Below are 124,547 nucleotides of genomic sequence, written 5' to 3' on the forward strand. Positions count from 1 at the left end.
ATTTTTGTAATCATATCAGCAGTGTCATCAGTAGAAGACATCAGGCATGTTTGGGGTGGGATGGTGGTTTAGTACAGCCCAGCTAACATGTCTATGTGGGGCCTACGTCTATGTATGGTCAGCCAAACTGGGAACCAGAACGTTTTGTTCTAAGGAATCCACAGAAAGATATGAATGCCCACCAGTGATGTCAGTGATGGGACCAGGAGGGGTTAAAGATGGGCTATACACTGCATACTGGGGCCTAGATGAGATCCATGTGAGATTAGGGTGGGTTGTAACAATGGGGCCCATTCGGGAAGCCTAACAGCATCCCAGTGACAAAGAATGTACAAACCCACTCCGAGCCCATGCCCACCTGAAACCCACCCTGCTCACATTCCACCCATGTGAGTCCCACAGGAGCATGCTGGCTGGGATAGTTCAGAGTGCTTGGGGATGTGGGTTCAATCCTCACCTGGTCTCTGTGTGTGAGGACTAGTGTGTTCTCCCTGGGGGGTTGGGGGGTGGGGTTTTAGGGTTTCCTCCCACCTCCCCAAAACACTAGGTAGAAAGGCTGGCTGTGCTGTACCCTGTGATGGCACTGTGACTGGCACCCCGTTCAGGGGGTTATTCTGCCTTGCGCCCAGTGTTTCTGGGTAGGCTCCGGTCCAGCCACGACCCTGATTAGAAAAAAAGCAGATGGATGGATTGAGACTGATGTTAATAATAATAATAATATGACCAGCATGTCAAATATTATATTATATTCATATTTAGCAGAATGTTTAGATAATGGATTACTACACTACTGTATCTATAGGTATGGGTTATCAGCCTCAGGCAGAATCCCCAGTATTAGTTCATGTTTTTATCCTTCGTGCAGAGCTAAACACACACACACACACACACACACACACACACACACAAACACATACACACACAGTGCTTCCACTCCCAGTCCAGTCCAGTACGCCCTCGCGCGCATTACGCACAGGCGATTCCGTAGCTGCCCACCTCTGCGCGCGCGCACGCCGCTCCTTCCCTCCATCCTCCTCCTTCCTCCTCCTCCTCCTTTCTGCTCTCGCTCGCCCTATAAACGCGCGGCCGCTCGCGCTGTTTCCTCAGTCGTCCTCGACTCGAGCTTGCGCGCCAGAGCTGAACGCAGCGGAGATAGCAGGCACGTCCTCGCGCTCGGGCTAACTCGCTCTCGGCTTTCGGCTCTTCAGAGATGGAACCTCGCGCAGCTCATCGACGATCTCGCGCCTCCAGCGCGCTCAGCTTCAAAAGTGAGTGTCTTTTTCTTCCTAAATGTCTTTTGTGCATGACTTTTAATTCCCATCAGCTGCAGTCCGTGCTCGTGCACGCTGCAATAAGCCATAGGGTGGTGATGGGGTGCAGGATGTAGAGATACAGTAGAGTAGCTGTAGATCTAGAGCTCGTGCAAAAAGCGGCACACAGGAGTGAGATGATGTGGAAAGTTGATGTTCTGCACTGACGTGGATGAAGGAGATTAATAATGATATTTAATGCAAATATTTAATAAGCAAACATCCACCACATCAATGAGTACTGCATACTGTTAAAAGTATAAGATCCTTGAGGAACTTTTGGAAGTTCTTAAGTTCCTCTTAAGTTCCTCTGGTGCTTTGAGGAACCTTCCAGCAAGATACCACTTCTCAAAGCACCTAAAGAGGTTCCTCTGCAGTTTCAACCTGAAGAACTTCCACTTTTAACAGTGTAGAACTGAGCTCATTAACTGGATAATAAAGGTGCTACAATGGGAGAAGAACCATTTTTTGGATCAATAGAGAACCATTTATATACAAGACACACATGTGTGAAGACCCTGTAAAGAAGTGTTGAAGTTTCTCTACCAATTTAAGGGTTCCTCACTATCCACTATCCAGATCTTCTTCAGTCTAGAACATCAATTTTATATTTACCATTTTTGGTTCCATAAAGAACCATTTAAATGCAGGAGAGGTGCATGTGAAGAAGACCTTAAACATTCATGAAGGTCTTCACACACACACATCTCCTTTAGAAATGGCTCTTAATGGAACCACAAGTGCTTCTTCTATGGTACTGCTCAAAGAACCTTCATTTTAAGAGTGCACAGAATCGTTTGAGGCTCATTTGGGTCCAGAACAACTTTCCGAAGCTCCAAAGTCAAAATTGAGAGCAACAGAAAAGCAGCCAGGGTGCTGGAGTAAAGCGAGCAGTGATAGTTAGCTCCTCAGCAGCAGTAAAGGGCTAGATAATAGACTGGAACTGAACAAATTTTCAAGCACACCCTAAATAATCAGGGGCTTATAGGGTACTGAACTGAGAGTCATGACAGCAGTGGAACCCTTTAAAGACGTATCTACAAGTTTTTCAGGCGAGGAAGCATTCAAACATCTAAACAGGCCTCATTTATCAAGCATCTCATCAGATGCCTAATTAAATTCAGTGACCCTTAACTGCTCCCAGATCAGCAATTCTACTCTAAGAAGTTTGATGAACGTAGGTCATTGCTTTTACATTTTCTAAGTTCTACATAGTAAGAAACTGGGGTTCCTTGACACCTATACACCTTTAAAAACAGGGTTCAGGGGGTTCTCTATAGGACCAGAACCATTTGAATGGCTAAATGATGGTGAAGCCACTCGTTCATGGTTCTATATAGCACCAGAAATGCCTTCCACAAGAGATAAGAGTCAAAGAACCCCTTTTTCCAGTGCTATCTAGAACCCGTTTTGCTGAGACCGTGAGCAATGATGGCCACTAAATCTCCTATGAGGAGAGACATACGCACGCGCGTGTGCGCTCACCGCTGAGCGGGTCATGGCACGGGCGCGTTGGAAAATCTTGCGTGCAGAAGCTGAATGCGCGTGCCATGATTAATTCACGCTGGCGCGCGGCTCTAATAGGCACTGTATTGTGCGCAGTCACTGGACCCCCTCCCACGCGCTTAAAGTTTCATGCGCTGCGCTCCTCCAGCGCGCTCCTGTTTCACCTGCCTGACGCTAATCCCACCTCTTTTTGTTTCACGCGCCTTTACACACCCTTCCATCCGTTCAGTCCGCGTGGAAGGCTCACGGGCTGTGTCACGCAGGTGCGCGTTCACATCAATCGGAATTTAGGGTGTTGAGACATATGACAGCCCCCCCAATCACCCCCCACCCCCTCCAGCATCTCCCCCTCCTAAAAAATAATCAGGTCACATGCATCTCGGTAGAATCTATGATGACCATGATGACGACAGAGGTTCATGACCCGCCACCTTAAAGGGCAATTCCACCAATTTACTACTTAGTGATTCTGTGGTTTACTGAGGTCTTCTGAGGTCATTCAGGGTGGGCTTTGGTGGGAAATGGTTCGTAGTAGAGAAAGCTAGTAATTTCTTTACAGTGTTTGTTAATGGAACCAGGGGTCCTAATATTTACCACACACACACATATATACATATATAATATCTATAATATCACTATGTGTGTATATTATCTCTCTGTATATATATAATAATAATAATAATAATATAAGTATATAAATATATGAAAAATATAAATAATCTGAGCCCACCAGTGAACCTACACGCGAACCTACATATTATATGTAAGGCTGATCAAAAAAAATCACAGATTACAGATAAAAAAAAATGTATCCATTTATTTCTGAAAAACAACCTAAATTCTGAGGTCTTCTGAAGAGATGACGTTCGCCTGGCTTTGACAAACAATGTGACATAATTGCAGAGAAAACGAACAAAGCATTTGATTGGTTAGTAAAAAAAGAGGCGTGCCAGAAAGCACAGAAAATCTTTATTTTTTTTTATTTATTTAAAAAATGTATTATTTTTGTGATGTAGCTTTATAGAGGCATCTCTCAAGTATCTGATACTGTTTCTCTATAAGGGGGCATAAGGGGTGAATTCCCCTGTAACTTTAAACTGTAGAAGTGTTTTCAGTTCAGCCATTAAAAACGACCTTCAGTCTGATGTTATTTGAGTCAAATACAGTTTGAATATATTTTTTAATTTACACACCATATGCTCTTTCTTCCTCTCCGCAGGTGGTCTCACTCTGTGGCTGGTGATCTGGCTGTTGGCATGTCGTGTAGCTCCGGGCCGCGCGTGTCCAAAGCTTTGCGTGTGTTACCACACTCCCATGACGGTTAGCTGCCAGTCGCAGAACTTCACCATCGTTCCAGCTGGAGTGCCCTATGAATCTCAGCGCGTCTTCTTGCAGAACAACCGCATCACAGAGCTCAGGGCCGATTCCTTCGGTTTCGAGACCCAGGTGAGCATTAAGTATTAGCTTGGCAAGTATACAGTTGGACTACAGGCAATTTGAGACAATGCAAGACAGGGCCCTCGTCTGCAGGACAACACAGTACAATAAATGATAGCTGTAGTAACCAAACCTTATATTCCTCCCAGGTCCTGTGGCTGTATTCCAACAACATCACATGGATTGAGGCAGGGGCATTCAGTAACCTGCGTGTGCTGGAGGAGCTGGACCTGGGTGACAACCCGTCACTGCGTCGGCTGGATGGCGGCGCCTTCCGCGGTCTGGAGCGTCTGCAGAGTCTCCACATGCACCGCTGCGGCCTGACCGAGCTACCCGCCGACCTCTTCCTCAAGCTCTACAGCCTGCAGTTCCTCTACCTGCAGGAAAACCAGCTGGGCCACTTGCCCGACGGGCTCTTCTCTGACCTGGTCAACCTCACGCACCTCTTCCTGCACGGGAATCGCATCCGCACACTGTCTGAGAACGCCTTCCGTGGCCTGGTCAACCTGGACCGTCTGCTGCTGCACGACAACCGCATCCGGCAGGTATGGCTAAGGGCTATATAGCCTTAAGACATTCCAGCACTTTGGCTCAAAGGTGGTCTTTTTTTAAAGGTGGTCCTACCTTACTTACTTACTTACTTGACTCGTCTCTGCAGGTGCACCGACGGGCATTCCGCGACCTGGGCCGCCTCACCATCCTCTACCTGTTCGACAACCAGCTGCGGGAGCTGCCTGGCCAGACTCTGAGGGACACTGTGGGAGTGCAGTTCCTGCGCCTCAACGGTAACCCTTGGGGGTGTGGCTGCGAGGCCCGCTCGCTTTGGGAGTTCTTCCGGGGCGCACGGGTGTCTAGCTCAGAGGTGGCCTGCACTTCTCCGGCACAACGCAAAGGTCAGGACCTGCGCTTCCTGCGTGAGCTGGACTTCGCCCTGTGCCCACTGCCCGACCCTGGTTCGCTGGCCGGCACCACCACCACTACCTTCAGCACCAAGACCCGCTGGTGGTTCTCCAAGGGCAAACCAGCCGCTTCGTCCAAGGGCGCCTTCCACAAGAGCGGTGAGGCAGTCAAGGCATTCCCATTCGCGTCAGTCAAGAACGTCCATCCCGTGGCGGCTGCAGCTGCAGCAGCGGCATCGAACCTTGCTTCCAAGTATGAGCCCGCAGCGGAGGAGGCTGCCCTGCCCAAGTTGGAGCCAGAAGAATACTGGGCCAACTACGGCAGTGAGGATGCAGCCTCAGTCCGCTGCTTCGAGCTTGAATGCCCTGCGGCTGACGATTCGCCGGCCCTCTCTTCTTCCTCCTCCTCGTCCTCCTCTTCCTTTTCATTTCTCTCTCTCCTCTCTCTCTACATGCTGGCTCTCTCTCTTCACTTGCTGTTTGGCTGAGTGCAGCTGTCTGAGCTACTCTCTTCTCTTCTTTTACCCTTTTTTCAAGTGCTTGGCCCCCTAGCAATTTAACGGGGCCCGATACCGACAGGCACATGACAGCTGTAGCAGCCTCGGGAGAGATAAAGCTGGTACAGACATACACATACATAAACAAGCCTACACATACACAAAGCACTGTATCCAGTGTAATTGCAAGGTAGTGCAAGGTGTTAGGTTGGCCTGTTGCTTGCATGAGGTGGACTACAACTCCCAGGAGGCTTTGCAGCGCCACCTAGAGCCATTCTGCACTTTCTGCACACAGCGAAAAAAAAAAAACAGGCAAATATGATTAGATGGTGCTGGACAGAACAAAAGATGAAGACAGGAAAGGCAGTAGAAGAAGACAGTTTCATCTGACGAAAGCCATCACATGAGACCATGTAAATAAGTCACAATCCATTCACCTGCACTGCCTGTATATAGGCTCACTCACACAAATGCTTTGGCATTAAAACAGCACCCAAACACTTGGGGCATGGTGTGTGTGTGTGTGGACTGTGTTTAGCTAGACTGCAGCATAATTAGTGTGGTTCAGTATGAAGCTGTAATAGTAAGAGCACTCTGTGAGTGGAGGGAAGGCTTCTGTGTTCATCTGCTTGTTTCAGGGGATTTGCAATGTGTGTCCACTGTGGAGCTTATGTAAACTGCATCGCTAGCGTGGGTGAGTGTGCGTGTGTTATGTGTTGTTCGTTCTGGGCTTTCACTGTGCGCTCGGCCATTCGGACTATAGAACTCAGGAATGAGAGATGTGCTCCTGAGTTCACCATAAAAGGAGAGGTTCCACTGTACACAGAGCAAACCGAGCTCTGCTTTTGTCCTCACTGTAAATAAACCAATAAACATTCTTTCTATCCCAAAGTAAGCATGTCTTCTGTCTCATTGACTTATTGACTATTGTTTATTTTTTATAAATGCACATAAACCATATCTATACACTGTTCATCTGCTTTGTGTATCAATAAAGCACACACAGTACATTAGTCTGTTGTTAACCACCCTGCACTATTCATCGCTGGCCAGTTACTAAGCACTGAAAACATAACGTCAGGTCAGTCTCAACAGTATATGGACATTTTATTATATTATATTTTATTATATTTATATATTATACAGTGTAAACTACACATGGACATTTTACATGGTTCTTTATTAAAGTCAAATCAATATTTAAGATTTTTTTTATCCCCTGACCCCAAACCTGTTCCTATCCCTGACCTCAACCACACAACTCTCAAAACCCCAAACTAACCTTACCCTGGTCAAAAATCCAGCCCTGGTCCTTACCTTAACACTGTTAGAATCAGAGCAGATAGTCTGAAATGTATTAGCACACGACCCAATACATTTGACATCACAAATACATTACAAATACCAATACATTTTACATGACATTACATTACAAATAAATGAATTACATTTAAATACATTATTATTATTATAAAATATAATATATAAATGTTTTTACTCAAGATATTCCAGTAAAATATGATCATTTATTTGCCAAATCTAGGAAAAGTAATATATAGATAGATAGATAGATAGATATACATGTAAATGAATGCAAAAGCAATTTCTATGTATATATACTGTATATGGTGAAAGTGGAGCAGATGGTAAAGCAAAGAGGGATCAGTCGAACCCGTAATTACAATTCACTTCTTAAACTGCTTAAGATGCTCTCTTTAAAACCTTAATGCTCTTTAAAGCCACCCGCCAGTGTGTGTGTGTGTGTGTGTGTGTGTGTGTGTGTGTGTGTCTGTTGGCACAGCAGTGTCTTGGAGCGAGTGTGGCGGCTGGCTGGAGAGAGAAAAACGTGAGTCAGTGAATGAGAGCGAGGAGCTTCTCACATTTCTTAATGAAACACACCTCCGCAGCCTAACACGTACAGACACACACACACATATACACACACAAACACTCACACACACGCAAGTGATTATAAATACCAGCCGGAAGAGTTTCCTTCAGACATAAAAGTACTTGCGTTTCTCCTCCTACACGACTTTAGCACTCTTTTTCTCATTCTCAGCCTTTCATAAGCCGGCCTGGTTTTGTTGGGCTGTCAATATGGCTGTCAGAAACTCAGAGGAGCTCTCTCTCTCTCCCTTACTCTCTCACTCACTCTCTCTCTCTCATCATCTTTTCACACCCCGTCACCCACCACCCTCCTTTTTCTCTCTCACCCTCCCTCTCTCCCTCTCCCTCTCTCTCTCTCTCTTTGGCTTTCTCTTCCCTTGGAGCCACAGATGGTTCTGTTTGCCCGCTTGGCTATGTTGGCGTTATAGTGACGTGCATCTTCATTCATAAGGGCTTATTAGAAAGAAGCTAAATGTGGGTCTGTGTGTGTATGTGTGTGAATGAGAGATAGGCATGGAAAGAGAGAGAGAAAGAGAGAGATCCAGAGAGTCTAAACTTTCACAGAGCGAGATCATTACCGGACACGATTGGGTTCAGGGAGGAGGTGACCAGGCCAATTTGGTCAGGAAAAAAAGAAGTAGCACGAAACCACAACGGAGGAATTTAGAAGAGTTAGAAGGACTTTACTAGAAGACCTCGTTATCTGAGAAGAAAAGTAGCGGAAAGACGGAAGCTCGGTTGCTGCACTGAGATTCAGATTAAAGCTGAATTCACATTACAGGATTAAAGCGGAATAATCTGATTTCTCTCTAAATGTGATACAGATCTCTCAGAGCTGTGAGAACACAAAAGTCTGATCCTCTCAAATGAGATAAGGCTCATTGCACCACTGGTGAGCCAAAACATTATGACTATCTGCCTACTATGCTGTTCATTCTCAAAGCAGGACCCATCACATCAGGCAGCTTTCTTTTATTGCCCAACATCCTGTTCCAGTGCCCTCAATGCTCTCATGTAGGTGCTTTTGCACTATGAGCACCTGAGCACTATGACCAGTCTGTGGATACACAGCCATAACTATAATTGACAAGTTTGTCCCACAGTAGCCCTTGCCCTTTTGTGGGTTTGGCCTCGGTGGGATACACTGTAAAAAATGTAAATACTGATTACAGAGCATTTTTTGAGTTAACTCAAACTAGTTTAGTCAAAAATTATCTTAACACATCACATTTTTTACTTTTTGCATCTCAGTCCATATTGGGCTGAAAAACATTAGTAAATGAACTTAAGCTGTTTAGTCTGTGGCTCCTCCCCCCTTCTGCAGGTTAGTACTTCACCCATCACGTGACATACCCAGACTTGAAGACTTTGGACAATGGAGGGCCTTGCTGGGATTGGTACATATGATCTCCTCAAGCTTGATAAGCTTGCAGTTAGACCATAAGGCCACCCTAGAGCTGTGCAGTTATTCTACATATAAACGGAGGACCTGAGGAACGGAGAAGTATCTCAGGTCTTGTTCACAACTGATGGGAAGAGGGATTGTGCGATCGGTCGCAGGTTAAGTGCAGCAGTAATGTATGAGTTTTCTCTGTCAGGTGGCTGGGCTCATTCTTCTTGATTGAGGGAGGTGCATGGTTATTCATGAGAGGCTCAAAGTACAACTGCTCCTCCTTCGCATTGAGAGGAGCCAGCAGAGGTGGTCTCGAGCATCTGATAAGGAGGTGTACTAAGGCACGACCAACTAGGAGAAAACCCAGGGGAAGACCCAGGATCTGCGTGAGGGATTATATCTCCCTGGCTGGTAGAAATTGCTGGGGACAGGGACGCCTGATCTTCTGCGCTCGCCCTATTGTCACCACTGCTCTGGAGTGGTGCAACTGTCTAACTGCCTGCATGTCAAGCAACAGAAAATCATTAGATCCCACTAGCAATTAGCTAGACTGAGCGGAAGGACTACAGACCAAACATCATACAAATTTTTTTATCAGTTTCATATTCTGTTCGTTTACCATTTAGAGGTAGAAGAACCTTTGAAGAACTTTTGACTGGAAATTGGTCTGCCTTTAAATATTTTCCGGTGCAGGTTTTCATGACGGATATGTCGATTATGAGAAGTGTCTGTTACCATCTGTTATGTATCCTGGTTCTTAACATTATTTGCTTCCTCAATAGGTGGTCATAATTATTTGACTCATCAATGTATGTGGCCCTGCATATCCGATATATGCTTATAAATGCATAATGAGAATCGTCACATTAGAAAACATCATGTGCATGTCACTGCGGTCATCCTCCAGTGTGGGCAGTGTGTCAGCACTGACTTACAAACACATTTTTAGAAATAACAGCCGCTCAAGCAGTGTAAGAAATGACACAAGCAAGTCTATTTGAGACGAGTGAACACCTCTGCACTGTTTGAGGCGAGCGTGTGATCATTTAGACATGCAGTTTGCCTGGCGTTGGTTGCTAGGGCATGAGCTGCCAGGGCCTTTTAGCTACACTATCTGTCCATAAGTGTTTAGACACCTGCTCATCCAGTTTCTTCTGAAGGGAAGGGTATTAATAGGGAGCTTGTAATTCATTGGCTGCTGAAACAGCCTCTACTCTTCTGTGAAGGCTTTACACTACATGTTGCAACATTTCTGCAAGGATGTAATTGCATTCAGCCCAAAAAAGCATTAGTGAGTTCAGGTCCTGATGCTGGATGATCAGTTCTGGATCACAAACTATACTCCAGCTCATCCCAGAGGTGCTGGATGGAGCTCCATCACACCAGAGAACACAGTTTCACTGTTCCACAGCCCAACATTAGAGGCCTTAAACTAATGTTTGGTATTAGGCACCTTTGGTGACCTTAGGTACATGTTTGGCTGCTCAAAAGGCCAGCAGTCGGCATGCTAATACTGTGGTAGCGATGACACAGACATCTCAGGAGGAAAATTGCAGTTCTTACAGTTGCAATCGTTCATGTAAGAATAAACACACTAAAAAAAGCACTCTATAAAATACATTTAAAACAAAGAGAGAAAAAAATGAAATATGTACATATATATATATATATATATATATATATATATATATATATATATATATATATATATAAATTATATGAATATAGTAAAGTGGTATAGTGGTAATAACTGTGATAATAAATATAGAAAATTATTGCATCCAACATATTAAATTAAATTAAACATGAATATATGACTTTATTAATGCCACAGTATGTCTTTGCACCACATCCCACCACTAAAAAATACAAAAAAAAATTAAAGCAAGGACACTCAACCTCAGCTTACCTAAGATATACCTGTTAGCTTTGCAGCAAAATGTAGTCCTCAAACCTGGCGAGTGCCAGAAAAGTCTTCTAGGCAAAGCCTTGTGCAAGTGTGTTTCAACAAAGTCCGTCAGCCAGTCACTGAATAAGAGGAAAACTCATACCTCTGTTATATGGGCCCTAACAGGTGGAGTAAATGTGGAGTTTTATGAGGGATAGAGATTTATAATCGCCACCACAGCCATACTACACTCTTGCCGTGGTGCAGATGTTCATCCTACAGCATTTCACTGTGCTTTTGGGTGTTTGCTACATTGGGAGCTAGTTCTGACTCAGCTGGGAGAAAATAGAGCAAATAAATGAAGAAGATGAATGAAGGAAAAGGAGATTTTGAGAATGAATTTAGACTGAGTGGTAAATGGTGCCTTTAACAGATGAATGCATGCCTGGTATAGGAGGGGGGCAGCGGAAAGGGGGATGATTAAGAGGTGGCAACAGGGGGAGAAGGGGGCTTTTGCACCCTTCTGTTTATACACTCAACTTCTGTTCAGACCTAAGAATAGCCATGCCAGCCGGGCCCTGCGGCGAGTGTGTATGAGTGTGTGTGAGTGTGATTTGGGTTCATGCAGTGGGTTTGAAGTTTGCGTGTCTTTGGTAAGGTTTACTCAAATCCTGTTCTGGCCTCCTAATCTTCATGTGGGAACACTGCTGGTTTTGGATGGCTAACTACGGACGTTCATTCACAGCCCCTTAATATTTTCATCCTCCTCTCATCCTGCTCTCTCCCTCTCACTATCTCCCTCTCTCTCTCTCCGCTGCCAGTCAAGGCTGTGTTTAATCATGTAGATCACGGTGATTAAGTTAAATCACTTCTTTTCCTGTCCATCATTCTATTTCTGTCTGCAATATTTGCCCAGGATGTGCCCGAGATTGATTTTCTGGCTCAAGACTCCAAGCTCAAAACACACACACACACACACACACACACACACACACACACACACACACACACACACACACACATACATTCATACATCATACATTCTTATAAACTGCTGCATATGTATTTTATATACTTATATATATCCTTATGCAGTAATGATATATCCCAAATGTACACCATAAGGATAAAAGTATTTGGACACCTGCCAGTCATTGTTTCTACTGAATTCAGGACTATTAAAAAGAGTTGGCTTTTGTTGGAGTAACTGTCTGTACTGTCCAGGGATGAATGCTTTCTACTAGATTTTGGAGGAGCACTGCTGTGAAGATTGGATTGCATTCAACAACAAGAGCGTTAATGAGGTCAGGATGTTGGATGTTCACCATCCCAACTTATCCCAAAAGTATTGGATAGAGCACCACCCATCATTCCAGATAACACAGTTCCACTGCTTCACAGCTCAATGGTAACCAATAGAAATGCTCCAAAATGACTTGGTTTTATTTTATCTGGTGATGTATATATACTTTCACACACACACACACACACACACACACACACACATATATATATATATATATATATATATATATATATATATATATATATATATACATGTCCCATATTTATTTCAGACATCATACGTCTTGTTTTTCTGTGGTTTTTCAACAAAATCAGGGATATGTGATGATGAGTAAGAGCACATTCAGACGTCTCACACCCACTGCTATCTCTCCATCTCCTTCATCCCCTCTCTCACTCTCTTGATCTCTCTCTCTCTTACTGGTGACTCCATCTTGCACAGATCTATCCACCCTTGCTTCGTTTTTCATTCATCAGATGCATTTTCACTGATGCGTCATTCTGTCTTTTACTCTCTCTCTTCCATTTCTGTTCATGATGCATTCTCTCTAAGCTCACAAAAGCTGCCATTACTTGTTTATGTTCCTGCTTTTCATCATTTCTGCATCATTCCATATTGTATCTCTGCATATGACCACATTTAGAGACCACAGGTGATCATTTTCAAACACTAGGAGGGCCATTGTATTCTCTTATTTTAGCAAAAAAAGCTCATCACAGATAATTCAGGGCTTGGTATGATAATGTTTCCAGCTATAAACTTTATGTATATATAAACACATGTACATCATCTTAATTTGATCTTCATTTGATTAAAAATGTAATGAATAAAAAAGCAATTATCCTTGTTTTCCTTTTTCTCCCAATTTGGTACTGGCCATTAATCTCCCCGTTCGTAGCTCCCCCTGGCACTAGCAATGCTCCTGACACTAGAAGGGTAAGAACTTGAAACATTTATTAATATTAAAAATGCATATGATTTGAATCAGGTGCAGCACATAAGCTGCAGATAACTGGATCCGGTTAGAGAGGATTTGGGGGGGGGGGTTAGGCCCCTTCCACACATATTCAGATTTTTTTTAATACTGAGGTTTCTGTCTGAGTGGACCTCCTGTCCACACAAAATATCATTTTTAGTCACTGAAAATTGAGCTTTTCGAAAACACTCTCCAAGATGGAGATTTCTGAAAAGACAAAGAGAGTGTTATGGTGTGGAAGGTGGAAAACGGAGCTTACTAATAATGCTGCCATCAAAAGGCATGGTTGTTTCTGGCTGAATCTCAAATACCTCCTTACTCCCTATAGAGTGAACTACTGAAGTTATAAAACTACAGTGTCTACACACAGAGAGCACTAGATTTCAGATTTTCACATATGAATTAATGTAAATACTGTTCTATAACAGACATTTTCCTACATCTTCCATCTTAGTGGTGATTTGATGTCTCTCTTTATGAGGTACTATTACCTTATACAGGGCAATGCAGGTGTTTTAGTTTCTGTTTTGAGAAAAAAATGTTTACAATGGATGTAGGGGAATCTCCATTTTTTTTAAATATCCTCATACATCTGGACGAATCGTTATTTTTTATTTTGGTTGCTCTTGATTGTCAAAATAAGTGCTATTATCATGGGGCAATCCAAAGAGCTCTCGAAGGCCGTCAGAAAGAAGGTTGCAGATGCAGAGGAGTCTGGGAAAGGGGTTTAAAAAGATCTCAAAACAGTTAGAAATCAGCTGTTCCACTGTCCACTAAATCATTTACAAGTGAAACAACTGCCAGCAAGGTCAGGTCAGGCCGTTCTGACCTGTTCAGCTCACAAGCAGACCACAAGATGCGTAAAGAAGCCTCCACCAATCCTAAAATATCATTACAGCTCTTGCTACAGTACATGCATTGAGAGACCACAAAAGTTTGATTTTCATAGGAGGTATGCAAAGAGCATTATGTATTTTTTGTTAAATAAGTCAAATCATCTATAGATATTGTTTGAAAGAAGATCAAATATTGATATGTCCATATTTCAAAATAAAAGAAATAATTTCACATGACTGTACTTTCCTCAGTTTGCACAACACTAATTGGTCCACAAGCTTAGACAACAAGTATGCCTTGTCTGATCAACTACATCTGATGTAGAGGGGAACTGTGTCAGCAAATAAATTCACACACTACTACTATTTACTCACTCCTCCAGTATAAAACATATCTAGAACACTGGTTCTGGCTGAGTTACAGAATCTGCTCGGCTTAAAACAACAAACTACAGTCGGACAATTCCTATCTGTCCTCTAGTCGATGGCGTGACACACTATGTCCCAGTTCTAATCCTGAAATCCGTAATTCGAGACGGACAGTTCTCATTAGGTGAGAACTGCTCTCCTAATTACACCTGACTGTGTGATGGTAATGTTTCATTTTCCAGCCTATTCTTAACGCACGAGTAGCCACAAATGACTTGGTAGCCATAAAAAATATATGATACACGTTTGTATTCTGTCACAGTATCGTATTATCATTTTTACAGTAATTCACATTGTGCTTGAAAACTTGCGAACCCTTTAGAGTTTTCTATATTTCTGCAGAAATTTGACCTAAAACATCATCCGATTTCCACACAAGTCCTAAAAGTAGATAAGGAGACCAAATCAAACAAATGAGACAAATATATTACATGGCCATTTATTTATTGAGGAAAATAATGCAGTATTAAATATCTGTGAGTGGGAAAAATGTGTGTAACCTTTGCTGGTGCGACCCCCTTGTGCAGCAATAACTGCAGCTAAATGTTTCCGGTAACTGTTGATTAGTCCTGCACATCACCTTGGAGGAATTTTAGCCCATCCCAGCTTCAACTCTTTTATGTTGAGGGGGTTCCTTCCATTAACTGCTTGCTTCAGGTCCTTCCACAATATAAGACATAGGCTATGGCCTTTCCAAAATATCAACTTTATTCTTCTTTTACCATTCTTTTGTAGAAATAATTGTGTGCTTAGGGTCACTGTCTTGCTGCATAGCCCATGTTTTCTTTAGATTTAGCTCACAGACAGATGTCCTCACATTTTACTTTAGATTTTGCTGGCATAATTTAGAATTCACTGTCAAGAACTTTTCTTTTTCAGTTTGAAAATTCTAATGATTTAAAATACAATGTGAATGTTTTGTTATCTTTTAAAAAGAAAGTCAACCAAATACATACCTTTATTTAAATAACTCATATATAACATTTGATATTCAGCTTGTGTTGTATCAACGAGCTGACGCGCCTCAGATATGAAACGTGAAAGCGTATCTGTGGCACAACGACGCTTCGCTTACAGAGATCATGTGATCGCTGTTATTTTGAGCAAGACTCATAACCACTGTTTCGACAGTGTGTCTGGGATCAGAGATGAGATGTTTCTGACTCTCATTTAGGAGACAGATGTTGGTCGATTAGTTCTGGATCACAAGTGCCTGGATTGCCAAAGGACTGGATGAAGCTTCATCAGATCAGGGAATGCAGCTCCACTGCTCCACAGCCCAGTTCTCTAGCTGATGGTTGGCACTGGACATGATGACTCAAGGCTCATGTGCAGCTGCTCCAGAACACCGTTCTATTGCAAGTGCTTTTCTATGGAGATTATACAAAGTGTCTGAGCTTAGCATCTTTAAAGGAGCCGAGTTTACTAATTAGAAGGGGTGTCCACAAACTTTAATACCTGTGTAAAAGATACCACACTGCAACAGCTCCCTGAAGCCACATAGCAAAGACAGGGGGAGGTGACCAATAGTCTAGTTTTTCTACTTCTAATCTGAGAAGACTGGACTTAAAAAAAGCGTGGTATAAGGCGCTATTCTTTGGTAACAGAAATGTGCAACAACACTTTCGGCATGCCAGCTGATCACAGGCTGTAGGACTCTTGTGGAGCCATTATTGTAAAAACAATATGAAAGAAGTGTGTGATCTTCAGGAAGGTGACTGTAAATGACATGACAGCAGACATGAAGAAAATACAACTTTATTTATTGAAACTAAAAGCAATTATTAGACAAGTGTAGAGGTGTGTTTAAACACTCATTATAACAAATGTTCAGGTTAAAATTATATCACTTTACTCTATTTAATCAGTTAAGAGAGACTGAGTGAAGCAGCTTTTACCTGGACCTGGTGATGTTGACAATTGTTATTGGAAATGCATAAAAATATTAAAAAGATCATAAAATAACTGAGGAATGTTCGTCTGACCAGAGTTCAGAAGTGGCAAGAGTAGTCTGTAACTTCCATTCAGATACTGCACCTGGGATGTGTGTATGTGTGTGTGCGTTTCTGAGAGAGTGTGTGTTTGAGAGAGAGAAAGAGAGAATGTTTGTGTGCATTGTCAAAAGTCAGGCAACTTAAAATGATGAAGTAACTGATTAACTAATGAGTTGCCCTAACTCAAATTTCATACTTCTGCCTCTCAGTTTGGTCAACAATCCATACTGAGTTGAGCCTCAAAAACATTAGTAAATGAGCTGCAGCTGAAACTGATTAAATATTCTCTAAGATGTTTCATCTGTGGCTCCGCCCCTCAATCTGTTTACTGTTAGAATTTCCCCCATCACATAAGAGGAGGCCTTACCTATTCTCAGTGGTGTTAGTGGTGTTAAAGGATTCTATCTTATGAGCTGCTGTCTCTTGACAAGCAGACAGTTAGACAGTAGCGCCACTCCAGAGTTGTGAACCCAGATTAACTGAAAACTGTTAATATGTAGTGTAATTGCACAGCTCTAGAGTGGCCCTACAGTCTAACTGCCTGCCTTTTAGGTGTGAGGAGGTCATCAGGGCTCAATTCAGGGTCTGCATGTCTGCATTTTCAGAGGCTGCATTTTAAGACAGATAGTGTCACAGTGGCGCAACTAGGCTGCCCCATTTTAAAAGGCTCCTTCGTATAAATCGCAGAGAAATGTGTCGTCCTTTTTCCATGGCTATGGAGGATCCAATGGTGCATCCTTTGCCAGCCAACATATCCCGAGATTCCTTGCGTGCTGGTGAGCCTTTAAGGTTGCTAGATGACAGGAGTGTCATTTCGTGATGCAACGGTAAGAGCAGGAACAGTGGTGGTGTGAGGCAAACTGGAAATAGTAGAGCAGTAGAGCAGACCGTCTCACTTCGCAGCTGTCGAAGGCTATGTCCTTTGAAGGATGCAGTCCCTGAATTGGGATACAGCTAATATGGATTGTTGACCAAACTGAGATGCAGAAGTAAGAAATGTGAGTTAGAAGAACTTTTGACTAAACTAAGTTGAGTTAACTCAAAATAATGCAATCAGTTACTGCATCCTTTTCCGAAGGCCTGACTTTATATTTTTACAGTGTTTTTGTAGGTGTGTATATGTGTGTATATGTGTGTTTGTGTGTGTGTTTAAGGCCAGAGAATAAAAGCTAGGGAGAAAAACAAGAAAAGAAATAAAAACTATAAATCATAATAAACATAATAAATGGATTTCAAACAGGAGAGAGAGAGAGAGAAGAGAAATCAGATTTTAGAACAACACATTTACATCTCACATTGTTCAGTTACTCTTGTACACACACACACACACACACACACACACACACACACACTAATCTCAAGTTCTTTGTCATTGTCACAGTATCAATTTATTTTCCCAAGATAACAGAATAATGCTTTTGAGATCTTAAGAAAACAAAAGAAAAAGGAACACACAGGTGTTTTTTTGTTTTTTTTTGAAAATGGATATAAAGTATAAAGCAACACTCAATGTTTGCTTCCAACCCTTAACGCAGCATTATGTAGCGCTTTAACCTTAAAATAACAAAAATTTAAACTTAAAAATCATGTTGATGCTCCACTGACCTGTAACAGGAAGAGTAACAGCGCTGTTACGGCGACTCTGGGCTCAACTCTTGCCAGAAACTGCACTAGGTAACTCTGGTGAAGTGGGCAGGATAATGCTTGCGAGAACTGCTGTGTAACGCTCCGTAACTTGAGTCTTGTTATGGTAAGATCCTGTAATACTGCTCTCCCCCCTCAGTCCATAAACTTCTCTCACTTTCAGTGGCGGTTCTGTAAAATGCATGTGTAATGCATGTCCTTTTGTGGTGGCTCAAAGCATGCATTCCACTACCTAAAGAGCACCAGAGCAAGAAATGCCAATAATTGCGTAATGCTGCTTTAATCTAGTCAATGCATGTCTCTGTGAGGCGTTTAGCTTCAAATGTATCTGGATATTTTTGAAAACATAGGGTTTTCTCAGTCTCCAGTAGCATTTCTGAAAATCTAAGCTACAATATAAGCAGATCACGTTTGATGTCAAATTCCTCAATAAGCAGGTGAAACGGGCAAAATAGACTTAAATACAGTGCTAAGCTGGAGCACATTTTCTGACAAAATGTTTTTGCAGACATGAAAATACTGAAAACACTGAGACCCTGATGATTTGAAAACCCAACATTTACAGTACTCTAAAACGGTGTGTCGGTGTGGACGGGATGTCAGAATGTACAGAAATAAAATATCTGGATATGTGTGAGCAGGGCCTTAGAGTATGTTTCAGAGGCCTGTTTATACTGCTTGTCTGTTGGGCTGTAATCTGAGGGGCAGTGTTGGTCAGTAGTGCTGATGGAGCCCTGTGTTTACTGTGAGGACACTTCACAGCCTGCCATCTCTCTGTTAAACAAACTGTGAGTGTGTTTGTCCTGACAGTGAAAAGCTGTGAGATGTAAACTGCATTCAGAGTTGCAGACCTCAGCAAAGGGAAGAGTGCAGGTCTCACTGCGGGTAAACCGCAGGGAATCTGTACTGTCACCGTCGCACAAAAACCAAAGTGGCAATATTACAGGAGAAATATAATAATAATAATAATAATAATAATAATAATAACAATAATAATAATTCTTAATTATTAATGGGGATTGATATCAGTGGAGCATTTCTATTGGTTTATTCATCTGGAATTTCAATGTACACAATGTAGCAGAACATTGGATACAATGCAGTAAGGGGATAAAATGAAAAATGTCAATAATGTATAACAATGTGTTTAAGTATGATCAGGAACATTTCTTGAATGTTCAAACCAATGTTTTAGTTTGTTGAGATCTCAGAAAACTAATTCAATTATCTCAGGAAAACATTTATGTCATGATAATAACATAAGTAACATGAGAAAACCAATACATAAGACATAAAACATGCAAATGAATGCAGCAGGAGGACAGTGGGCGATTTTTCTGGGCTTGGCCAGCCACTGAGAGACACGGACGGGGCAATTGAAGTAGTTGATAGTGATATACTATTTGATTGTTTAGATTGTGCAACCACTTTTTACATCAGCACACACACAGTCCATGATCCTTGTTCATCCAAATTCATTTAAAATGCACAAATGCGATGCTACCAGGGCGGACCGTGACGCATAGTTACGTTTCTGCCAAGGTGCGCATCTGCGTGGCTTTGCGTAGGCTATGGTGTAGACTTAACGCAGACCATAAACCATTAAATGTGCATGTTATTGTTGGAACTGTAGTGGATTAGCAGTATTTCCATGGTAGTCTTGTTTGTCCCCTCTGCTGCTTTTTTTTTTTTTTTATCTTTCCTCATCTTTTCTCTATCACTGTTCTCAGCTTTGGATTTAAAATGACTGAAAATAAACAAGTATTACACAGAGATTCTTACTTTAACATATTATTTCAACTCATGAAATCATGTTGCACTTTACTGCTTAATTAACACACTACAGGCTGTATTATGTACCCCGGGGACACAGGAACTTCCTGTGTCCTGTTGCCCCCCTAACACACACACACACACACACACACACACACACACACACACATATATATATATATATAAACACTCACTGCTGAGATAAATAGCTTTAAACAACCTAAACTTTTTTGATTACCTACGGCACAGTGCACACGCTGTATGTTATTAATATAATTAGGAAGGTATACCAGGAAAAAAACACAGCCTGTAGCGTTAAACAGCTGCACATGAATAAAATTACAGGATTACATTAACACCATTCGTGCCAAAAGACATATACTGAATTGGCAGCAGTAGTGCTGATGTATTTATTTAAAAATGTGCAACTGTGTGCTTATGATCCCGAATCATATACATTCAAAGCAGAGTTATTGTCAGTATGACTTAACTCCGCCCAGCAAAGAGAATGAAGTAGCATTGTTTTATTTTCTTTCTCTACACTGGGAGCATCTGTTCACATTGCTCAGTTTAAGCAATGACACACATACACTCTCTCTCACACACACACACACACAGCTATACACACCTTCTCTTCGATCTCTTTGATTTGTCGTCTTTGCATATCAATCTTGTCCTCCAGTTCTCTGATCCTCTGCAACAGAACCACATATTTAGAGTCGGTGACACCTGGGATACTTGCTCATTCAAGGGAATGCTTTTGTATCTGTCTCTACTGTCCAGAAGAGACTTTCTACTAGAGTTTTAGAGCATTGCTGTGAGGATCTGATTGAATTTAGCAATCACAAGAGCATTAGTGAGGTCAGGATGTTGGATGATCACCACCCCACCTCATCCACAACTTCCAAATCATCCCAAACAAAAGTATTGGATGGAGCGCCACCCATCATTCCAGAGAACACAGTTCTTCCACTGCTCCACAGCCCAATGCGGGGGGGCTTTATACCCCTCCACCCCACACCTGTCATTACGCATGGTGCCAATTGGTTGGTATTTATCTGCTTCAGAGAGTGCCATTCTACTGTCAGCACTTCTTTACAGTTACTAGATAAGATGTGTATGTGCAGTAGATGAAGTGTCCACAAACATTTGGACAAACAGTGTTTATTGAGTTTCCATACACACACACAGACAATCTGACCTGTTGTGCAGACTGGAGGAGCTCCATGCGCTGCTGTAGAATCAGCGTGTCTGCATGGCGGCTCTGTCTGAGGATCTGCCTTCGCACGGCCTCCATCGAGTCAGCGAGCTCTGCCCGCTGCCTGTCACTCAAACTCTCAGCCAGTCGGTTGTCTGGTTCCTGCTGCAGCACTGCGTAAAGCGTGGCCTCCAGCTCCTGAACCCTCTGGAGGTCACAACACCAGACACAGCATGCAGAACACATAGTGCTACGTCACAATAGCTCAGGAGGGGGGTAAATATGTACAGATGCATACAAATATAAATTAAGTAAATACAAATTAATAATAATAAACCATAATAAACCAATCCACTAAGAAGGACGTTTGTTTAAGTGTTCTTCCATTCATCAGAGTTCGATCTCTGGAGATGCCACGGCCATTTATGTCAAGCAATTTCTCAATATGCTGTGAATCTAATTTCAACATAAATGCATTACAACGATCTTACCAGGTGGGCTTGGTCTAAGGCCTGTTTCCTGTAGTCCAGTTCCTCCTCCAGAAAGCCCTTCTGCTTACTGAACAGCTCCTGTTGGTGTCGTGAGCAAAGGTTCACTGAAATGCCTCACTTCCTTACTGCAGCTCTGCTCTCCAAAGTAAAAGGAAGGTCACACCTAGCAAAGCTTATTCATCACAGAGAGACTGTCTCACCTTCTCATTCTCAAGGTCAATCATCTTCTGCATGAGGGCTGTCTCTGTGCTGTCTATCTGTTTCAGCCACTGAGAGGGAGACAGAGAGAGAGCGAGAGACATAGTGAGAGAGAGAGAGAGAAAGAGGGATATTGGGGAAAAATGCCAGGGAAATGAGATGTAGTGGAGCCCTGAGGACAGAGTTTAGTACCACATGTGTGAGGCAGAGGGCGCCAGCGAGTCAGTGCTCACCTTTTCGCAGCGGGACAGCACTGTGCTGGCCTGGATGACCGTCACCTGCTCCTCGTTCCGCAAGTTCTGATAGAAGGACAGAGAGAGAGAGAGAAACACTTAAACTTTTGACTTTGGCACCTTTTATTGACATTAAAACCACTGACATTAAGTGAAGGGCATAACACTGACAATCTCTTTACAGTGGCACATATCAAGGCAGCAAGCGAACAGTCAGTCCTTAAAGGTGATGTGTTAAAAGCAAGACAACATCTGGAGGGTCAGAACAACTTCAAAACTACAGGCAGGTCTTGTGGGGTGTCCCTGGTATGCAGTGGTCAGTATCTACCAAAAAGTGCTCCATGGAAAGACAAGCGGTGGACCAGCGTCAGTATTACGGGTGCCCAAGGCTCATTGATGGGTATGAGAAGGAAAGGCTAGCCAGTCTGGTCTGATCCCATAGAAGAACTACTGCAGCACAAACTTTAGCAGTTGCTGGCCATGTCTTGCTGAGGGGTCAGAGCAATACAATATTAAGGTGGATTGGTGTCTGGACCTTCTTCAGAAACCAACCTGAAGGATTTTGACTGGAGGCCACCATCACTTAGAATATTACTTCAATACCAGGCCACACGCTTGGTTGGTAGATTCCTTTACTGCTGAGCTTTATGAATTAGGCTGATGTATCTCCCCCCTCAGCCAGAACTTAACAAGATACCACTGAGGGGGATCTCCGAGAGCTTGGTCCAGTGTAACAGTTCCAAAATTGCATGGAAGGGAGCATTACTTGCATGCTTGGACATACCAACTGGTTTGAGAGGACACTTGAGATGAAATAATTAGTAGCCTATACACACACATCCAAAAGAGAGAGAGAGCGCTAGATAGACATCTAAGAGGTATAGGCCTTTTCAATTTACAGCAACAGCAAGTCTTACCCCGTTGTCTCCCAGTATGTCCAGCTTCTTCATGAGGTCAGGAATAATGACGTCCTATAAAACACAACACAGCATGAAAACCTGTGGGTGATTGTGTATGTGTTTGTGTGTGAGAGCTTTGGTACATTAGGGTGTGTATAAAGGGTTCAAATTTTTAAGGTCACTCTTTACAGCCACTGTGCAGAAGTACCATTTAAACTAGTTCGGACCATGCCTTCAGCTTTCAGTGGTTTGGGAGAATACTGTAAGAGAAGGGGGAGAACTCAGAGGATTTTGGGTTGGAGTTCAGGTGGCTTCTGCTTTCTGGTAGGAAGCCAGTCCCCCTTCTGGTAAGTGGAGCAAGGAATGACAGATAACCAGGTTAAAAAGGAGAAGCCGGGTGATGGAGAGTTGAAAAGCCTCTCCTCCCAAAATGTAGTTATTTAATAACACCACTATGTATCATTTTAGCTGAAAAGATAAAAGAAGCTTCAGAATTGATGCAAAGTTGATGTGCCACTGACTCTAAATAGCGAGAGTAGTGCCACTATTGTTGCTTCTCCAGGTTCTGCACACCAGATACTGCAGAATATGGGCAGGAGAGTTGTGTAACGCTGCGTAACCAGAGTTTTATTTGTGTAAAATCCTGTAATGCTACTCTACCAACTCAGTCCACGTGCTTCTCTCACTTTCAGTGTCGGTTCAAAATTTGCTATAATATTACCACTTACCTCCTAGTGGGAATAACCACCCTTGGCTCGGATGACACTAGCAAGGCGCCGTGACATGACCGGTATTAGGTGACGGAAGGTGTTCGTTTAAGGTTAACTGCTCCACTGTTGTACATGGATTGCTCTGTAACACTCACCGTAGTTGTCATTCCCCTCAGGCACTCAATGTGTGAGAAGTCCTTTCTCTGTACACCTTAACAGGGGCAGCTCTAGAACATCCTACAAAGTTAGCCGTTTCCAAGATCCTATTATCATGTCCATTAGGATATCAGTCCAATCATGTCCATTGCCCATGACTACCATTACGCACTCTTCTACAACTGACTAGTGTGCTCGCTTATTTATACCCCAGGGGCCAAGTTCATTCCAAATCAGTGGTGGTCATAATATTCTGATGCCTGTGACAGTGGGCAAAGGGTGCTTGTATTTTGAAAATGGCTGAAGGTCTACCAAGAATGGATTTCTCGTACATTGAGCCGGTGGCATAACAGTGGTGCCCTACAGCTCACTGATGCCAGAGGGAAACCAAGATTCCAGCGAGTGCTTCAGAGAACGATTCTCCACTGTGGGCCAGTTAACCTCCATAATGAACCTTCTGTCATCTAATACAGTCCATGCCAAAGGCCAAGCCCCTTAGGTGGCCTGTTTTTTTATATGTATGTGTGTGTATGTACGTGTATATACCTTAATGCCCTCCTGTTGGCAGTGTAGCTGCAGGCTGCTGTTGTTTTCCGAGGCAGAGATATGCAAGTTAAAAGCTGGAGAACGCCGCTCCCTCTCCTACACACCAAACACAAAATTGGACTAGAGACGAAAGCCCCAATGACCCTTTAAGGAGAACCTACTATATTGGTTACTCATATCATAGTCTTGCTGTCTACACTGGCAAAAGCTATGATTTGGAGTTTGAACATGCTAGAGTACAGCTTTCTGAGGGAGCATATGCAGGGTAATACAGAGAGGCACACAAATAATATTCCACCATCATTTGTTTGCTATTGATATGGTTTATATGAAATTGTCTGGTTATAATACATTTACAAATAGATGCTCCAGCAGATGAGATGCGTGACCCATATAACTGATAAGAGTTTCCATGTTATACATGTTCAACTGTGTTTTTATTGTACTTAGTGTATGTGTATAGTTTAACCAAAAATGTGCAAACCCCAAATGCAAATCAGCCACATGTGATGTCCAGGATTTGCTTTTGTAAATGTCAGTGTTGCAAAAAGTCAAGATTACAATTTCTTTATTGGTAATCTAGTGCCTAAACTAAAGACTGGAAACTTCACACATCAATCCTACCATCGCCAATCAACTGCATTGAGGGCAAATCTGTGTAAATCAGATTCTGTTACCTGGCTAGATGTGATTTCAAAAAAAGTCTACTAATGAAATGAAATGGGCAGTGTCACAGCTCTCACATACATGGTGTGATTCTTCAATTAGGAGAATTTTTATTATTTCCAACCCAGTTGGAAAACTGGAAAACTGTGAGTCTGAAACTTCTCTGCAGCAATATTTAAAAAAAAAAAAAAAAAAAAAAAAAAAAAAAAAAAAAAAAATTATATATATATATATATATATATATATATATATATATATATATATATTTTTTTTTTTTTTTTTTTTTTTTTTTTTAACTTAACAAGACAGAATGCATTAAATATGTTCACCTCTATCCAACTTTGCATATTTCTTAACATTATTTTCCCCTTACGGATATCACCGCAACTGCCAGTGATTTGTCTTGAATGTTGTAAAGGTAACACTTGTTTATGTTGCAACCAGGGAAGAAAAGAGAGAAGAGTGAGATTGAGACGTCTTCAAAAGTGAGAAATTTAATCCTGTATTGCCTCGATTAAGGAGTAGCTTTATTCTCAGTCATTAATGTAAATACAGATACGCCAATATTCTCTGCAAAATGAATAAATAAATATATAAATAAATAAAAGTTCACATGATATATATCCATATCTATAGTAGCTGCTAAGCAGGGTTAGGGAAGCTATCAAGTTGCCTAGTGATGGTAACGACAGGTTTTCAGTTTTACCATTAGTTTTTTTTTTTTAACTGTTCACAGTCCTAATCCTAAAACCAATTGCCACGGCTTTCCTTCTCAACGTGGCCATACAACCTCCGTAGAGAACTCCAAAAAATACAGAAGCAAGTAAGGGACGAAAAGGTAAGTCCTTGGAATTTGGGATCCATACAAGCTCAGTCCTGGCCATCATTAACTATTATATGTAATAATTTGTATTTTCTGATGTTAGGATGAAAGAGCCCCCAACTGAAGAATCACCCATGTATTCATCATGCATGCAAGAGTACAACCAACACAAATTTACAGAAACTAATGTAAAACATGGTTTTTACTATGGTAATGAGATTTCCCATAGTAAACCAGTGAGGAACATGACCCGTCTCGAAACACAGGCATGCCTTCACGCAAAAACACACATCATCACCCACACCTGTGCAAACACACACACACACACACACACACACACACACACACACACACACACACACAAAACAATAAACCAAACACGCCGAAACAGCATGCGGGAAGTGGAGTCAAAAAAATGGTGAGGAGCTCAAGTCACATCAATTTTATTCTGATTAAAACAACATTCATTTAAATACACGACAATTATGGCTTAAACAATCATTCAAAATGACGAGGATGAACGTCAGAACATAAAACAAAACCATAAAAAGATGCAGTGCGAGTTTTTGTGCGCATGCATGTGTGCGAGAGAGAAACAGTGGATGTGTGGATGTCTACTACGTGTGGAGCTTATGCAGGCAGCAGTTGGGGTTGGCCGCCCCGGGTTGTTGCCGTGGGAACAAGATGGAGTCTCTTACTTCCAGTTCGAGGATGCGGAACTCCAGCAGCTCATTCTGGTCTTGCGTGTCCCGTACCTCGGAACGCAAGCGTAGCTCGCACTGCTCCAGTAACTCTATCTATCACAAACACAGGAGAGGAACACAACGGAGGTTCATTACTGCAGTTCTGCTAAAAGAAAAACAGCCTAATCCTCACCTGCTGTGTCTGAAGCACACATCAATGAGCCAAAAACGTTAGAACCACCTGTCTAATACTGAGTAGGTTAGGGGCCCCATCACCTTATCTCTGGTTTACCAGGTGTCTTTTCTTTAAGCATTTTTGGTAGGTGCTGACCACTGCGTACCAGAAAAACCCAGCAAGACCTGACGTTTTGGAAATGTTCTGACCCGGGTGTCCAGCCATCACAGTCTTGCTCTTATCAAAGTGTCTCAGATTCTTGCCCGTGTTTCCTGCTTCTAAAACATCACCTTCAAGAACTGGCGGTGCACCTTCTGCCTAATATGTAAATCGCACCCCACTGGCAGGTGCCAGTTGGTCAAGCTGGTAAACAATTTAGGCTGGTCGACAATCATATGCCATGTTTTCATTTGAGTTTGATGCTTTAAGCTGGTCAAGCAGTTTAAGCTTTTTTTATGTGCTCTAATTTGAGTAGAGATCTAACAAAATAATGAGAATGTGTATTATTACATAAATATACACCAATCAGCCATAACATTAACACCACTGAAAGGTAAAGTGAAACAAAACAAACAAACAAACAAAAAACCTTGATTATCTTCATCTACAGTGGCATCTGTCAATGCTTGGATACATTAGGCATCAAGGCATTTCCTGAAGGCATTGATGTGCTACAAGTAGGGGAAAAAAATGGTCAAGTATAAGAATCTGAGCCACTTTGACAAGAACCAAACTGTAATTGCTAGATGACGGAGTCAGAAACATCTCCAAACATCAGGCAGGTGTTGCAGGTTTTTTCTAGTATGCAGTGGTCAGTACCCATCAAAAGTAGTCCAACAAAGGACAACCCATGAACCTGCGACAGAAGCATGGCCACCCAAGGCTCACTGATGCGATCCATGGAGGTCTCACCTCACAACTTACAGGTCTTAAAGGATCTGCTGCTAACGTCTTGGTGCCAGTAACCACAGGACACCTTCAGAGGTCTTGTGGAGTGCATGTCTCGAATGGTCAGATCTGTTGTAGCAGCACAAGGGGGACCCACTATATATAAGGCAGGTGGTGCTGATGTCATAGCTAATCCGTGTATAATGGCAATATTTGAAGTCAGGGTTCACGTTGTAAGCAATGACTACACGGATGTCGGAAACAGAACACAGATGCTGTGTTAAAGAGTATTTCTTTAAGACGGGTATACGTGTGTGTTAATGTCATGTTGGGTCCGGCGGTACCTTTTCTCTCAGTTCCTGATTGACCCTGATGAGAGTCTGCTTCTCCTCCACCCACTTGGAGTCCTGCATCACACACACAATCACATAAGCATACACCAGCTTGCGATTACAGGTTAACCAAAAGCACAACACGCATTGCCACTCATGCACAAATGCCCACCCTTCCCACATACACGCAATCTCACGCACAATCCCACCATATGTTAACCCAGCATTACATACATACCTATACAGAGCTTATGTACCACCTACACAGACACAAACAAGCACATACACACACACACACATAACAAAAAATGATGTGCAGAGAGCTAAGTGTAAGGCAATGGTCAAGCTTTATTAGGAAGCATGAAGAAACACCCATCACCATGTTTAACAGAAGAAGCACAACATCAGCATCCACCAAGAAACATGCAGAAGGTATTAGAGACATGCTTAGAGGAAAGACAACCAAGACTGCAAAAAAACGATATGCTGGCAAGTTAAATCAGATGAAATGAGGTCAGTGTACTACATCTAACTAAGTTTAATCTACATAGTTTTCTATTACTTCATGGTTTCTTAAATAATATATATTTTTTATGTATTATTATTACATTTTATATTATTATTATTATATAAGATTATTTGCCAAAAGAGAGACACTTTTACTGGATTACAGGTCAGATTTTCTTGGACATTAATTAGGCCTGGCCTTGGACTAAATTACAGTGCCAATGGTGAATCATCATTGAAAATTCATTTTCTTTAAGCTTAAACTGGTCACAAAATGACAAGTCAAAATGACAAATAACAAGTAAAATAAAACAAATAATAAATATAATTCATATAAGCTAAAACACATGTACTATTCACATACTATTTACTGTTCAATTAAAACAAGAAACCTTCCAAAACTACACCTTAAAGGGTAACTCCGCCAATTTTTCAGATTTTCTGCATAATTTGATCTTATGAATGGCAATCAATATTACAGTTATATTTTACATATTAAAACTCCAACGTCCTGTAGGTTCACTGTTGGGTTTTGGATAAATGAATAAAAAGCCTATATTTGTGTAGACATCAGCCACCACTGTAAACTACTCTAAATTAGTTTGACCCTTGAATTGTCTTGGAAATGTGAATAAGCTGGTGGAATTCCACTTCAAGACGATTACACTTGCCGAGATATCATTTTTCTAACACAAATCTGAAAAGTGCATACATGGAGTGGACCAATAAGAAGCATGCAGAAGGGTATAATGGACCAATGGGAAACATGCATGATAGAACAAGTGGAAACATGCAGAATACAGCTGACCAATTCAACCCAAAGCAGCACAGTAACAGAACAGATCTAAATAAAATGAGGTAAAATGTGTATGTGCAGTATTATAAATTACCACTATGCAGTAAAACTGCTTTGGAGCTCAGGTCTTTTTTATGCATGTTCTCAAATGATTTTGCTTCATTGATTACCCATAATCACAGTGCAGCACATCCAGTAGCTGAATTTCTGTTACTGCTGTTCTTCACACACATCTTAGCATTAACAATAGCCAATGCTCTTTTCTCTGGGCTCGGGTTTTGGCGCAATAAGATTCACAAATGTTCAGACTGGACGGCTGAGACCATGACATCACATGACTCTGTGGCAGATCCGCTCTGCGTAGCGCCAGCACACAAGCACGGCCGCCAGACAGGCAAGCAGCAAAGCCAATGAGAGCGGAGCCAGGGGCCTCTTCTCCCTGCCCCCTTTCTCCATTACCTGCCCCTTCTCGGCCAGGCTCCTCTCCAAGTCAGCGATCCGGGCATGGCAGGCACTCAGGTCCGCCTGCAGCTGCTCCCGCGTCTGACGGACAGAGCACACAGCCAATCAGACAGCCAGCCTGCGTCAGACTGGAGATAGACAGCTTCATTTGGGTTCGGCTTTTGAACGTAATGGGAAACTAGCATGGACGTGCAGTTGACTGCTCAGCAAGGACTGCTCGACCGGTTCAGGGTCAGTCGCTGCAGAACGAAGACTTGTTCAGGTTTCACAGGGTTAATAACTGCACTACTGGAGTGAGAGAAAGTCTAAAGTTTAAAGTCACTGGAGGAATTAGGATGTGTGAGTATTAACCCTCAGAAGTCAACGTCATGTCATTTGACACTGATTATTTATCACTTGTAAATCACTGAATGTCATATGAATAATAAACTCTGAATTACTATATAAAATATGGTAATAGATATAGAAAATGTCATGTTTATTCAGCCTTTCCATGCTAAATTGAAAATTAATTTTTTATATTCACTGCCATGTTTTTGTAAAAAATGTCTGAGATATATATATATATATATATATATATATATATATATATATATATATATACGGAATATCAGAATATCTGTCAATAGAGAATGTCAATACATGTTATTCTTCACATAATGTAATTAATGGCTTAACATTTACCCTTCTACTGCATGAATGATTAAATACCTGAAAAAAATGTTTTCTTGATTTTTCACATGGACAATGATATAATTCATAGAAATAAATTTGTTAATAGATTGATATTAATTATGCCTTTTTGTCACCAACATCATGCACAAATGAAACTGCAATCTACAGAGTAAACAAACACACCCCCTTAGACATAAAAAGCGTATTTTAGGACACAGAAATGTATGAATATATACGGTCCAATGAAAAACATCTCCATTCTTGTCCGTTTTCAGTTTTCTCCATGAACACTGCAGCTGCTTCTGTACACTGTGTAAATAATTCTGGATGACTGGAAGAATAGAAATGCTTAAGATATATTTGCCTTCTCCTGTACCAAGTCACCATGGACAGCAACAACATAAAGATAATTAATAATCAATAAATAATAATCCATTTTAAACATACAAAAAGCTGTGACGCAAAACGCCAGTATGTCCAAAAAAGTTTATTAATTTAACTTTATTGTATTTAATGCAGATTTCAGTTCCGTTGTCTCAGGTTGTTGCCATATCTCAATAACTGTATTTTATAAGATGTAAACACAGTCATTCAGAGTGGCCTGATGTGATAAAGAAATCTTAAAACTGAACTCCCAAAAATTTTCTCCAGATTTGATTTTTTTAACCATCAACAATATGATACATGAAAGTCACATGGAGGTTAACTGGAGGTTAATCAGAGGTTAACTGGAGAGTAAATAAAATGGCCACATTTGCACTGTAAACACAGCTCGTTTTTATCTCCACTATTGTAGATTGCAGTCGTTCCCCACCAAACCACTCAGAATGACTTTGTGTACATCTTAAAGACTGAAATCAGTGAAATTCCCCCTCAATTTTACTGCAAACTCTAGCTCTAGGTGGTGTATCAAGGTGCTATCTGCACATTTAGCCCTCCATCTGAAGGGGGGATCATAAATGAGAGCACATTCTCATACATAAAGTACATAAAAATTCCACTCCCAACCCACCGTCCTCATTCCCTTCTCTGGCAGTGATTAACAGAGAACACATAATAAATGGCACCACAACTCTTAAACTAATGATCTGAATTTGAGTGACTCGAATTAATATTGGTAACAAATTAATAATAATAATAATAAAAAGAAAAACACAGCAAAACCAAAAGTCAGCATGCTCAGGCGTGCAGCATGGGGTATGTTCGGCAGGAACGTCTCTGGTGTGAGTGGTCACGTGGGAGTGGGATGTGAGGTATGTCTTTATGTCAGTTATGGTCCATACCCTGTAGTGTCGCTCAGGATCCATGGGCCCTGTGGTTTCCTGGAGAAGAGCGTAGGCCCGCTGCAGTGCCTGATATTCTCGTGTCAGCTGCCGAAAACGAAGCTCCGCCTCCTCCCGAGAGAAGGCCTGGCGAGGCAGGGGAGAGCACACACACACACACACACACACACATACACATACACATACACATACACACACATACACATACACATACACATACACATACATACACACACACACACACACCATTACAATTACACAAAACTAGTTTTAGGAATGCCTAGCAACACACGTAGGCTACCAATCAAAGGTGTAAACAAATTACATGTAAGTTTAGACATGTCCAGAACAATAAACAGAGCCACACATGATTCTAAAATACTGAGAAAGTCATATAATCAAGATTGTAAGAATAATAACAATGTGTCATAACCTTTCCACAGTCCACATTTTATGCTCTTTATCTACATTAAAATAGGTAAACGAACCGTAACTGTGCTTGAAACTGTGCAGAAATGTCTTCTCTACAATCAGTATGTACTTAATTTCACGTGTTTATGAATATATAATACCTTATATGTTCAATAGTTTAGTCAACTGTATACAGCTTTATTACAGATGTAGAACAGATTGCAGTTATGTGATGCTTTTTTTTATGTGATGTCTTTAAACCCTGTTTGTGTGTGTGTGTGTGTGTGTGTGTGTGTGTGTGTGTGTGTGTGTGTGTGTGTGTGTGCGTGCACATGTGTGTACAGGGTGACTTACATCCTCAAGCTCCTCCTCTGGGGTGGCGGGGGTGTGGTCTGTACGGTCGGTGTTGTATGACGTCAGAGAGGATGTTTCCGAATCAATGGACTCTTCATCAAATCCAAAATATGTCTCCACAACATGCCTCTGAGAAAGAGAGATGGAGAGAGGGATAGAGAGGAAGGGGGAGAGAGGTCAGATTCACAGACGTGTCATAAGGTCTTTTAAGGTGCTTTTTTTCTTAACTTCATACTTTTGGTGGAAAAAAGTTATTCTTTAAAAAGTTTAAGGATTTTCTCATTTCTGGTCATTTTTCTTGTCTCTAACGAAAAAAAAACTAAAAGTTTCATATTCTTTAAAAAAAAAAAACCTTAACCTTACGGCAGCCTCACTGGTTTTAGATGGTAAAATCAGAAGGTCAGCTTCTAAAACGATCAGTGTAAATAGCTGCATTACTACAATTAATGTCATTTATTTATTTAACAAGATTAAAAGAGGAGATTATTCATAAAACCACTGTTAGTTTCATAGGAAAATACATAGTCCATAAGGAAAATAATGGTTTTCTGACCTCACGCCACAGTTCTCAAATTTTACAGAACAAAACCTTATTTGTTTCTACTGATTCATCAAATCAATCATTTATCAAACAAATCTGACAACATGTAAAGAACAGCTGCCAGATTCACATGATGTCAAAAAGTGAAAAAAAGGAGATTTTTTGGCTCCTAAGACGGTCCTCTCTGCGTCCTTAAAGTACTGTTAGCGTCTACATGAGGGAGATCGAGATTAATATTTGCATATGTGCATTTGTATATTTTCGTATTTATTGTCTTTGTACTTAGTGTCTGTGCACCCTGCACTATTCACATAGAGCGCTAATGCTGCCGCTCGGTCAGTTGTTTGGCCACTCATTGGGTGTGGCCACAGTGACTCCCGCCACCTGTGACGTCACATGCATGCTCTCTATTCTGCACAGGAGACTTAGAACCCTGTAATAGCATAGTGACAAAGTAGAATTTTGCGATTTGAAATTTGCTAAAGTTGTAAACTGCAGCAACGAGGGTCTGAAGAAAATCTCACAAAAGAATGAAGACTTTCTTAAGAGAATATCTGAGAAGTTCTTTTTTAGTCGAACTGCATTTAAAACATTCTTATAAATGTCTTAGTTTTTATCTTATATCTTAAGATTATTCTTGAGTTTTTAGGAAAGCGTCTGTGAATCTGGCACTGTTTAATAGGTTGAGGTGGTCTCTTGGAGGATTATAAAAGTGTCATTCCTAGATGTAAATCATACGCCTGAACACAATACAACAACAAACAGCACATAAACATGTTCGCACATCAAAAAATTGGTATAGAGTCTACATCTGTTATGCAACTGGATCAGATTACCCCCCGATATCCGATTTAGCATTTTCAGCAGATATCAGGTAGACATCCATACCATCTACCATGACACTCTTCCTACACATCATCACTGACCTGGAAAGTGCTTCATAACACACACGAAACAAGAGAAACGGCTCACTTTACACTCAGACATCCCTCATCAGACCGAGGATGCATGCTCTTACCATCGTGCTTGTAGGTCATCTCCTGACAGCCAGAGAAGTACAGGCACACCAGCGCACACAGGCAGATAAAGGACGAGAAGTAGAGGACCAACAAGAAATACTCAGTCATACTGAGTGTGTGTGTGTGTGTGTTTATGTGGTCAGTCCAGGGTCATATTCTGAGGTCAATACTGTTGATAATCCCACAAGACCAGCCCGACACCAGTCAAGAAGAAGTGTGTGATGTCTTTGTTGCTGTCACCATCACTGTGCATTAGTTTGTTTTACTGATGACTGATGTTTCTCTGGTTCTCTGACTCCTCCTCCTTAGCAACAGCCAAGGATGAACAATCAAGCCCCACCCAACACTGCACAAAACACAAGCACACACACACAAACGCTCCCTGAGCGATGAGTACCATTCATCTACAGCATCCAACTGTATTTTCTACAGTTTAATTGAATTTTAAATGATATATAAATATGTTTTTTTTAATTTTTTATTGTAACATCTTCTCTATTCTGCTTTTACTAGTTGTGAGTGTGTGAGTGTGTGTGCGCATGTGTGTATTTAATTGTGAGAGAAGCGGAAAGGGTAAAAAAGAGAGAGAAAGAGACAGGTGGAGACAATGAGTGAAAGAGAAAGAGAGAGAGAGAAAGAGAGCAAGATAAAGAGAGAGGGAAAGAGAATGAGAGAGAATGAGAGAAACAAGACAGAGCAAGTGATACTGAGTGAAGGGGGAGATAATTAGAGAGAAAGAGAGAGAGAGAAACAAGAGACAGAGCGAGTCACTGAGCAAATGGAGGGAGGGAGGAAGAAAGAGAGAGAGAGAGAGAGAGAGAAACATGACAGACAGAGCGAGAGATACCAAGTAAAGGGGGGAGACAGGGAGAGAGACAGAGGCTAAGGAAAAAAAAAGAGAGAGAGAGAGACACACACAGATAGATATACAGAGAGAGACAGAGACAGACACAGAGAGATATAGAGAGAGAGAGTGAAGAGGAAAGGGGGAAAGTTTCCCTTAGAGTTCTCAGGAGGCTAATTAGATGGCATCTAAACTGCTCTCTTTCTCTCTCCCCATATTACACACACACACACACACACACACACACACACACACACACACACACACACACACACACACACACACACACACACACCCTCTAAGGAGACGGTTGCTAAGTGAGAGAACATGGAGTGACTGAGCATACAGAGTACAAACACACAGCAGAGTGTTCATCTGCTCACCGTAATGCAGTACATGAGTGGGTGTAACTGTGTGTTTATGGGGTGTTTCTACACACTCAGCTCGTCCTCACCTTTGGCAGTTTGATGTTCTTCCTCTTGTTCTTTCTGTTGATTATCAGTCTGTCCCGCTCCTGAAACCACACACACACAGAAACATCACACTAAACAGCAAAGCCCTTCACTCACCCATCAGGCAGAGACCACACAACTGCTAATGTGCAGAAGGACTGACTATATTTAAGAGTCAATTAACTTACAGATAATTGACAAGACAGACTTAATGGAACCATGGCAAACTACGCAGAGCTTTAGAGATTTCTAAATATGATACTGAAATAATGCCATTAAAGTCATTACAGACATAAAATTACTATATGTGTTAAATATGGAACCATTTCTTTAACACTTAAAAGCAAGCTTCATTATTTAATTCCTTCTTTTATAGTTTTAAAACAACCAAAAATGAAACATAACCCCAAAGCAAAAGTTCGAGCACACTGCACACATGGTCAGTAACATAGTACTATGGGTTTTCTAATAGCAGTGATTAAACTACTACTACTGTTGTATTGTGACTGTATGTCAACATTGCTATACATATCCTAGACAGTTAGACTCACAGATAGATAGATAGATAGATAGATAGATAGATAGGTAGACAGACAGATAGAACGATCAATATCACTAGTCATAGATAGTTTTTGAAGATAGATAGATAGATAGATATACTAACCATAGCTAGTCTATGTTGATAGACAGATATACCAGTCATAGCTAGTCTTTGTAGATCGACAGATAGGTAAACACAGGTAGACAGACAGACAGACAGACAGACAGACACAGATCTACTTTTACGTCAGCACAATGTGTATTTTTCCACGCACTGCTGCCCAGTTAAATAGTATCACAAATTATTGCAACTTTTTTATTGTTTCCATAACCTTTTGATAGTTTTTAAGCTAATAAATTAAGATATTGAGCGTGCATTTACTAAGATTATATGGTGACAGACTAAGTCTAGTGTTTGTTAGCAATGTTAGTCTAGGATATCGTTATTCTAGGATAGGATATCTTGTTGGAACTAAATTTCACATGAAACTAAATATCAACTGTCAAAAATCAAACATATCTTTGCTGATCAACTGCATCTGTGGCTAAATCAATTCATTTTTTTTTTCAGCAAACACTTCCTGTAATTTGAGCAAATAAGAAAATCAACAAATCATACAACATAATTAGACTTGGGGATGCCTACATTTTTGCATATGAATTAATACAAAAGTCACATCAACAAAGCAGTTCAGTCATGAATTATAAACCTCATAATTCACAGGTCAAGATAAGAGCTGAGGTTACTGTGGTAGCACCGGTTTAGCATTTGCTGCCACAGTAAACATACAGTGCTTACAGTGAAGTCACAAGATCAGCTTAGTATTTTGGCTCAGAGTGGATTTGAAGATTATGATGATGAAAAGAGGGACTGAGTGGGGAGCAGAGGCGTGACAAATCGCTAATTAGGCCTCGGATTAATGAGGTAACAAGTGGAACAAGTGGAACCCTGATTACTCAACATAAATAATCACCGTTTGAGAGAAATATACACAAATACAGGCACACAGGACAGCGCTGACCTCTGCATGTACCGAAGGCTACATCTTTCAGTTGGTCATATCTTTTTCAGTCCCTGAAATTATATACTGATTATCTACCGGACATGGTTTCCCAAAAGCTTCTTAGCTCCAAGATGATCCCTAACTCTTTCGCAAATACAGTCCCACTCATGGGATTAGAGTGTTCAGCGTAGAACCTTTAGTTTCAAACAGGACGCAACTCGTTCATCTAGTTTATCAAACCGATCTGCTTCCCTCTACAAACAGCACCTCCCACCTCCAGCACTGCCAAAACAGTCATCTGTGAATCTGCAAAAATGTCACACTTTCGTGTTTGCCCTTACTGACTCTTTGAACTCCACTTCCCACAATCCCCTATTGCCGGTTGTGTACCTCCCAGGTAGAGTGGGTGGCGGACACAATGGGTACAACATCGCGTGTGGACCAGTCGTGGTTCAAGCATTAGCTCCCCAAGTTTAGCTTTAGATCGCCAGGCTTCTCAGACTCAAAGATAGGGCCTTGTGATTGGTCAGGGGTATGCTCATATAAACCTGACCCACTTTTAGGACCACCCATTCCACATTTACATTTACGGCATTTAGCAGACGCTCTTATCCAGAGCGACTTACAAAAGTGCTTTGCTATTTACCCAGGAATAACCTAAGCTAGTTTGAAAATTTATAGATACCTCTAAGTTTAGACACTACTAAACACCAGTCAGTAAGGAAACCATAATACTCTACTCTTCACCCAAGTATTGGAAAAAAGGAGGGTCTTCAGTCTGCGTTTGAAGACAGCGAGCGATTCGGACACCCAGGGAAAGTTTTTCCCCCCCATTTGGTGCCAGGAAAAAAGCCTGAACTCTTGTCTTCCATGGGGAGGATAGCTATACTGGTAAAATACAGCAAACCTTTATTAAAATTTGAGAAGATATTTTTAAGACATAATTTGTACATTTACACTAAAGGCCCAGAGAAGCCAGATTAATTTAATTAGAAAAAAATTAGTTCCCAGGGCCTTACTGTAAACGATACTGTAAACAAACACGGCTGCACCAGCGTGGTTACTGGGTTATTCTTCCACAGCTATTTTTGTGCAGAATACACAGGTGTCAGAATGTCAGTGCGACAGTATTTTAAGGTGGAACTTCAGCTTTATGGTATGAAGTAAGTCCACAGCATATAGCACAGTACAATAATAAGTTATATAAATTCATATTATTTATTTTTGTATTTTACATAATTATTCATATCTATAGTTTAAAACACATTGGCCACTTTATTAAAACATACAAAAAAGGTTTTATACTACTACACTAAAATGCTTTTAGGACATTGTTTCTACCAATCAAATACTTCAAGCCTGTCAAGCTGCATAAGACAAACATACTGTGTGTAGTCTTGATTACACACCTGCTTAAGCTCCTCGATGACGCTGCACTGTTCGCTGACCTGCAGCCGCAGAAATTCCACCTCTTGTTGCTCGTGGGCGTGGCTCAGATCAGTCAGAGAACTGGGCCTCTTCAGCAGTGCATGCTGGGAGTCGGAGTTCACCTTCTCCTTCTGAGAGCGATAGAGATGTTTGAGCGATTGAGGCTTTCCATGTATGTGAGGTTGTGAATGTGTGCAATTGTGTGAGTGTGTGAGTGTGCGTGTGTGTGTGTGTGTGTGTGCGTGTGTGTGTCACCCACCAGTTCGGCGTTCTCACGGCTGAGGGACTTCAGTTTGTCCTCCATGCGCTGTAAGGTCTGCAGCAGCTCTTCGTTCTTTTTACTGATCCGTCTGTTTTTTTCCAACAGAGGCTTCATCTGTCCGTCCGTTTCTCGAACACGCTTCAGCTGAGAGAGAGAGAGATTTTGAACAGATACCAGACAGTAATACATACAGTACATTACAAAGTCCTGTTTGCTTTACAGTATTCGTGATCTGCTGTCAGCAGGTGGCGCTATTAGCATGCAACTGCTTCTGTCTGCATCATTTAAAATCAGCCGAAGCCCATGTCACACGCGCCATACACCAGAACCCTTCCGTGACGTGTGGAGTTTTTCCCATAATCTAATGGGAAATATAAGCAACAAGTGTCTTTAATTTGAATATGATATAATATATCATATAATTTATATATTATATTTTATATTTATATAATTATTATAAAATTATTTAAATAAACTTTCAGTTTACTAAATCTGAGCACATCTTTTTAATTAGCTGTTAATTTTGTTTATGGATGGTAAATAGGTAATTGTTGTGGAATATTAATATACATACTTTTGGTTTACTGACCTAGATTGTACATGTAACTAGAATACTACATATTCAATAATGTAAAAACTGCATATTGTACTTTTTATGCCTAGAAACCACGAGAATGGTGCAAAAACAGACCCAAAGCATGACACATTGAGTCAGTCTGAACAGCTACATCGATTAATCTAGGATCATACTGCTCACAGCACGGCGCTGCATGGTGTGTTTACAGTGGCTGGTGTGAAATGGGCTTAACAGCCATAAATCAGCAGGAGCTTACTTAACCCAAAAGAAGCACCACCAAGCGTAGATCTGTGGCAGTGTGTGCAGAATTAAATGAGAATATGCTGTTGAACCCTTTAGTCTCAGTTACTACTAGGAACTATACATGGATCACAAAAACGCTTTCCTAAACAGGTCCCTGTTTTTCCATAATTAACATTCCCTATTTTAATTCTTCATAGCTTAACAACAGAGATGCGGCAGAACAGGTGGCCAGCAGGGGCAAATAGAAGGTCATGTGGGTGAAACAGATGAAAGGCCTGCGCCCCAGTAAAATGTTGCAGTGCCCCACTAAACCAAATCATGTCAATGTCAAAAATTCCATTTTATCCTGAATTGCTGAGCAGAACTCAGAACACAGCAGCTAACACTTTCAATTAAAGGTTCACATATAGCTTTATGCTGGGAAATATTTCATGCATGTGACAGTACTACAACTAATATTATTATTTTATATATAATTGTATATATAATTAATATAATAATAATCATATAAATTACTCATATAATAATAATATTATTATTATAATATTATATTATTATTATTATTATATGAGTAATTTATATAATTAGTAATATTATAAGGAAAGAGAGGGGTACAGCTGTGCCCCTCTAAATTCGGTGTGGCCAACAAGTATAAGTACAACGAGTGCCCCTGGTTCTTTGCCCAATTAAATGTCTTTTTTTTAAGGCCGGAAAAATCATGTGGTTTTTATAGAACATTTTATAAATGGTTCTATCTAGCACCTAAACGGGTTCCATGGGGATTACAAACCAAATAACGTTGTTTCAGTACCATAGAACATTTTGAAGCATGACTTTATGTGTGTGTGTCTGTGTACCAGTTCAGTCCTCTCATCTGACAGTAGTGTGTTTCTGTCTTCCAGTTTCCTGATGACAGCCTGCAGCTCAGCGATCTTCAGTTGGAACCTGCGAGTGTCCCTCTCATCTACCTCCTACACAGACACACAGACAGAAAGAGACAGGCACACAGGGCACAGAATGGTCAATCAGATATCATACACCAAAGCAAGCTCAATGTGTGTCTCCTATAATTTCTGTCATACTAAGGGACTAAAAATCATATATGATTTTGTGTGTGTGTGTGTGTGAGAGAGAGAAACAAGGAAAACTATTTAAGACAACATGGATGAACAATAATGCAGTGAAAATATGCAGCTTGGTGGATTCTGACACGGTCAAACAGACAGTAATCTATATAAATGGACAAAAGTATGTTTTTCTTCTGTAAATGAGACTAGCGCTCCATCAAAGGGGCTCCTAAGTGGTGCAGTCATCTCTGTTTGATCACTGGAAATGCCACAGCCATCACTGGCCGGTGTTCTTGAGGGCACGGTTTGCCTTGCTCTCTCTAGGTGAGTAGGATCACTCAGTGTGATGCTAGTCAGTGTGGGCATCTGTTATCTGATGTAACTGAACTGGCAATTAGTGTTCTCATCCAAGCATGTTCAGCTGCCCAGTGAAATTACTCGGAGGAAGCCCAAGCTGGTCTTCACCGTCCCAGCACTGGTGGCATTGTGTGATCAGTCTCTCTCTGAATGCAACAGTCAATAGCTTCTTAGTAGTATACGACCATAGTAGTGGGTTGGGTCGAGTTCAGGTTTCAAACTGGCCAATATCGTTCAGGGCAGATCAGGGTCGGTCTGAAACTGCAGACCTTTAATTTGATCTGCTCATCTGCTCAGGCTTTGGTACAAACTTGTGGAGTCCTTGCAGCTCAAGTGCATGCGGTCATTAACCCCTGAGACTATGTGTGTTGGGCCACACTTCGTCACCTTCATAACTACATAACATCAAGCCCCAAAATTGAACCAATCAGTATACAACCAAAATAATTCACAATGGTTTCTGCATTAGGATTAATAACTGAATTATAAACCCGGGTCCAAAAGATAAAAGAATAAGGAGTCTCTCTCTACCAAAGAGAGACTCTACCAAATACTAATAAAAAATAAGAAAAAATTTAGAAATTAATGCTCAAATCAAAGTTAAAGCATCTACTTTTCACTTAAATTGTTATGCTGATAATATAATTTCAGTTATTGTTTTATTAATAAAATTACATTTAAAAATTAAGTAGTCCTTACAAACCTTCGGACCCCACTGTACCATTGTCCATTATATAAAGATTGACTATGTTTGGAATTAGCAGAAGATGTCTGTATCTTTCTGATGACATATCTGACCTGGCTGATTAAGGAGTCGTTGTTCTCTCCAAGTATGGGGACCACTTCTCTCTTTGGGCTGCCGTGGTGCCGCTCTGCCTCCTCCTTCTGCAGCAGCAACCGCTGGGTCTGACCTGCCTGCACACCCAGCTCCTTCTCCAGAGCCTGCACCACACGGTCCCTGCCCCGCAGCTCCTCCATCTAACAAACACACATACAGGCATGTGTTAACACCAAAAGCATAAATAAAACATGGAGCATGATCCTTTATATAAGGAGCTTTTATGGCAAATTCTATTAAAGAATCATAAATTCTTTAATCCTTATAGTTCTAGACATGAGCGTCAGTAGAGGTTAAGGGACGAGGGGGCTAAACCTTGACTTGGGATGGTGCTTCTGGGGTGGGCATCCCTCAGAACAAATAAAAAGTCTTTAAAATGTCTTTTTAAGAGTAGATAGAAATGTAAAATTAATAAAACTGAATGATTTAACACCCAACAGAACTGTCTTTATAGTCAGTATTAGACACAGATCGAATATGGCTTAAATGCTAAAGGCCCCCTCAACCTGGCTTAGTGGTGCCCCTGGTTCTTAAAAATAAAAGGTATGCTGCAAAGGGTTCTTTGAGTGATGACACAGAAGAAACTATTTTGGTTCCAGAACCAAATGTTTGAAGAACCATTCAAACATTTAAAGAAACATGTAAAGGTTCTTTAACAATTTACAGGTTCACACTCCCTTAGGGAGCCAAAAGTGGTTCTATGGCATTGCTCAAAGAGCCCTTTGTAGCACCTTTATTTCTAAGGATTTTATTTATAAAGCTTTTATTACACTCACTGAACTGAGTTTTCACCAATGTTCATCTCAAATAGCTTACACAGCCTTATAAACAGCCTTCAGATTTGTTAATCTGGTAGACTGCAGAAGAAAGCTCTTACTGCCCTCTAGTGGCGTACTTGGTTAATGTAAGGAACGGTGAACGGAAAAGGTGGCAGTGCTGGTAAGTATAAGCCATCATGATGGGTCTAATATGAAACGGATCTCATAAAGTTAGCCCTGCCTCAAAACACAAATTTGTCTATGGGATCATTTTCTAAAAACTAAGGGCTATCGCACCAAGCAGGACAGCTCGTAACACATCTGGTAACCTTGTACTGGCATGCTGGAAGCTGGGACACAGGGCAAAAATGTGGACTGTCTAAGGGCGCACAGGATAGGGAGGACTGGGGGACTGCTGGCTTTAGCCGGAAATCAAGATTGTCTAATAGGTGAAGAGACATGTAAAATCTCCTCACTTTGGGCTGAAATAGTTATTATCCAGCATATTGAACAAACTAACCATATGAAATATATGTCATATATGTCATATATCTCAATCTCGTTTACCATTTTTGCTTTGTCTTGGATGCATAAATACTTGTAGTTTGGTTCCTTTGGTCCAGACCAAGCAAGAAAATGATACACCATTACATTTTCGTCCTGGTTTGCTTTGCATTCGTATGGACATGCCTGCAATCGAACCAAAATTAGGGGACAAAAATTGACGTATGCCGCATGTGTGACAGAAGGCTGCAGGTAGAGATCGTAACAGGTGTGTGATGCACGCAATTACGAAAAGGTAGGGGTTAATTTGCAGCACCGTGGTCATAGCGGGCCAACACCCAGCAGGTTGTGGAGGGTAAATATCTCTCACTGGGAGAAGCAGAGCTCGGGCGGATAGATCACTGGCTGCATGTGGAAGCAGGCAGGAATAAATATACTGCAAGTGAAAAGCAGAGAAAAACATGTAACCCCTGCTCTGGAACGCTGTAGGTTAAAGCTGTATAAGTATGTGACTGCATCCCAACTCGCACACGACTTTACTTTACTGAGGCAACTACACTAATGAATGCAGTTCAAATGGTGACTAGTTTTGACGGTGGTGGAGCTGGTGGGAAGGGTTGATACTAGAATTTGCGGGCAGGACTCTAACTGCAAGGCAACCTATAACTCAACTATCTTGTGACATCACATCCAGCATTTGGTTCGTTTAGATGCGCTTGGTTCATATTGTGTTCAGACTTTAATTGAACCGCACCAGACTTCGTTTAGTAAGAGACCAAGACCCACCTGCTTCAGAGGTCTCGGCTCGCTTGTTTGGTGCACAGCAGACTTCATTTTAATTGAACCAAAGCCAAAACACAACCTAAGTGATTATTAGGTTCAACAGACCTGACAGTAATTAAGACTGGGAGCCAAGTTTAATTGATCCCTAATTATCAACTCAGTTTGGTTGGTAATTGAGTAACTAAGGGGTCATGTTCACATTGGGCTTCAGTGCTGGATAGTGTTGTCCCTCAGTAATTGAAATGTAGGGGTTTAATATATATAGTACATATATTCCTCCCGAACCGTCACAATACGGATGCTGCGGTTCATGCATGCAGTCGTACTGATGACAAACAGTAGCCTTGATGCGAAGATTTCTGAACGTAAAGAAACCAACTGAAAACTTTAAGCTGTGAGCTGTTGGCAAGCTAGCAACAAATAAGCTAAAAATAAATTTGCATTTGGGGGTTGTGTTGTTTTTTCCCTGTTGTACTGAACTCCAAACTGTGAGGTGAACTCAGACTTCTGTGTATGTTTACACTCATAAAGAAATGATCTTTTAATAAGTGTACTTATATATTAAATTTAGTTTTATGATCTAAGACACTTCAGTGTGATAAATGCAAAAAATACAAAAAAAACAAAAACAAAAACAAAAGTCAGAAGGTGGCAAAGACCTTTTCTAGGCACCGTCCATAAAATAACAAGAAAATGTCCAAAAAAAAAAAAAATTCTGAATCATCGTGAGGTCAGGTATTCACAGTCCCACTCACAAGCCTCCGGATGTCCCTTTCGCTCTCGCGTTTGATCCGCTGGATCTCCTCCTGATGGGCCTGGTGGGCCACCCTGAGGTCAGCTGCTTTGGCCTTGTCTGCCTGTACGGCGTTAGCCAGCGCCTCCTCGGCCTGCCGCCGGGCCGCCTTGGACTCCTGCAGTTCCTGCGTCAGCTTCAGCTTCTCTGCTTCATGGCTCCTGCGTGCCTCTTCACGCGCCTCCTCCCTCAAAGCGCTCCTCAGCTCTGCGCTGGCCCCATCCCGCAGCACACTGACCAGGGTCTGCAGGCGGCCCATCTCGGCCTCACGCAGGCGGTTGGCCCGGGACAGCTCTGCCTCATGCTGCCGGGACAGTGTCTCTCGCGCTGCTGCCACCTCTCGCTGCTTCTCCTCATGCAGCTTCACCCGCAATTCTGTCAGCGCCACTGAGTGCTTGTGCTGCTCTGTGTCTCGCTGGCCCCGCAGCTCCTGTACCCGTTCCCGCAGCTTACACACCTGCAGCGCACACACAGGGAGTGAACTACGGTCAGCAGAATTACATGTGATTGTACATGTGATGTAATGCGATTTACAGCCATATCTCATGAGAGTTCATGCAATTCACAGGCAATTTTTGAAAGTTTATGTAATTTACAGCCATTTTATGAGATTTCATGTTATTTACTGCAGTTTATTGTGAGAGTTCATACAATTTGCAGCCATTCTTTGAGAATACAAGCAATTTACTGCAATGTATGGTGAGATAATGTAATGTATAGTAACATACTGTGAGAGTTCATGTACTTCACAGCCATTGGTTGTGTACGTATGCCGTGAGTACACAAGAAGACTGGGGTTCGATTCCCGGTCTGGGTGACTATTGGGCAATACTCCCATCACTATATTGGCCCACCTCTGTAATACGAGTCACCTTTTAAGTAGCTCTGGATAAGAGCGTCAGCTAAATGCCATAAATGTAATTTACAGCTATTTATTGTAAGAGTTCATGTAAGTGAGTTCATTTATTAGAGTTCATATAATTTACTACCACGTACTGTGAGTTTGTGTAATTTACCACTATTCTTTATTGTGAGAGTTAATGTCATTTACTGCTTTTTACTGTGAGACTCATAAAGAACCTATATATACCTACTGGTAAAGATTTTCATGGTTATCATATAAAGGCTGAAGGCAGTTGCTGACCTTAAAGGAGCAGTCGATTTTTCTCCACCCCCACCCCCTCAACTTCCCACAGCTCCACCCTCATCTCCTCAACTCCCAATTACTCCACCCTCAACTCCTCAATGCCACGTTACTCCACCCTTAACTCCTCTCCAACCTCATCTTCTCAACACCCCACACCTCCACCACATCTCCTCAACCCCCTTACAGCTCCACCCCACTATTCCAATCTCATCTCCGCAAAACCCCTGTTACTCCACCCTCAACTACTCAGCACCCAGTTACTCCACCCTCAACCCCTTTCCAACCTCCTCTCCTTAACACCCCACAGCTACACCACATCTCCTCAACCCCCTACAGCCCCACCCCGATCTCCTCAACACCCCACTATTCCATTCTCATCTCCTCAACACCCCATCTTCTCAACACCCCACTACCCCACCCTCATCTCCTCAAGGCCCCACAGCTCCACCCTCATCTCCTCAACACCCCATTACTACACCTTTGGGTGAACATCCTTCAGAGAAATATACGTAACACTGTCTGAAGCTAGCGATGCTAACTAGCTGACCCACGCAGTGACTGACAAAAACTCTTGGAAGCTCATTTCAAAGACCTCAGGCTATGATGCTAACAGTGTCACATCCTCCAGAAACAAGAATTTGATCCAGCTCTGGCCAAACGCTACGACTAGCCTACACCAGTTTGTAGAGTATGTGTTTAGCATGATTATACTCTCCAAAAAAAGAGATTTCAGAGGCCTGGAATGCAAGGCAGATCTATATGGAAATATTGGTTCCAGGCTTGTTGTGTTCATCGCCTCATTGAATCTTGACTAAAGCTCCTTTGGGTTTGTGTGTGTGAATAAGGGTGAGTATGGCAAAGACGGATCTACTACAGCCTCTGAGTGCTGTTCAGTAGTTTTAAGCTCTATGTAATGCTGTTGTTTTGCAGCATTCCATAATGACGCACTCGCTCCAAGTTGGCTTACATCTCGCAATAATTCCTACAGCACAGTCACATTTCCCAACTGTTTCCATTGTTTGCCAGGGTGCACTTGTGGCCAGTTCCACCCCGTGTCAAAGTTACATGAGCGGCAAAGATTACGATAGTATTTAGCAGGAACACGATGATGTCATTTACGACAGCACATGTTATCCATGATTATTCAAAGACAAAGAAACTGTATATGTGAAGCAAATAAACCAACTACCTTCATTCTTTCTTGCTGCAGCTCATTTTGTATGTCGTTCAGTTTGGTCTTCAGCTCCTCATTGGCTGCCTCTAGAGCCTCCTGCTTCCCCCTGCTCTTCTTAGGGGGTGGGGCTGAGGTAGGTGTGTTAGCAGACATCTTCTCTGCTGCCCTCTCCTTCGGCGATCCTCCAGTATGGTTCCACGGCCCTCGCGACCCCTCACACAAAACTGCTGGCCGAAAGAGGGGCAGGCCACGCTACGATCATCAACATCATCCTTCTCTTCGTCATCGTTAGTGGCAACAGCTGGGCATTTAATCTGACAACAGATGGAGAACATGTTTAAATACATCATTTTGAACACACACACACACACACACACACACACACTGAACTGATGCAGATTCTTCAGCGACATCATTGTTCCACCTGAGACTCTTAAATCTACGGTGTGTCGAAGACTCCATCTAGTGGAGACGAACCAGTACCATGTCCAGGATGCTGTCACTATGGAAGAGCTCTCCTTCCAGCATTTCAGTGCAAAGCAGCCCAAAGCATATTTGTATTAGAGTGTATACACTGCACACTGAAGCCAAGGCTGGCAATAGCAGTTCTAGCACTTACTGCCTAAATGCAGGCAATCATAAATGCAGAAAAATGTTTCATGTCAAGGTTTCCTTCGCACTGAAGCTATATGGCTAATGCTAACAAGGAAGAGAAGCTTGTATTAAGTCTGTGAAAACTACACTTTTAAAAGTCCAGGATCCTTGAGGAACTTTTGGAGGTTCTTCAGGTTTGAAACTGTTGAGGAACCTCTTTTGGTCCTTTGATGAATCTTCAGACCTACGGGCTATTGATGACAGGGTTGTGGGTTTGATATCCAGGCTCGGAATGCAGTCACTGCTGGGTCCTTGAGCCCAGGGTGTGCGTTTCACTGGTGTGTGTGTGTGTATGTGTGTGTGTTCACTGCACGGATGGGTTAAAGGTGGAAAGGTGGAATTCCACCTGTGTCAAACACTAATGGTGAATATGGTTGTCTTGTCTTGTTTTCTTTTCTCTAAGACTCCTCAAAGCACCTTAAGACGTTTCTCCACAGTTTCAAACCCAAAGAACCTCCAAACGTTCCTCAAGGATACTTTCAACAGTGTAGGGAGGCCCAACGATGTGTGAATCATGTCGTTATCGGAGGATAATTGCTTAAAATCAAAATTACTTCCATTAAGCAGATGTTCAGATTTGACAGATCTATATATTTGATATTCTATTGCAGGCGAAACATCTGTTCCACCCCTGCCCACAACATAAACATGTTGGCCCACTCCTGTTCATAGTTCTGCAGAGCAGTGGTCCCCAACCCTACCCCTACACAATACATACATAGCGTTGGAAACAGCATATCGCCGCTGCCCAATGCAAAAACATGTATCTCCAAAACTGTGACTTTACAAGAGAAAGCAACAGTGTTATTAACACTGAATAGATGTTAATGTAAAACATAAGTTTATTCCAAGTAATTTAGAGCATTTCTTTAGGTCTATTCATCCAGATAATTACCCATTATTTACACAGTGTACAGAGCAGCCACAGGATTCAAACGATAACTAAAAACTAAATACGTTTTTCATTGAACAGCAGCAATATACACAAAAGCACATAGCACAACAATAGCCATAGCTAATGAAACGAGCTAGTCCATAGGCAAAATGCTTCTATACAATTTTAAGACTCAAACAGGCTTTGTTCCCAGCAGCTACTGTTAACATAGCTAGCCAACTAATAAGCTGAGAGATTAGCTTGAAGATTTTATAACTGGCTAGTTGTGCTGATTCTCTTTTCTCTTTGCAAGGGTTGCAAGCCACATTTTAGGCCCTACTTGTGGGCAGCCCCGTGATATTGGTCAAAGATATTGTTCTGTAATTTACATTTACATTTTTGGCATTTAGCTGACGCTCTTATCTAGAGCGACTTACAAGGGGACTCGTATTACAGATGTGGGTCAATGTAGTGTTAGGAGTCTTGCCCAAGGACTTATATTAGTGTAGCGCAGTACAGTCACCCAGACTGGGATTCGAACCCTCCATCTCCCACATGGTGTAATAGCTCACTGGCAGATAGAGGTGTTATCTGTTGCGCCACACCAACCACTGTAATGTTCACATGAGTTCCTTCACAAACAAATTTGACATTTTAGCATGCAAATAAAGTGGAAAAATTCTAGAAATTGGCCAACGACAAAAAAACAAAAAAAACACAAAAACAAAACAGGGCATACAGGCCATCGGCTGACCCTGACCTCTAAACATCAGCATTGGCATCGGTTATAGAAAAACCCATAATCAGTCGATCTGTACTACCTGGCTCACTTTGAACCAAAAAAAAATTGTTTAATGGAAAAGCAAAAAAGATGAGCAGAGTCGAGTTGAGCAGTATAGTGCATGCAGTGGACATGCGCCCTAAGCATAAGAAATATTCTGACTGACTGACTACATCTCAGGCAACTTTTATTTCTTTAATATACTCACAGCTCGTAAAAGACACTGCAGTGAGACCTGGGGTATAACGTACAAACCAGTGGTGTGACAGATCTTTCCGAAATTAAACAGAACCATTAGGCTGGGAGTGTCTAGGGGACTTGATTAGGTTCAGGCTGCTGTGAAGGAACTGCTATAGACTGTTAAACTGTGAGGTTTATTACACCACAACCACTGCTTTTTACTGCTTTTCCAACTAGATGATACCAAAAGGTTCTCCCATTCCCATACACACAAACAACAGCACAAACTCTCCTAGAAAAACGGGACAGCACAGCCAAATCCCACCACGCTTCCACAGTTAACAACATCAACAAGGTTTATAGCTGTTTGAACACACGTACACAGTATTTAGTCAGTCACCAATTGTACAAGTTCTCCCACTTAAAAAAATGAGAGAGGCCTGTAATTGACATCATAGGTAGACCTCAACTATGACATTGTCTGATTTTTAAAGAATTTATTTGCAAATAATGGTGGAAAATAAGTAAAGTATTTGGTCACCTACAAACAAGCAAGATTTCTGGCTGTCACAGACCTGTAACTTCTTCTTTAAGAGGCTTCTCTGTCCTCCACTCATTACCTCTATTAATGGCACCTGTTTGAACTCATTAACAGTATAAAAGACACCTGCCCACGACCTCAAACAGTCACACTCCAAACTCCACTATGGTGAAGACCAAAGAGCTGTCGAAGGACACCAGAAACTAAATTGTAGACCTGCACCAGGCTGGGAAGACTGAATCTGCAATAGGCAAGCAGCTTGGTGTGAAGAAATCTACTGTGGGAGCAATAATCAGAAAATGTGAGACCTACAAGACCACTGCTAATCTCCATCAATCAGGGGCTCCACGCAAGATCTCAGCCCGTGGGGTCAAAATAATCACAAGAACAGTGAGCAAAAATCCCAGAACCACACGGTGGGACCTAGTGAATGACCTGCAGAAAGCTGGGACCAACGTTACAAAGGCTACCGTCAGTAACACACTACGCCGCCAGAGACTCAGATCTTGCAGTGCCAGACGTGTTCCCCTGCTTAAGCCAGTACATATCCGGGTGCGTCTGAAGTTTGCTAGAGAGCATTTGGATGTTCCGGAAGAGTATTGGGAGAATGTCTTATGGTCAGATGAAACCAAAGTAGAGCTGTTTGGTACAAACACAACTCGTTGTGTTTGGAGGAGAGTGAATGCTGAGTTGCATCCAAAGAACACCATACCAACTGTGAAGCATGGGGGTGGCAACATCATGCTTTGGGGCTGTTTCTCTGCAAAGGGACTAGGACGACTGGTCCGTGTACATGAAAGAATGAATTGGGCCGTGTATTGTGAGATTTTGAGTGCAAACCTCCTTCCATCAGCAAGGACATTGAAGATAAAACGTGGCTGGGTCTTTCAGCATGACAATGATCCCAAGCACACTGCCAGGGCAACAAAGGAGTGGCTTCGTAAGAAGCATTTCAAGGTGGCCTAGCCAGTCTCCAGATCTCAACCCCATAGAAAACCTTTGGAGGGAGTTGAAAGTCCGTGTTGCCCGCCGACAGCCCCAAAACATCACTGCTCTAGAGGAGATCTGCATGGAGGAATGGGCCAACATACCAGTAACGGTGTGTGCCAACCTTGTGAAGACTTACAGAAAACGTTTGACCTCTGTCATTGCCAACAAAGGATATATAACAAAGTATTGAGATGAACTTTTGTTATTGACCAAATACTTATTTTCCACCATTATTTGCAAATAAATTCTTTAAAAATCAGACAATGTGATTTTCAGAATTTTTTTTCTCATTTTGTCTCTCATAGTTGAGGTCTACCTATGATATCAATTACAGGCCTCTCTCATCTTTTTAAGTGGGAGAACTTGTACAATTGGTGACTGACTAAATACTTTTTTTCCCCACTGTACATACATTTGGCTGCAAGATGTCGACACAATGAGTTTACTGGCATGAGTTTACTGGCATGCTAAAAAAAGAAAGACTTACAAGCACATGTTGCATACCAACACACACTCACACACACATGCAAAAGGCGTTTCAACATATATAGGAGGATTTCAGAGCAGTAAGAGACATGAACAGGCTTACAGAAATCAGATTAACGAGACTCTTTCACAACACAGAGTGAATAAAGCTCAGTCTCAGCCCAGGGAGTGTGAAAAATATCAGTGCTGGGAGGGATACTGGTATAAAAGTGAATTTTCTTGAGATGTATTCTCACAATATTTTTTTTCCATATGTTTTGTACAGTTATAAACCCCAAAACTATACATACTCTTAAATCGGTTGTGGTCGCGCCTTCGATTAAAACTGAACAGCTGACATTAGTTTTATAAACTCAAGCAAACACTAGCCCCACCCTCAATCGTCTGATCACACTGAAAGGCGATCGGTATCAGCCCCAAAAACACTCATCAGTCCATCTCTAGTTTGAGGTCATGCCAAAGAATTCAGATGTAGTCCTCCTTCATTATTCCATCTGCTTTGTGAAAATTATTAGTGCCACTAGCAGCATAACATCCCCAGAGTATGATACTACCACCACCATGCTTAACAGTTGGTTCAGTGTTCTTGGAGTTAACACAGCTCTTTCTATTGTGGCTAAACAGCTCAGTCATTGTCTCACATGACCATAAAACCTTCCTTCAGAAGGCTTTTTCTTTGTCTGTGTCTGCAGACTTTTGTTAAGTTTGAAGGTATCGATTCTGGAGAAGGTTTTTTTGGCTTCTTGGAGTGATGTAGTTTTATTGAATTACAACTTGAACAGCTGAATTTAGTTTTATAAAGGCAAACAGACTATTTAAAACTAATGACACAGCTAATTAGAGAATTTGTGATTGGGAACAGGCTTCATATTTTGTTTTGGTTTAATGGATAAAACACAATGTAACAACTAGTGATGCACTGGTGCTAACTAGGGTTTAACTGATACAATACATTAGTATCTCGATACAGCAGAAATAAAGAGTGTCTAAGACTTGTGCCCTGTGTTGATATGCTAATATAATGCTTGATATTTTGTGTTAAAAATGCTTTTTAAAAAGTATGTTCTAATTATTAGTTCTAATGATTAGTTTGACTCAGATAAAAAAAAAAGTTGCTCCTAAACTATTAACGCCAAAAACTACCCCCTAAAATCACAACCACTCGTATTAGATTTGGAGTTGATTCATTGTAAGTGACAGTTTTCAGGATATTATCAGTATCTGCTAAAGCTGAAGCCAACACCACACCTTCAGCATGAACGGGTGGGGCAAAACTACTGTAGCCTGAACAGGATAATATGTAAATATGTAACTGTTTTTGCAGCTTAGTGGACTGTGTGAACAGAAGAGGAAATTGTGAGTTTTAAAATCTTAATATGTAACATATTAATATTAACATACTAACTCAAATGCTCTAATTAAAACATAAAACCAGAGAATGTTTCCAATGATATGAATCCTTTAATAGCAGTAAATTATGTCAAATTTACCTGTATTTGTGGGGTTTTTTTTACAACTGATGCCACAATGCAGCTTTTCAGAAATCCAGTAATTGAGCTTAAAAGAGCCTAAAAACAAACATATAAAACAAAGACCCCAGTAAGCCAAAGATCACAATGGCAAGGGAAAACTCCCTCAGGAAGAAACATTGGGAGGAACCAAGACTACCCATCCTCCTCTGATCAGAACGTGTTAAAAATTGTTCATAAAAAAAATTAAATACTGATTGTATTAATAATAATGTCGTTGTTATTCTGTATATGATATTAGATTATCAATATCATGACATAAAGTTGTAGTCAGACATTTTTACACACACACTCATCATGGACATAAATAACAATATTAGACTTTTCAGTCATTTTTAGACTGCTCTTTCCTTCTGGTGCAGGATGAGTGACAACAAACATCTTTAACAGAAAAAACAAGAATCCAGACAGCACACATAATAACTGGTTAAATGTCTCTTAGGAAGGTGTACCTTACCAAGACACTTTTGGTAACCATCTGGCAGAATTCTGGTTGGATATTTAACTTCTGTTCTTGATTGAATTTATAGGTTTCCAGGCAAAGACCTGACTTTTAGACATAGTCCTGTTATTGTAGGTTAGGACTTCCAAAAGCTTAATGTCAGCCTGTTTTATCAAATTCCAAAAACCTCTGATGAGTGTTCTGGGCCACCGTCTTTTTGTAACGCCCAACTGCGTCCAAGTTTTACCCAAGCATCTGTGTAGCTGATGGTTTGGAAGTAGTGATGGAAGAATAGATTAGCTATATCTCAGTATCAGATGATTTTCAGCCCAAATATGCGATCAACTAATATTTCTCTAACTTCTGATCTGAAAGCTGATCAGATTATATGATCCATATTTTGTGAGTTCAGGATTACAGCAGCTCATCTAAAGAAGCACTCACTGTGTAGTGTTCAGAAGTGAAAGTGAGGCACAAACAAAACACAGGTGGTGAAACTAACTGAAATGTGTCTTTACTGGACCAGCAGAAGTTCCCCATAAACCCAATCTTCAGCTTCTCTTTTGCTTCTCTTCTGCTTCTCTTCCAACACAAACATCTACACGACTAATGAAACTGCAACGTACACGTGCTGCTCAGCACTCTTCACGTTCCACCCTCAGGACACAGATAAAACTCATCAGACAGGTAGTCTCACAGGGCAGGGAGGGGTTAGAAAGTGAGTGTGTCTACTACTACTAAAGTCAATACGCCCATCAACCTTTGTTCTCTGATGGCCTGAGCAGTAATATGATCCATATATTTACACACATTATCTTTAACGAAAGGCACTGGTGTAAAATCAAGCAATAAAGATAAGTATTCAGCCAGAGAGCATTGGTGTCATTGGTGATTGTGCTGGACGTTTTACAATAGTAATGACCACAAAGTAGCTCCTCGGGTGCTTTGCCTATTACAAAGTATAATGCAAATGTCCTAAACTCTCCGTCGTTCCTCTTTCAGTGCTGGCGAGCTTACACAAGCGCACACACACACACACACACACACACAAACACACAGTGTGTGGTCTTAATACATAAGAGCAGCTGTGTGTTGAGGAAGTTTGTGAGGGCACTTGCAAATACTGCTGAGTGTATGAGGCTTATGTGGTGGCCCAGAGGAGTGTAAACAGTAATGCACGACGTTTAGGCCTTCATTGGCTTGCTGATCATGTGACTCAGAGGCTTCACAACACAGTGGAATCTAATAAGGAATCAGACGAGCACTAACGACCTCGAGAGCATGTAAACAGGCCCGCATGAGGGCCTATGCTCTCCTCTGACATCCTATTCATGCCCTTTCAAATATTAAAACATGCACAAACCTGCAATAAACCCGACCCCACACAGGACGCTGCAGACATGGAGCACGAACACAGACTGAATAGGTTAGCTTGATAACATTTGTCCTTCTTTTGTAAATTTGTGTAATATGGGTGGGTTCCCCCTTGTGCCGCAAAACAACTCTAACCCGTTGAGGCACAGCCACATGAACCTTTCCAGCAGTTTGTGCTACAGTAGCTCCTCTGTGGGACCGGCCCAGACCAGCTATCCGCCGCTACCCAGGCACATCGATAAGCCGTGGGCGCCCATGACCCCATCGCCAGTTCACCATTTGTCCTTCCCTGAACTACTTTTGGTAGGTACTGACCCCAAAGACCCCCACTTCCAACACCACAACTGCCAGAACTGACTGTTCGCCTGCTTGCATGTAGATCTCAACCTTTTGACAGGTGTCATTGTAACCAGATAACGTAACTCACTTCACCTGTCAGTAGTTTTAATGTTATGGCTGGTTTGTGTACATGACATGACTGAAAGAGGGTAAATACAGGCAGCAGTCTGGGTTGTGCTAACCTAAAAAGTCACCTCATGAGAATCTAGAGGACAACCACTGCAGAGTTACTAAAAAAATTCTTTAAACCCCCCGAGCACATAATGTATATGTTTTATGTTTTAGTTTTCATCTTTGTTTTAGTTTGGAAAATACGAAAAAAAAAAAAAAAAAAACGACGCCGGCTGAAGAGATGAGCTGCATTTAGGCTAAACTGTGCAGCCAAATTCTACCTGCCGGCTAGCATGGCTGCTAACCTCCTTATGTTGTAGGTCACAGAAAATAAAGCTTTTGCTACAGGGTGACTTTATTTATTTATTTATTTAATTAATAATTAATTCTATGTTTTTTATGCAAAGTAGTAGCTGTTTGTTTTATTAGCTGCTTGTTTTAAATGACAAACATTATTTAAAAGATTCGGTGTTTTTTTTAAAAAGGCCGTTGTGCCAAAGAAAAATAAAACTTCTATTTTAAACGTACAATATTTAGTTATATTTAGATAAATAGCACTTTCTTTAACAGATTCCTCAAAATCATAACAGACCAACTAACCGATTATAAAAATTTGCAATTCCAAATTGTAGCCCTACATCAACACGTGCCTGCGTGTTCTTATCGTCATTATCGTCAAGCCTTATTTCCAAGACAGTAACTTTACAGGATGAAATAGTAATAATAACAATAATAATTAATAAGTAATTTTGGGATATTTCTATTGGTCCATTCATCAAATGTAAACACTGTAAACAACAACTGCCATTTGCCCCAAAACTGAAAAGACTAAATAGAGATCCCAGGTGATATGTTAATGCAAATATCTTATTCATCGCACCACAATAGCATTACAGAGAAATCCTAAATTCAGTGCAGTAGCAATAAACATATTACATATTAAAATGAATCAAATACAGATATTTTACACTGTAGCCCAGCGTCATCTAAACATTCTGCAGATTTGGAGGACAGCGTCCGATCTGGACAGGTCATTTGGGTATGTAAAATCCTTAAAGGAGCTGGATCCTTACAGCATCCAGTTCATTCTTGGACACAATATAATAAATATATTATATAATAAATCAGAAATATAACATGAACACTTGATGTATATTCAACACTGGGGAGCGCCTGCTTGGATGGAACAGGAAGACTGGTGTGCATTTATGTGACAGAGTCCTCCTCTGCTCTTCTAGAGATGATACCATTGGCATATTAATGGGTGTCAGTGTGGTTGTGCATAAAAGGTAATATCACAATATTTCAAAACATACTATTTTTACTTTTTCTAACATCTCATAGGTTAAAATGATAAAATATAATAAGCGATGAGACATTTAACAAGTTACTATTAACCGATATGGGTACAAATTACTTTTTCCGTCAACACAGGTGAGGCATTAACATTTACATTTACAAGCCGAATGAGCTACTCCACACCAAAGTTAGTACGGATCAGGAAAAATCAGCGAAAGCCACAACGAAACAAGCTTCATTCAACTACTCCGAGCCTCTTTTCTTAAGCTGTGTAAAAAGCTTTAACACTGTGAACATCATGATCAGCATACACCGCCCTGACAGTGGACATTTTTTTTGTTCACCCCAGATAATGACAGTGGATGATCATCCAGGACATCTGATATTTGACATGAGAGGGTTTAACATTGCTACCAAGCACTGGATTTAGACCGTCACCAATCGTATATCTGAAAATATCGTGCCACAAAATTGAGAATCTACATAAACAACAATTAAACAGTATTGGTCACATGGCATTGGTGGACCTTACTGAAGGTATGAAACTAGACCTACAGTTCCATCCGCATCTTGTAGAACTATTCTACGGTCAAACTGGACCACAAGGCTCGTAATGGTGCCAAATAAAGACATTTCGGGCATGCATTTACAGAGACGAGATCGGTGACAGTCTAATCCCAGTGTGTGTTAGCGACATTAGCCTAGCATCTCCAATTATAAAAGCAAACTTCAGGTACCGAACAAGTCTTAGCTAAATGACAACATCTGAGATCAGTGATCAACAGTGTTCATTGAACTTTTCGCCAAACTGTTTCTTTCCTCTCCGGTCCAGCATGGTATCTCATAGATGCACTAAGTTCAGTTTCTCAGAAGAACAAGGCAAGTGCAACTACTGTACTCTGTTACTATAGCTACAGAAGACAGACCACCCCAGCAACAGCTCGGTCCAAGATGATGCCAATAGGTCTCGGGCATACGTTGGGTGAGCATCACCAGTGTTCATTAGACTACATCCTCTGGTCTAGTGGTTTCCCAACCTGGTGCCATGGAGGACTCCTTGTTGCGTACATCTTCAAGGGTTCCTGCTCTAAGAAACCACCTCCGTATCAGGAAGGGCTCCTTAGTTTTGGTCAGGTGTGTTGGGGCAGAATAAACACATAAATGTGCAGAGCAGGAGGTCCTCCAGGACCTGGGTTGGTAACCACCGCTCCAGTCTGTGCTCAGACCAATGGTTAGCAGAGGTCTTGGACTTTAGGTGTAGCACTATTAGTGGCTCTCCAACAGAAGGCCATGTTGAACATTTTTAGCCTAAGGTTTGCTCCATCCATCCTGCAGCCCTTTAGCTGTGGATCATGCAGGAGAACAGCTCTGCACCGGGCCTTCAGAACCACACCCTCAGGGAGAGAGGGAGAGAGAGAGAGAGAGAGGTAGGACTGCATCCTCCTCTCCTTCCCTCCCCGGCCCTGTCCTTCCACCCACAGCCCAAAGAGACGAGCCCAAGCAGAGCAAACCGAACAAGCACGCGAATGCAAAGTGAGGCGTTGCACGAGCTAATCACAGAAACGGTCGCAACGGGCCTTTCAGCTGCAGAAATGGACGCAAGCGCGACCGGACGGAGCCTGCAATCAAGCGCGAGCCTGTAGAAGCGCGGATGCATGAACTGCCCGATGTTTTGCTGATAACACTCAAGCACGCGCACACACTTATCCTATGTAAGGTAAGCGTGCTAGCACACATATATATACGCGCGTGCTACTGCTGCTGCTGCCGCCGCTGCCGCCCCCGCCGCAGCTTCAGCGTGCATGCCTGCGCTCACATACATTCATACATACATACATGAATGCATGCATGCAAGCAACTCGTCTGGCGCGTGCACACGCACGGCCGTCTCGAGTCGGTCACGAACGCTCTCGCGCGCACCAGTGCAGCCCGTGCCGCAGATCGCGCGCCGAACGGGCCGCTCGTGAGCGACGGGGGTGTGAGGGTCTTACCTTCAGAAAGTCGTCGGAGGCAGACTGATGCCCTCGACCACCGCGCGCCGAGCGGCTGCTGTTACGCGGGGGACGCTTGGGTTTTCTCACACCGGCGCGCAAGCGCCTCCGCCCCGCCCACCGCAGCGACGTCACGCCACACGGAAGCCTCTGGAGCGGCGTGAGAAACGGAGAGATCGGCGTGTGAGTGTGTGGGAGGGAGGGAGGGGGAGAGAGAGGGAGGGAGGGAGAGGGGGAGTAGGACACTAGAGGTGGATAGAGGGGAGAGGACCAGAGTAAAGAGGAGGACAGTTTTGTGCTTAAATAATCAGAGAGAGAGAGAGAGAGAGAGAGAGAGAGAGAGGGAGGGAAAATCTCTCTCTCTCTCTCTCTCTCTCTCTCTCTCTCTCTCTCTCTCTCTCTCTCTCTCTCTCTCTCTCTCTCTCGCCACCCCTGGCCAAATTACACGCTTTTTCTTAGTCATTTTTTCAGTAGCATGCAGAACAAATTTTAGATAGATGGAGAGATAGACAATACAGGTGGACAGATATTGACAGACATCTCAGATGGATAGACAGACAGAAAGCCATACTGGACTGGACGGACATAGACAAAGATAAACAAAGAGGTTGACATATATATACATGGATGGATGGATATAGTTACACAGGCAGAAAGATATACAGACATTCAGATGCATAGACTGACATACAAGAAGATAGAAAGATAGATAGATAGATAGATAGATAGATGGATGGACGGACCGATGGACAGATAGATAGAAAGACAGGGAGATAAGTGGACAGACAGACAGACAGACAGACAGACAGACAGACAGACAGATAGATAGATAGATAGATAGATAGATAGATAGATGGATAGACGGACCGATGGACAGATAAATAGAAAGACAGGGAGATAAGTGGACAGATAGATGGATGGATGGATGGATGGATGGGTGGATAGATAGATAGATAGATAGATAGATAGATAGATAGATAGATAGATGGAAAGACCGATGGACAGATAGATAGAAAGACAGGGAGATAAGTGGACAGACAGATAGATGGATGGATGGATGGATGGATGATAGATAGATAGATAGATAGATAGATGGGTGGATGGATGGATGGATGGATGGATGGATAGATGGATGGATGGATGGATAGATAGATAGATAGATAGATAGATAGATAGATAGATGGGTGGATGGATGGGTGGATGGATGGATGGATGGATGGATGGATGGATGGATGGATGGATGGGTGGATGGATGGGTGGATGGATGGACAGACAGACAAATGGATAGATAGAAAAACAGCTAATCAGATATACAGACAGATAGACAAAAAGATAGTGTTCAAATACAGATTTGATTGCATTCATCCACTAAAGCATTTTGTGAGATCAGGTACATTAAAGCTTGATGATTAGTTCTGGGACTCCATCTCATCCCAGAAGTACTGGATGAAGCTCTGTCATGCCAGAGTACGCAGCTCCACTGCTCCACAGTCCATTGATGAGGACTTTACTCGTCTAGCCAACACCTGGCACTGGACACGGTGACCTCAGGCTCACACGCTCCAGGCTCCAAAGCATCCACTTCTATTGGCAGGAAATTTCAACAGAGATTTATTTTTTCTAGATGGCTTTTTGGGTCATTTGAGGTCTGTATTGTGTTCAAGTTTGGGAAAAAATACTCAATAGCAGGGAGGGAGAAGGAGTAGGAGACTCCTTACTATATTCAATTTTGACATTAAGTTTGATGTAGTACATAAATCCCATTCACTCTGTATATCTACAGAAACTACACTCAAAATCAAAGGTGCTACAAAGGGTCATTGTTTTATCAATGCCATACACCGATCAGCCACAACATTAGTACCAGGTGATGCGGAAACGCATTGTTTATCGTCTCTACAGTGGTCTCTGTCAAGGGGTGGGTATATTAGGCAGTAATTGAACAGTCAGTTATTAAAGGTAATGTCTAGATGACTGGGCCAGAGCATCTACAAACATCCGGCAGGTGTTATAGGGTTTTTTCTAGTATGCAGTGGTCATTACCTACCAAACGTGGCCCAACAACCAACAACAGGGTCACCTAGAGTTGATTCATGTAATCCATGGAAGCCTCACCTCACAACTTGCAGGACTTGCAAGATCTGCTGCTAATGTCTTAATGTCTTGTGCCAGGTACCCCAGAACGCCATCAGAGGTCTTCTGGAGTCCATGCTTTGAATGGTCAGCTCTGCTGTGGTGGCACAGTGGAGACCTCACCAGTCTTAAAGGTACAGGAACAAAAACAGCCTGTTTAATTGTGAGGACTAAACAGAGATTGGTAAATGGACATGTAAACATGAGTTAGGAATGTTTTTAAGATCATAAAACCTCGAATGATCATGCCAGTAAAGCAGCATCCTGATTTGGGCTGAATTGAATAGGGTAGGATTTGAGAGAGTGGAGAAAAGGGTGTGTGTGTGTTTCTATTGACTGATGTGGAAAAATCAGCCTCAGAAACACCACTGAAGTGCCGTGACTATGACCCAGATTCCCTCATCCACGCCACACACAGCCCTCGCTCTCTCTCTCTCTCTCTCTCTCCCTCTCGCAATGACTCCCCCTCTGTAACCTTATGTTTGAGTGAGGCTGAACACAGACATTACAGCATGCCTGATTAGCACCATATGCAGGCCACTACCCCAGGCTAAGTGTGTCTGCACACACACACACACATACACACACACAAACTGTATGTGCTCGCCTATCTCCCTCCCTGCAGACAGACAGGCTAGGCACAGAACAGCGCCTCTCATCTCTCTCTCTCTCTCTCTCTCTCTCTCTCTCACACACACTCTCTCTCATAAACACACACATTTTCCTTGCCTTTGCCCATTACATAAGGCACTAAGTAACCATTAGAAAAGCATTTTTCCACACTGCTCTCTCACTCTCTCTCTCCCTCTCTCTCTCTCTCTCTCTCTCTCTCTTACTTTCTCTCTGTCTCTCTCTCCCTTACATACAGCAAGCTCATTATCTAAAACCTTCAGCCGCCGGCTGCGTTACTTAACAAAGCCTGTAAGCCTGTGAGGTGTGTGAGAGCGTGTGCGCACCTGAGAAAGGACCTTCTGTTCACCTAAACCCTGCCACTGCAAATGAGGCCAAGACTTAATCAATCCTTTCTTCCCTCCCCTCTCTCTCTCTCTCTCTCTCTCTCTGTCTATCTTTCTTTCTGGGAGGAACCAGGGCGAAAGCTCGGGCAGTGACTGAGTGGATTTAAGACTAAATAATACATCAGCTTGTGGAAACACATGGGCTGTGTGTGGGTGTGTGTGAATGAGACAAGGCGGAGGGGGGGGCGAGACTTTCTGTAAGCAATGTGTGTAGTGAGAGAATAGTGCAGGGATGATGCTGTTGCTCACAGAAGGAAAGATGATGAGATGAATTAGGGGGTCATAAATAGGGGTTAATAAGATAAGATAAGATAAGATAAGATAGTGCTTTATTAGTCCCGCAGTGGGGAAATTCCCAAAAAAGACGTCTAGCAGAGGATGGTTATATGGTTAATAAACTAAACATCACTAAACAGCAGATATTATTATTATTAGAGTTAGGATTTACCAGTAGATGAAAACATCATAGCCCAGATGAACAAGCAGCAGGCACCATAGTCAGCATCGATGACTCTGGCCTCTTTTCCACTACCGAGCCAAATGGTTACTAAGGCCACGGCATATCGTCCCGTGCTGGTTCGGACTCGTTAGATCTGTTACGGCCCCTTTTTCCATTTGCTGTATTACTAAATCAGGATGTGAAGTGCACACACACACCATCTTACAATAATTATGCAACAATTTCGCTCTTTAGTCTTACACTACAGCTGCACTACACTTCTAGGCTAATGTAGCACTAGCTAGCTAACACAAGATAACGTATGAAAACCGTAAGCATCATCATGTAATCTGCATGCATTAATCACACTCGTCTCAAACCACACCAAGGAGGCACTTTTATAGATGTAGGATGCCAAATAATGCTGGAATCAGCTAAGTTAGATGCGGGTGTTAGCACTGCATAGCCGTGGTCCTGGCCTAAAAGACCATATACAGTCCCAAAATCATGACCATAGTCCAGCACAGCTGTTAAACATCAGCTTTTATTACAGAAACCCTGCAGTTCGCTTTAAGTGTTTGCCTTGAGAAGGTAATACTAGCTTCGACTTAGCGAGTTGGGCAGAGTTAACACCGCAGCAGAACTGTTCAGCCCAGCAATGGAAAAGCAGCAAAAATAGGGCCCTCGAGGTTCCCCTCTCCTCTCTCCCTCTCACTATAAAATCTTTACGTCACAATCCAATGCTTAGATTTATCACACAGTACCTCGCATCATACCATTGAATGCATTTATTGGGTATTTTAGGTTGTTCTTTGATGTATAAGTAATGCATATGACTTTGGTTGGGTGAAACAATGCTCAGACGCAATCACTAGCCGGTTTACAGCCCTGTTATTTTGCCTCATAGATGTGGTTAGCTAGCTAAAAAGACTACTTTTACAGACTGATGTGATGTATGTAATAGGGCAGTGGTGGCTCAGCGGTTAGAGCTCCGGGCTGTCGATAACAGGGTTGTGGGTTCGATTCCCGGGCTCGGCAAGCTGCCACTGTTGGGCCCTTGAGCAAGGCCCTTTACCCTCTCTGCTCCCTGGGCGCTGGAGTTGGCTGCCCACCGCTCTGGGTGTGTGTGTGTGTGTGTGTGTGTGTGAGTGTGTGTTCACTACCAGATGGGTTAAATGCGGAGGACACATTTCGCTGTACACTGTACAGTGACAAATACGTGCACCTTTTTAATGTATTTGCTGCAGTTTGCAGAAACGACTAGAATCCAGGCACCGAAACATGTGGGAGCTCACTGGGCGGTGAAGTCACGCTCTGAAAACAGGAGGGGAAAAAACAAGCCCACTGTAGGTGCGAATTTAGTGACATGCTAAGTTCACGTAAGAGGAAGAGCAAGCTAACCTGGATGAGCCAGTCTAAACCGTGTCCCTGAAAACAGTGGAAAACACTCCTAAGACCCTTCTGTTGACTCTCAGATATGAGACTTTATCCTCTAAACAGGGGATATTTCAGTCTCAGTTAGCTGGACATTCCTGGCTACACATCACTGTCCATGGACCACTGATCAAGGCATACCCTCTATTCTCCCGAGCCAGCTAGTGGGCTGCTTGTATGTAAATTTGAAGGCCTTAAATAAAATGAGCCCAAACTGTTGGGGTTTGGAATTGGCCCTGGTTTTACAGCCCTGTTTTACTTCCACAGGTTTTAATCTACGCCAAGATAAATACAGTTTGACATTCTAGGGCACCTTTAATAAATGGAGCTCATATATGGCCGTATAGGGCCACAGTCATTAAGGTAGTAGCATCATGTTGTGTTATTGAGGGGGATGAAACCACGCCAGTTGTGTTTCTTTGTAATTCTGCAAGCCTTGTCACCATGGTTACTGCACTCTTTACAGCATCTTTTCATTGACCATTCATAGAACAACAGAAGGAGGATCTGCATGTGCATGTATATATGCATGTGTGTGGGTGCATATACTGTACACACACACACACACACACACACACTCACACACAGTATATTCAAATTCAACCTATTATGCAGTGGGAATGGTTAAGCTATTAGAAAGCCCTGTCTTGTAGATGCACTGTGGTGGAGTTTATCTAATGATGCACAATTTCTGTTAGCCATTCTGTAGTCCATTATGAGCATTTATGGGCATCTGACCACAGAGCCTCTCTTGGCTGGATTACACCGCTGTGCCTGATACACTCATAAGCACCACAGCACCACACATACTTCCACTGAGAGTCTTCCCCCAGCAGCTGAGACATATCATAGCATGTCATATTTTTAGTGAGGGTCTGAATCAGCTTAAAAAGTAAAAAAAGAGGATTGGCTCCAGATTCATCTGAATAAATGTGTTGTCCTTTATTCTCCAAGTTTGATGGGACAGTTACGAGACAGGAGAGGGCCTCTAAAAAGGGCCTAATGGCTTCAGACATCACAAGCTCGATCCTCAGGGATGCCACAGCCATCCGTGGCCAGGAGTCCAGCTAGTATCACCCATTTACTTGTAAAATGATCCTGCTCACAACTTTGCTAATTTGTCTTTGTGAGAGGATCTCCTATTTTCTGGCCACAAAACCACCGAGCAAAGAACACTTTTTATTTAAAGCTGTTCTGAGCTTGTGTTAGGTCAGGTTGGGGAAAAGTAGTGTTCGTAGTGCTCGATTAATGAATTTATTAATATACAGTGACCTATTCTTCTCTTGCATTGCAGACATTGTGGCGCCATCTGCTGGACATAACTAGCAATATACCATTTTATTAATGACGTGAGCTATAATACAGTCTATGTATCCTGACCCATTCTTCAGGTCAGATTGTGACTTCAGGCATTGTGATAAAATTAAAAGATAAAGCTATAATTAGTGCTATCTTATAACATACAGTTAGTATAAACATACATTATATATGTATAATATAATATATAGTTTTGGGGGGTTATTTTTAGATTAAAGCACAAAGTAAATGACATACATTGCTGCTAACTATTATGTTTGTATACGTGCGCTATGAGCATTATATTTTTCAATAGGAATGTAATAGAAGTACAACTATTCCTATAGGATTATTATTGCATAATAACAATGAGCAGCAACATATATATATATATATATATATATATATATATATATATATATATATATATATATAATACAAATAAAATGCATATAATGCAAATAAAATGCATTTTGTCTTAAATTAATACTAATAATAAATACTGTAAATCATTTGCATGGGTAAAACAGATGTTGTAATGTTTTTATTAGTGAATTTTGTAAAAAAAAAAAAAAAAAAAAAAAAACCTTCAGGGTAATCAAAGGACACAAGGAATAAACATATTACGTCTTGTAAAAGCAGTCTGAACTGTGTGTTACCTGCCTGTAAAACGATACTTGAGACGTAAGGACTTTTATTTTGACATGCAGCAACAAATAAAGGCTGTGTCTCAAACGTAACAGATGCTGCCTATTCAAATAGTATTCTGAGGCAGGAAGGCATCTAGTCACGTCTGAAGTGCTAAAAAAAGGCTAACGGTTAATGAAACACAGTCCACCGCTAGTACCTACAGTGACCTTCATCGCTACGCTGCCTTAAAGGCAGTTAGTGAGACATTGTGGGCAGCAAGTCATCGAGGCAGCTGTCTTCTGTTTGGGACACAGCCAAAGGCACCGGGAAGTCAGTATTGTAGTCCAATAACACAAAGCGCTGCAGCAGTGGGCGGGGTTACTTAGAGAGCAACAGCTGGAGCGGCTTCACCTTCCTTCAGAGCCTCTTTCTGTGCTAATGCTACTGTGGCGGACAGACAGACAGACAGCTAGACAGACAGCTAGACAGACAGACAGGTGGAGAATGACCAGCTCGAAGTGACCTCGCGGACGAAGTGAGCTGAGCCTGGGAGCGAGTTTACCGCGTCCTTCAGCAGAGAGGAGGAGAGGAGAGCCGGTGAGTGGACTAGCCCTGGGCACGTTTGGCTAGCTGTGTGTCTAGAGGCTTGTATAAAGGCACTGTTGGGCTCTTAAACGATCGACGGACGTTTCCATGCCTGCCATGACTGTTCCCCTCCTTATTTAAGGCAACATCCTCTCACAAGACCTTCAGAGAGATCAATGGTCTTGTGTTTATGGCAGTAAGTGCTGTAGTGCTGGGAAAGGGGGAAAAGTGTGTTGGGGGGTTTGGGGGATTTGGGGGGCAGTGGTGTTTGAAACTGGACCCTGTACATGAGACCTGTCACAAGGTTGAGGGGAAGAACAGCACGTAGTAATGATCTGATCCAGAGCCAGGAGCTTTACTGACCAGGAATACTGCCATGGTCATGGTCATGGTCTGGTCTGGTCCTCTAGCCCCTTGTGAAGAAGAGCTGTAGTAGACTGCATGCTCCGCATTTAACCCATCTGTGGTAGTGAACACACACACACACACTCACACACACACTAGTGAACTACACACACCCAGAGCGGTGGGCAGCCAACTCCAGCGCCCGGAGAGCAGAGAGGGTAAAGGGCCTTGCTCAAGGGCCCAACAGTGGCAGCTTGCCAAGCTTGCCAAGCTGGGTAGAGTCTACACAGCACTATGTCTACACAGTGGCCCAGCTTGCCAAGCCCGGGAATCGAACCCACGACCTTGTTATTGACAGCCCGGCGCTCTACCACCACTGCCCCAGTCATGATTACCAGTCATTACCATTCATTACCATCACGGTAATGACAGACCCTAAGTTATGATTTCCTAACACGACTCAACAGCAAGTATAAGATTCACTTAAAATTCATGTAAATAATGTGATTTTATTTATTTATTTATTTATTATTTTTGGTCAAATATTGTCAAAACAGTATCTAAAAAAAAAAAGAAAAAAAAAGGTCCTGACGGCAAACGGTAAATACATGATTAAATTCAGTCTTCATTTTCATGGTTGGGATGTAAACAAATGTTACCTTTTAAAACAGTGCTTACAGAAATCAGAGGATGTTTTTTTTTTAAGAAATTCACATTTTTTATCTTTTTTTATTTGATTTTTTATTGTTATTTAATAAATTGATCACAGCTTTTTTTAGATTTTGTATTTTTGAAATGAAAAAGTGATTCACTTTTTATCCTTTTTATTTATTTTTTAATAAATTGGTCACTTTTAATCATTTTTTAATTTTATTTTTAATAAATTGGTCACTTTTAATCTTTTTTAAATTTTATTTTTAATACATTATTTCATCCAAGGTTTTTTTTTTTTGTTGTGTGATACATATTTACTATCTAAGCTGTTTATTTGGTAATAAAGCATTTCTTACACACATGTATAAACCTTGGGTCATAAAAGTTCCCTAGTTGAAGAGTCACCAAGTAATACTACAGACATCTTTACAGGGTTGCTATAATAGTAAGTAGTAATCGAGCCATTTACTGTAGTTTAGTACAGGAAACTACACAGGTAATGCAGAGGACTGTAAGGTTGCACTACAGGGATAATGTAGGGGGTGGATCTGAAGTGTCAGGATTTTATCTGGATAAGGTCAAGCCACATAAAAACTGTTCATCCTACACCAGAGGTGTATGTGACCTCCGAGTGTAAACACATGTGGCTAAAATCTTATCAGGGTACAGTCCAGATACTAGTAACAGGAGGCGATCAGGTGTAGACTGTGTCACCCTTCAGGTAAACCCCCTCACTTCTGATTTGGCGATTTCTAAAAGGTATAAAGGCTACGTGTTTTAACTGAATCCATTCATAGCTGAGCTGTCCTGTCGCAGTGTCTTCTTAATCAGATGGAGCGGTGCAACTTCCAGGTCGTGCGCTAAAGGAGAAGTGGAGCATTTGGAGCAGAATTGTAACTGTGACCATGCTGAAGTTCTTCTTTCATATATGTATGCTTTCTGTTTCTATTAGAAATGGACTCTCCTCTGGGACCCCCGCCCCCTTCCCCTGCTTCTTCTTCTTCCTCTCTAGCCTCTCTTGTGTCTACGCACAGCCCTCACTCAGTATCCTCCTCCTCCTCAACCCCTAACTCCTCCCCTCGGGTGTCTCCGCCCCCTCGTCCTGCCCTGCAGAGAGGCCGCTCTCAGCTAAACGCAGCCAGGGATGACGGGATGACCGTTGGAGGCACGTCTCCTGCGAGACCCCATCTACAGGCAGCTTCATCTCCTGCAGGTACGGGTGCACTCCGGAGCCCCCAAGCATTCCATACACCACCTTCCATATACACGTACCAGCGCAAATCACACTGACCTTCAAGCTGGCCGACGCTTTCAGCTGTGATGTTTCTATAAATATCGGCGTAAAGCCTTTATACCTTTGAAAGGGACCCTTCAAGATACTTCAAAGACTCATAGGCATAAAATGTGTTATTTGAATGAGTGACTGAATGAGTCAACTCTTTCAACATACTGTTTTGACCAATCACAGCACGTGTGGTCATGCAAGCAGGAGCGTATGCAAAGAGAACATTTAAATCAGGAAAGTGACCAGATCTTTCTCTTTGTCGCTCTCTGCCTCCCATGAACACACACACGAATAAACACACACACACAGAGACAATGCGAGGTTCCCCAAGTTCCAGTGTGCTGGGCCACTGTGTAGACATAGTGCTGTGTAGACTCTACCCAGCACCCAGGAACTACTAAGAAAAACGAATCCTATTTTTGGAGACCTAGGTCTAACAGTGAACGGAAACCCCCTTATTATAAATAGCCATGGAGGGGTTTATCACAGTCAAATGGCACTGTGTAAAGATATAACTGAAGGACCACTGGATGCTGGATGGCTAGACTTCTGATTGGTATAGGTGCTGCATGACAAGATCTTCTAGATCTACCCAGCTGCTGTGTACAGTAGATTCCTAGTGTCATAAAATATTGAATAACTGAATAAGATTCAATATAGAATATTGAATAAACCACAGTACAAACCATCCACCAGTGTTTCTGTTTCTAATAAACAAAAAAAAATGTCCAGCACTTCACAACTGAAAGCTATGAGTGCATTTGGAAAAAGGACTTTTGTTAACCAAAAAGCCACATATTTCCACAGGAATGCGCAGTTTTCAGCAGGACTCTACACCAAAATATTCCTTAGTTATCAAGTAATATGTGAGATGTGGTCTCATATGTGGCTCCACACTCGGAACAAACATAATTCATTTCATAGTAGTATATTAATGTATCTTTAAATTATTGGCTTAAGAATATGTAAGGTTCAAGGTGTTAACATGCACTGTGTCCAAATGTTTGGGGACACCCCTTCTAAAATAAATATGAACCTATTGGCACTCATGTTCTTGACCTCAGACATTTGCTCATGGTGCTCCATCCAATACTTTTGGGATGAGTTTGGGGAGAAGGGTAGGTGGTGATCGTCCAACATCCTGACCTCACTAACACTCAGATCCTCACAGCAATGCTCCATCTAGTAGAAAGCCTGGACAGTAAAGGCAGTTACTCCAACAAAACTCTTTCTGAATACGCTTGAATTTGGAAGAAACAATAAATGAACAGGTGTCCCAATTCTTTTGTCCATGTAGTGTAGTTTAAATGAGCAGTTCTTGTCATTTTTGCTTTATTACTGTCTCTGTCTTTGTCAGCTGTGACAGGGTTCTTACGTGACTAGGAAAAACCTGGGAACATGAGACAGTCATGGAAACTCCCGCAAAATAAGAATTTAGCTAAAAATGTACTGGATATATTTGTGAGATCCTAAAGAAGTTGATCCATTGAACCATAGATGCCTAGTGAATGAACGTTTGTCATGCTGCACAGTCATATGGACAGATTTTGATTGTAGCTGCATGCCATTTGCTCCCACTTTGGTGACAGATGTAGAGCAAATCTGCAGATTTACAGAGGGATTTGCAACGTATGGAAAGATCTGGATATAGTACTGGGTATCGAATAGTATATCCAGTGACCATCCATAGTGTCTAAACAATTGATTTTGAGGGGGTTTTAATACGCGCATTTTATTTATTATATTAATGGAAATTATAGAAAATGTCCTGGAAAAGCCTGGAAAAAGTGTTCCTAAATAGAGGAATTCTGAGATTCTGGGAATTCTGTTTGAGGATTAATTATGATGAATACTGAATAACTAGGACGACCCCTAACAGCTATTTAAATGGCAGACCACAGTTTGTGGATCTAAAAACTATTTGCCAAAAGGTATTCTTATCAATAGATAATAGATGATCAATAATTAAACCATTCTAAAAGCAGAAAGTTAATAAAATTCTAATTCATATTCTGCAATTATATCTTAAAATTTGGTTAATTTAATTTAATACAGATTTTCATTTTTTTTGGTATAGGACCTTATATGGCTCCAAATATTGGAATGGTCATGTACAGCATAGTGTGGCGCGATGATGTTCAGTGTGTGTCAGTGACCTCATGTGCTCTCCCTCTAATCTCTCAGGGGAAATTCCAGAGGAGCTGAACATAGAAGAACTTGAGCAGAGAGCTAGGAATGGAGATTCCAAAGCCCAGACAAAGGTCAGGATAACGGCTGACACATGCACACGCGGTCATCCGTATATTAACACACACATACACACACACACACACTTCAACTGAGTTTTACAGTACAAATAATAATCTGCTGTATAATAGTCCTTTAGATGCAGGTGCTTTCACCAATGAAAGAATATGTATAAAAATGTGCCTCTCTGACAGATTGGCAGGTATTACCTACGACTGTCTGAGCAGGAGGACGAAGAAGTGAATAGTGTCACAGCAGTGACATGGCTTCTGCAGGCAGCCAAAAATGGCCGCCGGGATGCTGTGAAACTCTTACAGTGGTGCTTGCGTGAACGAAAAGGTAAGAAACCATATTTATGTTTATATGTTATATAATATACACCCCTTTGCTGATGCTTAGATTTTCTAAGAACTGTCAAATCTATATGTGTGTGGCAGGCATCACAGCCGAGAACAGAGAGGAGGTGTGTACCTTGGCGTCCGAGTCACGGTTTGAGCGCAGCGTGAGAAAAGCAGCTCTGTCCATGTACTGGAAACTCAATCCAGACAGAAAGAGAAGGGTGACGGCTTCAGAACTACTGGAAAACATTAGCCAGGTCAACATGGAAACCGGTAAATATTCTGAATGGCAATGGGAGTGTATCACCTGATCAGCAGGAGTCTGGAGCTAAGTTCTACACTTGACTATGTACTATCCCTCTTCTCCTCTAGATGGTGCCTGTAGCAACCCACTCTCAAGCTCGGCTCAGAAACAGAGGAAGGTCTTGGAAAGCCTTGTCTCAAGCGAAAGTGAGAGATGGAGCTGTATGGGCAGTTTTGAAAGGCCGACGTTTTACCCAAAAATGCTAAAACATGACCCTGTTGTTTTTCTGTTCATGCAGTGATTGATTATGTAGGTGTAGAAGAGTTTGTTGAAAACACTAAGCGCTATGCTCAAGGCATCTCGCCAACCCCAGCTCTTGACGCAGCTGCAATCGATGATGATGACGACGAAGAGCCAGTGAAGAACCCTGATGAATTGCCTCTGCATCAAAAGGTACAGTTTGAGTGTGAAGGCCAGTTAGTTGTTCATACTGTGCTATCCATCCTTAGGGTCCAGCAGATGGTTCCAGTTTTTGCCTTGTCCAAACTCCCAACATACCTGAATAAAGCAATCAGCCCTTCAGCACTTGATCCAGGGAATGGAGAACTGAATACCTGGTATAGTTGTGCTGGAGCTAGGTTGGACCATCTGTGGACCCCAAGGACTGGTTTGAGAAGTACTGCACTGTACTATGGCTACACTGTCAACATTACTATGTGTTCATGTAGATAAACATTGATACTGACACACCACGTTCACTCTTTCTCCATATTTGTGTAGATCTTGAAATTCCCCCTCCATGCAGTGACTGAGGTAAAGGAGGTGTTGATTGACTGGGCCTCCCGTGCGGGAATGCAGTGGATCAGCGCCCTTATCCCTACCCACCACGTCAACACCTTAATTTTCTTCTTCATTATCTCCAACCTGACTCTAGACTTTTTCATTATCGTCATTCCTCTCGTCATCTTCTACCTCTCCTTCGTCTCTATGGTCATCTGCACGTTGAGGGTCTTCCAGAACAGCAAGGCCTGGGAGAACTTCACAGCGCTGACGGCCATGCTGGCTCGTTTTGAGCCAGAGTTGGATCTGGAGCAAGCTGAGACCAACTTCACTTGGACCCATCTGGAGCCTCACCTCTACTTTCTGGTCTCTGCCTTTTTCCTCATACTCTCATTCCCTGTGGCAGACAAGTCTTGGCTACCGTGCTCTGAACTAGCTACGGTAGCAGTCTTCTTCACTGTGAGCAGCTACCTGAGCTTGCGTCCGGCGGCCCAACAACACGCCAGATTGGCCCTTCTCACACAAGTCACCTCTGCCATTTGCTCCTTCTCTAACGAGCTGCTGGGGGGCTGGGTGTTATGGCTGGTGGGAGGGTCGTGGTTTAGTGTGCCCCTTTGTGACTGGTTGGTGTTGCACGTTGGTCTGCCTTGTGTTCTGTACTTATACCTGCTGTACCTGTGCGGGCGCATGGGCACAGCCCGAGGGTTGCATGGCTCATACAGCATGCTGCTGCCCTATCTGCTATGCTTCACCTGGTGTGAGCTGTCCGTCACACTTCTGCATGAGTCCACTGTGCTAGGACTCCTGCGCACTGCCGTAGGATACCTCCTCTTTTTCTTCGCCCTCCCCGTGCTCTCGCTGGCACTGGCTGCTGTGCTTCTGGTACAGTTGGTGCAGTGGTTCCTTGCGCTGGAGCTGGCCAAGATGGCAGTGACTGTGTGTGTGTGCGTGCTTCCTGTTTTGCTGCGGTGGTGGACTCGTTTCAGCGTGTCTCCTCTTGCGGTGATCCGATCTCTCCGGCGCAGCAGTGTGGTCAAGCTGATCCTGGTATGGATCTCGGCCCTGCTGCTCTTCAGCTGGTTCTATGTGTATCGCTCTGAGGGCATGAAGGTGTACAACTCCACGCTGACCTGGCAGCAGTACAGCGAGATTTGCGGCCCTCGTGCCTGGAAGGAACGCAATATGGCACATACCCAGATCCTCTGCAGTCACCTTGAAGGACACCGCGTCACCTGGGAGGGCCGTTTTAAGTATGTCCGTGTGACTGAAATAGAAAATGGAGCGCAATCTGTCGTCAACCTCCTGCCCGGCATTATAGCAGACTGGGTCCGCTGCCTTTATGGAGAGGAGTACCCAGCCTGCGACACTGCCTATCCAGGGCCCACTGACCCGCTCTGCCAACTCAAGGCTCTTGCAAATCACAAATGCCATGTGAAGCGATTTGATCGCTACAAGTTCGAAGTGACCATGGGTATGCCACACGGGGACAAGAGGGGGAAAGGAATTCAAGACAATGACGATGCAACAAAAGACATAGTGCTGCGGGCAAGTAATGAGTTCCGCAGCGTGCTGCTGGCGCTCAGTTCAGGCAGTGTTGTGGAGTTCAGCACTGTTCTAGAAGGCAGACTGGGCAGCAAGTGGCCGGTGTTTGAGCTTAAAGCTCTTCACTGTAGGACTTGTAACTCTCCTCTGGTGCCTATAAGACGGCAAGTAAAGATCGAGCAAGACTGGAGGGTCAACGCTCGCAGTGCCTTCGCCTTTGCCTTTAACTTCCTCTTCCACCCGCTACTCACAGCCGAGGTAGACCCTGCTGTGGCTGCAGATGTGGCTGTTTAAAATTGAGCATTTTCTTTTTGGCAACCAAAAACAGGAACTGACTGATTCCCGTTGAGTATTAATTTTCATGATTCAGATAGTGAGTGGTATATCTGACCATCAGGAGCATACTTTGTTTGCTGAGTGTGTTTGTATGTGGCCCAAGGGCTTGACCTACTGTTCCAGGGCTGTGCTGTTGGGTAGTGATGAATTCATTCAAAATGATGCCCAGGTGGAGAAACCTACAATTAATTTTTGTGGATAAGCTCTAAAGAGGGAAGGCAGGTTATCCCAGCTGAATCTTACAAAGATGATCCTAAAGGCATAATTCTTTAGTATTAATTTGTAGAGATTGGAAATTCAGCTCCAGAAAGTAAGAATCCGCCTCAGGACTTCGTTCCAACTGCTTGGGCAGCTCTGCTGTAGCTTGGGTGTCTGATGGATGTACAGAAAATGCTTCAAGTCGTTTGGTCAGGAGCCCAGTTGTCTGATACTCTGATACTCTGGATGTTCCTTATGAGCTGAATTTCCTGGCCTAGTTCTAGACTAAAGTGGTTTTCGGTGAATAATCACTATTGATAAAAGCACTGTTTTTAGGTTAGTTTAGGATATGCAAGTTCAAGACTTTTCATGTGAAAATATGGTAAGAGTTTTACCCTTTTGTTTTCTGGCTGAATTTGAAATAGTGAGTGAGGGAAACTGCAGAAAATCTTTGGTAGTTGCTACAGAAACCAAATAGAGCTCTAAGGCCTGAGCTATATCAGCAGGGGCCATCTCACTGGTCACCAGGCATGCTCGGAAACTCACAATCTGTCATCAATTGTGGAAGCACAAAATGTGCCATTGAAGAAGTGTGTACTTGGAGCAGATTTTGCTTGTCACCAAAGATTACACTTTTCAGACCGTATTTGGGAACATAAGAGCTTCACGAGTGTGAAAACTGAAGCATTTCCATGCATTGATTTCTATAAATAATTTTATTTTTCATTTTAATTACAATAAGGCCTACCTGGGCCACCAATGTTACTTTTATTTGAAGATGCTGTGATTGTTTTTTTTTCTCCCGATGCCTTTCGTGTGCTTTTGTAAATATTAGATATTTTTAGGAAAAAAACAATCTATCAGATTATTACAGAACATTGAGTGTTTCTATTTCTATATATCCTGTGTGCCTGAAATTAACACTGAACATTCTACTAGTCTGTAAAGCTAACATTTCAACTGTTATATCAGTATAATGAGACTAAACAAACCAAAATGCTGTATAAAATGATGAAGTGTGGAATTTCCACTTGAATCTCGCTGTAGGTTGCTGAAATGGAAACACCCACCGTCAACTTGAAACCATTGGCTGGTAACTATCATTACATAAATGCATTAGATAATCTGTATATTAAAGTGCCTTTCACAAGGTCACATGCTATTTCTCTACAGAGACATGACACCCACCCACATCCGCAAAAGGCACACTGCTCGCCGCCTTCCCACTGAGCTGGTCTCTACCCCTGTGATTTTGATGTATGACTATTCAATACTGTAATGGTGCACTACATAGAATAAATAATAATGGAGATGACTGTTCTTTGCCCTGTTTCCCACGTATAAGAAAAGATGCGTCAAGTTACAAGTGACTGAACACTTGCATGCACACCTTCCAACATTTGTAATCGCTGATGCCTTTAAATGATGGCGGGCTCAAGTAGAGTGAGATGTACATGATTGAATTTTTAGTTTTCTTATGCTTTTAAGACTAATTTATCTATGCAAATGAGTTTGGTCTGATGGTCTGTCCTGTATTGTGCCTCATTCAAAAAGCTGTCTGGTCTTAACCACTCATTAGGTGCATCCTAAGTCTCGACTGAAGCTGAGGTAGGACAGAACTTGCTGGCACTGGTACACAAAGGCTCCGTCTCAGAACTGGGCAGGCTTTACAGATCATGATTAACTGCTGAAAGCAATACAGCATGGTTAAATCCTACTTGTCAGTCTCTCGGCTCTACTCAACGAGTCCTACGTTCTTTAAAATCAAGATACAATTGCTCAAGTGGTTCTTTAAGTCATACCTTTTAGGAACCTCTTGTGGTGCCATAAAAAGCATGTTTATAATAGAGGTGTGTTGGTGTGGAAACTTTTACATCAATCTTAAAATGTTCTTCACACTCAATTTCATCTCTGTTGCAAACATGCTTCTATAGGGAACCAAAAGTGGTTGTTCTATGGCATCTCTTGGAGGAACCCATTAAAGCACCTTTTCTTTTAAGACTGTATAGTGAATGATGCCGCTGGCGCTCAGTGCAGGCAGTGTTGTGGAGTTCAGCAGATTGGGCAGCGAGTGGCCGGTGTTTGAGCTAAAAGCTCTTGACTGTATATATATATTATGTTGTTATATTATTATATGTATAATAAGGCCTTTTAACGCAAGAACGAGGAGCTCCTCAGTATGTACGTGTGAAAAGATGGTGTTAATCAATTTTCTTAAACTGTTTGTTTCTACAAGGGCAATGAACCTGTTCATAGCATGATGGATATCCAGCAGATGTCAGTATAGCTAAAGACTGCTTTTCGAATTCCAATTCACTGCCTGGAGCAAGAGGCTTTGGATGTTGCTGCTTGGATTCACAGTGAGTACTATTTAAATGCTGATACATGTAAAGTCCTTAATCTTCACATGTACACTTTCTTCTGTCTGCTGAATTACAGGGAATTCAATGACTGTGCATGTGTTTATCTTCTAAAATTTCCCAAACACTTATTTCACTGAAAGGCCCGATTTGGTGAATTCTGGGGTAGGTCACCTCTGTCTGATTCCCACTGGTTGTGCTTTTGTTCAAGATGGGACTGGCAATTAAAACCATTCTCTAACCTGTCCTCAAATCTGCTGTATTCTCTTCAAGTAATAGGCCATTGAATTCCGTATGGACCCCAGCAACTCATTGGTTCTTTTGGCTGAAATGCACATTATCACACACAGCCTGACTATTCAATATAAAATAATGTGAATGAACATTGGGGAATTCTCACATGGGCATCATTACAATAAAAATTGAGGCCTGCCAAACACTGCCATTGATTGTTTGCTTGCATACAACTGAAAGCTGTCACTGGTGACCATACGCCCGTACACTTCTCCTTTTAAGAACTTCACACTGTTAATGTTCACACTGTCCATGTGGTTTTGCAGTATTCAGTGGGAATTATTGGTAATAAAGCATTCCTAAAAATTAGATAATATGCAGGAGCATTGGATAGAACAAGCTTGTAGATTGTAGACAAACCCACCTTCTCATCCACTTTTACACTTTAAACAATGTAATTCATGTCACTCATACAGTGCTGCAAAAACAAATTTCTTATGTTTTGCATGTTTGTCACAATTACTGTCACTTAAAAAGCCTGCAATTTACCAAATCAAGCAATTAACCAAATGTAGTAATCACTTAAATAGAACTTTCCAGCCATGTTGATTATGCCAAAAGGTTTCAACAAGCAGAACACTATGCCTCAGTCAAAACTTTGGAACAGATTTGAAGAAAATTTGAAACCTATCACTCTCTGCCTCACTTGCCTCAGATAAGGTCAGTGTTTGTGGTATCCATAAACACTAACTCAGTGGAAGAAAAGGCTCATCTTACATTTGCCAAAAAAACATATTGATAACTTTCTTAGAATAATAATAAAAAAGAAGTAGTCTGTGTCAGACTAATGACCTATTTTGACACCTTTATAATGATGGATCCCATTGCCCTTGTAAACTAAACAAATCCCAAATAAGGAAACCTGGATAAATGTCAGATTTTTTGTAAAAACAGAATACATGGTTTTAAAGAATTTTTCTTCTTTGTGTGCTTTTTTAAAAGAATGGTTGGTGAAGAAGGCCCAGTGTTCTGTGGACTGACAAGTTGAAAGTGGAATACAGGTCCCATCATATCTGATGTAAAGCTAACATGTAAGAACATCACATCAGCTGTCAGACATGGTGTGAGGATTCATTCCTGCTTTAAGACCTGAGTGACTTGTCCTAGTTTACTAAACCACCAATTATGCTCTCTACCAGAAAGTTCTGCAGTAGAACGCCTGCTCATCTGTCTGGAAGCTCAAGCGCAATTAGGTTGTGCAACAAGACAATGATCAGAAGCACAAAAGCCAATATACCTGAAAGGCTCAAAAGAAACAAAAGTCTGTACTGTCAGGATATTTATCCCATAGAATAAAAAATAGGCCATGTTTGTAATTGTGCCTCTGAGACTCATATATGTAAATTACCTTTGTTCTGATTGGCTGCCCCAACACTGAGGCTTTTAAAAGCAGTCCCTGCTAAAATACCGCTTAAAACTAAAGTGTGAATGGGTTTTGAGATGTTTACAGTGTTTATATAATAACTGTAGGTTTAATGCATAAAGTCATTCTTCTTTATCTACTTTGTGCCTGGAAAGGAAACTGGAAACCTGAAGGAGTTACAACCTTTGGAAACCTGAATGAGCAGCTGGAAGTTTGGTGAGAAGTCTTCCAAGTGTAAAAAGCAGATGGGGTGGAAATGATTTTGAGATTAATTCTTACCGTCTTCCTCAATATAACTTATCATGATGCGTCACAACATGAAAGCTTATGTCATTTAGCACTGGTTTCATGTCAGTTGGTTTAGAGCACATTTGACTGCGATGTAGATTCTGCTGTATTAACAGTTGGCTTTGAAAGCCACAGACGTGGTCAAAGCCAAAACTTTCCAGACTTCCTTTTCCTGAGTGACTGGAAGAGTGTCAAGGCCTGGCAGACACATGAGCCACCTCAGTAAAATGTCAGCTGATACAAGATCGTTTTTTGAAGGATCACATTAAGGACGCATTTTGAGGAGCTTATCCTTATATACAGGTTAACGTGACATGGAACTGGAGCTGACATCATTACAAAGATATGCCAGCTTTAACCACAATAACATTAGATGTTTTTCTCCACCCTGTGATTTCAGATTGACCTAAATTCGAGATGAACACATGTGGGTATTGGCCTGTTTATATCTATATGCAAGAGTTTGGTCAACAAGCCTGTGGGGAAATATGAGCTTGGGTCAATTTTTGGATGGTGGATGCATGTGAATACAAACTGTATATAAATGTATTTTAATACTAAAACTAATTCCACTCCTGTGTAAGCCTCAATATACAAAAAAAGTATATTTTGCATGATTCTTAAAATATAATATTAACATTTTAAAACTTTCTAAATGGACCAGTCATGTATTACATAATATTTAAGTGGTTTTTGAAATATCAAAATTTAAAATGGCTTGTTCACAATCATCTTTGGAAAAGACCAGCTGATGAAAATGCTAAAGAGTCTGTTGTACTGTTATATAACTTACATACTTACATAAGTAGGGGTTCTTCAATTTGAAACTGTGGAGGATCCTTCAAGAAAACTTTTCTTGTAAAAATCTTTTCTCTCACCTTAAGAGGTTCCTCCACAGTTTTAAATTGAGGAACCCCTACAGTTTAGCTGGTGCAGTGGAGCTGGGGGCCTGGCGATTTTCCTCCAAGGGCGTTGGCTGCCCATATGTGCCGCATTAGCAGCAGTTAGAAAGGAGGCAGGCTTTGTACATATTGGAGGAGCCTTTTAAGTTCTTACTCTCCTAGTGTCGGGAGTGTTGCTAGTGCTAGGGGGAGCATTACGAGTGGGTGGGTTAATTGGCAGAACCAAATTGGGAGAAATGGAAAATGTTGACAAAAATTAATAAATAAATAAAAACCAAAAGTAAATAATAATAAATACTATGACTTCTCTTTGTCACGTGTCCCAACAAGCAGCAGCTATAGGCTCCTTCAAGCAGCTGCCTAGCTTAATTGATGGCCACAAAGCAGACGAGAACTACGAGAAGCTGTTTCCTCAGAGTAAAAACAAGAAAAGGCATTTAACAAGGATGGAGAAGGTCAAATTAAGGTCTTGAAGACCAAGAAAATCAAGAAAAAAAAGAGAACTGCTCATGGGATTACAAATTAAACAAAAAAAACCTACAGGAGGATTCGGCAGGCTGTAGAGTGGTGTGGCACTGTTCTTGTGTTTGACCTGGAAAAGTCATCAGAAAAAAACATTTCTGTGTCCTCGCCACAAAGTTCAGCATCAGAAGTTTTCAGAGGAACATCTAAACAAGCTTGGTGCATTCTGGAAACGAGTCCTATGGATTGATAAAGTTAAAAACATGTTTTGGCCACAGCGAGTAAGGTTTTGAGTGTTTGGAGAGCAATCTGATGTAAAGACCACCTTTCCAACTGTTAAACACCGGGGTAGATCGGCCATGCTTTTACTGAAGGTGAAAATAGATTGGTTTCTTCAGCAGGAACATTATCCTACTGAATAGTTTTGGACAACCTTAAGTGATGCAAGCTGAAGGTTTTACCATTGCACCATTTACCAAAGTCCCCCAAACTAAACATCATCAAAAACCTGTGGATAGGCTTCAGAAGAGCTAACTCTGCAGCAAAACAGCCCAAGAATCTCTCAGGATTAGAAGTCTGTTGCAAGAAACAAAAATTAAAGTTCTCTTAGCTGATACGAAAAAGTGTTTACAAGCTGTGATATTTAACAAAAGGGGTGTCATTACGTACTGACCATGCAGGGTACCCAATGCTTTGCTGCAGAGCTTTGGGCCCTTTTTTTTGCTATTTTGAAAATCTTGAAGCTAAATGTGTCATCTTTAAAGTTACTCACTTACCTATTCACAGTAACAGATATTTTGACCAGGGTTGCCCTAAGCTTTGCTTGCCACTGTATAAATCCACATATTTAGCCTGCAGCAGTTGCATTAATGAGTGTTTTAGGCCAGACTGCTTTTTGAATTAGGAAGATTATAAGGCAGTCTTGAAGACACGGCAACAAAAATAGCCTGTTAAATTTCAAGCAATAAACAGAGGTTGCAAAATTGTCATGTAGAAATGAATTATGACTGTTTTTGATATATAAAAAATTGATTAGGAAATAAATTTTAGGAAATGAGCCTTTTAGGATCCCTCATAAAACACAGACACACAAGAAAAAGACATTATGTTTTGAAATCAGGCCCAGGTATGCCTAAAAAAGCGAGGTTGCTAACTAAACATGCAGAGATTTGTTGGATTTATCATGAGAACAGCAAAGAAACAAGAAAAAAGACCTTTTAAAAAAGCAGTGATTATCAAAACAGTTCTTAAACACTGAAAACACATTCAGTGACCTAAAGAAGGCAGTGATAAGGAGAACAGCTCAAAAGAAAAACAGCAGCGCAGAGGCCTGAAAAGACCCCTTCCAAAAAGGAAAGTGGTTTTGGAAGAGGCCGGCTTTTGGCTTTGAATTCACACATTCCTATTTGTTTTTGTTCTCAAATACAAACACATTTCACAAATGGATCTGGCGTGACCCACATTCTACTACTTTTTTGTCCACGTGCGGATAGAGGTTCTGTTTGGCATGTTATTTCCATCGACATTTTTCACAATTAACAGCTCCTTTTCCTGGCCTTTACAAGGACCCATGAAGTTGAGTTTGGAAGCCACTATTAGAGCCTCTGATACAGTTCCAAACACTTTCAATAGCTGGTAGGTCCTGAACTAGAAATGCAAATGGGTTAAGATAAGACATATAAACCCACACAACAGTATTTTTGGTTCATATGTTTATTTATTTATTTATTTATTTATTTATATTTTTTCATTTTTAGTGAGAAAAATTGCATCTATTTGTGCAATGAAATGATGAAACTGTTTCCAACGAAACACTATACCTACTTCCTTCAAGTGAAATGAAGGACATATGAAGGAGTATAAGATGTACCAGAAGAACTCCTGTCATAAACATTTCACTCCAAACTGAAATTCTACACGTTACATTGGATTGCAGTAGTATTTTGAGTAGCATGCCTTGGAAGAATGATCTAATGGCTGTAGTGATCTAGCCAGATCTTGTCAGATTGGAACCTTAAGTGAGGAACCGCTCAAATGTCTTTTAGGGTTCTTTAGTAAAGTCAAAGGTTACACACAGAACCTTGCTTTGATGGAAAACATGTAAATGATCCCTAATAAAACTTAAAGAAATAGCTCTATTTAGCACCTAAAAGGATTAGTCTTTGTTTCTGAAAGCAGTACACAGTTTTTTTACTTAGTATCTTAAAAAAATGACTTATTTTCTCAGACATTCGACTCAATAACTCTACTCTATTATCTTAAGAAAAAGACTTGAAAGTATTGACGTCTTTAAAAAATTACTTATTTTCTATTTGACTATTCGACTCAGTAACTCAACTGACTTAGTTTCTCAAAAGTTTGGCGTAGTATCTCAAGTGACTTACTGGCACATACTTTTGATTTAACATCTCAATTAATTGACTCATTATCTTAAGAAAAAGCAATTATCTAAAATATTGAACATCTTTAAAAATGACAATGATTAAATTATTATCTTGCAAATTTGACTTAGTATCTCAAATAAGTGAGTTATTGTCTCAATATTTTTGATGTAGTATCTTAAAAAAATGACTTCTCAGACTTGTTTAAAAGTATCTCTAATAATTAACTTTTGAGGGAAAGGCTTGCTCTAAAGCCTCAACAGTTTTGACACAATTAAAAAAAAAAAAGGTTTGACACAGGTTTGACAAAGTTTAAATTCGTATCACAAACTAATAAATACAACTATACTAAATAAACCATAAATTAGTAATTACTCAGTCAAATATTTGAGATAATAAGTAATTATTGAGGGACACTAAATCATATTTTTTTTATTCTGCTGCCAGAAAAAAAAAAAAGTACTACTGGAATAATACAGTATGTTATGCTGTCAGGAGACACGGCATACTAGTTGGCCTGCCTGACTTGTTTGCTTGATGTTTCGTTACTGGAAATGCTGAAAAGGCAATTCAACCTCTTAATAAGTGTATATTCCCCCATCCTACAACTTAAACCCACTTTCTTTGTAGCAGAACATGTACATGCAGTTTCGTCCTCCACACCCTCTGCTCGCTACACCCTTGTTTATAATTTTACACTTCATACACATCTCAGGGATGAATAAGATGAGTCATTTGCCTTTTAGACAGGTATTGAAAACGAATGTTTCACATATGCAGGGCTTGTCTCAACCTCCCTGAAGCCTGAGCAGCTAAACGAATTATGTAACCCTACACCTCAATGCCTTTGACATTCCAGTTCGCAACTGTGGAACACGTTTACCTTTATCACCTGCACATCGTGCAGAACTACAGTGGAATATTGAGGATGTGTTTCAAGTATATCACTTATTACACTAGGTTGACATAAATATTTGGACATCTGCTCTTAAATTTTCTTTCTTCTGAAATCAAGGGTATAAAAAAAATCCAGGGAAGGTTTTCTACTGGATTTCTGCTGGAGCATTGCTGTGAGGATTTGATTGCATTCATCGACAAGAGAGTTTATGAGGTCAAGATGTTGGATGGTCACTACCCTACCTCATCCCCAACTCCCCATCTCAACCTAAAAGTACTGGATGGAGCACCATCCATCATTCCAGAGAACACATTTCCACTGCTCCGCTACTCAATGCTGGGGGGCTTCATAGCCGGAGGCTTCATAGCCAGGGCATTAAGCATGGGACCAATAGGTTCATGTGTATCTGCTCCAGAGCGTCCTGTTCTATTCTATTGAGACTATACAATATCTGTGTCTGCATTTGCACATGCATTCATTAGAAGAGCTGTCCACAAAGTTTTGGACTTTTGGACCAATTTTCAGAAACATGCTCACTGCCCAATTTCAGTTGTCTTGTTCATATAGCACGGTAATGGGGACACTGGTGGTGAAAAGACATCATAGCTCAGATGTCTATATCAGCATCCACTGATGTCGAGCTACTGTTTTTGGTAGAAAACTACAACAGATGACTTGATGTGCCAACAAGACAAAGTTCAGGTGATGTCATGGCAACACAATCCCTAGACTTGTCCCTAGACTACATCCCTAGAGGATGACCTGCACCATACTGATAGACACTCTTAGTTGTAATCAGATGCTCTTTATAGAACCTTAAAAATACCTCTGTATAGCCCTTACAAATTTCCACTACTTTTTACATGGCAACGAAGCAGTTGCAGTCCTATTTAGCATGCTTTTTGCATAGAGTGTATGGGAGGCCGTTGCAACCAGGTAGAGGCACAGTGTTATTTCTCTTTCTTTGTTTCCGACAGCAGTTAATTGAATTTATCTCCTATGGCTTCTTACTGTGTCAAACCTTTGACTTAGTATCTCAAATATTTTTTTTGCTCAAGTTTGTTACTCAACTCCGCTCAAGGTAAAAGAAAAATCATAATGGAAAAAAAATCTCAAAATTAACTTATATCTCAAAATATGTATTTTCTCATAATTGTGACTTAGTATTTTAAATTCACTTTTCTCAAAATTGACTTAGTATCTCAAATAATTGACTTATTTTCTTCAAATTAACTTAGTATCGCAAATACGTATTTTCTCGTAATTGTGACTTAGTATCTCAAATAATCAACATATGTTCTCAGCATTGTGACTTAGTTTCTTAAATTCACTTTTCTCACAGTTGACTTAGTATCTCAAATAATCAACATATGTTCTTATCATCTCTTAAATAATTGACTTATCTCAAAATTGTTAGGTAGTGTCTCAACTACTTAGTTTTGTAGAATACTGATAGACAGCACGGACAGACGCTCTTAGCTGTAGTGTTGCAACTTGTAATACTGAAAGACACTCCAATTTGTAAGATGTTTTTTTTTTCTTTAAAATATTTTGATGTAAATTGATTTATGACACGAGAGGTATAAGCTATATTATGTCATACTGCAGATATGACTGCAAAACACTACTTATCAAGCCTATGCAAGCCCCATGTTAGCATTTTATTTCAACGCATATCCTAGAAATGCAGTCTTTCAAAAAGCAAACAAGCAGCCCTGAAACTCACCTCACTGTGATCATATTTATATTGCTATCCGAAAGCAAATATCATCGATTCCAGCTTCTAAATATTTCTAAAGATGTCATGGTAATGGCACAATCACAAGTTGTAAATCCATGGTTTTGAATTCCCCTTTAACAAACACCATGTTTACACTGCAACGTGTTTTCCATCACAAAAAGTTTTCATCTAGGGCATGTTCAAAACAAGGTCACTTTCTCTCCTTTCTGAAGGAAAACCTTACTTCTCCCTTCTTCCAGGAATTACGACAACATCTGGAATGCACAATTGTTTGAAAACCTAGGCCTAAGTGCTTCGTGAAATAACAAAGGAATAAATTTACATGCTATGATTCCTTAATCTATCATAAACAGGATGATGGCCAGATCTTTCCAGTGACCTTTCCAGACATTCTTGGCACTACCTATTGCACATGACTCTCTTTTTAGGTTTAAGGCCGTGTTCTCTGGATTATCTGGGGTAATAGCTTGAAGATCATGCAAAGGTTTCACAGGAAAAGAAATGATAGCCTGCATTTGTCGTCTTATTTAAGACACATAAATATTCATACCGGTGGTTGAAGCCGCAATTTCGGTCTGGATGCTGGATGGGGCGCGGCTAGGGAAGCATTATGTATTACACACAGGGAGGTTGACAAACATCAGCTATCTACATGGCCTACTTTACTGCAGCTTCCACAGTTAGATATACAATAATCGTTTTATTCCACACAATTACTGACTTTGAATTGAAATGCCTGGTTAAGCGGATAGCCCACCACAGTGGCTAAAGGCTAATAAACCAACTCTGTGTTCTTTACCAAGGTCAACTGCACTGCAAATTTGACTTAGTATCTCAAATAAGTGAGTTATTGTCTCAATATTTTTGATGTAGTATCTTAAAAAAATGACTTCTCAGACTTGTTTAAAAGTATCTCTAATAATTAACTTTTGAGGGAAAGGCTTGCTCTAAAGCCTCAACAGTTTTGACACAATTTTTAAAAAAAAAGGTTTGACACAGGTTTGACAAAGTTTAAATTCGTATCACAAACTAATAAATACAACTATACTAAATAAACCATAAATTAGTAATTACTCAGTCAAATATTTGAGATAATAAGTAATTATTGAGGGACACTAAATCATATTTTTTTTATTCTGCTGCCAGAAAAAAAAAAAAAGTACTACTGGAATAATACAGTATGTTATGCTGTCAGTAATAAACCAACTCTGTGTTCTTTACCAAGGTCAACTGCACTGCTTATCAGGGAACTCAGCCCTGGATTTTTGTCTTGCATAGTTACAGTGAGTGAACATGTGTTTCCTAATAATTAGCTCTGTTCAAACATGTCAAAATGCTGGCTGACAGTTAGCTAGATTTAGATGTTATGTTAAAGTACATTTGTTTCCAAATTCGAAGGTAGATTGAAGATTAAACTAAGTTTTGGGGGTCATCAAAAGATAGCAAGTGTATTTGGGTTGGGTGACCAGACGACCTCTTTTTTCCCCAGACATGTCCTCTTTTTGGGATGTGCGAAATGCGTCTAGTTGGGGTTTCTAAAATCGTATGGTTTCATGCTTTTTCCTGTGCCTTTTAATCAGACACTTTGTCAGATTGTCTCCATCTCTCTCTTTCAAGCCAACAGTTTACCTTTCCGACATTGGTCAACCGTTGCCGACATTATGCTTTGTCATTCAGGAGGCAGTGCTTGTGAGACTGCACCCCCTGATGACCATACACTAAGGATAAGCAGCTCTAGGTATTTTGCACTCTACTACTCCCTTGGCTGGAACATGGCCCTGGTCCAGGGTGGTCTACATTACTTAAAGAATGTGTCATACTCAACAATGCAACACTAAAGGTACACAAATACCTTAATGAAACTCAGCAGACACTGTCCTGGTCTTCCCTCCTCTATAGTTGGGTAAGTGGTAGCCTATGCTACAAACTAGCCCAGCTGAAGTTCCTACAGTTTAGCAGAGCCATGCTCTTTTCATATGTTCTTGTTCAACAAAGCATCATATTATGCCATATTGCTTTTAAATCGTGACAATACATGACCCATGACAGCATGCAGACATGTAATCTCTGTGAAAATGCAGCCACGTAGCGCTGAAAATGGCTTTAAACTAGAAATCAAGCACGGGAATACAAAAATTACTGGGGTTCATGCTGTACTACAAGAGCATAAAACGTTTTTATTGGCATCGGAGGACTTTCATGGGTCTGCACAAATTGTGAGGAGGCCTGGCTTTTAAGTAAGAGGGCTTAGGTCTTCCAAGGCCCAAGAGTAGCTAAGCCTCTGGTGCATATGCACACAAAGTTCCCCGTGCCAATGTGGCACAAGCTAAAGGTTATTAGCCTTACATGACTTGCTTGCAGAGTCCAGGCTAGTGTCTGTTACGCATCACTCGAACCGATTCTGATCCTTTGTGACATCTAGATTCCATTACACCGGGGTCCATTACATCCCACGTTTATGAGCTTAAATTAATCCGAATCTGGAACGGCTGATGCCAAGATACATAGCTAATATGGCTTCATTATTGTGATATAGCAGATGATTGGAGAACAGTCTTGGCTTCAGGGAGTAGCAATATATTCCTCCTTCTAAAATATTTGCCCCATGTTGACAGAGCTTAGGTGGGATACTGACACAACCAAACACTCTGCTGTGCGGTCACAATGAACTCATTCTTCTGGCGGCAAAAGATTCAGCACTGCACTATGGACATTAAACCGCTTAGCGAGTTGCATAACTTTTCATTTTACCCAGTTCAATGGGGACGTTCCTTAAAGACAGTGCACAAACATCAAGGTCGACTTCAAAAAATCCGATCTGTCAATCAGATCTAACGCTTAAGGCTTTATTTTTCCCCTTACGTTGCTGTTCTCCATCATCTCCTTTATGCATTTTGCACCTAACAAAACAAGGGAAAGACCATTACAGAATTTACTGTAAAGAATGGAGTACATTTCTGGCCTCATGGGCTAGGCAGGGGCTTTCCGGCTGTAGTAAAATGTTAGGAGACCTTTCATCAACAGAGGATCCATAAATTCCCACTGGGGGCTTAAATGAACCTGTGGCACACAGAACCTGAACAACAAACAGAGGCTGAGGTGTGACAAAGAGAAAAAAACAGGAAAAGTCCTAGGTAGCAGGCAGGAATTTGCTTTAGGAGGCCTCACATATTAAACTGCCGCAGCTTAAGACTGGAAAAAAGGTCTCACACAGCTCACATGGTTTGTAAATTGGCCTATACTGCTGCCCACAATTAAGTAAATACAGTGAACACAATCAATATTCAAAAGCCGAGTGGGGCAATAAAGCTGGATTCTGTTCTGTTCTAATAAATGCCGCATGCAGGAACCAAACTGGCTGGCCTGGGAAGTCAGTCACAGAAAGATGCAGAATAGCTGAAAGGTGGACGGCTAATGAGATTAGTTTTTTTCTAGTTACTATTTGGCAAATCCAAGCTGTTAGTTGTCCATATACAGCACTGCCCTGTTTATGGGGTTGCTAAGTACTGCTAAAGCCCTTGAAGTGACCTTTCTTAGCCACTTGTTTTCAGTCTAAACTAGCAGGCAAATACACTACATTATTAATTGCTATATTTTACAGGCCCAAATCATTATGATCATATAGAACATCGCCTTCATAACACACCACCTGTTAAAGTACTTAAAGAGTACTTGGGGTGAAGTGTAGCGCCGAGTATTGTGGTCTCCATACTGACTTTAGTGTTTAGTATTACCTAAGCCTAGAGTACTTTTGTAAGTCGCTCTGGAATGGAGCATCTGCTAAATGCCTTTAATGTAAATGTAATTTTGTAATATAAATCACATTATAACCTTCTGTTACACAGTAAACTCCAAAGCTAAAATTCAATCACGGAATTGAATAATCTTAAAATATATCCAAGTTACTTTCCAGCATTCTTAGCTTTCACTGGATGCTTTTGAAAAATACACAATATGTGCAAATTAACACACACAGCTTGTCTAAGTATTGCTCTATTGAATAGGACACTGGAGCAGAAAAACATGGAGCTATTGGTACCTGCTACTCCTGCTTCTGTTTCTGCTCCATTGTTTAACAGTTTTTCTTCTTGTAAATGAAGAATCTTCTAAGTTTGGTTAGCATAAGTGCAAAACTTAAGAAAGGGCATGGTGGGTTATTGCAACAAAAAAAAGAAGGTCACAATTTATCAGCTAAAGGACTTCATTATTATTTTTTTTTACAGACTACTTGTTAGTAAGTTAGTGGATTTTATGAAATAAATAATTACATTTCTCCAAAAACATACAAAAGCAGACAGTGTCCAGTTTACTTTAGTAAAAATAATTAAAGTTCCACTGCGCTGGAAAATGAATATCACTTTGGGACAGACCCAGTAAATCATGTTCTTTATACCTCCGGCCTGTGGGCAGACAGTGTCACACTGGGAGATTTGAATGGGAATAACATAAGGCCCACTTTGCGGGTCAGCAATGAGCCTCCGATGTTCTGAGAGAAAATCTGTCTCAGACCACCTGGAAAGGAGGTCCACACAAGGATGTTTAGACAAGTTATGTGGAGAGATACTTACTTTAGCTAATGTATTAATAGGCCATTTAAATTGTAGCCATAGATGACTAACAGATGAACTGGTAACTTATTGCACCAGTCAGTATCACGTTCTTTTGTAATACACTGCAGCATTAAATTACTTTTCACTGCAGATGTTGAAGTTACACTCATGGACTGGTAGGGCTTCCTTTCTAAGGCTAAATTTCATTTTGCTGTAAAAGCATAGATATTGCCAAGAATAATACAGTTATGGGCATCATGTCTGTAGCTGCTGCATAGCTATTTCCTACGGTATTAGCCGAAATTCTCTGTCTCTGGTTTTGTGATCACTGAAGGGCTCATATGTCGGGACTCAATATCCCTCAGTTTTGTTTTAACTACTGTATTTCAACCCACAGGCCGAAACTCTATACCTGCATTGGGGAGTAGAGTGGGAGATAAACAGTTAGCAGGAAATTAGAGGTTTTGTGTGTTAGACTGTCAAAGAACTATCTGTGTGTACAAATCTAATTAAATTACACTGTATGTCCAAATGTTCCAATGTTTGTGGACACCCCTTCTAATGAATGCATTCAGGTCCTTTATGTTGCACCAGTTGCTGACACAGATGTGTCATACATACACACATACAGTGGGGGGAAAAAAGTATTTAGTCAGTCACCAATTGTACAGGTTCTCCCACTTAAAAAGATGAGAGAGGCCTGTAATTGACATCATAGGTAGACCTCAACTATGAGAGACAAAATGAGAAAAAATCTGAAAATCACATTGTCTGATTTTATTTGCAAATAATGGTGGAAAATAAGTATTTGGTCAATAACAAAAGCAATAACAAGAGCAGTGATGTTTTGGGGCTGTCGGCGGGCAACACAGACTTTCAACTCCCTCCAAAGGTTTTCTATGGGGTTGAGATCTGGAGACTGGCTAGGCCACCTTGAAATGCTTCTTACGAAGCCACTCCTTTGTTGCCCTGGCAGTGTGCTTGGGATCATTGTCATGCTGAAAGACCCAGCCACGTTTCATCTTCAATGCCCTTGCTGATGGAAGGAGGTTTGCACTCAAAATCTCACAATACACGGCCCAATTCATTCTTTCATTTACACGGACCAGTCGTCCTAGTCCCTTTGCAGAGAAACAGTCCCAAAGCATGATGTTGCCACCCCCATGCTTCACAGTTGGTATGGTGTTCTTTGGATGCAACTCAGCATTCACTCTCCTCCAAACACAACGAGTTGTGTTTGTACCAAACAGTTCTACTTTGGTTTCATCTGACCATAAGACATTCTCCCAATACTCTTCTGGAACATCCAAATGCTCTCTAGCAAACTTCAGACGCACCCGGATATGTACTGGCTTAAGCGGGGGAACACGTCTGGCACTGCAAGATCTGAGTCCCTGGTGGCGTAGTGTGTTACTGATGGTAGCCTTTGTAACGTTGGTCCCAGCTTTCTGCAGGTCATTCACTAGGTCCCCCCGTGTGGTTCTGGGATTTTTGCTCACTGTTCTTGTGATTATTTTGACCCCACGGGCTGAGATCTTGCGTGGAGCCCCTGATTGATGGAGATTAGCAGTGGTCTTGTAGGTCTCCCATTTTCTGATTATTGCTCCCACAGTAGATTTCTTCACACCAAGCTGCTTGCCTATTGCAGATTCAGTCTTCCCAGCCTGGTGCAGGTCTACAATTTTGTTTCTGGTGTCCTTCGACAGCTCTTTGGTCTTCACCATAGTGGAGTTTGGAGTGTGACTGTTTGAGGTCGTGGGCAGGTGTCTTTTATACTGTTAACGAGTTCAAACAGGTGCCATTAATACAGGTAATGAGTGGAGGACAGAGAAGCCTCTTAAAGAAGAAGTTACAGGTCTGTGACAGCCAGAAATCTTGCTTGTTTGTAGGTGACCAAATACTTATTTTCCACCAATATTTGCAAATAAATTCTTTAAAAATCAGACAATGTCATAGTTGAGGTCTACCTATGATGTCAATTACAGGCCTCTATCATCTTTTTAAGTGGGAGAAATTGCACAATTGGTGACTGACTAAATACTTTTTTCCCCCCACTATAGCTTGTCTATTTGATGTAGAGAAGTAACGGCAATGGCATAGGACTCTCTGGAGCAGATAAACATAACCATGAACCTATTGGCACCATATCCAATGCCAAGCGTGGGCTATAGTGGCATAAATCCCCCCAGCATTGAGCTGTGGAGAAATGGAACTGTGCTCTTTGAAACGATGGTGAGGTGGGGTGGTATTATGCATGGTATTATGATTTTGGATCAACTCCCCAGCTCATCCCAAATATACTAAATGGCACAGCTTTATACCTCTTTAGCCCATGCCTGGCTTTAGACAAGCTGCCAATAGAATTATGTTTAACTGCTCCAGAGAGTCCTATTCTAATGGCAGTGCTTCTCTACAGGGACTAGACAAGCTATGCATGTTCAATTGTGCATTTGTGTCAGCAATGGATGTGACTTAAAGTAACTGAATGCATTCATTAGAAAGGGTGTCCACAAACATTTGGACATATAATGTAGTACTGTAAAAGAGATCTGTGACTTTTTGACTGTTGACCTTTTTGGTGCCGGAGTGTGCTTTAGGGCACCACTGGAACTAACACAGTCTTTGAAGCATTGGTTACCTTCAAGAGTTTCCAAGCTAGTGGTGCATCTGTTTGGATAAGTGTGGTGAGTAAGTAAGGAAATATTGACAGCACCAGACATTTTGTGTTCCACCTAAATGCCTGGTTACAGGAAAATTTTACTGTGAACCTAAATATCTAGAATGTGAGCTGGGGTGTGTCAGATTCATTCAAACGGCTCAGCTGAGTTTGCTGAATTCCAAACAAGACATATCTGACATATTAATCAGGGGGTTCCTGTTAAAAGCTTCATTAATCAGACATGGTCAATGATGTGGTTGGGTTCTCTTTAACCAGTCATGCACTGTGGAGCATCAGTGGGGATTAACTAGTTAAATGTATTCAGTAACAAGCACTCGAGACTTTGTTCTTTCCTAGTTATTTACAAAATTACAGTCCTTATACATCTACTCAGGTGTGTTTGTGAGGAAAGTGATCATCAAATCATTTTATTAAAAACATCTAGAACTGTGTAGAGAACTTTTGTAGATGGGTCTATATGGAACCTTCAAAAAAGTGGTTTCGCATAACACTGAAAAAGGTTCCACTATGGCTACGACTCCAAGAACCTTTTTCTGCACTACAGTTGTGGTCAGAAGTTTACATACACTGATCATGGACATGAATGTCACAGTATTAGGCTTTCAGATGCCGTTCCAAAAGCGTAATGTTCTCCCACCTTATCCATTCCACAACCATCTTAGATATTCCAGGATCATTGCCCTGCAGGAACACCCACTGTGTCCAAGTTTCAGCTGTCTAGCTTATGGTCTGAGGTTAAGATGAAGAATTCAGAGGTAGTCTTCCTTCCTGATTTTTCCCTCCGCTTTGTACAATGTACCAGTGCCACTAGCAGCAAAACAACTCTATAGCATGTTGCTACCAACACCACGCTTAACAGCTGGTGCAGTTTTAGTGGAGTTGAGTGCCTCAACTTCACACCTCCAAACATACCTCTGGTAATTGTGGCCAAACAACTCAATCTTTGTCTCATCTGACCTCAAAACATTCCTCCAGAAGGCCATGTCCAAGTGGTCAGCTGCAAACATTGATCAAGCTTGAAGATGTCAGTTTAGGACAGGGTCTTCTTTCTTGGACTGCAGCCTCTTAGTCAATTTCAGTTTATGATAAGCCTGTGCCTTGGTGGTTCTTCGGTTGTTCTAGACCAAAATACTCCTAGCTGACAGCTTTGGCAATGTGGCGACACCTCCCAATTACTTGTACTCAAATATAATTGTTTGAACCGATGACCTTAGAATCTGCCGTTGTTTAGTAATGACTTCAAGAGGCATTCCTTACTACAATCATCCTTCTCAGCCCTGCAATGGGCTCTCTGGATGTTCCCATTGTACTGTGTTGATGAATCCATTTGTCATACAAATCCTTTCCAAGCTACTAGTTGTAGTCAATCATGATCACTAACAGGACGTTTAGAGGCCTTGGTTACAAGACATTTTAGAACTTTTTGACCACATAGGTAAAGTTTAGCCTGTGTTGATTTGAGAAATGTCCCAAAAAGTGAAACTTGTGCAACAAATTCAAAGTTTTTCTTCTGTTAAAGTAATATGTTTATGAAATTCCTACATTGCCATGACAATCATGCCCATGGTGAGTGTAGGTAAAATTCCAACCACACCTGTATAACAATTTATTCTTTGCTTTGAAGACAACATAAAAATCTCTTCTCATAACCTGAGCTTCAGAAAATCAAGGCATAATCAACACAAAAAGTAAGAGAGGAACAAAGTCTTTACAAACTTGGAAACACATAAAAAGTATGGAACAGTGGAACCCTTTTTGGCGTTATGTAGAACCCTGGTTGGAAAGGAAAAAAAAAAAAAAAAAAAAAAAAAAAAAAAAAATATATATATATATATATATATATATATATATATATATATATAATGGTTTCCATCAGAAGAACAATGTAAGCATTCAAAGGGTTTATTGGGTTGCCTTTACTGAAGAACATTAGAATAAGCCTCGTTTTAAGGGAGTAGGTTAGGTTTGACCTTTGATGCTGACTCAGTTTCGGCTTGTTTTCCAGAGAGCAACACCACATGATTCAGGACGTTTACAGTCAGGCGACACAGAATGGAATCAGACGAACTAAATACCGCCAATCTCCTATAAAGGGTGAAAATGGCGTTCATGCAATTTACATTTCATTAAAATGCCTCTGCAGAATGACTCTCAGGCATTTACTGCTTCCCTCCACTCGCAATCAGATGCAGGCCCTCTATTATGCATGTGATCTCCGCATTCTGCAGTAGTCCAACGCTGACCATCTGTAGTGACACGAGTCACTACTTGGATGGATAGAGAAGGGAGGGTGACACAAGGTGACCTCAGAATGACACCAACCCAGATGTCCCCCCCAACACATTTGTGTCAAACGGAGCAAACACGAGTGGCAAAAGATTGACGCTAAAGGCTCGTAAAAGCAGGTTCAGGGCTGTGCTTGGGCTTGTGCTGCATGTAAAAAACGCAAGCACACACATCTCACTGCAAATTAAGTGCGAGGAAAAACGGATAGAGTTTGGGGAAAAGGTTGAGGGGGCAAAACGTGAGCATATGGAAGCAATTATGCGCCGCATGCAGGATCGGTTAGCTTAAGGGTTAGCGGGGGTTCCTGCCGGGTGCCTGTAACACTGCAGAGGCGGCAGCCAAGTCTGTTTCCCTACTCAAAACCGCCACACCCCACCCTCCTCACTCTTCATCTCACTTCAAAAAAAAAAAATGCCTACATGGCTCCACAGCCGCGATCTCCCTGAAGAGCTTTGCCAGGGAAGAAGGAGACGAGGGGCGGGGGGACCAGAAAAAAGAGTGTCTCTTGATTCCAACTATGACCTACTTGCCTAAACCAAGATGCTTGCTCATGGACGAATCCTACATGGAATCGTAATGTGGAGCATGGATAGCTCATTGCTGGGAGGGGTCAGGAGGTTATTGATATTGTTAGACAAAGGGGACTGTGCAAAGGCATAAATAGCTGGAAGGGAGCACTCTGGTCTCGCAGTCTCTCTCAGACAGCCCAGGCATAGGTGACCTCCACTCCAGTCAAGCTCATCTGTCTCTGCAAACCCTGTAAGTAATATTTATGCAATCAAGTATGGACACTGTTTACTTTTTTCAATCATAAAGTAAAACTAAGGAATTTATTCTGACTGTTGCAACAGGGTGGTGTAAGGACATTGGTGACCTACTGTAAATTATAGGGTTCTACTGTATCTACAGATGTTAGCAGATCATCTGCTAAAACTCAGGTTGGGATTAGGTTAGATGATTTTAGATTAATGTAACAGATATTTAGTTAAATATGAGTTCAATAAAGTCCGTCTGTAGTAGTGGAACCTCTTTTTGGTGCTAAATAGGACCATAAGCTTGTTTAAAATACTGTATGTCAGTGCATAACTAGGTGTCCTTCAACTGTCTATGTTATGTAGATGGGGCACAAATTTCTGTAAATCAGCTAGAAAAGTTCACTCTTATAAAGAAGGGTTCTTTATTTTCTTTAATAAATCAGTTGTTCTAGATAGAACCATGATAATTCAGAGAATATTGTAGCTTTTTTCTTTTTTAACAAATATGATATGTTGTAATATGTTGCACAAAAAGTTTCCACTACTCTTGTGAGTTAAAGAAGACATTTTAGTACTGGGTCCTTTAAGGATGTTTTAGTAAGGTCAGTAGTTCTATATAAAACCATGACAAATCAAAGAACCTTATGGATCTCGATTGTTTTTTACCTGGTTAATTAGTTTTTCATGTTAATAATAACCTTTTTTGTAGAAGGTTCTTTAAAGAACTTATTTTAAATAAACAGACTTTTATGTTGCGTAAAATGGTCAACTACTGTTACAAGTCAAAGACAAATTTTTAGTACTATACACCCTAAAAACTGTACAGGTTCTATACAGGTTTATTAGTAAAAACAATGGTTCTATGTAAAACCATGTGAACACATAGAACAAATGAGATGTTTAATTAGTTATTTGCCTGGTTAAATAGTTAATCTGTGGATGCTTAATTGATTCTTCCCCTATTTAAATTGTTCATAAAAGATTCAAAAAGCTTCCACTACTGTCAAAGAACGCTTTTTAGTACTATACACCCTTAAAAACAAAAAGCGTTTATTAGTAAAGGCAGTGGTTCTAAATAAACCATGATAACTCAGAACATGGGTGGATGCTTAAATAATTCCTTGCCTGGTAAAACAGTTCTTCATATTCAAGAAAAAAACTCTTGTTGATGGTTCCCTTTTGAACCATTTAAAATTGGTTCTATATATCACCGAAAAAGGTTCCATTATTGTCAAAAACATTATATCCAGTACTATATATAACCCTTTTTACTTAAAATGTTTTTCAAAATGTTTACACAAGAGAGAACCTGTACATAAGCACCAGTGCATTTCTCTGGTGGCTTTGTGCATAATAGTCACAATCATTTACTACAAAACCATGGTTTTATGGTTCTGAGAATTGGTTAAACAGACCCACATTCCTTCCTCATTAGTAAACGTGTCACATGGCCACTTAAAGTCCAAAGACCTGGTCACAACTTCTTCACATGTTTGGACTAGACGCTCGTTCTTTCTTGACACACAGAACCAGATCTGCAAGTCTGCAAGTCTCAGACCAGTGTGCCATCCAGTATCCAATAATGCCTGCTATCCCTGTGTCCCTGTCTTCTCAGAGAGCTAACATGGAGAAGGTGAAATCGGCATCTCAAAGCCATGTTCTGCAGTGGTTCACTCTGACGCTGAGCCTGCTGGGTGGAATCGGCGCCATGCCTGTGAGCGTGGACTCTGTTTGCTCCGCACCGTCCACAGCTAAATACAGCCTGACGTTTACGGGCAAGTGGAGCCAGACTGCTTTCCCCAAGCAGTTCCCCGTTTACAGGCCCCCTGCTCAGTGGTCTCCGCTAGTGGGTGAGTGGAATGGCTTTGACAGCAAGGACTAGGCTTGTGAACCAGGGTGCTGCCACTATGATCCGAGGATTGCTGGTTTGAATCCTGGGTCATACTGTTTGCCATCAGCAGCCAGAGTCAGAGAGAGCACAACTGACCATGCTTTCTCTGGGTGGGTCTATGGTACGCTAGGAGCCACACGTGTCAGATGGTGATTGGGCCTTCCAAATTGAGTAGAAAATGGGGTAAAATTATAAATAAGTAAAAAATAGATTTAAATAAAGGTGAGTGAGTGATGCCATAGAGGTACCACTTCTGGTTCCATTTTGGAAGCATGTTTATAAGAGCCTAAGAACCTAAATTCTACCTCTACATTACACCTGTATCAAAACACAGTTCTTTATGAAACCAAACATGGTTAATCTATGGCATCCCTCATCGAAATGCATTCTGCTTAGTTATGAAAAAGTTGTAATACTCATACCATAAATGCAAAAAAGTTGCCTGAACGGATCAACACTCAGAGTTGCAAATGATCAGGTTGAATGCTGAATATTTACTGTTAAACACAACGTGTTACTATGGCAACAATGATGAAATCTGCTACTCATTCTCTAGGGGTAACTCACAGCTCAGACTATCACATCTGGCAACAGAACGAATACGCCAGTAACGGGGTGAGAGAGTTCTCAGAGAAAGGAGAGGCTTGGACTCTGATTAAGGAGGTGGAGGCTGCTGGGGAGCGCATCCAAAGTGTCTACGGCCTCTTCTCCACACCAGCTGTGCTCGGAGGGACAGGCCAGACGACCACAGAGTTTGAGGTCTATGCAAGGCACTCTTTTGTAAGTGTAGCACTCTGTGCAATGTGATGATGACATATAGAATGAGACATTTTTGCCTTGTGGTTCAGACTTGCTTCAGTAGATAACCTGTATTTAAATTCAGCAACCTTGTAGTTTATGGCAAATCTTGTCCTTCTAGAGTCAAAAACGTTCCTCAATGGTTCTTGGCTTAAACATGGTTCTTGGCTTTTATATATATATTAAGTTATTAAGAAGGTTCTCTTTACACTCACACACAGCCTCTTTAGGACATTGGTGTTGCAAGTTGAGTTGAGCAAATATTTGGACTATCTGGCAGATGTCTAAAGATTTGATAATCACTGCTTTAGGGCACTGAAAGGGGTTCTTTTGTGGTGGTGCTTCCCAATCCTGGTACTGAAATACAACAATTCCTATTGAACACACCTGTTTAACAATGAACACGTCCTTCCTAAGTTAAGAAGATTGCATTACAGCCAGGAAAACAGAAATGTGCAAGACAGGGAGCATTATGTTCTATGCATCGCTCTAAAGCTCTCTTTTTGGCACCTGAGTGATGCAAGCAAGTTGTTTGCAGTAAGCTAAACTTTATTACCTTTCAAAATCAAACCAAATCTCTATACCAAGGGTCAGCAATGTCCACAGAGGGCCGGAGTGGCTGCTGGTTTTCTTGCCAGAAGGAATGAATAAGATAAGACTAGTGACCCCTGCTATATGCAAAGTCCTAAGCACTACTTTACAAGCATTAAAAAAATAGTTTATAAACCCTTTAGAGCATATAAAATACAAGTAAACAGCACCCATTCATTACAATAATCAACCTTTCCCAGGAAAAAGGGCCCTGGGTCCAAGTGCCAACACACATGAGCCACAGGCAATTTCAGGTTACATATAGACTGCAAACTCAACAGAACGCTAACACTGTGCTCATTTTACAGTTGTCCTTTATAATGCGGCTTGTGCCAAGCCCTGACTGGTTTGTTGGGGTAGACAGTCTAAATCTGTGCGAAGGAGACCACTGGAAAGAAAACATAAGCCTTGACCTGTTTCCCTACGACGCTGGCACTGACAGTGGCTTCACTTTTTCTTCACCCAACTTTGAGACAATTCCCCAAGATAAAGTCACACAGGTAATCAAGACAAGCCGACCTGACTGACCTCCAACATTTGGGCTAAAGGTTTAGTTGGTGGTCTTTAGTATTTATTCAAAATGTATTCTTTTCTTGTGTTCTTCTTTCTCAGATCACATCATCATTTCCAAGCCACCCAGCTAACTCTTTCTACTATCCTCGATTGAAACATCTTCCCCCGATTGCCAAGGTCACACTCACCAAGATCAAGAACAATCAGATCTTTAGTCTGCCCATTGAGCCCACGCAGTCCAACCAGATCCCCACTGGCAATGAAATTGACGAGTCTCTTATAAGTAAGTTCTATAGTATTATTATATAACCATGTCTGATTGTGTGATTCTGTGCAGTGCATACAGTCTAATCAGGAATTGATTAGAACTGACAGAAAACAACAGTTTTAATACTAAACTACATTGATAGCACCTCTGCTATCTCAGACTGACTCATATATAGTCTAAAAGCCTCTGAAAATCCTTCGAGAAAATTTATGGCAATCAAATCTAATGTAGGCTTGTAGCAAATTGTGCCAGAAAAACTGTTCATCCGTCCCCATGGTGACCAAAACAACAAACCCCAAACATGGATTATGTAGGCCAGCCCTTTAGGAGGCTTTCTGCCACTCAGCTGTCAGGATGTGTTTGTCATGGAAACAAAATGCAATGTCAACTCCAGCCATCCTTTTATTTCCATGTTCCATCCATCCCTCTGCTTTCCTACTTCAATCTGTGATAGAGATTAACATTTTACAAGGTCGTGACTTGTAGAAGAGCCCGCAGAAAGAGAGGATTTCCAGTCGAGCTCAATGAGAAGGATATCTAGGATTATTTTTTTTTTCCAGCAACATGTGGGAGACATTTAGAGGACCTCTTTTTTAGCAATTGCAAAGTAAACACGCTCTACAAATGTGGATAAACGTCTGTAGATTAAAGGGTGAACTCCAGCCAAAATAAAAAATGGAATTTCTACAATAGTTGTAATTATGCATATTCGCCTCCTACAGTCATGATTCAGAGTCTCCAGAGCGGATTTTTCCTTTTTAATACCATATTACATAACATATCTAATAATATAATAATTGCTTATTATTATTATTATTTTTATTAATAATTGCTCTCACTTATTATGGCATATGTAAGTAAATGTCATCGGCTCCATTTCGTTCCACTGTCTGTTGCTTAATTACTTGACTCACAATGCAATTTGGTCCACATTCAGCTGAATGGTAGTTCTCGTAAAGCTCAACACTGCGTCGGTTGATAGATAAAGTCCCATTGCTGTGGAAATCAGTTTAAGCGCAGTAGCCAGGACAAGCTGAAAAATCACATATTTTATCATTTTTGAGCTGAACGCTACAAAATATTCATGAGGTTTTTGTCAGATTTCATCAATACGTCTGAAACGGTCATTTGACCCTTAGTTTCAAACCTTTTTGGGTTTGTTTTATTACGATTATAATGCCCTCAAAATCATGCTTGAATTTCGCGTCTGATTCAGACACTCTGAAAATAATGTCTGACCTACTTATTAGTTCCATAAAACTATAATTGTACTGCAAAGGTGTACTGGTTTCTGCTTATTGGCTCAGATAGCTAAAATGTTTAGTTATGAGTCACAATTTCTTGATATCACACATTTCCACACTCCTCCCACACATGTTTTTAACACTTTCTTCACTGTGTTCACTGTGTCTGTCCTCAGACACCCCTCTCGACTGTGAGGTGTCTGCCTGGTCATCTTGGGGTCTGTGCAAGGGTCAGTGCGGTGAGAAAGGAGTGAGACATCGGACCCGGTACATTCACATACAGCCTGCCAACAACGGCGCTGCCTGCCCTCCGCTGGAGGAGGATAAGGCCTGTATCCCTGACAACTGTGTGTGAGGACCTGCTAAATGAGGCCTAATTGATCCATCTTCACGTTTTTCTCTCAACGTTGGCGTCTCAACGTAACCAGCACAATGTGGTTTGGACTACAGACTGAGAAACGGGCTTGTAACCAGAATCCCAATTTTCAAACTGTTTACAGTAACCTCCAGACCGCTATTTCCAAACGAACCGAAGCATTCCATACAGTATAAAGTTCCATACAGTCACAGCTTTGGTCCTTTGAGTCGGGAAAGCCAATAAGTTCATAATGCACGCTGGCAGGCACACTAGGCATCATAAGCCAAAGGTAAGCGACACACTTAAGCCAAAATGAAGATGCCCAGACAGCCCAGTAGTGCCCAGTAGTTTTTGCTCCATGCAGCATTACCTTCCCTCCAGTACTGTAAGAAAAGCAGCATTAGCTAAGCTATAAACTGATGCCCTCATGTGGAATGACTGACCAGACACAATCCAGTATGAAATCAGATACATAACACAGATAAAGGGTAGAATCGTAATGTGCTGTGTATAATGTGTCTATCACAAGCTGTATGTGTTGTTAATGTTTGTACATTCATTGCAATACATTGTACATATAAGCTGTAAATATGAACAAATAAACTGTTTCCTGTCAACGTGGGTGATCTACACTACATTGTACTCTAGACATGTTTGGTGACTGAGGTCGGAACAGGATATCTGAGATGCTAACAGGCACAGCAGAGTTTGCAGAGCAGCTTCACAAAATTCTAGAAATAAGACCAAAAGAAATTAAACAATTAAATATGTAACCCAAAGAGAGCAAGGAAAACTCCCTCAAAGCTGACAGGACCCATCCTCCTCTGGCCAAAATCACTCATTAATTATATTACTAGTAAATGCCATAAAGTCACCTTAACACCATGTACGTCCTTTAGTACCTGTGCACGGGCATGAGCTGACTGTCTTTGAATACAGTGCATAATGTTAGACTTAATGGGCTGATGTTTGTGGTCTCCCATGGATTTTTGTTCACCCTTCATACAGCACACCGAGCATGAAATGACAGCACTGTGGCCTTTACCATGAGCTGTGAAGGTGCTCAGACCAATAACACACTAAATCAAATACAGCGTAAAATCACAACGTGTAGGCTCATTGAGAGTTTATGATATGAGTGCTGCTCCGTGTATCTTAAAATTTTGTGGCCAAACTCCAACTTGGACTGGCAATGATTTTTCTGTGAATATATATATATATATATACATCAAATAGCAATAGTAATTTAATGCAGTTGCTTAGGATTCCTAAGCCACGGTGGACCCTGCCACACATTTATTTATTTATTTTATATATTTAAGTAATATTGGCAGTTTTAAAGATATGATGAATAAAATAAGACTGCTGCCTCTTATTAAAACCTGACATTTTTATTAATTATGGTACCATAATAAAGCAACTACATAGTAAACCCATAGCCTGGCAACTGTTTAAATAGCAACTGCTTAAAATTATGCACACTTTGAAATTAATAATGATAACATAGTTAAACTATCTTGCAACACCATTTACAACCACCTGAATTCTGTAGCAACCACCTTACAGCCACCAAGTGACTTCCTAGCAAACCCACAGCAACCACCTGGCAACCCCATACCAACCATTTGAAATGATGCACATCAACTAAAACACACTACATTATGGTACCACAAAATAAACCATCTACCAACAGCATTGCAACCACCTGTAATCCTGTAGCAACCACCTAACAACCACCACGCAACTACCCAGCAAACTCTCAGCAATCACCTGGCAATCCCATAGCAACTGCTTAATATGATCACATCATCTAAAACAGTTTGCAATTAATTATGGCACCATACTTAAATCATCAAACAACATCCCTGCCACCATCTAACAACCCCATAGCAAGCACCTGGAATTCTGTAGCAACCACCTAGCAACCATTGGCAACCATTAGTAACAGTTTATAGTAACCTGTGTTTTTGGGGGTTTTTAGGAAATGCATTTTTCTAGTTCTGTATATGAATAATTGTCATGTTTCTTCTAGCAGATATCACACCTGTTAAATTTCTGTTTCAGTGATTGCAGTGATTAAAGACCCCATTTGCTACAGGTGAGCCTCAAAAGGTTCGAAAATGGCCCTGGGTATAAAACCCATAAGCTTCATTGCTCAGCTTATTATCCTCGTTGCTCCAGTGCAAAACTAAAGAAGCACACTTCATGAACCTTAAGTTTTGTCATTAAACATACAGTATCATACCTGACATTCATCACTGAAACGACGGCTGAACTGCCCCAACAGCAAGTTACAACGCAGGGGCTGCTAAGAGGCAGAACAATTAATAGGTTAACTATTTAGGTTTCTTTGTCAACATGGCTGAGCACTTGCGGCCGTCTTATCACATGCTTTTCTTCTAAACTTTGTTTGAGCACAGAGCAGCACACCAAAACGTCCAGGTGGACATTTCACACACTGGACTGCACTTACAACTCCTGTAGATAGCCATCTGGTACTTTTCATAACATTACTCAAATTCGACAAAATCGAAAGTTACTACAATGAATTCAAGCTGGGGTTGCCTCCTGGTTGCATGCTTTGTTAGTTTGGCGTCGGCAATGTACTTTGATTTGTTGGAACAGAGGGAAAAGTGTATTATTGAGGAGATTCCAGAGGACATCCTTGTCACAGGTGAGGCAAAGGCTGGATTTTCCATGTGTGGATGTTGATGTTGTGTATTTTTGTATGTTTTGTTGTGGATTTGCTGGGATGTTGTAGGAGATGCTTAATTAACCCCTAATGCAGAAAGGCTTATTACACAGTAAGGTGTATTACTCAGTAACTACAGGGACGTCTGTACAAACTGGTGGGGCTAAGTTTGTATAGAAGTCTGGCGGTGCCATATGTGTCTAATACCATTTCTACTTATCACCAATGAAACAGTAACATTGCGATTGTTCACATTCTCTGAGGAACAACTCTTCCATAGTGACAAAGTTTCTACCCTCAGCTACTGACTACTTTCTTCTCTCCAGGGTATTTCTTTGTGGAGCACTGGGATCAAAGAAAGCAGGACAACTCTCCACACCTCGGTTTAACTGTCACTGTAAAAGACCCTAACAATGAGGTTGGAGAAATAGAAGCCCATTCCCTCACTGTGTATGTTTTATATTGGTTTATGCAATCTAACCACATGCTATCTAACTCAGAAGAAGAGCTTTCCTTTGTTTATTATATGCAGGTACTGCTCATGAAACGCTTTGGCAGATATGGGAAATTCACCTTCACATCTCATGCTTCCGGTCAACATTTCCTGTGCGTGAAATCAAACTCCACCAGATTCTCTGTGTTCGCTGGCGAACGGCTGGTGAGTGAAGCACTAGGTTGGGCAAAGTTGGTGTGTGTTAAAGTCAGTTAAGTGAGTGCTTCCCACTGTGACCCAGAGTGTATTTCAATGCAAGAGTGTAGACTGGGGTGCACTGGGACAGTCTGTTCATGCTAACTTGTACCTTGGTGTAGGTCACCAAGTAGAACATCATTCTTGAGTTTGTGTAAAAGATTCAGAAGACAAAATCAGGATGTAGAAAATGGAAACTTAAAATAGCGGGAAATTTGGCACATTTCCATTTAGTTTTTCATACGAGCAACCTCAAACATCTCTACTACACATCAACACACTTCCTAACGATTTACCTGAAAGTGGTGTGAGTAAAACATGAAGTTACTGTAGCACTGGAACAGACTAAGGGGCTAGTTGTACTATTTGCTATAAAAGAGAGTCAGATAACAGGTCACAGGGTATACACATACAATATTTGTCTTATAGTGGTGTACATGTACTATATTGGCATGCTTTTCCAAAATAATAAAAAATATATTTTTGTTTATATATATATATATATATATATATATATATATATATATATATATATATACATTTTATTATGTATATAAAGATAACACAGCTTTTTGTTGTTTACTTAGGGTCTTATAATAGCAGAAGCGTGTAGTACTGAGTAAAAGCTATGCATTACTCTAACTAGCCTTCAATATTAAAATAATATTGGTGTGATTTCTGTGCTGTATAAAAATGTCCGTAATGGTATAAATCCCAGAGTTAATACCAATAAATATCTGCAAGATCATTGATGGCATGCACATTTTATCTTTAGTTTATTAGGTAAACTAAAGTTAGTTATACCAACTTGGTTATACCAACCATCAGAAAGTATGTAAGGACTGAGTGAACTCAAGCAAAGATATCAGAAGCAGAACTTGCCCATAATTCATTGTGACCTGACGCATTTCCGAACCTGAATAAAAATGGTGGTCAAAACTGTTCATCACTTTACTTTGCTAGCTTGTAAGTTAGCGAGTTAAATGCTAAGCACAGCAAAGCTAACATCAATAAAAAAACAAAAAAACAACAACAACAGTGGATCGCTGATTCGAAACCCGGTCATGCTGCTAGCCATCAGCAGCCAGGGCCCCGAGAAGAGCACAGTTGGCCTTGCTCTATCTAGGGTGGGTAGATCACTTCATTGCGGTGCTGGCCGCCACTGGCGTCTGCAGGCTGATGCATCGGAGCCGGGTATACGGCGCTTCCCTCCAGCCGTGTCGGTTGCCAGGTGATGTTGCATCAGCAGCAGTTCTAAAAAGAGATGTTGGCTGGCTGCACACGTGACGGAGGGGGCATGTGTTGGTCTTCACCCTCACTAATGTCATTCCAAATCCTAGACTTATCCCTTTGTGTTGTGAGCAAACACTTGTGTAACATAGGTGTGACATACAGTGCGTCTGATGGATGACGAAGTTGGTGAGGGGATTTTTAACACAACATTGAAATGGGACCCAGCGTTACATTCAGAAGCTACGTGATTAGGCCATGTCTCTCTGCACAGTGAAATGCATTAACAGTACTTTGTCTTTAATCCTAATGAGCAGAAAGTGCATCTAGACATCCAGATGGGAGAGCATACCATTGATCCCAGCGCTGAAAAGGCAAAAGAAACAATTAAGACGATGGAGTACAGGATGCAGCACCTCATCGACCAGATCCAGTACATTAGCAAGCAGCAAGACTTCCAACGGGTGAGGATGCATCTGGAGCCAGAAAATGTTCATAATAATAAACTGCTCGGCCTCACAGAAACAAGGATTAGTGTAATTCGGACCATGTTTCCAAATCTGCACTGCCTTACTGAGTAATTAGATGCAGTTTTGAACTGTTTACTGTGCTGGTATTTGCAGGAACGAGAGGAAACGTTTCGTGAGATGAGCGAAAACACAAACGGAAGTGTTTTGTGGTGGGCAGTCATCCAGACTTCCATACTGCTCACCGTTGGCTTCTGGCAAATACGAAACCTGAAAAACTTTCTGATTGAGAAGAAGTTGGTTTAACTGCTTCAGCCTGCCTGATGTCAACACTGTTAGTCAGCTTAATTACACTAATTACTATTGTGTACACTCATATATTCACTTAAATTAATGACATAATAAAGTCCTGTTACTGTAAAAACACATGACCAGAGCGATTTACTTCAAGAACACACTGTAGAAAGATAATGTCTGTATCAGAGCACTATGTGATGATATGAGGAATGCGTGTTATCATTTGCTATAAGTGCCATATGACATATTTGGTTTTTTTTTTACTACCAGTCCTCAAAAAACAGCCTCCAGCACTCCAGTCTTGGACCTTCCTTCTCAAGACCCCCTGCTTTAATAATCTATCATTGATAATTAGATTGTCCTACCACGTGTCGGCCAGAGGAGGATGGGTTCCCCTTTTGAGTCTCGGGTCCTCTCAAGGTTTCTTCCTCTTGATCTGTGGGAATTTTTTCTTGCCACTGTTGCCACTGGCTTGCTCGAACCCATATCTCTGTAAAGATGCTTTTGGACAACATTTGTTGTGAAAAGCGCCATATAAATAAATGTAATTAAATATCATGCTCAAACAAGCTGTGAATATGACTACGATAACCCTCACTAATTCTTATTGCTTGACTTCGTCTGACATGACGACCCAATACCCTGCTAATCCTGCTACCCAGCTGGTAGATGGATTGCTTTGCTTGAAGCTGATGGTTTACCTGGTCTTCCAGCAGTGAGCAAGCTGGTCTACCAACATGACATGACATGAAGTTTAAACAAACTGGTCAACCATCACGGCCAGCCTGTCCAAACTGTTCTACTGGCTAAACTAACTCTAACCAGGTGACCACCATGCTGTACACTTTCACTATCTTAGACCAGCAAGACTTTAATGAGCATCACAGCTAATGTGAAACCAAACCAACTACCAAAATAAATACCTGGTCTTTGCTGCATTTTCAAGTTGGGATAGGCACCATATATATATTATTTCCATCATAATAATCATAAAATAGTTCTGTTATATGTATGTTGATGTTTTTGTTTTTATTCTGTTGTAATATTTTGTAGTCTTTCATGTCAGTAGCACCTTGAGAAATATATCTATTTAGAAAATTGGTAATGTGTTCAATAGCTATTTAACCTGCCGTATATTGTTTCAATCAGACCCACGTTCATTAAAAACATTATAGAAAATATACACATATAAAATATGACCTTTTTCAATATTTTGATACTGTAAAATATCAAATCCATATGTGCATCTGTGATGCACATATGGATTTGATATTTTACAGTATCAAAATATTGAAAAAGGTCATATTTTATATGTGTATATATATTTGTTTAATTATTTTTTAATGTATATAAAGAGAATATGGGTTTTTTTGTTGTTTGTTAGAGGCTTATAGTAGCAGAAGTGTGTAATACTAGTGAGTAGGGTAGCTGTAACCTGCATTAGCCTAACTAGCCCTCACTGCACACACACTGTAGACTCCCATCCCTCTAAAAACTAATGAAATATTATCACCAGCATTTCCAAAACACCTTAATTAATTCAGATATCTGGGACAGTGTTGATGAAATGGCTCAAAAGCAAGATCGCATGGCCGGAAAGTAGCTAGCTATAGCTGATCCTCTACTGCAACCAGCTAACGCTAAGCTAACAAGCTAAGCTAACATCCTAAACGGTACGCACAGCAACGTGACATTTGACAGCAGGTTAGCTAGCTAGCTAACAAAAATAGGCAGAACAGATGGATAATGGTTGTTTTTTAAACGTTATCTGTGATAAAACTGTCGTTTAGACTCTAGTAAAACATCACTGTTATAAAAATCGACCACTTTTCAAGTCTTAAGCGCCGAGCTAGCTATAGCTAACATAGCTAGCTAGCTAGCTGTCCAACATGGGTTTAGGCTAGTTAGCCTAGCTAGCTAGTTAACTCGTGGCTTTATTACTGTTGAGGTAGCGAGCCAATTTCTTATATACTGTCTAATAATTTTATTCATATAACCAGCTAGCTATATTGTACGTTGAAATGATCGTCACGTTGCGCTTCATAGACTTAGCTAGCGTTTTGCCTATAGCTAGCTACTAGCTATATATACGAGCTAGACATCGATAGCTAGCTAGCAACATACGAAGGGGACTTCGACACTCCTTCGGCAGGTTTGCTAGCTAATTTGTAATGAATTCGTCATTTTGCATGAATGATGTGCTGTAAAACTCCTTAAACCTCGCAGATTATGTCCCACTGGATTTGCTGCAACTCGTGCTTTAAGTCTCCAGGACCTGACCGACAACTGGCCGTGACAAACTGTGGCCATGTCGTTTGCAACGTGTGCTTTCAAAAAGGTAGCTAGCTAGCTAACGTTAAATTAACGCACCACGACGTTTTATCAGACAGTACTCCCATTTCCAGCCATCAGCTGTCATGCATGTATTGTGGCAGGTAGCATTAGGATGCATTTGCACGCCTGAGAAATTCAGCAAGGAAGCAAGCAAGGAAGCAAGCCAGAAGCCCAGCTTGCTCTGACCCACCCACTGCTTTGCTAATCTGTGCAGAACACACATTAATACATGGCAATGAAACCTCTTAGAAATGCACACCCACATTGTTCTCAGATGAAACCCCATCTCTGGATGATATATTCTAATTATTATTGAACTATTATTGAACTGAGTTGGACTGCAGCATGACAGTGTATTTGCATCTGCAGTCTTGTAAAATCTGCCCCCCTCCTCAAGGAATATGATCTCAGACTGGAGGAGATCATCAAGTGTTGGGGTATTCAGCCATCTAGTGGTTGGTTTACTGTTGTACTGCAATCTTTGTTTTGTGGTTGTGGTTGTGGATTGGTCTCAGTTTGGTCATTGCTTTTAGGCAAAGAAGGCGAGTGTCTGATCTGCCAAGCAAAATGTCAGCTGTCCCCACTCTCAGACAAGGTAAGACATTTCTGGCCTGCAAATTTAGATGCACAGAATATTAAAGGTGCATGTATTTGTCACTGTACAGAGAAATGTGTCCTCCGCATTTAACCCATCTGTGGTAGTGAACACACACACACACACACACACACACTAGTGAACTAGGGGCAGTGAGTACACACACACACCCAGAGCGGTGGGCAGCCAACTCCAGCGCCCAGGGAGCAGAGAGGGCAGCTGGCAGCTTGCCGAGCCCGTTATCGAACCCACAACCTTGTTATCGATAACCCTGTGCTATAACCGCTGAGCCACCACTGCTCAGCTCATACTGCTCATATTGAAAGTTCAGTACTTCTGTAGTACTGCAGTTTCACAGACCCAGGTTATGGTTAAGTCTAGTTCTAATAGCGGTTTGCCAGTGACACTGCAGCGAAGCCCAAGACTAAACGTAATCAGTACCCAAATGTTTAGACAATGATGAGTGTTTTTTAAGCATTTCCACAGGTTAATTTGTTGTTGAACGTTGTGGTGTTGCTTATCTAGTTGTATAAACATTTGGTATTATGGAAACCCTAATGCCAATAGATACAACCTGTATAATTATTATTTTTATATCCATTTTATTTCAGAGCAGCTCAGAGGTCAAGGCACTCTTCTCAGACATCAACACAATTGCTACCAGATACCTCTCAGAAATAAACAAGGTGACAGTAACAGTAGGCATGCCCTACTTTAAACTACTCCTTACTTTTAGCTACCCTTCTCTTTTCACTGGATTCTAATAAACACTGTTCCACCTATTTAGGTTTTGCAGTTCCAGGCAAGACACCAGAAAAGGTTACTAACTCACTATCGGCAAAAGGCGAGTCTTTATTTCCAGGACTCAAATCCCTGAAATGTGTTGGATATAATTTGCTTTTATAGACCGAATATAAAAACAGATGTCTGAATGTTTCTTTTGCTTTTACAGAATGAAAACATGAAGGAGACTGTAACTAAAATGCAACATGAAATGCACCAAATGTCAAAGTAAGACTTGGAACATGTCCACGTACATGAGCTCAATTCTAACTTTCCTAGTTTTTCTAGCTGTCCAGTTCATTTGGTAACTGCTTATGTATTTTTCACAGAAAAATTACAGAACAGAATGCCTACATATCAAAGTTAGAAGTAACTCTTCAGCATCAAAGGTATGTCTACCTTCAGTTGTCAGTGTAAGGATAGATAGAACATGTATTTATATTACAAATGCTTGAATGGCAGTGTAGATATCTGTAGCTAGATCTGGATTACAATACATTGCCTTACATTAAAAATGTACGTCTAGATAAGAGAGAGTGAGATTCCATGTAAATCAGTGCTAACATATGACCAAATCACATTACGAATAATGTTGTCATTTTAAATAGGTCTGAAATTACTAGTTAAATGATCATATTTGATATCTGTAATTAAAAATTCTACTCAAAACATTGCATTACAGGGATCTTGAGCTTATTTTTTTGAATTTGAGTTTTTAACTGCAATGGGGACATTTTAGGTGAAAAAGATGCAGAAAAAAACTTGTGTAAACAGATACCCCCTTACAGATCTGTATTTTTAAAACTGTACTTTATACATCTCAGCAGTTCCAGGTTGGGATCCCAGTCTAACAGGGAGGTGCATGCATCAACTCATTTCAAACCAGGTAAAGTGAAGCATAGTGTTTAGCCAGTTTGTTACACTTATTAGAGAAATGACTTGGATATGGAGTTAGAAATTCAATTTAACCATGTTACCCACTGTGCCTGCCGTAGCAGAACATGCTGACCTGTCTAGGTTGGAGAGACTGAACAAGAAGAAAAAGAAATATTGAGCATTCATTTAGATTTTAACAGAAAATAATATAATTAGCCAGGCGTGGACTAGAAGGGTATCAAGCCCCACTCCAGCTTTGAGCCTTGGAGCAGAGGAACTGTGTTCTGTGAAATGATGGTGCCCAATAATTTCAGTGCTATCAAATCCACACAATAATGTTTCAGAATCTAATACAAAGCCTTCCCTGGACAGTAGAGACACTTAGTCCAACTCTCTTTTTTTAAACCCTTGATTTAAGAAGAAGCAATGAATGAGCAGGTGTCCCAATAATTTTGTCCATATTGTGTAGGGGGCACATTGACAGCAACTCTTGTCTGTCACAAGAGGGAGCTGCTGAGTCATTTGTATTATACCATAGTGTCCATCATTCGACAAAGGCTTTAATTAGACAACCCCTTTAGGTTTTATTTAAGTGCGTTTTCCCTGCTCTTCTACAACAGCGTCCACGCTGTCCTCAGTGGCAAAAATTCCCTACTCCTCCCCAATGTCTTGGAACCAGTATCAATCCACCACAAGCCTGTGAGTAACATGAATCTTCTACCTTGTCCTCATTAATATACACATGAACTATTATAACAGCTGCCATGCTTTAAATTACATATCATGAATAAAAAGGTATTTTGTATTACTAATTTAAAGCACATTTATTACTGACTTCCATGTAAATGTTGCATGTGCTGTAATGTGTTCTCTGAATAGTCAGCAGAACACCACCCCCCACCCCAGCCCCTGGCCCCAATCTGCTCGGGCTGAATGACCGTAAATGGTTGACATATGGGGACTGTGGCACAGTGTTTGCTTTAGCATTAACATGGGCGAGGGGGGTTGTCTCTGCTGCTTTACTCTGCCTCACTGCAGATGCAGACCCCTTCTGCTTCAGAGCTGCTATCACAACAACTCTGCGCTGCAAGGCAGAGAGGTGATCCTGTCCATGTAAACCCCAGCATATCCTGCCTCCATTCATCATAGTCCACGATTAGTCTATAGTTGTTTAGTTAAGCTTAGCTTTTATGGAGTAGGCGCCCACCACAGAGCGAAAGTGGAGTATGGGTGACAGCATAATGGTCTGGATGGGCTGACATGTGATGATGATAAAGATTACCTTGGGTGCACGCCTAGGATTTGATTAGGAATTCCTAAACCCACACTTGATGAATTAACTTGATGTAAAAATGAATTAGCTAGTGTTAATAACACAAGGGGGCGCTGCTGAATTAGTTTGATATTGATTGTGAATAGCAACCATAAAAGCAAAAGGTGAGTGTTTGTAAAATGTAAACAAACACAATTGTCTAAATGAATCACTGTCAATCATTAGTGCCAGTGTTTGATATGCAGCTTTTTTTTCACTACTTTGACGTTAATGGCATTCAGCAGACACTCTTAACCACAGATCTTAGTTGTCCACTCAGAAACAGTGAATAGGCTGGAGTCCAAATATATCTGAAATACTTTTATTTATTTATTTTTATTTTTTTTTACAATTCACCAGGATTGAAAACATGGATGTTGACAGCAGGGGGTTTACCCATAAAGTAAGTTTACTCTATTTTTAATGTAATTAAAAATTAAATAAAAATTAAATAATTAAATATAACTATATGAATCATGGCAGAATGAGTCATATTATTTTTCCACTTCCCCAGAGTAGTTGTGTTTTGTCTGTGGGCTGACCTTTTAGTTAGTTATTATTAGTGGGATTTGTGTGATTGTGTAACTACACTTAAGTCCGCCAATAATAGCCAGTGTGTGAAAATTCCTTCTGTCCTCTATAGCCTGAAATTTCTGGAAGTGTTTCAAGACTTTGTCTCATCAGCCCTCCAAAAGATGGCCGGATAGGTGAGTCTTTTTTGCTTGTTTTCTTGCTTTCTGTCAGTCTCTGCGTCTGCCTGGGTATGCCTGTTGTGTAGGAGGGGGCTGTGGGACACAACTTTAGCATACGGTAAAAAGAGCCCCACACACATGTTTATGCAGTTTAACTGGTTAAACATAGCACAAGCCTTTTATCATGCTTTTGGTCACCTTCTCATATCATCATACGTTATCTAACTATTAACTAAGCCCCCAAAGTTAAATGTGACACCTTTCTGTTCCCCTATTTAAATAAGGCAGGTCCTTTTTTACCCATATATGTATGTCAAGTATTTAATTTTTATGGCATTTTGTAGATGTTCTTATCCAGAGCAACTTACACTACTGCTTAGTTGTCCACTCAGAATAGCCCTAGCTAGCTAGTAAGTACAAAGATGCCTCCAGCTTAAAATAATGCTAAATACAAAAATCAGTATGGATATCTAGAAGCAAAATTTCACGGTACAGTACACAGTGGATAGGTACAAATACACTACAAGCTTAAAGTTCACAATGAATGAACCAATAGAAATGCTCCAAAATTATTTGGAATAAAATATATTTACTTTGATGCCCATTCAAAGTTTAGAAGGGTTTTCCTTCTCCTGTAAAGTTGCCATTTTGGATTTACAAGGTTTTTGCATGTTTTCTGACTATTTTTAGGAACAGTTCCACAAAGGGCAACAAGCCAGAGCACTATTGGTAGCCACTCAGTGCGAAGTGCAACTGTGAGGTATTTTCTCCTCACAACACTGTTATATAATATGAGCATTTCAGTATTTCAGTAGTATGTGTACATAAAGTAACCTCAGAGCTTTCTCCTGTGCCCTTGTTTTGCAGTAGACAACTCTCCAGTAGCTTGAAGGACTCCATGCTGTCCGCATCCAGTAACACACTTTACCGCAGAGAGTCTGCATGGGAACTGCCTGTGTTCAAAGTGGCCCCAGCTTACAAGTACCCCTCCACGTCCACTTTGGGACCCCCACTATGACATCTCATAACAACCATCTTAAAATATCACCAGAGACTATAGAACAAGCACGCTATTTTTGAATGGCTTTAGCATGAAGCTACCCTGGAAACACAGAGCAAGGTCTGGTGTTCGAATTAGCTCGCGTGTGTGTATGCACCATCTGCAAGAATGCAAAGAATATGCATATTTATGCTCATTCAGAACAACTGTTAGTATATGTAATTTACCCTCTGCTGAGATTAACTAGCGCTTTGGGGTATGAAATAATAGCCCTTCTGTGTTGTGCTTGTTTCCATAAATGTCTCCATATTTGCGGTAATCAATCACAGACCTAGCTGTGAATGTTCATTTTTATGCGCTGTACCGTGATTCAATGTGTGTCATCTGCACCTGTGAATTTGCGTCGGCAGTTTGCGATTCATTCCCCAAAGTCATAAATACCATATCGCTGAAACCACTGGAACCTGGTTACATATTGACAACATGGTGTATGACTTATAATTAAAGCAATTTTGATACACTGCTTTGATTCAGACGAACTTCTATGCTGTTTAACGTTACATTTCTGAAAGTGAATTGCGAAGTCAAAGCAGCTTGGACATCTAATTACGATCGCTGAATAGAAAAAACAGGCAAATTGTAATTTATTATAGAAGTCTTCTTTCACCAAGTCAAGCAAAAAGGCCCCTAGGCAGCTTGAAATTGGGATGGAGATATGGAAGAATGTAAGAAAGGAACTCCAAGCCAAAATGAGTCAACCCCAGCAACCCAATCCACCCTGTCCCTGTAAGGCATGCTCAGCCTAAATGAATCAAACCGCTGTGTGGAGAGACACGCTAAACGTAATTGTACCATTGCTCTAAATGGCTTGTGCAACATGGCAGATATGACATATTAGAGTAACCTCCTCAGTCTGTCGTTCCTTTTTTTGTTTTGTTTGTTTGATCTTTCTCTATACCCCTTGAGGCATGAGTCGAGAAGTCTCTCCTTACCGGGCGCTGTTCTGGCTGTCACAACTGTTCTTAAAATTTACACAGTGGGATGGCAGGCGCTCAAGTGCTGTACTGTATGCCGCCAGTATTTTTTTACGGGGATTGTTTTCGAGACAATACAAAGTACCTTAAGGTACCTGGAGGCATTTGACATTTCATGGTGCTGGAACTTATTTAGGCCTGGTAGTTATCCATTGGTAATAAGTGCGCTGGGATTGCTTCAGGAAATAGCTTTTTAGGCCAACTCAGTACTGTGCTTTAGTATTCCAGAGTGCAAGTAAAGCTAGAAGGCTCAACCTTGCATTCGTTTTCATTTGATGACCAGAACAAGGAGTGTGCCTGTGTTTGTTTTTGTACATTTTCAGGGCAAAAATGTCTTGCCTCTGTAGGGAAACGATACAACCTGGGCTCACTAGTTTAGTAGGTACCTTCTGCACTATATGTCCAACGGTTTGTGGACCCCCTTTTCTAGTGAGTGAATTTAGCTACTTTATGGTGCACCTCCTACTGACAGTGTTTAGTAGCACACACACAGGACACGCTGGAGCCTAAGGTCATCATGCCTAATATCAAGTATGGGCTTGGTCCCTCCAGCATTGGGCTGTGGAGCAGTGGAACTGCATTCTCTGTGTGATCTGAGGGATGGAGCTCCATTCAGTACCTTTTGATGACCTCTTTGAACGGCATATATGATTTAGAACTAATTAGAACTAATATTAATTACTGACATTAGTACCTGATCTCACTAATGCTCTTATGGTTGACTGCAATCAGATCTTCTCAGCAGTGATCCACAATCTATCGGAAAGCCTTCCCTAAAGGTGATAAGATGGTTACTGCAACCAAAGGTGGTGGCAGACTAGTTTTTAGTAGCCGTGCCCACAAACTTTTGACCATATATATGGGCTTATGTATAGGAACAAGTGGGTAACACATGTTCATAAAGCAACGCGACACAACGTAAGCTTTTCATGACTGACCTTCAACTGCCAGACCTATATAGATATTTGTTAACAATATATGTGAACCTGCTAGGCCATAAATATGACAGTGTTATCTTATTATTTCTGATATCTGTAATAATTGGTATATAACTGTAATGAAAAAGCAGTAATGCCTGAATGTTACTGATAGCATGTGACCGCTGTCATGACGTGTTTATGGCATGGTTATGTTAGTGTTTTTTTGCAAACCTCAGGTGAATTGCTATCAATCATCAATTATTAGTTAAAATGAGCTCTTTTTTGTTTTGCTCACCAAAGTAATGTCATAAATGAAATGTCTAGAGTAGTTTTTAAAGAAATGAGAAATTCATCTGCAGCAGCTGAGGATCATGTCTATTAACGGTGCCTAGAGGACATTAGATGGCTATCTGCTACAGCAAACATAAGGATCGGAAGTTGATTAGATTCTTAAAAGCCGATACACAATATTAAAAATGCCTGGATTGGCCCTTGTTCCCAAGTCACTGGATCTGGATGGGCCATCCCTGAAAATCTATTGGAGGAGGTTGGAGAAGTATAAGGGATATGGGATGAAGCAGTTGTAATTTAGCATTTGGAGATGATCCTGAAGATGAACTATTTTGTTGTAATATTTTCACATCAACCCACATTACAAATGCTCTCCCTCAACAGTTAACAGCGTTTTTCTGTCTTACCTCTGTGTACGTAAGGTTTGCTCCGGTAATGGCACATCTGGTTGCTGTTTTCCCCTGACGTGGTGGTATACTTCGGTGTGGGGCAGCGTGTGTATGTGTGTGAGTAAGTGGGAGAGGGAGAGAGTGTATGTACAATAATCACTTCCCACAATTACTACAACAGGGGGAAAAAAAAGAACTCTTTGCAGGCAGTTAAATTTCCAGGCTGCTCACCTCTATGGAATGCAAAGGAAACTCACAAAATCTTGCTGGAACCTGGTGAATAGAAGAAGGAGGCTAAAACTGACAACTGAAACCTAGCGTGCCGATTAGGTTCTGCCTCTGCGACTCTCCAAAGCTTATGAAATATGTGCAAAAATGCTACTTTTTCATTCACAGGCTGCAAATTCAGCGTGTGTACATCAGTCACTTCGCCTGAGTTTGGACATTTGCACTTGGATGCCTCTAGAGGGAGCTAGAGGAAGAGGTGAGCATGTGGTGATGCATATAGCTGAGGTATGGTCTCACTTCTGCACACGCACACACCTGGTGCTCATTAGCCGTCCATATGAAGAGAGACGGCCCATTGTGCTGGTTTGGGCTCACCTCTCCACCGCCTCTGGCTCTGGACTTCAATCTGTAGATTCAAACAACGCAAATCTCAGGCCGTCAATATTATGTACATCTGAATGGACCTCGAATAGGCGATCCAATCCAAAAAACGCCTTCTTAAAAGCTGGCATGGCGGCACAGCAGGTTTTATGGCACTGCTACAAATCAAAAAGACATGACCCAGCATTAAGTTACACTTGGCTAAATGCAGCTTGACGAGCCACTCAAATGGCTGTAATTGAACGCAAGGTTACATATGTTTGGCTTATGAAGTTTGCTTGGGCAGCGGGGGAGATTGAACAATGGCTTAATTGTGTTGTACAGATGGACAGGATACATTTTGCGGTTCATTAAAAGACATGCAATCGAGTAATTCCACTATTAGGATATGGCTATACTTAACAGGGTCAAGGTGAAGAACATTGGAAGTGAGAGGCAGAGGCAGAGACTCAGAAACTGCAGACGCCTGTGACCAGAAGGCCAAAAAATCCAGAAAGGTTCCAGGTTGGTGCCACGTTAGATAAACATACAAACCCAACAGTGATGGACTGTAATGAGATACATATATTTCACTGCAGCACTGTTTTTATGTATTCTTAAGTATCTATAATTTCCTTCTCTGCTTCATATCCTGTACCAGAACTGGGCAGGCAAGTTTTTTTTTAGCAGTTTAATCTGGCCTTTCTTTTCTTGAGTGTTACCAGTGGGTTTGCATCTTGAAGTAAACCACCTGTAATAACTTTCATGAATGCATCTCCTGAATGTAGACTTGCTCATATGTCTACCTCCTCAAGAGTGTTCTTGACTAGATGTTGTGAAGGGTTTGTTTTCACAGAGGAAAGGATTTTGAATTCATCTACTTCAGTTGTCTTCCGAGGTCTTCCAAGCGTTTTGGTGTAGCTGAGCTCACCAGTTCCTTTTTAAGAATGTACTAAACAGTTGATTTTGCCACTCCGAAAGTTTCTGCTACCTCTCTCATAGGTTTGCTTCACTTGCATCAACACCTTTTTGGACCATGTATTAATAATTCCTGTGATCCAAACTCAAACGCAACACTTTGTATCAACTCCAGACCTTTTATCTTCTTAATTTGTCATGAAATGACAAGGTAACGGGCCACACTATTAAACGCTATTAAACTGCATATCAGTTAACTGTCCTGTTGCTTTTAAGCCTTTGAAAAGAAGAGAAGAACTGTATAATAATGGCTGTAATTTGTCTAATTCAGTATTTTCTTAATTCTGTTAACCTTAAAGCTGAGAGTTTTTCACTTTGGTCACAGCTTGCTCATTTTTAGATACACTGAGGTGGTGTACAGAGGCTAAATTACAAAGATTGTGTCCCTGACCAGATGCTATACCAGACTGTACATATAGAGGGCTTTTATTTTTTTATATTAGTTTACAAAGAGTAGGATTCGTATACTTTGTCCACATTTACAGAAACTGCCCTGTTCACAAGGTAAATTTACAAACAACAAAAAACCCAGGTTGCAACATATTGTATTGTAACAGTTCTGGGACGGCAAAGAAAAACAAAACTCATGAAGGCTCATATGATGAGCAATGCTCTAAAATGCAGTTCTCAATAAATACAAAATAAAGATTTCTCAAATAATTTCTTAAGAACATCTTAATCTCATGGCCTCTTCAGTGTTTTAACTCGTCATTAACTCGACATTTTAAAGGCATTTCAGTCAAAATCAGATTAAATAAAAGTATAGTAAAGAATTTATATCCATAGTCATACACGGCCCAACTACCACTTGTTTGATAACAATGTTTAATAATAATAACTGTCTGATCACATGAAACAACAATGATCAAGCTCAAAATGAAAATAATAAATAGCAAAACAAAACAAAAAAATAATAATATAATATATACTAAGCTAAAATAAAAATATAGAGAGGAGATAACCAGAGAACCTATTGTTTTAGTGTAAAGCAAGTGGGAGACTGTATATACCATAAATGGTATCTGTTTTCAGATACTACTAATACTATTAATCTCATAATGGCATTTCATCAAGGTTTCACCTTTTCAGAATCTCTGTACAGTTGAATGGTTAAAATGTAATCAAAGTTGTTCAGAGTTTGGTGTGGTATTGGTATTCACAGTGGTGGTAAACTAAAACTGACATCTGAGTTTAATACCTCTCAGAGATTCATCACAGAAAGCTATTGTAGGAAATGGTCATCAGTGTGCTGCCTGTGTGAGTGTGAGTCCCGATACATTGTTTTACAGGTACAATAGTCTCCTAAGAAAACTGATTTACTACTGTTTTACCATCCTCAATATTACACCCAAAGCAGTGTAGGTTCACAGGTCATTCAGGATAGTAAGTGCTTGCCTGTATTTTTGCTGTAGACCACTGATTCCTATCAGCACCACTGTAAAGAAATCCACCAGTGTTAAAGCCACCCCAGCCATATTATATATTGTAGGCTAGTTACGGCTGATGGAAAACAGCTCGATTCTACTGTACTGACTGTACTTCCCACTACAATACGACAGGTAGCAAGAAAATCAGGTTCTTCAAAATCCATCTTAATGCAATGACAACAGAAAATTCGAATCAGACATGACCACATCACAGACTCAGACAGCTACAGAAGGCAAAGAAGGAAAACCAGCCCGATAACCACAAAAGAGCGACATTTGCAGAATAATATGAAAGCAAACATGGCACTCCATAACCACTTCAAACGCTTCATACACAGGCAATGAATCACAGAAGACACACACACAAACATGGCTTCCTCTGTACTGCACAAAAGCCGCCACATCTTGCCATAATCACAATAATATGTGAAATATATATGAAATGCTCCAGCAGCTATTATGTACTTCAGCTATTATGCGATCAGAGAATTCAAAAGGAGATGGAAATGAGAGCGATTGGGAGTTATTTGTGCCCTGGTTGGGTAAACTGAAGGTAATGGAGTTGTACTTGGATGTGAGTAAGTCTTGGCTGGGTTCAGACAGACTGATCAAATGGAGGAGACGGATTCGTTTGCCAACAATAACATTGGGGGGAAAAAAAAGTGTCAGGCTTCCTTGAGTTATGGCACGGAATCATCCAGAGCCTGATATTAGAACATAAAGTAATCATGTGCTTTAGGTGATCATTTACAGTGGTTAAAAATACCATTGAATAGACACAGTGTGTATTTATTAATGCAAGTGTATGTGGGTGGCGAGCCTGCTGTAAGCTACACCTGCTAAAATACTTAGCTCTGTGAGTGTGCGTGTGTGTGTGTGTGTATGTTTGTTCTGGGGCAGAAAAAGCTCTCCAAAGATGGCATGTATCTCCAAAATGAAAACTTTACAGCAAAAGGTTTTATTTTCTAAGTTAAAATTAAAAGAGATTTTATTTTTTAGGTAAATCTGTTGTATTTCTGCTGTGCTGAAGGCATTCTGTGGTATCTGGCACTGAAACGTTAGCAGCAGATCCTTTAAGCCCTGCCCAGGTTTTTAGGTGGAGCTGTCAGAGGTCAGATCTGGTATTCCAGCACCTTCTACAGGACATACCCAGCGGCCCGTGCCATGTTAATTAACGCAGGACACAAGGTCCAATTCCAGTGCTCGTGTGTTTATTGTAGAAGCTTTGGGTGGTAGACAGGGGTTAGCATGGGCACTCTGACCAGCTACACAGTCTCATTATCGTTCTGCTTTGCTAGTCCTGTGCAAGTTATCAACGTTACATCAGCCGCCATTTTTCACATCGCTCCGACAACAAAGCACTTGAATGCGACAGGTTCTCAATTCCAATTTTACAAGAGGAAAGTAGGATCTTCCAGCTAGCACATGAATGCAGCATTAACACCCCATAGAAAATCTTTGGTGGGATTTGAAGAAGGCGGTTGCAGAACACAAATATGATTTTTAGTGATTTTTTTATGAAGGCCACTGCTGATAAGGAATGGGCTAAATTCTCAGGAACGCTGGCTGAACCTAGTGAGTGGTTACGCATCACGCTTGCAGTAGGACCTAACATCAGAAGGGTGCTCTACTGAGCACCAAAGAAGCTTGTCCTGAAGGGGTTGAGTGATTCTGAAACTACAGTCAACATTAAAAGTGGAGTTTTGTGTTGAATTTGGAGAAAACACTTGTTCTATTACTTAAAATGTTTAAACTTTAACAGACAGCTGAAATGTTGAAAATGTTGCTAATAAACCTCATTTAAATCATTTTGATTGCACACGTACATCATTATGAAATGGGCAACCAAATAGGGCAACCATAATTTGTATATCATGTTTTGTTTTTTAATGTGTGAGACAACACGTGATGCATTGACTAATATAAATATATAGTAATAATTTCTCACAAATTACTGCAAACTGTTTTTTTGTACTGCATTGAAATGAACTTAATTGTATGCTTTTAAAAATAATATTCAAATATGAAGGAACTAGAAGAATGTTATTTTATATTATTATATTATGAACAACAATAATAATAATAATAATAATAATAATAATAATAATAATGATAATGAAACCTTTATTGTTTTTTAATTTCTTACAGCATTATGTACAGGGTATTTTCCACCCTTGCAAGTGTATATGTGTCCATGTAGTTAGTTATTATGATACTTACTGGGACTGTGACCAACAGGTTAGTCACACTGCACCCACCAAAGACTCACCTTTACATCTGTGTTAATGTGATGTGACGATAAACGTGATTTGGTGTGATATGGAAAACAAAATGTCTCTAAGATACTGAAAGATGAACAATTTGACATTGTAAGAATATATAACTGGTCCACACAAAGTAGACAAATCCTTGGATGAGTGAATGAATGAATGAATGAATGAATACAGCCTTTGTTTAAAAAGTAAAGAAGCCAAAATGCGTCCTGTTGGTTCCTGAGGTCAAGCTCCCAGTTGGGATAGGTGTGGCTGTGGCATTATTTAACAACACTCTTACAGACATCAATGGAAATATCCCACAAACCTGCACTGTATGTCTGTACTGTTTGATGCAGTAGCAGTCTCTATTCCTCAGTGGAAGGCCTTTACACTTGATGCTGGGTTTCTTCTGTGAGGATTTGATTGCATTCACCCACAAAGTTAAATGCAATCAAATTCGGCCAGGTACTAATGTTGCATTCTGGACCACATATGTCACTCCAACTCATCCCAAAGATGATGATAGAGCGTTAGCGCTCCAGAGAAGGACGCTCCACTGCTCCACAGCCTAAAGGGTGTTTGGTATGGCTTCAAGCCAAAGCCTGGGATTGGACATGGTGACCTACGACTCATGTTTGGCTGCTCCAGACTGTCTTGGCCGTGCCTTTCTAAGGAGATTACACAGGTTGTGTTTACATTTCACTTAGAAGGAGTGTCTGGATACTTTTGGACATGTAAGAATGCCAACCTGTGCGTGTCTCTCTCAGGGTTTCATGCTTTTGGATGCAGTGGATGCATGTGAATGGAAAGTGATTCTCATCACTGCAAACTTGTCCAGATTTGTCCAAGCCGGTAACATGCAGTCATGTGCATGTGTTTCCTTTGTCGCCCACAGCAACCAGCGGCCAATCCGGTAGCGTGTCTGCCTCGCCGGGAACATTGTGAAAGGGACAAGGTGTGAACAGACGCTATTGTACATGTGAAATGTGCATGAACTGTGGAGCTTTCGCAGGGATTTGGGGTAATTTCCTGTACTGGGTCCATCGAGAGGGGAACTTTAGGCCTCAGGCTAGCTGTCATTGTGTCATGTGGGCTGGGGAAAAAAATCCAAATCAGGCCTCCTTCCCCTTGTACAGCCTCGGGGCGTACAAATGAGATGTGCCACCTCCAAGAGATAAAGTAAGCAGCACCAGAAGTCATTATTCAACTCTCTCTCTCTCTCTCTTTTAGAAAAACAGAGAGAGCCTTTGTGCTGCCGATAGTAATGAAATGACTTACACTCCAGAGTTCTGACCGCAACATCTTGAATCACTTACTCACAAACAGGTATGACTTGGTCTCTCTCTCTCTCTCTCTCTTTTTTTTTTTTTTTGCTCAGTGTTGCGTTGATGTTTTTGTTTTCCCTGTCAGAACAGCTCAAAAGAGTCTGGGGAACAGTTTCTCAGGGTGACCTGCGAGTGTGGAGCTGCTTTCATTAGAATAATAAATTACCCTGCGAGTTCAGTGACGGGGAACTGCTTGTACGGCCTAATAGGAACAGATTGTGTCAATACTGGGCCTGACCGATCTCAACGTGTTCATACTGGTGCTGATTTCAAAAGGTCAGAAACGTCAGATAATAACTGATAATACTGTCTGAAATGACATTACATTTCTGTTGTATATTTTTCTTCTGTACTCCGGTAGTTTTAGTGAAAGCATATTAGAACAAAGATGACTTAGAGTCAGTATCACATTGGCCAGCCACTCCAGTAGTTAAAATAAACACTCACTGGGCCATAATTTCTGTTCTCAATTGTAACAATTCTTAAAGATCCCAGATACCTACTTTTTGTCTTATACCCCTTGTCAATGAAGCCCATTTATGAAATTTGGGTGGATTTATGTGCCAAAGTCAGTCGAAATTCATTTTATTATGTTTTCCAGCCTATCTTCTTCCCTTTAAACAAACCAGGCTGTGTGGGCTTTTTTTCATTACTGTGCCGTTAAGAAGACTGATATATGTAAATAAGCTTTGTTCTGATTGGCCTTGTACAAAAAGCATCCCAGGCTGAAACACTACTTACAACTGCAGCTGGCTGTACAGGCAGACATACATCATGATATAGTGGTTTTATGATCACATGCACTGATCAGCCGTAACATTACAGGTGGGGTGGAAAACATTGCTTATCTTCATCTACAGTGGCAGAATCTGTCAAGAGGTGGGATTTACATATCAGGCAGCAAGTAAACAGTCAGTTCTCTGGAGGGCAATTTGCAGGGTCAGATGTTTTTTCCAAAACATCAGGCAGGTCCCAGTATGCAGTGGTCAGGAAGGACAACCAGTGAACCAGCGACTGGTAAACTCACTGACGCATGTGGGGAGTGAAGGCTAGCCTGTCTGGACAGCCCTTAAAGCATCTTCTGCTACCGTCTTGGTGCCAGATATCACAGGACATCTTCCGATGTCTTGCAGTGTTTATGCTTTGATAGTTTAGAGCTGTTTTGGCAGCAATGTGGGGACCTATGTCATATTAGGCTAGTAGTTTTAATGTTATGGCTGATTGTTGTACACTCTTATTGTATTGCCATGTATACTAAAATATGTTATAGGGCACTTTTCCAGACCCATAATGAGCGTATGCTTGGACTAAATATATTTTATTAAAACGAAACCCATAAAGTTAATTTAGAGAAAGAAGAACAAAGGCCTTAAAAACTGAACCATGTAGTGCAGGGAGTTGCTTAGTGTATCTGTGTTGCCTCTTCAGTAACCAAGCCTGCTTTATCTCTGGAGCTGGCTGTCGAACAAAACCTGTCAACAGAGGTTGTAATTGGTCCCATATCATCCACATCCACTGTATGTATTGCAGCTACAGCTGCCATCAATTAATGATGTGCAATTACGCAAGCCAAAGACAGTATATGTGGCCTCGACCCGCGTCCTCTGAGTAATTACAGGAAATAAGCTAAACTAAGAGGACGCTCTCAGAAGGCTGCGCTTTAATGCGAGCAACGTGTTCTACCACCTGTTGAGTGCAATGGCAGCTTTCCCCCCACATTACTGTCATGCTCTGGTTTGTTTCAGAGCGCTGACGAAGAGTGACCTGCCAGAAAGGCCGTCCAGCTCATCTTCACCACGTACGAGACCAGCCAGTCGATGTGGAGACATCTACTGAGGATTGAAAGCGTTTCAGACAAATTGTGAAGAGCTCATATGGAATTGCACACCTAACAAAACAGCGTTCAACAAAGCCAAGCTATCTTCTGTTTTAGATCCTGCAACGTAGCCCCCCAGGCATTCTCATAGGCAACTTCATGAGGCACCACAGATGTTGAGCACCTGATGGCTGTCAAACTTCATGGGGGGGCATTTTAAAAAATATAAAATAAAATAAAAAATAAT

The 124,547-nt window shown here is 41.1% G+C and overlaps 6 protein-coding genes across 9 annotated transcripts; 5 read left to right on the forward strand and 1 right to left on the reverse strand.

Moving 5' to 3' along the window:
* The first annotated feature begins 1,119 nt into the window (after positions 1-1,119).
* On the forward strand, positions 1,120-6,544 carry rtn4rl2b (reticulon 4 receptor-like 2b). Its single transcript, XM_072663453.1, has 4 exons — positions 1,120-1,268; positions 4,036-4,262; positions 4,403-4,798; positions 4,912-6,544. Exons 1-4 carry the CDS (start codon positions 1,211-1,213, stop codon positions 5,638-5,640), a joined length of 1,410 nt encoding a protein of 469 aa, XP_072519554.1. The 5' UTR covers positions 1,120-1,210; the 3' UTR covers positions 5,641-6,544.
* A 9,569-nt stretch (positions 6,545-16,113) lies between these two features.
* Positions 16,114-58,387, reverse strand: jakmip1 (janus kinase and microtubule interacting protein 1). 3 transcript variants are annotated; one of them, XM_072664233.1, is made up of 21 exons: positions 58,187-58,387; positions 46,611-46,909; positions 44,237-44,731; positions 41,397-41,576; positions 40,032-40,145; positions 38,352-38,498; positions 38,074-38,223; positions 35,123-35,182; positions 32,265-32,393; positions 31,500-31,625; positions 29,539-29,622; positions 27,789-27,851; positions 26,397-26,495; positions 24,210-24,305; positions 22,816-22,869; positions 21,899-21,964; positions 21,668-21,736; positions 21,468-21,545; positions 20,980-21,183; positions 20,407-20,472; positions 16,114-17,561 (listed from the first exon to the last, which is right to left on the reverse strand). In XM_072664233.1, the coding sequence occupies exons 2-21, from the start codon at positions 46,746-46,748 to the stop codon at positions 17,511-17,513; spliced, it is 2,469 nt and encodes an 822-aa protein (XP_072520334.1). In that variant the 5' UTR covers positions 46,749-46,909; positions 58,187-58,387; the 3' UTR covers positions 16,114-17,510. The 3 variants fall into 3 exon arrangements, with proteins under 3 accessions (XP_072520334.1, XP_072520335.1, XP_072520336.1); XM_072664234.1 differs by lacking the exon at positions 58,187-58,387 and adding an exon at positions 52,592-52,668; XM_072664235.1 differs by lacking the exon at positions 58,187-58,387 and adding an exon at positions 47,020-47,070.
* wfs1b (Wolfram syndrome 1b (wolframin)) lies at positions 57,667-75,003 on the forward strand. 2 transcript variants are annotated; one of them, XM_072664232.1, is made up of 9 exons: positions 57,667-57,912; positions 60,359-60,453; positions 67,671-67,931; positions 70,188-70,264; positions 70,445-70,589; positions 70,688-70,861; positions 70,961-71,038; positions 71,131-71,285; positions 71,613-75,003. In XM_072664232.1, the coding sequence occupies exons 3-9, from the start codon at positions 67,673-67,675 to the stop codon at positions 73,446-73,448; spliced, it is 2,724 nt and encodes a 907-aa protein (XP_072520333.1). In that variant the 5' UTR covers positions 57,667-57,912; positions 60,359-60,453; positions 67,671-67,672; the 3' UTR covers positions 73,449-75,003. The 2 variants fall into 2 exon arrangements, with proteins under 2 accessions (XP_072520333.1, XP_072520332.1); XM_072664231.1 differs by lacking the exons at positions 57,667-57,912; positions 60,359-60,453 and adding an exon at positions 65,331-65,731.
* Positions 75,004-94,568: 19,565 nt separating this feature from the next.
* spon2b (spondin 2b, extracellular matrix protein) lies at positions 94,569-100,928 on the forward strand. Its single transcript, XM_072663395.1, has 6 exons — positions 94,569-94,652; positions 96,264-96,498; positions 97,096-97,319; positions 98,237-98,428; positions 98,541-98,724; positions 100,130-100,928. Exons 2-6 carry the CDS (start codon positions 96,273-96,275, stop codon positions 100,306-100,308), a joined length of 1,005 nt encoding a protein of 334 aa, XP_072519496.1. The 5' UTR covers positions 94,569-94,652; positions 96,264-96,272; the 3' UTR covers positions 100,309-100,928.
* A 1,927-nt stretch (positions 100,929-102,855) lies between these two features.
* On the forward strand, positions 102,856-105,754 carry LOC140541313 (transmembrane emp24 domain-containing protein 11). The gene is made up of 5 exons (XM_072663895.1): positions 102,856-102,985; positions 103,330-103,421; positions 103,536-103,661; positions 105,239-105,385; positions 105,545-105,754. Exons 1-5 carry the CDS (start codon positions 102,856-102,858, stop codon positions 105,692-105,694), a joined length of 645 nt encoding a protein of 214 aa, XP_072519996.1. The 3' UTR covers positions 105,695-105,754.
* A 2,160-nt stretch (positions 105,755-107,914) lies between these two features.
* rnf212 (ring finger protein 212) lies at positions 107,915-113,728 on the forward strand. Its single transcript, XM_072663180.1, has 12 exons — positions 107,915-108,023; positions 108,553-108,614; positions 109,226-109,300; positions 109,402-109,458; positions 109,567-109,625; positions 109,727-109,786; positions 110,222-110,283; positions 110,894-110,972; positions 111,946-111,988; positions 112,229-112,292; positions 112,968-113,037; positions 113,145-113,728. Exons 1-12 carry the CDS (start codon positions 107,915-107,917, stop codon positions 113,293-113,295), a joined length of 891 nt encoding a protein of 296 aa, XP_072519281.1. The 3' UTR covers positions 113,296-113,728.
* The last annotated feature ends 10,819 nt before the right edge of the window (positions 113,729-124,547 follow it).

The sequence above is a fragment of the Salminus brasiliensis genome, chromosome 19, assembly GCF_030463535.1.
Source record: "Salminus brasiliensis chromosome 19, fSalBra1.hap2, whole genome shotgun sequence".
Lineage (NCBI taxonomy): Eukaryota > Metazoa > Chordata > Actinopteri > Characiformes > Bryconidae > Salminus > Salminus brasiliensis.

Bases quoted from the DNA above. Each gene is read 5' to 3' on its own strand.
- rtn4rl2b (XM_072663453.1), top strand. From the start codon at position 1,211: ATGGAACCTCGCGCAGCTCATCGACGATCTCGCGCCTCCAGCGCGCTC. The intron at 1,269-4,035 runs GTGAGTGTCTTT...TCCTCTCCGCAG, and splicing joins CAGCGCGCTCAGCTTCAAAA to GTGGTCTCACTCTGTGGCTG. The intron at 4,799-4,911 runs GTATGGCTAAGG...TCGTCTCTGCAG, and splicing joins ACGACAACCGCATCCGGCAG to GTGCACCGACGGGCATTCCG.
- jakmip1 (XM_072664233.1), bottom strand. From the start codon at position 46,748: ATGTCTGCTAACACACCTACCTCAGCCCCACCCCCTAAGAAGAGCAGG. The intron at 31,626-32,264 runs GTAAGTCACCCT...CTGCCTCGCCAG, and splicing joins CAGAGGAGGAGCTTGAGGAT to GCCTTCTCTCGGGAGGAGGC. The intron at 29,623-31,499 runs GTATGGACCATA...TCTGTCCGTCAG, and splicing joins ATCCTGAGCGACACTACAGG to ACGCGGGAGCAGCTGCAGGC.
- wfs1b (XM_072664232.1), top strand. From the start codon at position 67,673: ATGGACTCTCCTCTGGGACCCCCGCCCCCTTCCCCTGCTTCTTCTTCT. The intron at 70,265-70,444 runs GTCAGGATAACG...CCTCTCTGACAG, and splicing joins ATTCCAAAGCCCAGACAAAG to ATTGGCAGGTATTACCTACG. The intron at 70,862-70,960 runs GTAAATATTCTG...CTTCTCCTCTAG, and splicing joins CCAGGTCAACATGGAAACCG to ATGGTGCCTGTAGCAACCCA.
- spon2b (XM_072663395.1), top strand. From the start codon at position 96,273: ATGGAGAAGGTGAAATCGGCATCTCAAAGCCATGTTCTGCAGTGGTTC. The intron at 97,320-98,236 runs GTAAGTGTAGCA...CTCATTTTACAG, and splicing joins TCTATGCAAGGCACTCTTTT to TTGTCCTTTATAATGCGGCT. The intron at 98,429-98,540 runs GTAATCAAGACA...CTTCTTTCTCAG, and splicing joins CCCAAGATAAAGTCACACAG to ATCACATCATCATTTCCAAG.
- LOC140541313 (XM_072663895.1), top strand. From the start codon at position 102,856: ATGAATTCAAGCTGGGGTTGCCTCCTGGTTGCATGCTTTGTTAGTTTG. The intron at 103,422-103,535 runs GTTGGAGAAATA...TATTATATGCAG, and splicing joins TAAAAGACCCTAACAATGAG to GTACTGCTCATGAAACGCTT. The intron at 103,662-105,238 runs GTGAGTGAAGCA...CCTAATGAGCAG, and splicing joins TGTTCGCTGGCGAACGGCTG to AAAGTGCATCTAGACATCCA.
- rnf212 (XM_072663180.1), top strand. From the start codon at position 107,915: ATGTCCCACTGGATTTGCTGCAACTCGTGCTTTAAGTCTCCAGGACCT. The intron at 109,301-109,401 runs GTGACAGTAACA...CCACCTATTTAG, and splicing joins ACCTCTCAGAAATAAACAAG to GTTTTGCAGTTCCAGGCAAG. The intron at 109,459-109,566 runs GCGAGTCTTTAT...TTGCTTTTACAG, and splicing joins TAACTCACTATCGGCAAAAG to AATGAAAACATGAAGGAGAC.